Source organism: Xiphophorus maculatus, chromosome 24 (genome assembly GCF_002775205.1).
Source record: "Xiphophorus maculatus strain JP 163 A chromosome 24, X_maculatus-5.0-male, whole genome shotgun sequence".
In the NCBI taxonomy this organism is placed as follows: domain Eukaryota; kingdom Metazoa; phylum Chordata; class Actinopteri; order Cyprinodontiformes; family Poeciliidae; genus Xiphophorus; species Xiphophorus maculatus.
In genome coordinates, this window is record NC_036466.1 from 6,089,882 (window position 1) to 6,202,414 (window position 112,533).

The following is a 112,533-nucleotide window of genomic DNA, read 5'->3' on the forward strand; positions in this document are numbered from 1 at the left end:
TCAGAGGAGAAAGAAGCAACAGCTGGAGGTTGCTGAACTCAGCTGAGGAAAAATGCTTCCACTCAGCTGAGGAAAAATGCTTCCACTCAGGCGGCAGCAGCTTTTTTCTCTTCAGTAAAAAAAAAGAAGCTTTTATCTCAGATTTCTTCTCCAATTTGTCTGTCAGTACTAATCTCTGTGAAAATGTGAGCTGCACATAAGATGGTCTGTGAGATGCAGTGTGCACACAGGGGCTGTTTACATCGTGTTTTTTTAGTCTGGTATGTTTCCTCTCAAGTTCTTCCTTACTACTTTTTAGGATTTTGCGCTAGTAAGGGACTTTATTCAGTTTGCAGACAGGAAGGGGGCAGAAACAGAAAGAGGAAAGACATCCAAAAAAGGTTCTGAGATTGGGTCAAATCACTTCTTCAAAATGATGCTTAGTGCTGCCGATTTCTGAGTTTTTTACACATCTGTTGTTCATTATGCTGATAGATATCACTTTTTTGGAGATGTGAACAAGTCTTGTGTAAGAAAAAAACTGTCAAGGAATCAGATTTCTCAGCTTCCCTACTGCAGAGAGTTGTGAAGAAGGTTCCAGCCAAACATACAGAAAAGGGGACGAACGTCAGGTATAAGGATGATTTCAAGTAGAGATTTCCACTCCAGCTTCAACTCATGCAACAATTTTCCAAAGTTTACATCTGGCCTCAGATTAAAGTGATGCTTCAAAAGCTTTGGAGCGGTCAAGCTCCACACGATGCGGCGCATGAAGTGACAGTGATTGCTATGAAAACCTCCCCGTGACTCACAGCTTTACAAGTCCTTATTTCAGTCAGGATATGGAGACAAATCCTAATCTTGGGAAGTGGATGTGCAATCATGAAGCGGTTGTCAAATATTATGTAAAGCAGAAACTGACTGCAGACACCTAAAGCAGCATCAACGTGCATGAAATGTTTACATTTGTTGACTTCAGATCCATATTTGCTTTTCAGAACCTAATCGATTACAATTTGCCAAAAGAAATTACAGCGATCCTTTCTTCCATATGGGGCAGTAATTTTCTCTTACGATCTGTTCCCATTCAATTCCTCGCTGTTTTTCTCAGTCCGCTGCTCCTCATTTGCATGACAGTTGAGAACAATATTGCCAAAGCAGCGAGACAAAAGCTGCCTGTCTCTAATTTTGTTCTCATTTCTCTCTTTCGGTGCTTCTCAGATAATGAGATGAGTTGCTGTCATGAAAGGGACGCCGCTTCCGACCCGCCGTCCAGGCTTAAATCTGGAACAGATCCATTCTTGAGAACTAAATAATGCAAAGAACTGACGCTAGTGGAAAAAACATGATAATTAAAACTTGTAATAATCAATTTTCCTATCATCGGCTATGCCTTATTTCAAATAAGTCATTTAAATTGAGCTGATTAGGTTCTCAGATACCAAAATGGCACAAAATCAGATTCAGAGCATTAGACATTTGTCAAGCTTACGTGAACACAAAAACGAGATTACATGCTATGGAAAAGGGGTGCAGCATTTTCAAACTGCTCTGCTTGAAAATAATATTTGGTACCAAATCCAGCCCAACCATGAAACCGGGCTCAAAAGGTTTAAGAAAGTTTAAAAGGTCACCATGCAGGGAAATGTCATGCATAGCTTTAGGTTAGAGCAAGCTGAAAACATATTGACATGCTGTCAGCCTTTCAAGTCATGTCGGTCTCCATTTTGGTGCTGAGCTGGAAAAAAGGCACCTACTGCTCTGCAAAGTTGAGTTTTTGTCTTGCAAAAGTGGAAGAAATGTCAATCTTCAGGCTGAATTCATAAAATCAGAAACCAGAGCTTACACACAAGGGGCAGCATCAGTTTGTATTAAAAACACGCAAATCCCATTAAGTAAAATATATATATTTTTATCTGTCTCTTTCAAATAAGCAGGAAGCATGCGTCAAGGATTTAGAACGCATTTAAATGTTTGTAGGAGGGGAAAAGACAAGGCTGCCTTCAGTAGACTGTTTTAGTCTCAGTGGAGAAAACATCATTAACTTTAAAGAACATTTAAATTTTCACACAATGTTTTAAACATTCACCGTCATTACAAGACAATCTCCTGAGCAGAATGAGGTCATTTTGTGTTTCTTCATGCTCCAGTGTTCAGTAGATGTACCAGTTTTGGTTGGATTTTACTTTAATAGTTCAAAAATACATTCAAGTTGAAATATCAATTCAGTTTTCCTCGATTTTCCTATGGAAAGTGACTCCAAATGATTTGTGAAAAATGTATCCACTTCTTGAGTTGTTTTTTTTTCAAATAACATATTTAAAATATTAGAAAGCAAATGCACCTTGGAAGCTGCTATATGGTATATGTATATCCTCCATATACTATTTTATGTACAACTTTTCCATTTTAGATCTCTTTAAAACGGTTTATGATGAACTCATAAACTGCATAAATCATATTTATATTTAGTGTAGATGTGTGAACTATTCATGTTCTTCAGTTAGAGGAGCAGCCTTTTGCTTTGAGTCTCTTTAAAGGTTAAAATGGGAAAAATCCTCACTGGTGGGGGCTAAACAGCAGAAAGCCTTTCTAAAGTCATTATTGATTAAAGAAAAATTCATTCCAGCTCCTATTAAAGACTCTCGCATTGCTCTTGAATTGAGGCGGTTTTCATTACTGGTGAGTCTGCTGAAAACAACATGAAGCGTTGGGAGTGAGAGGGGGCGGCGGGGGGTCAGTGCAACACGCGGCCCCTCTTGTTTCATATTTGTCGACAGTTTGGAGATTCAAGGTTTTTCCCTGACAGCAGCAGCGAGGGACAGGGCAGCTTGAAGCGGCCATGAAAACCACCCGTTGTGTGCATGTGCATGCAGGAAAGCGAGAGAGCGTGTGAGTGTCTGTTGTCTTTGATGATAATGAGGCAGACAGAAACAGGCTCTCAAGTGAGCTCTCAGTGCCACCTCAAACACACTGCTGCCGCCGCCACACGCTCATGACGCTGACGTGTGTGTGGGTGTGTGGGGGTGTTCGCGTTGGGGCTGGTGTGTGCATTTGTGGCAGATAGTAGCTCAAATAATCCAGAGTCAATACTGTTTTAATGAAATTAATCAAATGGGGAGGAAATGGAAACTTTTTATTATTATTATTGTTACTGTGTGATAACAAAATGTCATTTTGCTTTCTGGGTACAATCTGCTGCTTTTCAGTGAGGGTTCAGGGGTGTCGCTTTGTGAAAAGTGGAGTTTTGGTTTAGTTGATGCTCGGATGGATTTGATGGACTGAGCGAAACATCTGATTTATTTGCAGAAATAAATCGGAATGATTAATGTTCCTGATGAGGAAGGAACAATATTATCACTTTTAGGCTTCGAAATCCTGAGCTTTGGAGTCTAGCTGAAACGATCAATCAGGTTAATCTTGGTGAATTGATTATGACTTTAACTGAAGAATAGAGACCCTAAAAAAGGCGATTTGCTTCATCTATTGCATTTCACCCTATTTTTTGTCATTTCAGGAACTCGTAAAACATCGATTATGGATAATGGGACTCTTAATAAATTGTGTAAATTTCACTTAAGGTAGCAAATGCATGTGTGAATGAAGGTTTTATAAGTCTAAATAAATTTCCCTATGGCTTTTTCACATCTTGACATAGTACAGCTACAAAGTTCAACATATTTTATTGAGATTTTATATTATAAATCAACGCTGCATGTGGAAGAAGGTGCTCCGTTGCTTACGTGCAGAAAAATGTGGTGGAAAAATCAAGGTGTCCTACATCAGCAACAGAAAAACTTAAGTTTTGGAATTAATGGGATGATTGAAAAGCCATCTAGAAAATGCATAAAATGAGCAACTGAATCTATGCCTAACATCTCTTTGCTCACTTTAAATTGATCTAGTTGACTTTATCTGTGGGGCGATGAATCTACAAGTGCGACCGAGGACATGGTGTGAGATTTTTTACCAAAATATATGCAGGGACCTTCTGAACTCACTAAGACAGAAACTTATGAGCTTATATTAGAAAAGGTGAAACATAATGCCCCGAAGTAATAAAGTATCACAAGCAGACATATAAGATATATGATGTCGAATGATTTTAATAAAAAAAAACATAATCGAGAGATTCTCCATCATGTGAAAGCTGCAGGTTTTCCACAGCTCCACACATCACTCCCACCCCTTCCTCACTAATTAAACACAGTGCTGCTCTTTAGAGTGCACTTCATTTATATTACATTTACATATGCAAATTTTAATCACATCCACCTAATTACAGTATTTGCTGGTTCACCTGTCATTTAGAAGAGGCCAGGCGTTGCAGTGTGGGTGTGAGGGATGAGTGTTCCTGCCTGTCAAGCTGCCAATCTGTCTCTGTGATAGTGGAGGGACTTAATGGTGCCTTCAGACCGCTGCAGCTTCTCTCTCAGCATCTCCGTCTGCAGGACTTGGACCTGCAACAAGCGGGTTGGCCCCGAGGAAATTTGTAGTTTCGATTAAAAATATGTTTCTTTGGAGTATTTTATTTGCAAACAAAAGCAACCCGAGTCGCGCCGTGCTCTGGAGGCTCGACAAACTTGCACGAGAATTTCATTTCAAACGGCGCCGATTTGCAGATATGACACAAATTATGCGCATGGATCCAGCTTTTTCTCACTCTTTAGTGTTGCATTTTATATCTTCCAAGGTGTGGGCTTAGATTTGAAACGAAATATAAACCTATGGGCCAATTTGGGTAATTAAGAAGGGCTGTAAGCCAGCATGATGCTTGGTTTCTGTTTCTGGATATCAAATTGTAGTGAAGCAGCTAAATGCAGTCTGCTGGGCCCACTTCACATGATTACTATTTAAAGGAGACAGATACACAATGGGATGGGAGTGGTAGCATTAGGGAGCTCAATTAAAACTCATTTTACTGCAGTAACTACGTCTCTATTGACTTCTATTACACCTACTTGACAAAAAATATGTTCTACCTTTACAAGAAACTGACATTATCACCTCCTTTATAGGGCCGCATGTAATTAAATGTCTGAGTCTTGTTTATTCAACAGCCTAACAGTCACTTCACATTGTCTGCTGCAACAGTGGCTTATACTACAAAGTAGCTATTTACGATATTTCTAATTAAATCTAACTAGTAAATGGAGTTTTAATAAGGTCTTTAAAGCTGATCTGTGAACAGCAAAATTTATGTCAGACTGGTCCAGTCAAATCCTACAATTAAATCATATCCAGAGTCAGAGGCATCATTTGAAAATCTGATCTGCTGCCACTCAGAAAAAAAAATAAAAAGAATAAAGGTGTGCAGCAGAACTTCAGACCCAGGCTATTTTCTGTTTATGTTAATAATAATTTTGGGGTCAACCTAAATGACATGTACCAACTTTATGCCAGTGACACTGTACTTTAATTGTTCCTCATTTGCTTTCCACAGGTTCTAAAGCTTGTGCAATTACCTTTAAAGCAGTTCAGCAATTTGCAGACACTGAAACTAGTTTTTAACTCAGACAAAATCAAATTCATGCTGTTTTCAAATACGCAAACTACCAGATATTACTCAGCTAACATTTGTCAAAGGTAACTAGCGTTAGCTTCCAATTGTGTAATGAGTAAATAAGCTTTGCTGAGAAGTAAACAAACTTTGGTGTATCTACAGAAAAAAGAAAGCAGATAAAAGAATGAAAGCAAGAAAGAAAGAAGCAAGGACATAAGGGAGGGATGGAAAGAGCACACGGCTTTTAGACAACAGTGCAGAACTACACAAGTTCTTCCCTACTTTTATTTTCTTTCTCCACATTGATCGAAAACTGACATCAGATTCCATATTTTAATCACTTTTCCAGGCTGGAACACTGCTTATCTGTTCAAAAAAATAATAATAATTATGCAAAATGTAAGTTAAAATCCTCTTGTGACAATCTTACACAATACCTCAGGAAATGAACCACTCCAAACACACCTCCTTTTTATAAAGCCTTTATTCAATATTGTTTTTGTGTATTCAATAGGTTGGACACAAACTGTACAGTGCAGACAAACTGTTTGCATAATATGTAAAGTTAACTGTACATTTACCGATACACAAGGTAATCTCCTTTAAAGGTTGGCACCAGTCACTTTAGCTTTTGGCTGATAGCTGGTGGGGGTTTGCACAGGGAGGATAAAACACGCCGCTGCTCTGATATTAGATGTTCTTCGAGCCGGCTTAATATTCAGCGCACAGATACCCTGTATCACAGAGAAAAAACTGGATATTATAGCATTTCATGCATGCAAAATGTGTCTAATTTATCCAAGTCTGTGCATCTTGGAGAAGCAAACCTAGAAACAGAATTCTCCTCAAGTGAGACAAGTTTATTTTTAAGAAATATGTTGTATAATTTGCAACAAATTGAATTTTTACGCTGATTTTAATCCATCACAGTTAAAGGGACACAAAGAATGTCAAAGTTTCTTAATCATGCGCTTATTTTTAATAAATGTGACATTTTGAGCCATCGGAGTAAAATTTAGGCATGCATTAGAGTACCTCTGGATTCCTCCTTTGGTTTTTTTATTGCAGTTGTGAATTTCCAGTCCTGTCTGACAGCTCTGGGAGTAAAACACCTTTATGTTCTCCAACTGTGCAAACTAACAGCAAGATATGAGCCAAAAACGCCCAAGTACCACTGGTGTTTCTTTTGATTTCATAAAATTACCACATGCATAAGCCCCGCCCACCCCCACAAACACCACCTCTGCTATCTTTCCTCTTTTCAAATCCATGCAACAAGTGGGAACCGTTCCAAACGGAGGGACGACGAGACAGAGGAGGAGGTGACGAAGGTGGGAGTAAGATCTCCAGATGCTTGATTACACAACAAGCAGAAAGCGACGGCAAGCGCGGTCCCAGTGAACAGAAGATTGGGGAGGGATCAAAGGATAATTGAAAAGTAAAATAGGCTGAAGTTGTATCTGCTGCATGTGTTTCTATGAGAGTGTGGGATCTAAGTGCCCAGAGAGAATGGGATGAGAGAGCTGTCTTTAGATTCAGATGTAATAAGGCAGTCTTTTGAAAAAGGACTAAAGCAGAGAAGAAGAAAGTGAAAAACCTGAGGGAGGCCAGCTACATCATAAGCGCTAACCATTACATGTTCCCGTGGCTCTAAAGTGCTCCTGCGATGCAGTGGTCAGGTCACAAAGGGATTTTTGTGTGTGTGTGTGTGTGTCTACCTCTTTCTTCTCGTGTCCATTTTGTGCCTCCTGACTTTCAGGCGAACTAAGATGGGTACATGCATGCTGCCACGAAAGCATGACTGGGTACCTGTATGTGGAAATTAAAAGTCACCCTGGTTACTGCGATTGCTCACTTCTAATTTAGTCAGCTGCTCTCTTCCTGTGTGGAGCGGAGTCTTTCATAATTGTAGCCCTGGCATCTGGCTAACCACCAGCGGAAAGGAAATCTCTCAGGAGATGCTGACAGTAATTGCGCCAGTGGTTCTTTGAACTCTGATTAGCAGCATGGAAAAAGAAAAAAAATATTGGAGAAGCGTCTTTGGTCAGTATCCAGGAAACCGGGCCTTTTTCTTCATTTTTCCCTTTCTTCCTCTGCCTTTAAACCGTATTAATTTGTGAGCATATCCCCACAGATCTTCACGAACCACTTTGGCTTGATGGGAACCCTGGGGTTGCCCTAACAAGCAGAGCCGCTCTGACTGGAGACGTAAAGCTGCTTCGCTAAGTTGGCCAGCAGTAAAAAGGACAAGCTTGCAACTGCAAAAATAAAATCTTACCAAGTATTTTCGGTCCAGTTTCTAGTGCAAATCTCCTAGTGCACTTGAAATAAGACAAAGCTAACTCACAAGCAACTTTTCAGCAAGATATACACTGTAAACAACACAATACGTTGGGTTTACAATTTTAGTAAGCATAACTTAAGTAAACTTAATAAATCTGAGTATGTAGCATTTTCTTTAAGCTAAAATCTTTCTATTTGTTTCTCTGCTCAAACTTTGACAAAAAACATAGAAAGCAATGATAGCTTGCTCACTTTTTCAGTAAGGCAAACAAACAATCATATGCTAAGTTGCATCCTAAAACAAAGTGAGGTGGTCATGAAAATGAACAAACAACTCACTCATGTTGTAGTTTCATGTGTGCAAATGTAAAAAATGCCAAAAAAAATCTAATAAGAGCTTTACTGCCTTAAAAGTGCTGCCTCATTCTTGAGGAACTCACTGCACAGATGAAGTTTGGAGTCAACCGTTATGCATCATTCATCTTAAAAACCACTTTTTGTGACAAATAAAAAAGTGGTTTAATTAATTGCTACTGCTTGTGGCACATTGCATTGTGGGATAGATTGTTAGCCAGTCAAATATTATACGTTTTTGCATGGACTTAATTTTTTTATCCAAGAGTTCATGCCACTTGTTTAAGATGAGCACAAACAAGAAGTTGAAAAGAATTAAGTCATGTTTACTTTAAATCTTTTATTAAACACAATGTTTTATTTTGTTTTAAGCCAACAATTCCTTAATATTGATTAAAAACAGTACTAGTTAGAGTAACAAATTATTTCCTGTCAGACTTTTTTTTTCTCATGTTACATATGAAATAATCTGCAAGTAGAACTAGAACTTTTTATCAATGTTAATGAACTATTGACTTAAAACAAGCACCTATATTTTGCTGAAAAGTTACTTGTAAGTTAGTTTTGTCTTATTTCCAGTGTACTAAGATGTTTGTGCCAGAAACTACAGCAAAAAATACTTGCTAAGATCTGACGTTTTTGCAGTGTCGCGTAATATTTGAACAAAAACGGTCAAATCACCTCGTATCATGTCTAACAGATAAGGTTCTGCTTAGAGACGGATAGCTGAGACAATACAAGATCCCAAAAAATAAATGGGAATATACCGACTTCAAAATTATTTGAACCTCTGAAACTTTTTCACATTCTGTCAAGACGAATTTGATCATTTTATTGGGTTTTTTATGCAAGAACCCAATAAAGCTGCATTGAATGAACTCACTTTAACTGATAAAATGTTTTGAAATCTTTGCGTGACAAGATGTGGAAACATTTGAGGGGTATAAATAGTTTTTCCAAGCCACTGTATGTGATTGTCAGGGATTATTTTAGCTTTTTTTTTGCCCCCAACTGTGACACAACAGTTAATAAATAAATGTTACATCCACATTTATTTGACATGAGACGAGCACAGCACCAGACTTGTTCCTCATTAATATTATTCCATATAACATTAGACAGAACAAAGCTAAAGACAAACTTTGAGGGTAGAGAAATTAAGGATCCACAGCTTGACCAAAGCTTAGTTAATGAGAGTCACTCGCTTTGCCGTTTCTTTTCATTTTCCTCTCCTTTTATATTGTCTTTACACATTAGCACAGAAACTGGTTTATTTTTCTTTAAGCCCCCCCATTTAAAGGCGAAAAGACAACACCTCCGTGACCGCATCCGTCCGAATGATGGCTCATGTAATAAGATGTGCTGCTCGACCACATATTTGTGCATGAATGCGAGAAGCAGCTAATGAGTTCAGCGAAGGAGAGAAATTACGTGGTGTACGTGAGAACCGAATCTTTGAAATGTCAATTGGAAACACTGTGAGGTCTGTAGCACCCGGCTACGTCCGGCTCGGATAAACAACGTCCACGCGCGCCGTTTCACCTGCTGAACAGATGCAGACCTGTTGCCAAGGCTTGAGACGCCGCTGCTCGTTTGATGTGCGAATGAATCACAGCAGCCTTGATTTCTGCAGGGAGGCTGCTTTGTCCTGTTGCCGCTTTGTAGTTGTGGCAACGTCGACGAAAGTCATTAATCTTCCGCAAACAGGACAGTGTTTCAATCATCTGATTAAAATGCAAAAGGGGTTATTTTGGTCCAAAATTGGGATTCAAAGTGAGAAGGGATACACAGTGTCTGTTTTAATTGCTTTAATAAGCAGATCCTGAATGCATTAATATGCGCCTGCCATTAATCTCAAAGTGGGATCACAGTATGACAGTATCTCCTCCTGGGATATCTGGAGGAGGAAGCGACTGGCATCTAGTCTTGTGGTCGAAGAAATACGAGGAAACAGAAAAGTCCCAGAACAAACTGGCTTTCACAGTGAGAGGGTGACTTTAGGATTTTTCTCACAAACTCAAGTGTTACTTTGGGGATTTCAGGACAATTAATTAACTACTGGTGTCACTGAGGAAGGCCCGGTTTAAAAAATTAAGGTAAAGGATGCCAAGTCCTTTTAGAGAGATGCCAGAGAAAGTGCAAGAATGATCAGTTGTTTCCCCTGAAAGAAGGCTTCTACACTTTTACTTCACTTACATTTTATTTTTATTTAAATGAATGATTGAAATGTAATAGTTGTATTCTTAAAGTTATGAAATTACACTTTGCATTACACTGTAATAGACCAATTTACAGATTTAGGTAGTAACTAGTTCTATTTACTTGAATAACGTTTTGGAAAAAAATTACTTTTAGGAATATTTGTACTAAGCTGTTACTCTTACTTGAGAATTTGAGTATTTTGGTCCGTCTGATGATTTTTCAATATGAAATGATTGACATTTTGATCAGCTAGTCTTTTAGCAAAAATACTTTTTTACTGAATAAGTAATTTTAAGGTTAATGGAATCACAGCTACTGAAAGGACCCAAGCTTGAAGCTTCTACCTCTAGCAACATCTTCCACACAGAAGAGTCATTGCCGGTTCACAAAATAAATGAACCTCCATTTGTTTATGACCAATTCTGGTCACCAGGCACTTTCTCAGTGCATCTCAAGTAAAAATGACTGCAGTTTGGCATTGTTGCAGCAATACAAATACCTGACATAAATACACATAAGACTGTTTTACACTTCAAATTTACTTGTGAATCCTGATATGGCGGTATTTTGAGTCTAAAAAAAAAAGCCACCACAAGAGCTCATATTGGCCCGTCTAACGGTGTGCGATTATTTCGGTTTGTGATCAGTAAAAACATTTAAGTCGCTTATAAGTTTGAGATTTCATCAATAAATGTGCAGGCGGGTTTATAGCCAATTTGTAATGGAGGCGGAAAGATTAGAGTTGGAGAAAAACCTTGGATTGTACTGTACATCCATGCCAGGCCTAAAACTACATGTGGGAACTTCTGCTTTTCTTTAAGCCACTGTGGATCAAAATTATACATACGATGAAAAAGAAGTACTAATAAACAGTTTCAATTGGTCGAGTTTAGAAATAAATCATTTTTGTCTGGTTTTACAGTTGTGTGGATCGGTGACGGCCAGACTGCAGCTGAAAAAGGCACCTACTGTTTTAAGTGTTAGGAGGAGTTATCAGTAATTGAGAAAAGGGGGGTTGCAGTAATTCAGGAACAGACATAATTATTTGACATCAAAGCAAGTGAAACATGAAAAATGGAGTTGAGTAAAACTGAGTAAATAGGCAAGAGAGTAAACACTGGGGGACTTTCTGAAATAAAAATCCCTGTTTGTGATGTTGAAGCCCCTCATTTTGGCAGGTAATTCAGAAATTCAAATGTATATTTCAATGTGGCACTTCTGCTCCATGTCTTTTTTTTTTTTTGCTTTTCAAAATAAGATATAAATAGTGTAATCAAACTACTTCAACCCCATCAGAAGCACTAAGTCCTGTAGACGGAGTTTGTCTTCAACCTTCTTCAAAGGATACAACTTAAAAAGAAACGAGGGAAAATCCAAAAAAAGTGTCTTGTGCTCCACAGCTGTTTTCCTTTTCATTCACAGTCTCATCTAAAGGCTCGAGGTCAGCTCGTCCCTTCACCATTTCCTACCATGTTTCATACTACACCTGACAACCAACATTTTTACCACCTTTTACACATTTTGAATCTCGTCTTCTGGGCATTTTTGTGAGATAATATTTGTAAGAATTGAAAAAAAGCTAATTTTTCAACTCCTCTGCTTGAAAAAACACCAATTATAGATGATTATGATGCATAATTGAATAAAAATAGAACTTAAGATTTAATATTGCTTTTTCTATTAATATGAATGTGTAAAGAAGTCAATGAATAAAGTAGGATTCAATTACAATAATTCAGCAGTTTTTGACTTATGTTTAACCCTGAACTGAAGGTTAAATATCTGAAGAGTGAAGTCACATAAACTGCAGATGATTTCAGAAGCATAAATGAATAATTTATTATTTTTTAATTCAGGACTCAAAATCATTTAAAATGTTTTTTTATTGTTGTTGTTTAAAGTGGTGGTTTTTCTTTTACTGTAAAGAGTTTTTAGCCAATCCCAAATAATAGATTTTTCTAAAATCATAATCACAAATTGAAACATTTCATCGGTTTCCAAATTTAATAAGATTTTTTGCACTATAAATATGACAGGAAAAATCTGAAAAGTCTTTTCACTAATTTTAGATGAATACAGGGACATAGCTAAAGAATAATGTATTTTTTTTAAAAAAAAAAAAACCTTCTTAATTTTAATTTGTGAGGTTTTAATTGTAAATAGCAAACTAAATGTGAGGATTAAAGCAGGCCAAAGGGATTCATAATATATGACAACTATTTTGATACGGGAAGAGGTCGGTATGAAACGGAGGTACAAAATGGCAAAGCGACGACAGGACAAACAAGTCGAAACAATCTGAAAACTGCTAAAAGCAGAACGTAAGCTCAGTTTTAAGAATCTACAAGTAAAAACTGAATCAGTAGTAACAGTCGGAGAACGTCTTATAAATGCTACTTCATGGGTATCAGCTGATAACACTTTAGGACCTTTAAATTCATTTCAACGTCATATAGTTAAACTCTAAAAATCCTGGACTATCAACCTGGATAATAGTGGTCCCAGTAACACAGGCTCTTTCCACGTTCAAATACCCTGTTTCTTCTTTTGTTTTCAAGTACTTGGGAAGGCAACAAGTAAAGGAAAAAGTCTACAAAAGTCCTCCTGGCCAAGGACACCGTTTGATCATGTTAATCTAAATCTGCTACCCTATGTAAACACAGACTGCTACCAAGGTGCTGCAGCACCTGCAAACTTCAGATACACACCTTGCTGCTACAAATTGGGAATTCATTATAAATCATCTTCATGCGAAGACTTGTTTTGTCTACTCTGAACTAGTTTCGTGTCTTCTTGATGAGACGTGTAGTAAGGGAGATGGTGAATGGCAAGTTCACCATATGCAATGTGCTGCTTCTTGATGCTTTTTGATGTAGTTTAAGTACAGAACATCCTGTTCCAAATCCTAAGTGATTGATGACTAAGCTTTCCCCTGAATCATCACTGTTTGGTATTTAAAACGGTCTTTCTCCTTTGTTTGCTGATGCTTTTAATGTATTTAAAGATCGAATCCAAGCGGTCGATTTGGAGTGGAGTGGAGTTTGTGTGGATGTGTGTCTGCGGCCTGGAGCAAGCAAGCAACAGAAAACTATCAGCAGAGGAAAGCAGGAGCCTTGATAAATGAATAAGTAAATAAATAAATAAGTGACCACGGACTTTTTTTTTTTTGTCCTTTAACTGAGATCGTACGCCACTGTCCCAGTTCACCCAGTTCAGCAGCCTTTTTAACAGGAGCGCTGTCCCCCTGGTGCCGCCCCACACCAGTGTCCAGTTGGCTGAGGTGAGGCAGGACGTCCAGCCCCTGTCGCTGTCCAGTCATAGCTTATAGCTGTTTGTTTGTTACCTTTTCTTGCGTGTTTTTCTTTTTTTTTTGTCTGTTTTTTGAGAGCGCAGCAGCAGGGCAAGTCTGTGGTGGTTCCTGGCGTCCAGTCAGTCGGCCAGCCAGGCAGGCAGGGAGGCTAAAAATGAGAGGTGGGGTTATGTCTCCTCCTTACTGGGTTTGCTGACTGGTTTGCCGCCATTCATGACCACGGGATCGCAGGTTGTGCTTTTAGAAGGCGGGCCCCCTGCGAGTTTAGGCACCGCCTCTCCTACATCGTGCAATGACGGCTCACGGTACATCGCAACTATTAAAGACAGGAAGAAGAAGGGGAAATTTGATTTAGAACATCAGATTTGATAAGAAAACAAGTAAAAACACAAGTTGATTTTTTTTTTACCTTCTATGGGCTTAGGCAGGAAGTGTGCAGCTGGTTTAGTCTTTTTCACCCTGTTGCCTTTCATGATCTGTCCCTCTTTGTTGAGGCCCAGAAACCACGCCCGGCCCGACTCCTTCTGTCTGTACAGCATGGAGCTGTAGATCACGTAGTAGTTCTCAAACACCGACTCTTTAAACTTGCATTCAGGTGTAAACAGTTCCTGAGGAGACAGAGATCGGATTGTTTAACTGCTTTTCCTGTAAGACTTTATACTCGTATTACTTGAACTTTACTGTCACATGACTGTATTCTTGCAACTTTATGACTATTTTTGCAACAAAAAAGAAATAATCTTAGGCTGGCTCATATTTCATCAGTGTTGAATTCAAAGTCCAACTAAACATAAACTGTAAACTTGTCAAACAAGATGGCTGCCTTGGGTGTGCTGACATAACTCAACCTTAGAAATTTAAGGAGTGAATTGGGGGGGAAAAAAAATTTCTAAAAATTTAATTTTCAAAAGACAAAAATTTGATAAATCAATAAATTGACCAGTTCTAGTTTACATTATTATAGTTTACAATAAACCCCATTTGTATTCAGTATTATGTGTGAAATGTTGTCTATATAATATCAAAACAATTGCAGCTGAGATTGGGTTGTCGTCTTGTTGGAAAGTCAGCTTCTTCCTATTAGCACCTATTGGTTGTAGGATTTTTGAGAATTAAACGGATCTTTGTTCACCGTATTCATATGAACAAAAAGCACCACCTTCTTTTTTTCCTTCAACATCTACAAACCAGGTGAATAAAAAACAAAAAAAGCAGCAAGCAGACTGATTCCTGTGACACAGAGCTCAAAACAGCTCATCCTACCCACCCACATCTGCTCAGCTGCTAGGTGTCAAAACTCTCTTCCGTGGAGCGTGTTTCAGTGCTGGGACATGGTGTTATTCTAACGAGGGGAAAAATCCTGTCTGCCAGTGCTACCGACTGTCCCTGCAGCCACGAGCAGGCCGTCTGAGATAGCATCGTCTCCCTTTGATAAGGTCAGAAACGAAGCAGCTGTGAGTGGATCTAGATTTTCAGAATGAAAATCAGCACGAGTTTGTTTCTCAACATAGTCCGTCTAAAAAATATATTGATATCTATTTTTTAATTTCTAGATCAACAGAAGAAAAGTAAAAGTTATTTTGGTACCAAATCTATTTTTGTAATGCATGTCCTTCTTTTGCTTCTCTGTTTTGGGATATCGCTTACTTCTTCGTACTTCTGCAAATAATTTTTAATTTCTAGTTATGAGGAAAATAAGCTTGTTTGGTCAAAATAGAAAAATACAGATAGTAATTTCAACAATATCAGCTTAATCTTCTCAAAATAGTGAGACAACTAAACTTTTTTATAAACAAAAAAATATATTATCTTGAGAATTAGCTTTGTTCCATTGTAAGATTAGTCAACTGCTACGTAAAAATAAGCTACACTATTTACGAAATAATCAAACAGTTAAATATGTATTAGAGGGGTACAATATTTGGAAAATATGTCAATGTAACAACAATACAATTAACCCAGATTTTCTTTTTTGTGGTTAAACCATACTCACACCGTAGCTCATACACAGATCATACACACACTCTCTGAGCTTTAACGTCTTAGTGAGTAAAACATTCATGAAATATACAATATGTCCACACAAGTTCTTTACAACGAAAAGAAAGAAAAGAATTAGGCATGAGTTACAGACTGAGGCATACAAACTAAAGAAAGGTGGAAACTCTGTGGCGAAAACACATATGAAAAACTTTGATGATTGAGGAATACCTTACAACAGTTCAACATTTTGAGGATTTTTGTTTTTTTAGATCACGAGCAAACTTTTACAAGTGTTTCATTTGGTTATATTGCTAAATTATGTAAGATTGTATTTCAGGATGAAACTCAGTCACGCTGATCTCTATACTAAACTTCATTTAGCTCTAGCAAATTTATTGGCATTAAGGTTTTTGGTTTGGTTTGTCAAAATATCCTAAGCAACACTTTGGTTTGATTTAAAATTTGTAATAATTATTTAATGCTGCAACAAAAGAACTAACATAACGAGACGGCTCCTGGCAACCCAAACAATCACTCCCGTGGTCCCAGACTGGGAAGTGTTCATCTCTGCACCGTCTCTTATTGGTTCCTGTAGGCCTCTTGCCAGATCCACAGACGCATTGTCATTCAGCTCAGGTCTGTCGGTCCGAGTCTCATAGCAACATGAGGAAGAGAGGCGACACTGTAGCTGTGGCAACCAACCAGCGCCAAGAGGGAGGGGTCAGCGGGTGTGCGTCTACGGGGAGGCCTCCGAGATAAACACAAATGCATAAACACTCGCATTGGTAATCTAACAGAGCAATAATGTGCCACGTCTCATGCTCTACCACATCCACTCACGCTAACAGAGGAGTGACACGGTTATTAAAGGTATAGGCGGCTCCAGGCGGATCAGACACACACTTGTGGCTCTGGGGAATGAGCGGAGGGGTATGCAATGTGACTAAACCACTGCTTGGCAGCAAAACACAAGACAGGTGATAATGACTGAATAAAACCTCCGTCATGTAAACAAATGATTTTGATTCATATCAACAGAGCGGTTGCACCCTGAACTGCTTGCTATTTTTCATTTGCGGATTGAATAACCTAATTATAAATGTATTTAGTCCTGACCTGCAACCCCGGATTCATTATTCATTTGCTTAAGAAGAATGGTCTTTGCTGATGGGCACGAAGCAGTGCCAGAAACGTATTATTGCTGGTCAGTTAGGTCATGCATCATTTAATAGCGCTTTTAGAATAAAAGAAATGTGATGTCGGAGGCAGCGACAACTCCTCCGAAGTGTACTCAGAAAAGAATAAGTGAACTGTAAGAATGAGCCGGGATGAAAACCTCCCGGCGTTACAGGTGAGTCATTCTCACAGACGCGTCTGCCCGAATGCGTTTCTGTCGTCGTTTCTAAATAGCTCTGTTCACAAGCTGCCCACAGAAAGGAGACAGGCAGAAATGAATGAAAGAAATGGAGGGCGGGTGTGTGTGTGGAGGGAGAGGGAGGGGAAAAGGGTGGAAATTGGGACGTGAAGGAGAGGGGGAGAGAGAATAAATCACCAAGTGAGGAGGACGACGCCTCCTGATTGGAAAAACAGCAGGGGATTCTCTCCCTCCCTCCCTGCCTGCCTGCTCTTATCTTTGTATTTCCCTCATCACTCTTTTTTTTTCTCTAAGGCGATGTGGTGCGCACACGCGTGGACGTCGTTATCTTTTGAATTGCAGTCTCTAACATGCATGCACACCAGCCATGATCAGCCAGAAGATCCCATTAGCATGTTTGATAACGTGCGCCAAAACCCTCTAAATCAATGCAGACGGCGCTTCGTGCCTCGTCAATTAAGGGCCTAAAAATAAAGAATTCATACACAAGAAGGAAAAAGCAATCTCAAGTTTTGGCACAGAGCGTGGAGGTTACTAATAACACAACTTGGCGACTGGATGCAAAGCGGTACGACGGTTCGAATGCGAGAATGTTCCAGTCAATTTGCATTCACAAGACAACAAAGAATAATAAAGTTGCTTTTATTTTTAGTAATCTTTTTGTAATTTGACCCGAGTTACAAATGAATAAGAATAGATTATCCTACCTTGTTTAATGTTAGGGTTAGTTACCCTAACTTTAACCCTAACCTTGACTTTGTGGTTGTAATGTGATGTCATTCTCTCGTTTGATCATGTTGGTACTGTTTCTGACCTGTGTCATTTACGAAACTGAGTCTCTGCTGGTGTATGATCGCAACACACTACTAGACCTCCAACCTTTGGTCCAGGATATGATGTTATTTGATGTTGCTGGCCAACAATCCCTGCCCCCGCTTTTGTCGGAGATTCCGAGTCACCTGTTCCGGGTTCCTGCGCTGCTTCCACGGAGGAGACGTCGTCGTGGTAGACGAAGCGGCCGGCTGGTGAAGCTGAAATTTTATCTGACGCACTGCTCTCCTTTTACCCGATCATCGTATGGATCATTTTTAGGCTCTCGGGTGCCTCGGCGTTTCTTGGATCCCGTTGATGTCTGCTTGGTGCCCGTGGTCGGCGTTGAGGCCCCACTGCACCGCCGCCCTTGCCTTTCCCGGCTCAACATGCGCCGACAGTGTCTCCAAAACCTGAGACCGCTGTGTCGGGTTTCCCGGCTTGTCGAAGCCCATGATCCAGTTCCTGTCAGGATTGGTCTGGTAAACGCCAGATCGCTTGGGAATAAAACTTTTATTCTTCGGGACTTTTTTAGTCACCAAGACCTGGATTTCCTGTGCGTGACTGAGACGTGGTTGAGTGTTGGTGAGTCCAGTGCTCTATCTGAGCTTTTACCAGCGGACTGTTCTTATTTTAATTCACCACGGGCTTCGGGAAGAGGGGGAGGCACAGCGACTGTTTACAAACAGGACTACAGATGTAAGCAGTGTTTTCTACAGACGTCTTTCCCCAGCTTTGAGTTTACGGCATTTGAGATGAGACACGTAAACCCAGTTTTCTGTGCTGTCGTCTACCGGCCCCCCAAATATAATAAGGATTTTATAAACGATTTCTCTGACTTTTTATCTGGGATTATAACTAACTATGAACATGTTCTTATTGTTGGAGACTTCAATATACACGTGTGTTGTCCTGATAAACCTCTGGTGAAGGACTTTTTAAGCCTTCTGGACTCTTTTAATTTGGTGCAGGCTGTATCCAGCCCAACACATGAGCACGGACACACACTGGACCTGGTCATTTCCTGTGGTCTGCCTGTGACTAACCTGGAAATCTGTGACTCCGTGTTCTCGGATCACCTGCCTGTTTTATTCAATGTCAGTTTGACACCAATTGCAGTTAAAACTCGCGCTGCTGCTCGGCGCTGTCGGATTATTAACCCTTCCACTGCCACTCAGTTCTCTACTGCCTTTCTTCAGCTTTGTGGATCATCTGACTTTCTCCACTCTGATACAGAAGAGCTCTGGTCCTGGTTCTACTCTTCCTCCCAAACCATCATGGACTCGGTTGCTCCATTAAAAACCAGGCAGCCAAGGATTAAACCTGAGCCTTGGTTTAATGACAGAACTCGTGCTGCAAGGAAGGAATGTCGTCGTGCTGAACGCAGGTGGAAAAAGGATAAATTGCAGATTACTTTTCAGATTTTAAAAGACTGTTGGCGTCTCTACCAGAGCACGGTTAAAGAGGCAAAAAGGGAATATTTGGCAAATATTATCCTCTCAAACTGCCATAACCAACGTGTTTTATTTAACACCATTGACTCTCTGCTTAATATTCCACAGAATGCCTGTTTGGAAGCTTCTCCTGATGTGTGTGATGATTTTCTGCATTTTTTTATTGAAAAGGTTGGTAGTACCAGGGCTCTTATCACAGCTCCTGACTCTGACCCCTCTGTTTTGGTCCCTCGCTCGGCTGCTTTCGATCAGTTTGTGCCTGTGACTGTCGCACTTTTAGAGGACGCGGTTGGCCATATTAAGCCATCAGGCTCCCCTCGTGATCCTGTCCCTCCACGATTTTTTAAAGATATCTTATCTAGCATAGGGCAGCCTGTTCTTGCAATTATAAATAGCAGTCTGTCATCAGGTGTGGTCCCTGCTAGTTTTAAACATGCAGTAGTGCAACCACTGCTTAAAAAACCTGGCCTTGATCAAACTGTTCTGGCTAATTATCGGCCTATTTCGAAGCTGCCTTTTCTTTCTAAGGTTTTAGAAAAACTTGTGTACTGTCAGCTGAAACAGTTTTTAGATTACAATGGCATTCTGGAGGTTTTCCAGTCAGGTTTTAAAACTCTTCATAGCACAGAATCTGCTTTAATAAGAGTTTTTAATGACATCCTTCTTTCATGTGATTCTGGTAACCATGTTGTTCTGATTTTACTTGACCTAACTGCTGCCTTTGATACAGTAGACCACGACATTTTAATATCACGATTATACCACGTTGTAGGTATTGGTGGCACTGTTCTTAAATGGTTCAGGTCTTACCTGGAGGAGAGAACAATCTCGGTCAAGATTGGTGACTCTGAATCATCTACTGCTTCAATGCCTTATGGCGTCCCACAGGGCTCCATTCTGGGCCCACTGCTTTTCTCTCTTTATTTACTGCCTCTGGGTTCTGTCCTCAGGAAACATGGGATTTCGTTTCATTGTTACGCTGATGATTGTCAGATTTATTTGCCCCTGAAGCAAAAGGATGTACATTCTATCAAACATCTCCTGGCATGTCTAGGTGATATTAAAGCTTGGTTGGCCTTGAACTTTTTAAATTTTAATGAAAACAAAACAGAGGTGATGGTGTTTGGACCCAGTGGCTCCTGTGAATCCTCCTCTGTTGACCTGGGACCCTTGGAGGTTTATTTTAAACCTGTTATTACAGATCTTGGTTTTAAGGTGGACAGTGATTTTAAATTGGATAGCCAAATCAGAGCTGTGGTTAAGTCCTGTCATGAAGCGGTGTGAGGTGGAGTGGTGAGGCAGATGCAGCGGACCCAGGTATGATGAATATGATGTTTTTAATGATAAATAAGTCCAACAACGAACAGCACAGTCCAAACAACGAGCAGCAGGCACAAGGACACACTGACAACGAATAGACGAACATTGACGAGGACCCGACGAGGAACAAGGAACACAGGTGGAGTTAAATACACAGGAGGGTAATCACAGAGACGAGACACACCTGGGAACAATCAAGGGGAGGACAGGACAACGAAGAGACTCAAGGACACAAAAAACTCTAAATGAACACAGAAAACACAGATCCTGACAGTACCCCCCCCTCAAGGGCGGCTACCAGACGCCCCCAAAAAAAAAACCACAACAAGGGTGGGCGGAGGGGCGCCGGATGGGGGGCCAGAGTCCAGAAAAAACAAAAACACAACAAGGGTGGGCGGAGGGGCGCTGGACGGGGGGCCAGAGTCCAGAAAAACAAAAAACAACCCACCATCGTGGGCGGAAACACAAGAGGGGCCAAGAGTCCAAAAACAAACAAAAAACTACCCACAGGGTGGGCGGAGGCAAAGGAGGCAGGAACCACGGAGGTGGTCCGGCGGTCGTCCGCGGCGGCGGGAACCACGGAGGCGGTCCGGCGGCCCGTCCGCGGCGCTGGAGGCGGGAACCACGGAGGCGGTCCGGCGGCCCGTCCGCGGCGCTGGAGGCGGGAACCACGGAGGCGGTCCGGCGGCCCGTCCGCGGCGCTGGAGGCGGGAACCACGGAGGCGGTCCGGCGGCCGTCCGCGGCGCTGGAGGCGGGAACCACGGAGGCGGTCCGGCGGCCGTCCGCGGCGCTGGAGGCGGGAACCACGGAGGCGGTCCGGCGGCCGTCCGCGGCGCTGGAGGCGGGAACCACGGAGACGGGAACCCCGGAGGCGGGAACCACGGAGGCGGTCCGGCGGCCGTCCGCGGCGCTGGAGGCGGGAACCACGGAGGCGGTCCGGCGGCCGTCCGCGGCGCTGGAGGTGGCAATGAGTCCCGGGGGCCGCCCACAGACGTCGACGACGAGCCCCCCGAGGCAGGGTCTCGGTCGGAGCACAAGGGGTCTCGGTCGGAACGCTGGGGGTCTCGGTCTCGGGTGGAACGCTGGGGGTCTCGGTCTCGGGAGGAACGCTGGGGGTCTCGGTCTCGGGAGGAACGCTGGGGGTCTCGGTCTCGGGAGGAACGCTGGGGGTCTCGGTCTCGGGAGGAACGCTGGGGGTCTCGGTCTCGGGAGGAACGCTGGGGGTCTCGGTCTCGGGAGGAACGCTGGGGGTCAGGGTCTCTGGAGGAACGCTGGAGGTCAGGGTCTCTGGAGGAACGCTGGAGGTCAGGGTCTCTGGAGGAACGCTGGAGGTCAGGGTCTCTGGAGGAACGCTGGAGGTCAGGGTCTCTGGAGGAACGCTGGAGGTCAGGGTCTCTGGAGGAACGCAGGGAGTCTCGGTAGGAACACAGGGAGTCTCGGTCTCAGGTGCGCCGGCTGGAACGCCGGCTGATTCGGCCTCGGGTGCGCCGGCAGGAACGCCGGCTGACTCGGCCTCGGGTGCGCCGGCAGGAACGCCGGCTGACTCGGCCTCGGGTGCGCCGGCAGGAACGCCGGCTGACTCGGCCTCGGGTGCGCCGGCAGGAACGCCGGCTGACTCGGCCTCGGGTGCGCCGGCAGGAACGCCGGCTGACTCGGCCTCGGGTGCGCCGGAGCGAAGCCTTGGAACCGGCCGCGGAGGCGAGCCGCAGCGAAGCCTTGGAACCGGCCGCGGAGGCGAGCCGCAGCGAAGCCTTGGAACCGGCCGCGGAGGCGAGCCGCAGCGAAGCCTTGGAACCGGCCGCGGAGGCGAGCCGCAGCGAAGCCTTGGAACCGGCCGCGGGGGCGAGCCGCAGCGAAGACTAGGAACCGGCCGCGGGGGTGACAGCTCCGGAAGGCGACGAGGGGCCGGGTCCACCGGCGGCTCACGTCGCTGTCTCCGGGCTGACCGTGGAGGTGGCGGCTCCGGAAAGCGACGAGGGGCCGGGTCTGCCGGCGGCTCACGTCGCCGTCTCCGGGCTGACAGCGGAGTTGACGGATCCGGAAGGCGACGAGGGGCCGGGTTCACCGGCGGCTCACGTCGCTGTCTCCGGGCAGACAGCTGAGGTGACAACTCCGGAAGGCGACGAGGGGCCGGGTCTGCCGGCGGCTCACGTCGCTGTCTCCGAGCGGGCAGCGGAGGTGGCGGCTCCGGAAAGCGACGAGGGGCCGGCTCCACCGGCGGCTCAGGTCGCTGGCTTCCCGGACGGAGGTATCGACGGGGGCCATATCCGGGGGGTGCCAACACCAGTCTTGTCCCCCGGAATAGCTCCCGCTGCAGGTCGGCGAGGGCTTCAGCCAGCTCCCTGTCCTCCCTGCCGGACCTCCGCCTCGGGCCGCTCTGCCCTTTAGGAGGTAACCTCCTGAATGCTGGGTCCATGTTAGCAGCCTCACCGATCGGTCTGGTCGGGTCCTACTGTCATGAAGCGGTGTGAGGTGGAGTGGTGAGGCAGATGCAGCGGACCCAGGTATGATGAATATGATGTTTTTAATGATAAATAAGTCCAACAACGAACAGCACAGTCCAAACAACGAGCAGCAGGCACAAGGACACACTGACAACGAATAGACGAACATTGACGAGGACCCGACGAGGAACAAGGAACACAGGTGGAGTTAAATACACAGGAGGGTAATCACAGAGACGAGACACACCTGGGAACAATCAAGGGGAGGACAGGACAACGAAGAGACTCAAGGACACAAAAAACTCTAAATGAACACAGAAAACACAGATCCTGACAAGTCCAGCTTTTATCATTTAAGGCGATTGGCGTCAGTGAAATCTTTTCTTTCCAGGCAGCATTTTGAAACAGTGATCCATGCTTTTATTTCAACTCGATTGGATTACTGTAACGCACTTTATCTGGGAGTTAGTCAGTCGCTGCTCTCACGTCTGCAGCTAGTACAGAATGCTGCTGCACGACTGCTGACAGGAACTCGAAAGAGGGAACACGTGACCCCTGTCCTGGCCTCACTTCACTGGCTGCCGGTATATTTTAGAATTCATTTTAAAATTCTTATGTTTGTTTTTAAATCACTACATAATCTTGCCCCGGCTTACCTCTCTGAGCTTCTTCACCCATACATACCTTATCGGTCTCTTAGGTCCGCAGATCAGCTGCTTTTGGAGGTACCGAGATCAAGAAGGAAGCTCAGAGGGGAAAGGGCTTTCTCTGTCATGGGCCCCAAATTATGGAACAACTTGCCTTTGCAGGTCAGGGAGGCCCCTTCACTGTCCACTTTTAAAGCTCGTCTTAAAACCCATCTATTTTATTTGGCTTTTAACTCTAGCGGGATCTAGTTTTAAATTGTATGTTTGTTTTTTTTTGTTTTTAAACTGTAAGTTTTTATTTTATGTTTTTTTTTTATTGTTATGTTGTGTTTTGATGTACAGCACTTTGTATCAGCTGTGGTTGTTTTAAAGTGCTTTATAAATAAAGTTGGTATGGTATGGTATGGTTATGCTAAAAGTTCAAGGTGTGTGAATTATTTTTATTTCAGTAAATCAGCTTTGGCTGATTGTTGTTTTCTCTATTCCTGTTCAGCAAAATGTTTCTAACGAAGTTATGTCTACCGTTAGACTGATGAGATTTAATTTCTTGAGCAAAATGAATGGAAAATATAAGCAATACTTCATAATTATAGAAGTAGGGAACGTACTAAAGCCTTAATCACAGTTGTGCATTAAGCTAATAAAGAATGTAAGCAACATCATTTTAGTGTGTATAGTTAAACTGTCAGAGTTCCGGTGTGAGAGCGTGTGCATGAGAGTGTGAGTGCGAGTGTCGCATCTTCTTTCAGCAAGGATCTTCGTGAGGAGTCTGTGGAGCCAGCGCAGGTGAAGCTGATCTGCCTCATCAGCGTGCTGGAATATAGGAGCGGCAGAACCCTTCAGTCTTCGCTAGATGGTTAACGCATACCGGTAGTCACTCTGGCCTCACCTGTGATCTTGTTTCTAGGACTTTGTTGTGCAACTCGTAGCGACTAGCTCTCTGTGACCTGTTCGTTTGTTTAAAGAATTTTTTGTCTTCTCTTTTCAAGAACTTGCCGAGAATACCTGCCTGCCTGCTCCGCCGTTTCCACCGACCCCATCTCGCTCCAACCACCCGCGATTCCGCCTCGCACCCGCCCTTGGCACCTCACCCCCACGCTCTGAAAGATCCACGCCTAATGTAAGAAAGTTCCTGATTCCTCCTCCACACTCTCTCACTCCGAGCCCATTATAATTCAGCTCTCGTTTCAGGTCACCTGGTCGGGTGACCCTCGCCCTCCTGCCGAAGTCCGGAGTACTGAATATAATTTATCCTGTTGTAATAAATCACTTACCTTTTCCATCCAGCGTGTGGTTTCTGCATGTGGGTCCGCAAGCTAAATCAAACCATGACAGAACCATCTAGCCAGTCAGACCCAGCAGAACCACCACATAACACCAGTCTGGATCACGCACTCATCGCTCGCCACGATTCCATGCTCAACGCACTAGTTGATCAACAACGAAGTACTAACCAGCGATTGGAGCAATTATCTGATATTCTCACAGCCCTGCACCAAAGAATTGTTCCAGCAGACCCGCCTCCTTTCAGACTGGCGTCTCCGCTGCTCCGGAACGAGCGCCCCCCGCTTCGGCTCGTCTCAGAGAGGTTTCACCGCCCATGCCAGAACCATATACAGGTGAGATCGACAGATGCAGGGGATTTTTGCTACAGTGCTCCTTAGTATTTTCTTCCTCACCTCAGAGTTTTCAGACTGACGGTGCTAAGATTTCTTTTGTGGTGGGGAACCTCAGAGGAAGAGCACTAAAGTGGGCAGAGGCTAGGTCGGCCCAGCACAATCTTTTTCACCGAACCTATGATTCGTTTGTACTAGAGTTTACACAGACTTTTGGTTATTCCGAGTCACCGGCTGACATTTCTCGCAGTTTATTGAGTATAAAGCAGGGTAATCGATCTGTAGCTGACTTTGCTATTGATTTTAGAACCCTGGCCGCGGCTTCCACATGGAACGCTGGGGCATTAACAGGGGCGTTCCTTCAGGCTCTAAACGAAGATCTGAAGGATGAACTGGCCCTCAGGGATGAACCCGGTTCCTTGGAAGAACTCGTTGCCTTGGCAATTCGGATCGACAATAGAATCCGAGACAGGGCCCGGGCCAAGAAGGAGCCGAGTTTTGCCCCAAGAAGGACCGACTTCAATCCTATCCCAGCCAATCAGACCGGAGAAGAACCTATGCAGATAGGGAGGACCAGACTCCCGCCTGAGGAGCGCCAACGTCGCTTAAGGTCTGGAGCCTGCCTATACTGTGGCCAGGTCGGGCATTATGTGGCTAACTGCCCGAGTCTGTTAAAAGCCAGAGCCCGCCACTAGCTACGGGAACGGTGGTGGGTGGCTCAAAGACTATATCCCGTTTCACGCTACCTTGTTCATTACTCACTGCCAACCGGTCCTTTCAGACTTTTGCCTTTGTGGACTCAGGTTGTGAGCAGAACCTTGTCGATAATAACCTGGTTGATCAACTACAATTACCCACTGTTCTCCTTCCAGCTCCAGTTCCGGTCGTGGCCCTGGATGGGAAGGCTCTACCTGCCATCACACATCGAACAACTCCTATTGAACTGTTAGTTTCAGGAAATCACCGGGAGACCATTACCTTTTTTGTGTTCCCTACCCCCCAGTCTCCAGTGGTTTTGGGTTATCCCTGGTTGCTCCGCCACAATCCACACCTCAATTGGAGGACTGGTCGGGTAGAGTCTTGGAGCAATTACTGTTTATCTACATGTCTTCAATCTGCTCAACCTCCAGCCGTCTCAAGGTCTACAGAGAAACCCGCTCCAGCCGACTTGGCCAGAGTACCGTCGGATTACCACGACCTTCACCAGGTATTCAGTAAGTCTAAAGCTCTCTCTCTTCCACCTCACCGTCCATACGATTGCACTATAGATCTACTTCCAGGAGCCCCATTACCCACCAGCCGATTGTACAATATATCTAAACCGGAACGAGAGAGCATGGAGAAATACATCAGCGAGTCCCTGGCTGCTGGATTAATCCGGTCATCCACCTCACCTGTAGGAGCGGGGTTCTTCTTTGTAGGTAAGAAAGATGGGACACTTCGACCATGCATTGACTATCGGGCCCTAAACCAGATTACCGTGAAGAACAAATATCCCCTACCATTACTCGCTTCAGCATTTGAACTCGTTCAGGGAGCCACCGTATTTACTAAGCTGGACCTCCGCAACGCATATCATCTGGTCAGAATGCGAGAGGGGGACGAGTGGAAGACAGCTTTCAGGACACCACTCGGTCACTTTGAATATTTGGTGATGCCATTTGGTCTTACGAATGCTCCTGCAGTATTTCAGTCTCTAGTCAATGATGTTCTCCGGGATTATTTAAACCAGTTTGTTTTCGTTTATTTAGACGACATCCTTATTTTTTCAAGAACCCTTGCCGAACACAAGAGACATGTACGCCTAGTTTTGGAACGACTGTTGGAGAACCAACTGTTCGTCAAGGCAGAGAAATGTGAGTTTCACGTCTCATCTGTCGCCTTTTTGGGTTTTGTGTTGGGGAGCGGGCAGGTGAAGACGGATCCGGCCAAGGTCCAAGCAGTCTTAGATTGGCCCACGCCCACTTCACGAAAGGAGCTACAACGCTTTCTGGGCTTTGCAAATTTCTATCGCCGTTTTATTAGAAACTATAGCCAGACAGTTCTTCCCTTGACCAGCCTTACCTCCTCCAAGGCTAGTTTTTGTTGGCCGCCAGCAGCAGAGCAAAGTTTTCTTGAGCTTAAGAGAAAGTTTGCTGCAGCGCCCATCCTCATGCAGCCTGATCCGTTGAAACAGTTTGTAGTTGAGGTGGACGCATCTGACACTGGGGCAGGGGCTGTCCTGTCACAGATTTCATCCAGTGATGATAAGTTGCATCCATGTGCCTTCTTCTCTCGCCGTTTCTCCCCTGCCGAACGCAACTACGACGTCGGTGATAGAGAGTTTTTAGCCATCAAACTGGCTTTTGAGGAATGGCGTCACTGGTTGGAGGGGGCCGAGCACCCGATTGTTGTATGGACTGATCATAAGAACCTGGCCTACCTCCAACAGGCCAGGAGACTTAACCCCAGACAGTCTCGCTGGTCCCTTTTCTTCTCCCGGTTTAATTTTACCATCTCTTACAGACCGGGATCCAAGAACACTAAGCCTGACGCACTATCCCGACAGTTTTCCTTGGAACAAGAGACTCCACCCGCAACCATCGTTCCACCTACCTGTGTTGTTGGCGCCCTTTCCTGGGGGATCAGGGAAGAAGTACTGGCGGCGCAACAGTCGGAACCCGGTCCAGCCACTAGACCGCCTAACCGGCTGTACGTTCCATCGACCGTCAGGGCTCGCCTCATCCATTGGGCCCACACTGCAAAGTTCTCATGCCATCCTGGAGTGAGTAGGACTATTTCCTTGATCAGGCGGCACTTTTGGTGGCCATCCTTGTACAAGGATGTCAAGGACTATGTGCTAGCCTGTCCGAATTGTGCTCGCAATAAGACTGGTAATCAGCACCCCAGTGGCCTACTACAACCTCTCCCTGTTCCCAAACGCCCATGGTCTCACATTGCACTGGATTTTGTTACTGGGTTACCGCCTTCAAAGGGCTTCACTACTATATTGTCTATCATAGACCGTTTCTCTAAGGCCTGTCATTTGGTTCCATTACGCAAACTGCCCACTGCTATGCAGACAGCCCATCTCCTCACTAAACATGTTTTTCGTCTGCACGGCATACCCTCAGAGATCCTATCGGACAGAGGTCCTCAGTTTGTGTCCAAAGTATGGAAAGAGTTCGGAGGCGCTTTAGGAGCTAAGGTGACTCTCAGCTCGGGGTTCCACCCCCAAACCAATGGCCAAACTGAGCGACTGAACCAGGAGTTGGAGGCGACCCTCCGATGTCTCTGTTCCTCACACCCCTCCTCCTGGAGTACTCACCTGCCATGGGTGGAGTATGCCCACAACTCTCACACCTCTGCTGCCACAGGTCTGTCTCCATTTGAATCATCTCTCGGTTACCAGCCTCCCCTGTTCCCATCGGACGACCAGCAGGCATCTGTCACCTCGGTCCAGCATCACCTCCGCCGCTGCAGGCACATCTGGACGCAGACCATAGCCGCCCTCAACCGGACGGCAGAGGGTAATCGGAGATGGGCGGACCGAAAGAGACGGCCAGCGCCATTGTACTCACCGGGGCAGAAGGTTTGGCTCTCCACTCGAGATATCAACCTTAAGTCTTCTAACCGCAAATTGTCTCCCCGCTTCATTGGTCCTTTTGAGATCACTTCTGTTCACAGCCCCTCCGCAGTTCGTCTCCGGCTTCCTGTGGGGTTAAGGATCCACCCTGTTTTCCATGTTTCCCTCATCAAGCCAGTCCGTTCTAGTTCCCTTTGCCCTCCTTCCGAGCCCCCGCCGCCCGCCCGGGATATAGATGGTCATCCGGCATACGACGTTTCGGCTATCCTGGATGTTCGCCGACGTGGGCGAGGGGTTCAGTATCTGGTGGACTGGCGGGGTTATGGTCCTGAGGAGCGGTCATGGGTTCCCCGTTCCTTTATTTTGGATCCCGAACTTATTAGGGGCTTCGAGGCATCTCGTGGCTCGTCATCTTCCCGACCGCCGGGTGGCGGTCTTTGAAGGGGGGGTAGTGTCAGAGTTCCGGTGTGAGAGCGTGTGCATGAGAGTGTGAGTGCGAGTGTCGCATCTTCTTTCAGCAAGGATCTTCGTGAGGAGTCTGTGGAGCCAGCGCAGGTGAAGCTGATCTGCCTCATCAGCGTGCTGGAATATAGGAGCGGCAGAACCCTTCAGTCTTCGCTAGATGGTTAACGCATACCGGTAGTCACTCTGGCCTCACCTGTGATCTTGTTTCTAGGACTTTGTTGTGCAACTCGTAGCGACTAGCTCTCTGTGACCTGTTCGTTTGTTTAAAGAATTTTTTGTCTTCTCTTTTCAAGAACTTGCCGAGAATACCTGCCTGCCTGCTCCGCCGTTTCCACCGACCCCATCTCGCTCCAACCACCCGCGATTCCGCCTCGCACCCGCCCTTGGCACCTCACCCCCACGCTCTGAAAGATCCACGCCTAATGTAAGAAAGTTCCTGATTCCTCCTCCACACTCTCTCACTCCGAGCCCATTATAATTCAGCTCTCGTTTCAGGTCACCTGGTCGGGTGACCCTCGCCCTCCTGCCGAAGTCCGGAGTACTGAATATAATTTATCCTGTTGTAATAAATCACTTACCTTTTCCATCCAGCGTGTGGTTTCTGCATGTGGGTCCGCAAGCTAAATCAAACCATGACATAAACCACAATGTTTTATATTTATAAATACGTTACATAAAGATGCAAAATTGGACAGGTAATCCATATTCTTGAATGTTTTTATGTATATTTCAGATTTATGCAGTGAAGACATGAAGAGAATCAACAAGTTCCTTCATGTATTCCAAGCAATGAACTCCAGACTTTTCCAAACTTAAGGACTGAGAACTCTAGGAAGTAAAGCATTTATATTTTAAAATTAACATGTTAATGAAAGTAGTAAATGGGCCCTGATTTTTGTAATTTTGGGTGATTGGATGATACTTACATGTGAAACCAATTCACACAGACAAACCAAAAAAAAAACTGTATCGGCCAAATTTGGAATTGGCCGGTCAGGTTTTTTTAAAAATCGATGATCGACTAGAAAACTGCAATCGGTGCAGCCCTAAATCAAAAAATGGCAGATATTGATAAAGGCCTGTAGATCCCAGAAATCCCCAAACTAGGAAGAAAGTAAATACAGAAAGGAAAACTAAGGAAACAAGGATGTAAGATAAGAAATAAAGACAGTTGAAGGACAGAAAGAAGAAATGACAACTATCAATGGGATATTAAATAAAGTTGAGAAACTTCAAGCTGCGATTTTCTTTTTCGATCCGTATTCAGATCTGGAAAAAAACCCCAAAAAGAATTTCCAGACGGTGTAGGAAGCCTGTAATTCTCATCACAAAATGACATTGACAGCTTTGTAAATGGCATTTGTGTGCAAACATCTATTTGAGCATTATTGACCAGTGCAGAGAAGATTTGGTTTGACTTCAGGTGAAAAATTGAGTTTATTTTCGTCTAGGGTCAAAATTCACACAAGGGAAATTGTTGAGCAAACACCTGTTTTTCACCAACGTTTCAGTATTTTTTTAAAGCCTCAGTATCAAAGCTAATTTAGTTCAACATGCATTTGTTCCTCCTGTTCTGTGGTGCTGTTTGTGTAATGATACTTTACGCAACTGAGCCCACGAAAGGACATATGCACCGTATGTTCATCTGTGTGCGTCTGTTTGTGTGCACTGTTCAGCAAGCGGGTGTGTTTGTTTCCAACACCAGTTATTATCACAGCACTAATTACCCAGGGGGATTCTGGGTAAAAAAAAAAAATCATTCTACAGAGCAGAATCCCAGAGAGAAAAGGGGAAATAGAGGACTGGAGAGAAGAGAGTTTGCTTATGAAAAGAAGAAGAGTAAAGAGTTCTTAACAAAGGAGTGACTGATTCAGCTACTCTAATGAAGATCTGGCTCTTATTTTGGGTCAGCTGTGCTGCATCTGGCATCACAGGTGCCTCTTAAGAACCAGTTTAAAAGTAGCCGGCATTCAGAGGGTTCTGAGATAAACTACAACATCGAGTTAGTGGACAAACTGAAAGGCTGAGGCTGCAAGTGAGCAAAACCATAACTCACACTGAAATGGTTCAACTGTGGAAAACTGCAAGGTGTAAAAAAATATTTCCCTGGCGACAAATTAAAAGTCGAGATGCTTTTTAGTTCATTCTGTACCAAAGTTTAACATTTTCCTGACAACCTGTGGGGATAAAAAACTAATTTTCAAACCAAAAGTAAAAGTAGTTGGGTAAAAGTTATCGCTGGACTTCCATACATCAATACATTTCTATGACAATTTCAGGTTGGTCAGTTCTTTCCTCAGTTTAACCCAGAATAAAATGAAGAAAATGCTATTTTTTTTATCCCATTTGTTCTATAAAGTTTTAGCCTCCATGACATGGTCCTGCAGAATCACAAAAGTTCAAAGTAAAGTTGAGAAAAATCAAAGCCAAAGTCATTGGCCACATTAAAAACTGGCTTCTTATTAAGCGGTAGCACAGACCACTCTTGTGCAATAATGTCCTTTAACTCTGTAATGCTCAAGTATTGTATAACCATGGTATTCTCCCAATTTGCAACTTGGGGAAGGGTTGGAAATACAAGGAGAGAGCACAGAATAAGCCTGGCAGAGTTAGGAAATAAACCTCAACTGGCAAGAAACTATCAAATGACTTTGCAACGTCATTTATTGTAGCCTGAAAGAGGAGAAACTCTCTTCCAGGCTGTGCACAGGAATGGACTGCAAGGTTGCAAACCGAGAAATAACTCCACTTGTCTAGAAGAAACGCCAAAGAATAGGTTGGGGTTCTTCAGGAGACAAACTGACGTATTCTTTTTTCCTTTCTCTGTCCAATATCAGCTGGGAACAAGCTGGTATTTTACTTTAGTCTTCGTTCCAATAGATTCAGTGAACGGCACAACATATCTCAAGGAAAAGGTATTCTTCATGTTTTTTATTATTGGGCCAGTTTTCATTTTGTGCCTTCTCCTCTTCATCTCGAGGTTTGGTTTGTTTTTCACCTGATTTATGTGTACCATGGACGTTTTTATCAACCATATATTTATCCAAACCTTTAGCAAGACAATCGACTCATATTCCACCGTAATAAGAACAAGCATTAGAGTTAACCATGAAGATGTGAGATCAAAACCACAATCAACAGAGATGTAGTGTAATACGGAGTAGTCATAAAAGAATTTTTGTATCATTTAAATTAAATTATACAAAATATCTTATATTTTGTGAGTGTTTATGTCAGTAATTTATCGTATAATACCAGAAATTGGTCGATATGCATCAGTTAAGTACCTGGTAATGAAATAATGTGTCTACAGGTGTAACCTGGATGTACATGTGAACAAAATGACTGCAACAAACTGTGCATCCCCATGTACTAAATAAAAATAAATAGCATGCCCAGAAATGTCCTAAATGAAAATAGTGCACTATTTATGATTCGAAAAACTGAACATCAGGTACTTTAATAATCTACAATATTTCCTCTCTGTAAATTATTTTTTCAGTTTGATCAGGGTTTTTTTTTTTGCAATAAAGAAATAATTACATTTATCTAAATATAGTAAATTACTGAATGATGCATCCTATAGTAATATAGTTACTATAGTAATAGTAATAACCTCTATCTGGACTTGTTTTTGTAAAACTGTCTTGTTTCAAGGAGAATCTTCACAGGTTTTTAATTATTTGAGCTTGTGAAGAAGATTTTCAAGTCAATCCATAAAAGCTGCTATTCCGCCAAATAAAAGCAAGATGTAATTATGGTCATATTTTCAAGGCTCACTTGTAACAGTGAAGTCTGTCCTGCGGTACTTCCATGTTGCAATTTATCGAGTGGCATCCTTGAAGAGCATCGAAAGCTTCCAAGTAACTCATTTATTCTGTAGTTACTAGAAAATATACGTGTTTGTCACCACTCGCATGTTCTACCATCTATTCTCTGTGCCACTTCTCCCTCCTTTCATCTGCTTGGATGTAGACGTTCGCGGGTCTCGATCTGTCTGAGCGCCGCACGGTCTGTGTTATGAATGGAGATGCACACCTACGTACGCTGACACACACCGCTTGATTTGTACACAGCACACACCTCCATGTTTGCCGAAAACATCCTGTTCTAAGGAAACTTGCGGCGGTCCAGACAGATTGGAGCTGTGTGAAAAAATGAAATGACAGTACTACAACGTTCAAAAGGGTGTAAGTCCTCTATCTGCATACTAGAGAAAACTTGTGAGACAGTCCCTGGACTCTAAAGAGGAACGGTCAAAGATCCCTCTCAATTCATTTGAATTCATAGCATGGTTTAAGATCCGATGTGTTATTAACTGTGAAACCTTATTCTGGCAATACACTCCACTCTAAATCATATTTAATCAACTGAGCATACACTGAGTGGATCCTGAAACAAGTTGCACAAACATCTTGAGGATTATCAGAGAAATGAGATTCATGAACTCACTTTTGATGCTACAGCAAAAGATGTGGAATGTTAACTTACAAAAATGAGTAAAATATGTTTTTACTTTGGCATGACTGGTTATTTGGTTTGGATGTCTTTGGAATAAAATTACATTTAAATTGTTATAAGAGTAAGTTTTTATTATTGAAAAGGTGATGGGAGGTGATTAGTTTCTACTGTTTTATTTCTCACTTTTTATTTATATTTATAGACTGAATGCAATAAAAGATGAAAGAAATGAGCTAACAATATGGTTGAGTGAATAAAATAATCCAATTAATACTACCAAATGCTACCAAATCATTTGAAATTAATCAGATTTGAGTAAAATTCATGTTAAAATTCACATAAAAAGAAAACAGCTCTTAACATTAACAGTCAAGATCTTGAGTTTAAGATGGCTTTTCACAAAAGGTAACTTTGTGTCCTTCAGCAACAAAGAAGAAGAGGGTCATACTTAAAGAACAGCAACATGAAGATGAAGTAGATTCATTTAAATAGCCTCCCTACTCAGGGCCTAATGTAAGAATCCATTTCCATTTCTAATGCTGGGGGTAGACGGTCAGCAAAACTTCAGATTTAAAAAAACATAAGGGCTGTAATTGAGCCTCAGTAATTACGCAGACAGTGCACACCACACATGTATATTTGCATAATGTAGGCTACAAAACCAATTTAACTTCAATAAACATGTGTGAAAATATGTTGAAAAATGTGGAAAATTTCATAGATGTCCCTTTTAAAAAACATCTTCAATTCACTTACATGTGTGGGAGCTGATATGCTTTCTAAATATATAGTGATGCATAGAAATGTTTGGAAAAATTCAATAAATAAATATTTTTATTGACATATTTATCACATTTAATTAATCTTTTTCATTACAATTACAACTCATCAAGAATTATATTATATAAAATTATATAATTTATATAAATTATATAAAGGTTTGCACAATTTTTAATGAATGTATGGAATATGTTTAGCATATTGTTTAGCATATTAATTAAAATGTGACCACATGTTTTTGGTCTAAACTTATTCATTGTTATCAGTCATGACTATTATTAATTAAATGATTTTATTTAAAAAATTCTCATGTACTTGTTGCCTTTTTTAGAATTTAGTTAGTTTTATTGTGTTTTCTAAACAACGCTCAGGTTTACTACTGTGCATTGCTGATTTTATTTGCATATTTATAACATCCTACATGAATGAATACTTCAGGGTCATTAAAACACTGATTCTTAAGGAGAAATATTGGCTAGATGTACAAAGGGCCATCAAATATTAGCCTTAGCACCTGAATTTACTCTATTAATATCAATCTTCTCTCATAACTTTCTCCAACTCTGGATGTGAACGAAGCAGCAGCAGGTGCAGGACCAACAGGCATGTGTTGCAAGAGATGCGCACCAACTTTGTTAAACTCAATTTCCTCTTTCACCTTTCTTCTCACATGCTCCCACCTAACACCCAGGGACACACAGTCGTCTCCCTTCGTCTCATACACACACAGTCCCAGACTCATCAGCACTTCTTTTCCCCCACTTTCCCCAGCATGCTTCATAATTATCACATAGCAGCTCATTGCACACAGCACCATCTGTTACTCAAACGCATGCGCATCCCAACACAGCAACAAGCCGCTGTCAGATGCCGTGGATTTTGAGTTACTGAAACTTAGCATGCGTGGCCAAATGTGCAGCAACTGTTTTAAATAAAGGGGATAAGGAATTAGCCCTAAAGGAGTATTAATCTACTATCATGAAGCAACATTCTCATGCAAAAACATTATCTGAATATAAATACTCTGCGTTTAAGCTGGAAAAGATTTTACCTTTTTTTTTTTGCCAAAATGAGAAGTCATCTGTAGCCCAAAGCATATTTTACATTATTCTCTGGCTCTGAGGATGATGCTGAAATATATTCATGACTGAGAAAGAGACAGAGCCTTGAAGTTCATGGCATTCAACCACTTCAGCACATCTTCTCCAGTGTTGGAGAGATGTGCTGAAGTCGTTGAATACCATGAACTTTAAGCCAAACTTTCAGGATTGACTGTGACACATTCATGAAGAGGCTGGATGGGGTTGAATTAACTGGAAAGTGGGGATGTGAAACACATCTGCACAATACATTGTGAAAAGATCGACATCGCAATAACACTGTTTATCCCAAAAAAACTGTTTGGAGTGCAAAAATTCATCCATCCATTTTCTAACACTCTTGTCCCTAGTGGGGTCGGGACGGGTGCTGGTGCCTATCTCCAGCTAACGTTGTGGGTGAGAGGCGAGGTCACACTGGACGGGTCGCCAGTTTGTCCCTAGTGCAAGAATTGTTGGAGAATATATTCCAAATGTTATGAACTTGCATTTTTCATGCTAAGGTAATATTCAGCCAGCTGGATAGAGTCCCTTACACTGGCTTGCATGTTTGTTGCAGAAAAATACATTTTTGTTTAGCCTTCTGCTGCTGCAAGAATTTTCAGACACATTTCCAAAGAAAATTCAGGGAACAATGCATTATTTTCCCTTCACTTCACAATTTTAACTTTTAAGGTATAAAAAACCAACAAAACCAATTGAGGCTTACATGCTGCAATGCATGTTTTTCTCCCTTAAATTCAGACGAAATGGATGAAATTAATGATCGCTGAAAGCATAAAACACGAACCAGCTGCTGGGACAAAAAACACCATAAAACAGAAAGAAAATGTGCTGACTTCTGCTAGCCGACACCCTGCATTGTCATATTTTCCCTTCCAATTGGAAAATGTGGTGCCCTATCCCAAACATTTTACAGAAAAGACCACTGACAAGTCCTTGTTTCTCTGAAGTTAAAGGCACTGCAGCCTGATCCATATCAACATCCTGTCACCTCCACCATGCCTCGATCGGGCAGAGGACAAACTAACCCAATTTGTGTCCAGTAAACAAGCAGTTCACTTCATGTGAAGTATAAAAAGTCAACAGCAGAGCTGCAGTTCATTTGTGGAGGCGCCCTCGTAACGTTTAATGAGCATCTCTCCAGCCTGGCCACGCCATCCTTACCTGCCAGGACCTACGGAGCAGCCAATTAAACATCAAGCCATGCTGACATCAGGATGAATTAGAACTGCCGTTGATTATTTATACATTCGTTATCATGGAGCTGCCAGGACCTCAGTCCTCAAGCTGGAACGCGATCAAACGTTCTCACTTTTCCTCTCCGTGTGCAGCTTTGGAGGGGACTTCTGCTGTGTGCGAATGGAGGGACTCCCCCTCTTCAATTATTTACAGGAAGCCCTCATGCATCTGTGACTTTCAGCGACAGGCTGAGAAAGCCCAGCAGAGCGGCGCAGAGCGCCGTTAGTCCTCTTCCCAATTACTATTTTCTCTTCCTCTCATCCCTTTACAAACAATGTTTCCTCCTCTCAATCCTTCCTGGTTCTTGTCCGACTCCCTCATCTGTTTACACGGGTTTCTTTTCCTCTTTCAAATCTTTTCTAAAACAGTTTTTACCCTGCCTTTTCTTTTCCTTTCTCATATACAAACCTGCTCCCTCTTCGTACCTTCGTTCCTCTCAGCTGTCATGTTCATTTCCCTCATTTAACCTCTTCCTCTCCCGCCTGCTTATATTCCCCCGTTCCCTCAATCACCTATCCTCTCATCTCATCACCTCTTGTCCCCTCTTGTCATCTTCCCCCCAAAAAAGAAAAGAAGGGGGAGGAAGGAGGGATGAAGCAGGAAGTAAGGGACATCGGTGGATGAGTGTGAACTCCTTCTGAAGAGTCAGCATGGAAATAATTCATATTCTGCTCCAGCTTACCCACATCGCAGCTCCTGTACCTCACCTTCCCTCTGTTCTTCGCTGCTCTGCTTGCTCTTCACCTCCTCCTCCTCTATTTCTCTGTCAAACCTCGTCTTTCATACTGTTCTCCCCGTCTCCTCAGTAATTTTGCTTTTGATTTTACCATTTTCACATCTGCTGGCGTTTGCTGAGATGCTTCTGGCAAGGACACTGAAACACATCGCTGTCAAAATCACTCAAACTGAAGGAATATTTGTCATTTAGGCAGATTGATTGCCTCAGTGATATATTTTTTGTTGCCATTTTCCTGATTATTCTAATGACTCTTTAATTTCCTAAAGTCTAAGTTTTATATAAATTTTTTACCAGGGATGCCAGTAAATGTGGAAGGTCCTACATATACAGTATATTTGAAATAATGTCATTTTAACTGCTTACATTTAATTTTTAGGATATTTGGATGCAATATTTTGTAAACTGATCAATTTGTTACAACCTTTGCAAACCCTTATTTGGTGAACTAAATAAGTTATAGAATTCATTTGAATTCAAAAAACAAGACTATAAAAAACGTTTCTGTCATAGTTAGCTTTAGAACATGGCGTGAACAATATTAACATTCAATAAGCCACATCCCTCCTTTGGAAGCTCAGGTAGTTTCCAAATGTCGTCTCCCACCTATGATCACAGCTGAAGACAACAGATGCATCATCTCCGAGCCCCACTGGCCAACAACTCACCCTGGTGGATAAACCCGGGCCGATATTTCCATTTGTGTCTAATTAAAGTCCCAGAGGGGACTGCAGAGCATCTAAAACCAGGAGGAACCAAACACGGTTCGCAGCACGGCTGAAGACGACAGCTGTGATGGCGGACGGTGTCCTTTAGCAGCTTCTGATAAACCTGTCTACACGTGTGTCGCCGGTGTGCTCACCGAGGAGTAAAGGTGACCCTCTCCGTTCATGGCGATGTAGAGTCCGGTCTTGACTGATTGGATGGCCACGACTCTCAGACCCACAGGAATTAGGTTGAAGAGAGCTGAGGAGAAACAACACAAGAGGAATTAAATGGAAACTGTTTTCTAGATGTATTAAGGAATGTTGTTGCATTTTATATAGTGCTCTCAATCGATTAAAAAATGTAATCAGATTAATCACACTCTAGCACTGTGACTAATCAATATAGTTAACTTTCTAACCTTGAAATGTAAAAATGCACGTTTTCAAAGAGTGTTTAAGAAAATGTCTTACTGTCTCAAACCAAACATTTCAGTTTTCCAGGATTTCATATTCAGGATGAAGTGATTTTGTTTCAAACGTAATTTAGAAACTTTAAATTGGTTGTGCTTCGGTGGAAGACTACCTGGGTTTTACCCAAAAGTCCATTGTGGTATGTTTTTAAGAATTGTTTTGGTGCTTCAGGCCTTTATTTGGCAGAAATCAGACAAGAAGCAGATGGAGAGAACGATGGTGAGACACTTGTGGCTAAGGAACCGAGGACGGGAGTCAAATTCGCATCGAGGTTTATATCCTCTAATCACGGTGTTTTTTAAACTAAAACCTTACGTTGAGCACATCAGTCTGACTCTCCTCTCTCATCTATTCACTTGCTGTATTGTATTGTATTGTTCTGTATTGTTCAGCGCAGAACAACACCATGTAATGCCCTGCTTTGAAGTTACCCTCTGCGGTAGAGACGCTTTTAGGTCAAAATAGAATAGGTAATGCTATTAATTAGCATTATGTAATATTAATACGTTAAACTCTTTAGATTAATCATATGCAGCCCTAATTTTAAAAGAACATGAATAAATCAGACGGTTTGAGGCTACACTAAACAATCTCAACTAAAACAGGACGGATGTTTTCTGATTGGTACAAAAATAAAAAAGATGTTTATCATGAAAACATTCAGTTTTAAACAACAAAAAAATGACTTTTTTTTAAACAATAGAAACAAATGTCTATGCTTCCATGAAAGTTAAACTCATGAAGTCTTGTTCAAGATGTGCAGGCATGCACGTTCGTATCAACAGCAGAAAGAGCCTGCTATGCTTCTAGTGATGACATTTTAGGGGTTTTGGACTCTTCATGTAGCCTGTTCAAGTTGTCTTTCAGGGTGAAATTGCTTGAACAGCCACAGGTGGCCATGTTGGAAGTTGTTTTCAGCACTTTTCAAATCCTTCATCAGACGCCTAAGCTGCTTTAATCTTCTCTCTAAAGGCCTTGGAGAGCTCTCTGGGTCTGTTCGCTCTCACTTCAACAGTTGGAGGACCAAACTAAATATCTCAGGTTAAAACTGGTGTACTAATGTTCTCCATGTTTCTGATGGGATTTGCTAGTTAAGAGGGAAGAAATGTGTGGTTTTCTAATTTATTCCATGTGATAAAGTATAGTTTTACTATATTTTATTTCAAATTATCTCTTTTGTTTGGTTGTATTTTTTATTTTTAATACCTTAATGCCTATGAAATGTCAAAAGTAACCCTATTTTTCTGTCCCACGTGGTACTTTGACAAAACTACTTTAGATTTTATGACATTTTAATCACTCACAATTCATTTAATTTAGAAAGAGACTCAGTAGCTCATAACCCCTGCAGGTCAGGTCTAAAGAGCAGCACTCTGTGATGGTACAGGCACAGACAGAGCTTTGAACTGGAGCCATAATGTCTTGAATTATCTTGTGTCAGTACAAAAACTGCATCTTTTTTTTAACCCTCTTGACAATCGCAGAAGTAATTCTCCTAAAAATTTAGAAGAGGTCATGAGTTGAGTGATTTTTGAGGCTCAAAAGAAGAAAATGGTAGAATCGGTGAAATTGTTACATCTTTCTTTTTAAATAGAGATATGTTTGAAGCCTTACAGCAGCAGCTTTGGAAATAAAAAAGATAAACTGATGTAAGAGAAACCAACTGGTCAAAATCTCTAAAATATCCTATTTTTCTGTTCATTGAATGCATCATGCTAAGCTGTTAGGTCACCCTAACAGCAACAGTCATTAGTGTGGAACTTGTAAATGTGTGAAAAAGACTCAAAGTGTGAAAATATTAATATAAAGTTGTTAAAAACAAAGTAAGGGGGAGAATGCAATAAGGTATCTTTGATAAAACTACATTGATCTCAACACCAGTGGTTCGTTCAGGCTGTTACTTAAAGAGAGTCATAGTTTAGAAGACAACAGTAAGGCTACTCTGGTATCAAAGCAAGGTTGGACTGTTTCTACGTTTGAGCTTTCAACCTCTGTGACAGAACATGCTGGATTCAGAAACGCTGGTAGACTTTTGAAAATCTCAGAGTCAAAGTAAGAGTCTATGCAAAATACATACAGAGACACAGTAATGCTAATTGCTCTAATTACTAAAATGAGATGCAAGAGACGGTTTAAAACCCCATTTTTTATTCTGAATGCTATTAATAATTCTTGCTGTTGGAAGATCAAAACTTGGATAAGTGCCTCTCGTCATTCATGGAGACAATTTCTTCATCTGTTCCTGGTCATTTTCTCGGTGGAGTACTTCAGTGCATTGATGGAGCATCGTCCCACATGAAAACCATTATCTTCTTCAAAGGTTTTTCCACATCCACTGCGTTTGGGAGTTGATTTAGAGTCCATCTTGAGTCTGAAAAGGTCCAACTTGCTCATCTTTAATAACACCAGCACATCCCAGTAAGCCGTACTAATGTCTCAGTTGAAGTGGAGCTGGTTGCTCAGACAAACTTATATCATCAATCTGTAAGACCTTTAAAAACAAAATTGTTTTCAGGTATTTCTTGGTCTAGTTTTGATGTTTCATCTCATGATTCTTGTTCAATCACTCACATTTGGCCAGGTGGCCAGGTGGCCAGGTTTCAGTCTTCCCTAGGTTTTCCCTTTGCTCTGAGCTCTGAACATCTTGTTTTTCTGGGCTCTCCAGGACGATTGAGGTTCCTATTTTCGTCCTACACATTTCTTGCATCTCTGTTGAATATTTTTCAATAAAATGCTGGACAGTTCTGTTTTACCTGGTAGAACATTATGACACAAGAGGGCAGAATCCCTTCGGAGAAAAGTTAGTCGCAATCTTTGTTTTATTTTCCAACCATTTCCCCTACATAGTACAAGCTGCCTGGAAATTATGCACAACACATTTCACCTGATGAGCCTATATCCAATAAAGATTCACGCTTCCACAGATTGGAGTTATTATCAAAATGTTCATTTGTCTAGTAATTGCACAAGCAGTGTACTTCAGATTATGTGGAAACCCTTATATCCTCTTGAAAAGTGGGACTACACAACAGACAAGAAAATGTCACGGGACATTTTCAAATAAAATTGTGGGGACAGTTTAACTCTTCTGCTTTGTTTACACACAGCAATCCAGAGAGGGATGCATAGCGATGATGTCTTTCTTTATCCTCCACCGCATTTCTTGTACATTGTGTACTTTGTTCAAAAGTGTTATTTATTTTCAGAGATTTTCCACATCAGTCTGACTAGATGAGGTGCTGAGATCCCTTTTAGCAGAAAAGCTTTGAGACACGACATTAAAACGTTGTAATTTAGCTGTCTGTTCATCTGACAGACTGAAAGAAGAGAAACGTTCAGCATTTAAGACACAAAAAAATACAAAACAATGACGGGCAACTGGAGAAGGAGCAATTTTTGTTCTAAAGTGCTAAAACAACAAGATCTTTCTTCTGTTCTAGTCAAGTGATGTTTGCTGCTGTAAGTAGCTGTTAGTGCCAAAATCTTATTTTACTGGAATTTTTGGAATAATAAAGAAGCATTATTGATATGTGTTTTATAGAAACTAAATACAAGCTTCTTCCCCTCGTCATTTCTTTACAAGTCAAGTCTCTAACAACTGAAATAAACATTTCCTAATTCTGCGTCACTGTACGTTAGGAATCAAACCCTTACTGTTTGTATTTTGGCCTAAATTACCGCATGAACATTAAATAATTATCTTTCAATCTTTTTTATTAAAGGGTATATTTTAACACTTAATACACTACACAAAAAACTGATACAGGTAGCTAAATATTATTTTTGACATTTTCAAATGTAATATTTACCCAATTAGAAATATGCATCTATGCATATTTGAGTAAAAAGAGATTAAAAGCTGGTGATGTTGAATTTCATAAATTGGAGGGTTTTCTTCTCTTCGTTTTGAGCTGGAGGATTTTTAATAATATTTGGAAATCATAAAGCTACATTTAAGACCCTTTTTTGAAAATATCAAGTAATTAATCTATTTTTCATCAGCTATGCCAACACATTTTGATTAATTTCACGCCAAAAAACAAGAATACAAATATATCCAAATAAGACCCAGAGAGTGTTAAAACAGAGAATGTGTTTGTTTTTCTTTGCAATCAAGGAATGATTACTAACAGCATCCCTTTTCAATGTTTGGACAAGATGGAAGAAAAATGATGGATTATTTTTGGCATCATGTGAAGGTTCCAGCAACAATAAAAGTACTAAAAAAACAACTTCACAAAACACAATGAAAAACATTTTTTTAATGATTTCTCAGTACCTCATATTTTGCCAGGAGTTAAAATAATAAAAATTAAGTTGTCCTATTTGGATACAAAAAATAAAGAAGGGGGCCTACACTAAATCCTTACTTAATTTTTAATTCAAAAGCTAAATCTGGTTGTTGAATAAAGTGTATTGGATAGCCAAAACAATCAACATTCAGAGCCAAATAGATTCTTTTCTGATATATTTAACACGCTGATTATTGTTGGAATGAAAAATTATTACTGTGTAGATTTCAATAAATGTCCATATGATCCATCATTTCCATAAATGTGAATTCACAGATCTGGAGAAAAACATCAAATCCACCTGACATCAGGTGGATTTAAGTATGCACACTTAATGAAAACAGGGAAATTCTGGTAATTCTGTTTGATTTAGACCCTTTGGAAAAAGAAAAATGTACAAACTGGTGAGTAAAACTGATAAAGCTGTAGAGAGTCATCAGAATATAAACAGATGGATTGAAGATTTTGACTTGATAGCAACGCCAACATGGGGATGACTCCTTGGACCTGTGAGATTGCTTTTCAAAAGGTGATTTTCTCTAAGCTTCAGTAATGAAAATACTCCAAAAGCTGACGTTGTAAATTATCCATCTGTAACTCCTGTCTGACGACTGCATGTAGAAAAAAGCTACGGAAACAATTCCCTGAGCAACCACTTTAAATCATTCAGTAGCTAAAACTGAGCTATATCAATATTTACACTAAAATTTTCAGTCCAGGTTGATATGACTGACTGACTGTATTCCGATCATAAATTGTACCAAGGGCATCTCTAGCTTCAGCTAACTGAATTTGATGCAGCAGTTCTCTTATTTGAAAGAAAACCCTAATTCACGCCATTTGGTTTAATTTTCATCTTATTAGATACATTTGGAGAGTTGTTCAAGTGTCACTGCTGATGAATTTCTGGGCCTTGAAAGAAAGATTTCACTTTGCTTTTTATTCCAATTTTTTTCAGTCTTTAAATACTTGCTTGAATTAAATTTGTTCTTCCCATGAAACACATATTCCTCTGCCTTATATTTTAGCACTCAACATTTACTCAACTTTAATTTAGTGCACACTTTTGATTAGATTTTAAATTTTCTACTCACACACCAAAATATAGTTGGATAAATGTTACTAAGAGCTCAATTTGAGTCCAAAAACTAACCAATTTGAATAAACTTTGCCAATTGTAGCAATGAAATTGCTCAAATATCCAGCCAGAATTACGCCAGACGCTTGCTAATAGCTACAAAAAGCTTTTGATCAAGGTGCGACTTGCTAACCAAGTGTCCATTGGATGGTATGTGTATATTTAAGTCTGGATACATATTTTTTAACAAGTTGGGTTTAGAGCAACTCCACAATAAATTCAAACTTGGAAAAAAAAAAACCCATCTCATTGCAGCTTTTGGTTTGATCATTCAGCTTGAAAAGAAAACAATGACTCAAACCAATCACTAAAAACCCAACGTTAATCAAATTTGTGCCCAAGACCAGAACCGAATTTGATTATTTTGGAACAAAAAGTCAAACAACCTCATCTATTAGAGCTAAATTTGCCAAAAGGTAAAGACTGATTGCTTTTTTTTAATCATCTTCTACGAATGTGTGTTTGTTGTGTGTACTAACAGGAGTTGGTGGTGTCATCTTTGGTCCCGTCCAGACTTCCATCCTGGCCCATCTGGAGATAGAAGCCTTGCCTGCAGAACAACCGGGTCACTATGCCCTTCAGCTGTGGTTCTACATGCAAAGAAACACAAACGATACATCAGATACTGTTATTCACATTTCAAAAGAGTTTCAACCAACTTCAGCGGGACTTGGACTCTAATGCACAATGTCATCCTGGAAGCACCATGGAGGGCACCTTTGTGATAAAACACCTTTTTAAAGCAGCACAATGTGACCACATGCAACCTCCTGCATCCTGAGGGATTTCCTTTGGAAAGTCTAGTCAAGCACATCCAATCCATTACAGGATTCCTGGACTAATCCGTCCTTCGTGGTCATTGTTCCACTTGAATAACATTGATAAATTATTTCTGAAGCTTTGATGCTAAAGTGCAGCCTCGCAGCAGTTTTGTACATACCCAGCAGGCCTTGTGATTGTACAGTGTATTGATCTGCAGGCGCAGGTATCTGTTCCTTTATCACAGGATGTGAACGTGTGCAAAAAAAAGGAGAGAGGAAATTCTTAATTCCTCTTTCCTCAATGTAAGAAGAGCTTTTCAGTGTTGAAGGAAGAATTGGTGAGATTAAAAAGTGCGACGTGACTGAAATGTGTGTCTGTGAGCTAATTAAATTAAGTGGAACAGTAAAGCATTGGGGTTTAACCTCATCTGCACTGAAATTATAGTCAGATTTATATCAGGTGCAGAAACCATGAAAACAACAAAAAGTGAGACTCAAACAATTTTTAGAGGAAAAAAGGAGAGAAAACTCCTGCTGCCAGAGAGTCAGAGTAAAGGGCACCTTGAAAGAATCTCAGAGATATAATCAACTTTAGTAATGTAGCTGCGTCTGCTGAGACGCTCTCAGAATCAGGATGGATGAGAAACAACACATTTCACATTTTAGGAGATCCCAAAATCGTGAAATCCAGATTTATAATGATAGACAGTAAGGAGAAAATGCAATCTCTGATTTGTAAGCTTCTAATAAGATTTTTTTTTAATCAGCAGATTTTAGATCCTAGTGTGATTTACTGTAATCTGAGTCTTCTTGATCTGAGTCATTGATCGTTTACCGTCTGGCATGTATAAGCAAAATAAAACAACACCAAATGGAAAAGACGTACACTGGTCACCTAATATGGCCGCTCACCCAGATGCATGTGACCACACCCGTGGTCTCCTCGTGAACCCCACCATCAGTGACTCTGCAGAGATAATAATGAGTGTGGGAATCCCCCTTGAGTGTGCGAGAGACACAAGGTGAATCATTGACGGTACACCCTCTAATGCACAGAGACAGAAAAGAGCTGCGATTGACCCAGTTTTGGGGGGTTTTTCTTTCAGGAGGGGTGCGAGCCGAGCGTGAGGGGTGTTTTCCGTCTTTGAGGGATCCATCTTGTGCAGCAGCAGGAGGAGAGAGGAGCAGTGATGCTCAAAACCAGCACTTCCACTGCAATTCCCAGCGCGCTGCTTGGCGTGGAGCGTGGTGAAGTCAATAAAAAAAATATGATCCGGCCAAGATGAATAGTCGATTCATCCAGTAAATGCACATTAAAAATCTTCATCGATTTTTTTTATCTGTTTTTATTTATAAATTATGCCAAATTCTTGATATGTCCATATTTCCATCAAGAAAGAAGAACTAAAGCAATGATACATGGACAGATGGAGGGAAGGAAAGAGAAAGAGAGGGTCAGAAGGATGCAAGAGGGAGGATAAGGAAGGACAAAACAGAAGGACACAATGGAGGGAGAAAGGAAAGATGCATGAAACTACAAAAACACACGGGAAAAAAATGGATGACGTGAGAAAGGAAGAAAAAAGGAAGGGCAAAGGAACAAAGAATAGAATAAGAAGAAAGACTGAAGAATAGACACAAGGACAGGAGAGAGGAAAGAGAAAAATGAGAGAGCGAAGGACACAAGAAAAAGGAGTGGCATGAAAAAAAGACCAGAAATGACACATGGAAGAAAGGATTGCTCAGAGAAATGATAAAAGGAAGGAAAAAAAGAAAGGATCACCACAAGGAATGAGACAAGGAAGAATAACGGGGAGGAAGGAAATGACGTAAGGAAGAAAGGAAAGAAGAAAAAGCACAAGGGAGGAAGGATAGAACAAAGGAATGACATGAGGAAGGAGAAAAGGTGGACAAAACATTTAGATAGATAAAAACCTTACAAAAATGTCAATTGTATTTAACCGCCACATTTAAATACAAAAAAAGTTTACCAAAGTGCTTCAAAGCATTAAAAAAAATCTGCCAAATGAAATAAATTAAATCACTAGGATAAAAACAAAATTAATGACATGATCAAACTAAAAGTGAACTCAAGTAAAGACGGTAAATATTCAGGCAGGATTTATCAAACGGTTGCAGAACGAATATTAAGAGCCAGATTCCCTCTGTCTGAAGCAGTGCGCTTCTGGAGTTATATGGTTCAAGCAATTTAGTTAAATCAATTTTTAACTTTCAAGGCAAGTCCAAGGAATAAAAGAAATAAATGAAATCAACAAGAAGATGTACAGGCAGCCAGTGAAAATCAGCTGATATGATTATGCCTTCTGATATCTTTTAGGAAATTTGCTCCAGCAAAACCAATGATGGGTTTCAAAGTTTTTTTTGCAAAATAATTTGTTTTAGCAAACTGATGTAAATGAGTAAAGCTGCTCTCAAAAGCTGTTACTTGCCTACTACTAATAATACTTATCTAAGACATATCTCCATTCTTTTCCAGATGTGTAAAATGCCGAAATCCAGTTACATTCTCTCCCAAACTGTAAAATTCACTATTGTCTTGTTACATAATGCATCATTAATAACATTATTAGGAGGAATCAAAAAGGATATTCCTGTTTCAGAGACACATGTAGCTCACTCTCTAGCTCTGTTTAGATCCCTGGGTTTTGTGACAAAGATTAGTATAAACATGTTGTTGTGACTCAGCCGACAGAAATGTTCAAGGCTACAGAGTTTCAATAATAATAAAAAAACAATAGATGTTTTCTTAAAGTTGGTTTGACGTCTTGGCTCGTGGCTCACAGCGTAGTGGCCTCTCTCCGCTGAATATTAAACTTAATACATGGCAACAATATTTTTTCTCCCAGTGCCAAGCTGGAAAGCAAATAAAACTCACAAATAAACCTGAAATTGCTGTGACTAAAACACCAGTGGAAGACGAAGTAGTGTATGGTTGTTTTGTGGTTTTATTACATTTATTTATCTAATAAAAATTTATTAGATCCCAGTTGGTGGTGACTTTAGTAGCAAACAGATTTGGTAACTTAACTGGATTGAGCTGAACTCTGTGGTAACTTAAAATATTTAGTTTTATAACCAAATCTTGACCCTCCCTCACCTGTCTGCTGTGCTCCTTGAGTCTCATGAAGCAGCTTGTTCGCTAATGTTCTCTAACAAACCTCTGAGGCCTTCACAGAGCCGCTGGATTTATACTGAGATTAAATTACACGCGGGTCGAACCATTATCCACTTTTTCTTCCACTTCACAACTAAGCTGCGTTTGCTTTCGGTCCATCACAAAGGAGACGAAATTCGAAAACGTTTCATCTGATTAGATATTTTTCCAACGCTCTTTTCAGGAGTCCGCAATAGTGCGTGTAATGAGAACACAAATGTTGAGCTCAATCCTCACAATAAATAAGAAAGCGACGACTTAGAGCAGCAGCTTTAAAAGCTTATTGACCTTATGCACTCCTAATTACAGCCGGACAGTGATGAAAGGTAATGAAAAACCCCGATACACACATCTAATTTTGTTTTGATTACACCTCTTCTCTGTTTTCCAGTGGTCACTTTTTATCTCCTCATTTCAAGGCTAATGAAGCTACCTAGGAGGTCTCATTAACACTTGCAGAGATATATTTGACTTGCCGCAGCTGTGCTGCCCAGCAGATGACAACCTGGGCTGCAGTTTTCACAGCTCACAGTGTTCCTGGCAGACGTCCCGCCTCTACATACAGGATTTAAAAAATTAAAAATGCGACATTAAATTCAGACTGATTCTTTGTTCTTTACATTCAGGATGTTATGAAATAAATGCTATAAAATAGTTAAAAACTATATTTCCAAAGGAATAGTTAAAGAAGATCTTTAATGCAATTTTCTTTCATGTTTATTGGTTATGTTCATTATTTATTTATTTATTTTTGGAAAATAAACATAGATACAGTGGTGGACACTCTTCTGCTAATAGCGAAGCTGATTTTTCAATTAATGCTTTCCCATTTTGCTAACTTTGAAAACATTTAGCACACTTAGCTTCCCCTAACTCTAGTTACATTCAACTGGAAAAAACTAGCTGATATGAAAAACTAAAAATGAATTTTACTTGCAGGAAAGGACGTTTTTTTTTTTTGCTGTTGTTGTTGTTGTTTTGAAAATGATCACTTTCCAAAAACTCAATACACCTTAATACCAGCAAATGGCATCAAGGTATATTGAATACCGGGAGTTAAATTCTGCTGGATATATTGTAAGATGTGAATTCATTTGTGCACATTTATGCTACGTTTTTTTATTTTTTATATGTTTTTCTCCTTTTGTTAGATCAGTTTAGCAGGATAACGCATATGTATATGAAAATGAGTTAATAATCTCAGGTAGCGTAAATGTGGGTCTTTATACACGTGCATCCATTCATCCACCTGGTTGTCCGTTTCATCAGAATCAGACCCACAATTTCTGAGTAACCAAGGTGAAATTCCCACTCTTCCCAGTATCGCCGGTGTTCCTTTTTTTTGTGACTAGGGAAATTCCCATCCTCATGTTGCCATGGGAACAGTCTCCTGATTCCAGACTGTTCCAGAGAAAGGGTATTCCCCCATTCACACGCTCACACACTTACAAATACACACGCACGTGGATTTGCTCCCACATTGCCCATCTTTGGAGACAATGTGATCTGATTGAATCAGTCAGCCAATCAAGGCTGCTACGCGGATTTGACATATTGCATTGTCTGTTAATTCGTCAACACGCGGCGCTAAACGGCGTACAGAGCGGCGCCTCATACAAGCGAGGCATTAAAGATTGCAGCGCACGCAGCATCTTGACAAACGAAAAAGCACCCAAGTGAGGAATTCATGTGCAGCACCCATTTTATCCTCATTTACCTCGGCTCGATAAGTGATTACAGACACACACTGAGATGTAAACGGCAGATCTGGAATGATGAACCTGAACTAATGCCAAAAAAAAATAAGGATCAAATTCCTTGCAGGTCTTCAAACAATCTTTATGCTTTCACATGTTATTCCAGATTCCGAGACTTTAATAGGAAAAACACCGGTGTCATTTATTGATTATGCTTATTGAGCAATTGCATCAACCTCGAGGCAAGGAAACGCCCTGTCCAGACAGCCTGTCACAGACTTGACTCTCCCTGGGTTACATTAATCGTCAGCAACGTCTTTAATGTGAAACAATTTGGTTTGGCTCTCCAGTCGAGTTATTTTTATTTTGAGGGATTCTCTTTTTTCCACCTGGAGTCACGTTTCCGTTGCAGCATGAAACCAGAGAGAAAGAGCTGCCTTTTAACTTAGCCTTTGACTCATGTTCTTCCAGAGAAATGCGCATGTGATCGGGGAGACACGGGCGCCCCTTTACATGTCCTGACTAAATACCAGGTCAGGCTTCAGCACGCTGGATGGTTTGCTGGTTCAAAAAACATTTCTGTCTCCATCAAATGCTTCTGTAGCCATTTTTGCGGGTTTTTACCCCTCAAATTTTCCTCTTTATTTCAAGAGACTTTTCCGCACTTTACATCTCTGAAGCAAGTTCTTGTTTCAGCACATTATCAATTCCGCCTTCACAGTCTCCACAGATTTTATACAATCACGGCTATGAGCAAAAAGCTGCAGTACCAGATGAACTGTTAACCTCAAGACTCCTCGTTAACAAACACAAATATGGATTGGATTTATTGCAGCAAAATCTGTTTTTAAACGCTCTTTCCTCTCCAAGAACGAGCATAAAATTACTCATAAAATATGGAAGTAAAATAAGAAGTCCTGCTTGCTGTTGCAGGTGACACAAATATGCAAATAAGGGGTCTGGTGTAGATTGATTGGCATGCATGCGACAAGGTGGGGGTGGTATCATGCTGTGGTGGTGTATTTTTTCCCCCTATAACAGGGATTGAAACACTGGTTAAAGTTTATGGGTGGAGGGGATTTGCAAAAAAGCGTGAGACTGGGGCAGACGTTCATCACAGATCTACAACAGGATGGTTACAATTAGAGCATTTGGCCCAGTCAAAGTCCAGACTTAAATCCAATTTAGAACATGTGGAAGGACCCCATTCCATCTGAGTTACCATGAGTCATTTTGCAAAGAAAATGCGAAAAGTCCCAGAAGACTTGCAGCTGTAACTGCAGCAGAAAGCGTCTCTTCAGAGCACTGACTCGGAGGGTTGAGAAAGGCACACTTTACCTTTCAGACTTCTGTTTGATAGAATTTTGAAAACCGCCGATTATTTCCCTTCCACTTCACAATTACGCACTTCATTGTGTTGCTGAATCACCTAAAATCCCTACAATATAATGAAGTTTGTGATTGCAAAGCGAGAAGAAGAAAATCCAGGGAGGAAGGATACTTTGACACAGGTTTGTGCTTTTTGTGGCCCAACGCAGACACAATATGAGAGCATTTGTGTACGTAAACCTGTAGCTATTTCACAAAGCAAACAATGAGGCAGTTCATCACCTCATGCTGTCGGAAGCAATCATTTCCACGTTGTTAAAATACATTTAATTGATAAGGGAAATTGACAATTATTTGCCACGTCCAAGCAGACGGAATCTCTTGTTTTCCTCTTCTGAAAATAGCTCTATAATTTAAAGCAGCAAATGAGCACCGGATGTGTTTGTAGCGCTGGAATTTCATTTAAAAATTAGAATTATTGAGAGAGGAAAGGAAAGCAGGAGACCCTGCCCAGTGGAGAAAAGAGGACACAGTCTGGGGAAGCTGCATGAAAGGTCATTTACGTCTCCTTCGTCTCCTTCCTCCTCCCAGGACATAATCTCTTTGATGTCACGCACTTTCATCAATGAAACTAAACGTGAAACATATTTTTCTATCAGACAACCTTTTCTACAGATGTGAATTCCTGTCTGATCTGGTTATACAGCTGATAGATTTCACCTCCCGACGGTGTGACTCAGCCAAAAGGAATTTCTTAAAGCTGTAAATTAGATTTTTGATTGAGGTTTCGATTATATTTTTATGCAGCCCCAACGGCGTAGAGATCACGTTTGTTAGCAGCTTTTGTTTCAGCTGAAATCTCACACAAAATTATAAAAATAAATAAATAAGTGAATTGACTAAACTGAACTCATCGATATTAGTCCAAAACCTTTAGAAGACAGACAGGGATGTTGCCGATTTTTCTCATGCAAACACAGCAATGAGATTTTTTATATATAAATATATTAGTGGTTCTTGTGACTGAAAAGAGGAGCAATGGAGAGCTTGAAGCAGAAGAAGCAGAAAGAGGGGGGGGAAAGTCATATGAAGCTGGAAAAGGAGAGTGGAAAGATCTGGGGAGGAAAAGATGGAGGCAGAGAAAGACCTCAGGTGGGAAAAGGATTAGAGCAGAGCAAGAGGAGGAGAAAAAGAAAGGGGGCATGAGGAGGAAAGTGAAGAAGATTTGAGAGAAAAATAGGACATGAAGCTGGGAGGAGGCCAGAAGACAAAGAGAAAGGAAAACTAAGCAGGTAGGACACAGATTCCCTTCGTTTACCATACCAAACCAGTAAGAACCAACCCATGCCAACACAAATCCTTCCTCTTCCTTCCCGTGCCGTACACCATCACCTGCTGGATTCCAACACAATCAATTGATTAGAACGGCACTCATCTCCCCGACGCTTCCCATAGCACACAATCACAACATTCTCATTAAGCTGCATTCATTCCTGCGGCATATGCAATCATTCCTCATTCCTGAGGGGGCTGGATCCAGACTGTGATTCGAAAACGAGCAGCAGCTGTTCTGGATACAAGAGCCGAGCTTGAAAAGGGTTCGTTCGTCTTCACGTGTATTTGAAGGAATCTCTATTTAGTGTATATATAGATAAATATGCTGTACATTTTCATCAAATAAATACATTACAAATAAAGTCTGGGTGCAACAAGTGCTTGTGTCGCCCCCTATGTGATGCCGCCCAAAGCAGTGAGCCATTCCACCCAAAACTATCACCTTAGAGGGAACTATGGGATTTGAATGGGGCACATTTTTGACTTTTGCTTTACATCACAAGCTGGAAAAACAACAGTTCACGCAGGGTGAGTTGGTAAAAGGAGAAATGAGGTAATTTGTTGAGGCTGAATCTTTAAATTATGAGTTTTAGAGTGTGAGGCGAACAGACACTCAGGAGGGGGTTTGAGACCAGACAGACGAATCTGTGGCTTCAATAATGGATGTACCTGCAAACTAGTGAACCATAAGCCACTACAACACATGACTGTGTGTGCGCGCGCGCGCGTGTGCACGTGCGTGTGTGTCAGAGTGTGTTTGTGCACAAGCCGTTTGGGCGTGAATGGAAACTAGATTTGTGCGTGCGTTTTCACACCTTGCTTCCTTAGCCTCCTCTTCTTCAGCCCGAATATCCGGACTTTGGAGAAGATGTCGACCAGGTTGCCGTTGCACAGCCCCTGCTTCTTACCGGGGCTTTTCCGCCGCCGGTGAGCGGTCGGTCGGTGGGCGTGTTGCTCCCTGGCCTGCCGCTTTTGGCGGATCAAACCGCTGGCGATGGCAGCTGCCATGTCTCCGCCGAAACAGACGACAGGAAAGCGATGCCGTCTCCGTCCGCGTCTCCAGTCTGTTCAGTGTCCACCGGAGGGGACGGAGCGCAGACAAAAATTCAGACACGGACCCCCCCCTCCCCCCCTCCCCCCCAAAATCTCCGCTTTACCACCTATAACAGCCCCATACTTCAGCTCCAGCACGGTGAAGTCCAGAATAAACACTCGAGGTCACAGCATCTTGTCTGCTGACTATCCTTCAGGCCATAGGTTTGAGGAGCGCAGCGGGGTACCTGTCCGTCACGTCTCACCGGTCTGTCCGTCAGTCAACAGCTGTCACTGAGCGGCTTCTTCAGCGCTAAATTCCCGGAGCGTGTGTGTCAGTTCGTGTTCCCATAGTCAACAGGCGAGCCGAGTAAAAATATGGAAGAAAAATCAGATTGAAAAAGCCCCAGAAAGCAGTTATGTCCTCTTCTGTGAGAAGGTCTGTTTGTATTCCGCTGACTGAAGAGAGAGGCGCGCGCTGGAACCGCGAGCCGCTCCAGCTGCGTGGAATGAGACCCACTCACCTGAAACAGCAAATCCGGTTTTTCAAAATAAAACGTAATCTTCACTTTTCCGCCTCTTAATTTTTAAAAGTTAAATGATCATTTCAGAAAAATAGCCAAACTATTATACACATTTGTTTTGGCGATTGGATTATCTCATGATAAATCAGTAATAAAATTAATAATAGGTAAGTAAAAACATACATTTTATTTTCACTTTGTATGTTTAAAGGGGCAATATTATGTATTTTCAAGGCACATAGGGCTATTTTATAGCCTAATTAGCCTTTGGTTGTAAAAATGCTGTTTATATCAAATATGACTTAAAATAAATTTGATTTCATAACTTAAGACATGGACATAGACCGGCTTTATTGTCATTCAGTTATACATTTTCTGTACATATTGAATGGAATTATATTGAAGATCTCTTTAAATACCTTTACTCTTTTTGAAAGTCCACGATCAGAAACTCATCACAACATTTTTATCCTGTGGCTAGTCTGGATAGCTGAGTGGTAAGGGATGCTCTGGGAGACGGAAGCTCAGAAGCTTGGAAACTCCAGCTCTGAGAAGGAGCTGAGCCTCGAAGGTGGTGCTGGGTCCACCCAGGCGTTTTGCATAGCTGACATTGACATTGAAATGAAAGAATTTCTCAAATATGCATGAATGAATCAAGGCAACAATCCTGGCAGGTTTTTGATGAGGGAATAACATTCCTTACCATAAAACGTATAGTATTGAAGACTGTTTTCCACTGGTGCTTACTCAGTGTAGCTCGACTCTGCTCTTCTCAGAACCAGAACCAAACAGGGAGAAGCAGCACTTAGTTTCTATGCGCCACAAATCTGGAACAAACGTCCAGAAAACTGCAAAGATGCAGAAACACTGAGTTTCTTTGAATCAAGGCTAAAAAACACTAAGTCTACTTTGATTAGTAGAAAGTGTAGCACTGATGAACATATTGGATGTGCACAGCTTGATGGCATTTGACAAAATTTAATGTTTATTATTTGTTTCATAATTGGTTACTATATAAATATATAATTTAATGTCCTCTATCATTGCCCACCACGCATCTTTGGGTGTACAAAATTTTATTTTGAAGGGGATGACCGGATGTCCCCCTGACAGCGGCTCTGGTAGTTTGACGTTTGAGTCCGCGAGCGCTGTCTGGGGCTACACAGCTGCTGTAGCCGCGAGCCAAGCGCGCAGTGACACACGCGCTCTGAACAACAACCCAGCCGTCCTCATTGAGGTCCGGTGAGGTGTTCGTTGTTTGTCTGGTGGCAAGATGCGACCAGAGGGAGGAGGAGACGGAGGAGCAGGTGCGGGAGAAATGAGCCTTCTGAGCGGAAACCTGACAGACGCGTTTGTCTCAGGAGAACAATACAGCCTGATTAAACCAGGTAAACTATCAACCAAAATATGGTTGATTGAGAAGGCAGATTGCTTATATTATTATGTGAAATTTAGAACTGAGTTTCTGAGGGAAATTGTAATGTTACAAATTATCAATAAAAAATTATTTTGTTGCTTTGGATGTATCAAGTATGTTTTTGATGAGGCAGTAACATTATAACATGATATTTAGCTAAAAAAAAACAAAACATAAATAATTAAGTAAAAGGCACATCTTACATATTGTCCTGTCTTTAAACAGACTTTTCGTCATAGTCCTTTTAAGGCTTATGCACCTTTCTACTACCACATATTTTCCTTCCACTAAATTTTCCATTAATATGCTTGGAAACAACTCTCCAGCCAGCCAGCTTCATTGACTGTGATTAACTTCAGCTGAATGTATAGGCAGTAATATAACATTTCTGTCATAAAAATCCATTTTGCAGGCGTGCCGTGATGGCGGAGAGGTTAGCGCGACCCACATTCAGAGGCAACGTGGCCTCGGCGCGGCTGTCGCGCTTTCGACTCCTGGACCCGACGACGTTTACCGCATGTCTTCCCCCCTTTCCTGTCAGCCTACTTTGAAAAAGGGACACTAGAGCCCACAAAAAGACCCTTTGTCGGGCAAAACAAATAGAAATAAATTCAGTTTTGCAATATTAGATTTTTTCTGGAAAGCTGAATTTTGTGTTGTCATTAACTGCAAGCCAGAATCATAGCCATTAACAAAAAATAAATGGAAATTTAGTTTGTAATAAATCTAAAATAGTTTCACTTTCTGAATTAAAATACTGAAATAAGTGAACATTTTGTGTATACTCTTAATGGTTGAGATGCACTATGCTTTTTGTTGCCATTTAGAATTTCAAAATTAATGGGAAACAACCAAATAGGATTAAAAAAAATAACCCAATGAGCCTCAGATTGATATGAACACAAACATCCACAAAGAGGTCATAAAACATCCTACATAAAACACATTGACCGTAAAGGACCAACAACTAACCTCTGCTTCTTGTGCATAAAGGTATGGTGCAAACACTGAAACCTGCCCGGCTCATTATCTCTCTCCTCACACATTCCCAACTGTCTGTATTCAGCTCAGGAACGGCTGTCTGAATAAACGGTTTAAAAATGCAAAAGGTGGGCTCGATTGATGGGCTGATTAGCTGCAGCACAGCCTGGCATGTCTGCTTTTATCTTTCAGGTGCAGGTTTCCAGCTGGAAGATTAACTACTATGGCTGACATTTCCTGCATGGCGTAAATATATACACATATGGAAGCACGTCAGAGCCAGTAACAGGAGTTGATTCGGCAATAAAGGTATAATTATTGAAATATACCCCACTGAAAATACATTTAGTTTTTTTTATATGCATGTTAGAGCAAATGGAGGTAGGTAGTGTATATTTATGACAGGCAATGCTTAAGGGGGAAAAGAAAAGTGCCATGTCCCAAAATAAAATGCAGGCTAGGATAAACATCACCCTCTAGTTTTTATATATTACCCCCCAAAAAAACTGAAAATAATTATAAAAAATAAGATTTAGTTATACATAAAAGATTAGAAATTGCCAGAAGGATTTGAGCTCATTTCAGCACCATGGACAGCGTCACAAACACAAACACGTCTGGATATAATAGCCACTAGGTGGCAGCAGAGCATCTCCGAGGAAATTAGTTGATAACTTTATTTGATATTACAATACATTGCTAACTCAAATAATCAGTTGTGACGTAGTTCTATGTGGAGTTGGTATGGGATATGTACTTTAAGAGTGTTGAAGTAACTCAAAAATAAATGTAACCCTCTGGGTTCCCAGAAATGTGTGTGTTATTGTTGTTTTAAAAATGACAAGGTTAACAAATTTACTGTATGTAAATTAATATCTTAAAGTAAGATATAATTCCCAAGTCTTATGGTGGGAGGTGAAATGAGTATGAGTTCATTAAAAAGAACTTAAACAGACGTAAAAGACTTAATATGTGTTGTTAAAATGTGGTGTTCTGTTACTTTAAGAACGAACCATACGGTATAGTTTATATGAAAAGTAGAGTTCAACACGAGGAGTGACAGACAAGAGTGCTGTGTATACGTTTGCTATTGGGTGATTGCTATTCTCCTGAAATCTGATTGACTGGGGGGCGGGACAAGAGGAGAGAGCGAAAAAGAAAAAAAGAAGAGAGAGGACGTCAAGGATGAGACTCGGTGAAGAGTCGCTGGAACTTTGGGTGAGGAGTCGTGGAGGAAACGCTTGCTCGTCGGTGAAACCATGAGTCGTTGGACAACCGCCTAAGGACCGCGAATGGACCGAGAGTGACGCGTTCGGTGAGCTGAAGGCCGGGGTTTTTACCAAGGAGACGGTGGACCCGGAGAGACCTGCTGCACCTGCGTTGGGTCGCGGTTTGGATTTTCCTCACCTTCGTGGATAACGTAGTGCGGGGTTCGACTGCTTTCAGGAGACAGGAGTCGTCGGGAACTTACCTACATCCGTCGCTGTGGGTTGAGGACCCGGGGTGAGTGGAGTCAATATCAGGCCTGCAACGGGGTGTTTTAATGACTATTTTGCCGGCTTTTATTTGTTTTATTTTGTTTGGTGGACCCACTCATTAACACTGGCTGTTATTGTATGTACATGGTTATAAAAAGTAAGAACTCATATGTGTTCCGGAATGTTCTAAATAAGTTACTTCAGAACTCTTGAGGTGTTTAACACAGAGGGAGAGTCCCTATTTATCAACCTATAGGTTGATAAAGCCTTGTGTACTTTTATTTGTCATTTGTGTTAATATTTCTAAGGGTAAGGTCTAGATACGGTTCCCACAGTGATACCTGTGGTGTATTTTCATTTCCATTCTTGAGTTAGTAAATAAATTCTTTATCCTTATCAAGTGTCCTTATTAATGGGTCAGACCTACTCAGTTTCACTGGCTGGACCGTGGGGTGTTACAGTAAGCTTTACGAACCCTGAGCGTTAAATCTAGCATAGATGACAGAAAGCGCTACATAAATGGAGGCACCGCTGGGATTAAAACACATAAAACAATAAAAATAAGTAAGTAAACAATAAAATAAACTTGTATGTGAAAGCTAGACCCCAAGGTTTATTTAGTTAAGCTGTTTTTTATGTTAATGTCTGACCCACATTACTATCTTAGTTAATTTGAATCTGTAGTCTGAAAAAGGAAAAATAAGAATTAATTAGGACTTTCCAAAGCAGAAATAAGTAAGTAAACCATTATCTACAGAATGTCATTGTTGGAAAATTGGTGTACAGGGGAGGGCTTAGATGCGTCCCATGCACTTGTAGTGAAACAGGTCCCTGTCGAGACCACAGTTAGGCACATTGAAGAAACTTTAATGACTATCAAAGCCCTAGGACGAGTTAGGGTGAGAGGACGTATGTTTAACCCTCAATCACAGTCATTGATAGTTTTATGCGAGTGTAGTGAAAGAGTACACACAAAAACTATACCTCTGGATGTGCCACCTATTGAAGGAGGTGAGCTGTGGACATTGCACGGGCCTGCAGATGAAGAAAATGTCAACCCGGAAAAGAGACAAACAGATCCTCTCTCACAAGGAAGTTCCACATCAACTGAAGAAGCAGCAGCACCAGAAATGCTGTCAGCAAATCCTATGCCAGGAAACTCTGCAGAGTCAATCATAAGAGCAGTTGGTGAACTGCTAGCAAAGACAATGAGGCCTGCCCAAGAAAGTAATGTCTTCAGGCGTCTCCGAGCATATTCTGGCATAAGTCCCACACCTCCAGGAGAGGAGAGTTTGGATACATGGATGGAGCAAGCACAGCTAATGGTGGATGAGAGTGACTGTTCCATTCGAGAAAAACGGAAAAGGATCGTAGAAAGCTTGAAAGGACCTGCTCTGGAAATTGCTCAAGCCGTACGGACTGATGATCCAGATGCATCCCCAGAGGAATATATTGAAGCTCTGGAAAGAGCGTTTGGATCACCAGAGAGTCCTGAGGATCTCTACTTCTCCTTCAGAGCCTTACGTCAAAGCGCAGGTGAAAGTCTTTCAGATTTTTTACGGAGAGTGGAGCGAAAGCTAACAAAAGTTGTTCAGCGAGGAGGGATAACTCCCAACCTGAGGGACAGTGCACGTGTGGAACAGCTCCTTCGTGGAGCCACAGAGTCTGAAATACTGCTACTACAGTTACGCCTAAGAGAAAGAAAGCGTAATCCTCCTCCCTTCCTGACACTGTTGAATGAAATCAGAGAAGAAGAGTTTCAACAATCAGTGAGGAAGAAAAATATGGCTCCTTCAGCTAGATCGATTGTCAGGCAGGTGAGGGTGGAAGATGAAAATAAGTCAGAATCTGAAGTTCAGGAGCTGCAGGCTCAAGTCAAAATGCTGCAGTCCCAAGTGGCTGAACTCACAACTGAACAGTTGAAAGCCACCTCGAATGCTCAAAAAGTATTCCACACAGATGAAATTAAACCCAGAGAAAATTATGAAGTTCAGGCTTTAAGAAAACAAGTTGAGGATGTGCAACATCATCTCAATATGATGACTGTGACACACACAAATCCTCCTCAGTCTAAAGTTGCAAGGTGGAGACCGGAAAACCAAGCAAATAAAGTGAATAAAGCTCCCTCTCACCTCAGTAGCCCAAGAACTACTCACACCAACCATGACGAAGAGGATTTCTTCTGTTACAGATGTGGGGAAGGAGGACATGTGTCTACTCATTGTACAGCCCCTGAAGACAATGGCAAAGTCATTCAGAAACTGATTCGTTCTCTGAGAAGGCAAAAAAGAAATAATGAGATAAACAAACAGGAAAAAGAGACCTCAAGTACCAACTGCTCTGTCAAAAGAAATGCAGTTGAGACCCAACATGCTACAGGCATCCCTAAGGGACTAGTAGGAGAGGCCTCGCTCAGTAAAGTAATCATTGAAGGTCAACCAACCAATGCCCTGATGGACAGTGGTTCTAGTGTTACCATAATATTTGAAAGCTGGTACACAGACCATTTGTCCCACTTACCTCTTCATCCTATTTCCAGCTTGGCACTTTGGGGACTCAGTGAATCCTGCTATCCATACAAGGGCTATATAGCTATGAATGTTGAGTTCTTGGAGGATGGTCTTCACACAGAGCCAACGACAGTGTTAGCCCTAGTCTGCCCCGACCTTAAGGGTCCAGACCAGGCCCCAGTAATCATGGGAACCAACGCCTGTCGTTTTCATCACCAGCCTAAGACTCCAGGTGAAGCTGAATGCCATGGACAGGCTCAGTCATGGCGAGTTTCTGTCAGTACACCAAAGACCTTTAAACAGAAACACCCCTCACGCCAGCTGGATGATAATATTGGACACATAAAATGGATGGGTCCTGGACCTCTTAAGATCCCCCCTGGTGGTTCAGCCCTGGCAGCCTGTAAAGTCATTGCAAAAGTGTCTTGGGAGCAGGATATGTTGGTGGTTGAGCCTCCTGAGCAGCCCTCTCTCCCAGATGGAATACTGGTGCCGCCATGTGTTCTCTTACCATCTGACATGAATGTAAACAACTTCTCACTGGTGCTAAAAAACGAGTCAATCAAGCCCAAAGCCATCCCTAAGGGCACCATTGTGGCATGTATTCATAAAGCCAACGTTGTGACCGAGTTACACAAAGGCCAAGAGTCAAGTCAAACAATAGATCCTGGATTGTTTGATTTTGGTGACTCTCCAATCCCAAGTGCCTGGAAGGAGAGGCTTGCTCATAAGCTATCAGAGAAAGCAGGAGTGTTCTCCCTTGAGGAATGGGATGTTGGACTGGCCAGAGGAGTCGAACATACCATCCGCCTCAGTGACTCACGACCTTTTCGAGAAAGATCAAGACGTCTTGCCCCTGCAGATATCGATGACGTGCGAAGCCATCTGCAGAAACTGCTGGCAGCAGGAATAATAAAGGAGTCACGTAGTCCTTATGCTTCGCCCATCGTGGTTGCAAGAAAAAAGAATGGCTCGATCAGGATGTGTATTGATTACCGCACCTTGAATGCACGAACAATCCCTGATCAATACACCGTTCCTAGGATTGATGAAGCCTTGGATTGTATGACAGGAAGCCGGTGGTTTTCTGTATTGGATCTTCGAAATGGCTATTACCAGATTGGTATGGCTGACCAAGACAAGGAGAAGACAGCCTTTATCTGCCCCCTAGGGTTCTTCCAGTTTGAGCGTATGCCCCAAGGCATTACAGGAGCCCCGGCTACCTTTCAACGGTTAATGGAAAAGGCTGTTGGAGACATGAACCTCCTGCAATGTTTAGTATACCTGGATGACCTAATAGTGTTCGGCCGGACACTAGAGGAACATGAGGAACGTCTCCTCAAAGTATTGGACCGACTACAAGAATATGGTCTGAAGTTGTCTATTAATAAGTGTCAGTTCTGTCAACCTCAGGTCAAGTATGTTGGCCACATTGTGTCTGCTTCAGGAATTTCTACTGACCCAGAAAAAATTAAAGCAGTCCTTAACTGGGAGCAGCCTACGGATCTTAAGAGTCTTCAGTCGTTTTTGGGTTTCTGTGGCTACTACAGAAGATTCATTGCCAACTACTCTTCCATTGTGAGACCCCTGACAGACTTAACCAAAGGCTACCCTCCTGTTAACAAAGGACAGAAAGCAGTTGACTCCAATTCAGTCTACCTTAAAAAATCTGAACCCTTTGGAGACAGGTGGACTTTGGCCTGTACTACTGCTTTTAAGAAAGTAATACAGTGCCTTACAAATGCGCCGGTCCTGGCATTTGCCGATCCAACTAAGCCCTACATATTGCATGTAGATGCCAGCTTTGATGGGCTAGGTGCTGTGCTCAACCAGGAACATCCAGAAGGATTGCGTCCTGTAGCCTTTGCCAGTCGAAAGCTGAGAAACTCTGAGAGAAACTATCCGGTCCATCAACTCGAGTTCCTCGCACTCAAGTGGGCTGTGGTCGATAAGTTACACGATTACTTGTACGGAGCCAAGTTCACTGTGAGAACCGACAACAACCCACTGACCTATGTCCTTACTACGGCCAAACTTAGTGCTGCAGGTCATAGATGGTTGGCTGCCCTGTCCACCTATGATTTTGGCATTCAGTACCGACCAGGCAGGGAGAATATTGATGCCGACCTGCTTTCCAGAAATGCAAACTCTGAAGAGGAGGGGTGGATACCCCCATCTGGAGTGAAAGCCCTATGCAAAACTGTAAGTGTTGCTGGGGTCTCTGAAAACATGCGGTGTGTGGATCAACTGGGTGTATCTCCATCCGCTATTCCTGATCTGTATGTGTACCCCATCTCTCTTGGTGAGAACCCAGTGCAACAGTTCAGTATGACAGACCTAAAAAATGAACAAGACTCAGACAAAGCTATTGGAAAGATTAAAAATGAGATAAAATCTGGAAATTGGCCCTGTAGCTTCCAGACAGATCATCAGGAGGCCATTCTGCTACAGCGAGAAAAGGAAAAGTTGCAGATAAAGAATGGACTGATGTATAGGAGAACTTTAAGGCCTACAGGGAAGGAAGTGTTCCAGTTGGTGCTTCCACCAAAACATCGGCTTCAAGTATTAAAGCAGTTGCATGATGACTTTGGGCACCTCGGTATTGAAAAAACAACCGAGTTGGTGCGGGATCGGTTCTATTGGCCGAAAATGGCACACGACATTGAGCATTATGTCAAGACCTGTGGGGTATGCGTGGCTCACAAGACCTTGCCTCGCAAAACCAGTCCCCTACACCAGATCACAAGTCGGGGCCCATTAGACTTGGTCTGTATAGACTTCCTGTCAATCGAGCCAGATTCTCGTGGGGTGGCCAATGTTCTCATTATTACTGACCATTTTACTCGGTATGCTCAGGCCATACCCACCAGCAACCAAAGAGCTACTACAGTTGCTAAAGCTCTGCTAGAAAAGTTCTTTGTGCACTATGGTCTGCCATGCCGAATCCACTCTGACCAAGGTCGTGATTTTGAGAGTTTACTGATCAAAGAGCTCCTTAATATGCTGGGGATAAAGAAATCAAGAACTACACCCTATCATCCCCAGGGAGATCCCCAGCCAGAGCGCTTTAATCGTACTCTCTTGTCTATGTTGGGCACTCTCGAGCCAAAGGACAAACAAAAATGGAGTCAGCATGTGGCCTCTATGGTTCATGCTTATAACTGTACTCGTAATGAGGCCACAGGATATTCACCATACTTCCTGATGTTTGGCCGGGAGGCTCGCCTGCCTGTGGATGTGTGTTTTGGTTTGTCTCAAGCTGGAGAAGAAGTCATGAAACATCATCAATATGTGAACAAACTGAGAAAAGAGCTACGTCATGCTTGCCAGCTTGCGACTGAGGCTTCCAACAAGAATCATCAGAAAAACAAGAGAAGCTATGATAGCAGGGTACGTGCTCAGAACCTGGAGGAAGGAGATCGGGTTCTTATTCGAGCCTTGGGAATCCCTGGAAAACACAAGTTAAAGGAGAAGTGGAATCTGCAACCTTATGTGGTTGTTGGGAAGCTCCCTAACTTACCTGTTTATCGGGTAAAACCCGAAAGTGGACGAGGTGTAGTAAAGACTCTCCACAGAGACCATCTGCTACCAATAGGGTTTCTGGTGAGGATTCCAGAAATCCCTGAAAGAAGCTGCCTGCCTCAGAGACCTTCCACCAGATCCACTGATGTATCTACAGCAAAGTATGAGGTGCAGCATTCCGCAGAGGAAGTGAGAGATGAAGATTCTGAAGAGGAGGAAGACGTCTCTCAGCAGTTCTGCAGAGGAGTTGTCCAGGATGCCTGGTTAACACGTCCTCCAACGGTCCAGTTATTGACCCTTGCTAATGACAGATCTGATGTCATCTCGGAAGGAGATCTTGGTGGACCAACTCTGTCATGCAATGAGGAGGGATTGCTTGATCACTCCGCAGTTGTAGAAGAGGACCCTGTGGCGGACACAGGGCTGGAGGTGGGAGACGTCCCAACATCTAGTGTGTCTGATGATGAAATTAACTCTACCAGTGTTCCTGCTACTAAACGACTGGTTAAGCCTGTCATCCGTCTGAGCTACGACGAGCCGGGAAAGCCCACGGACAAGCCATTGGTCATTGTGCACAGGGGGGTGAGGATATACATAACCAGAGATCCTGAGGAAGATCCTACAATTTTCTGTCCTCCGCCCTGCAATGTCCCAGTTCATAGAGTAGCAAGCTGCAGCTTTGTGAGTTTGTAGCATACAGAACTGTCTGATGGGGACATCAAGACATTTAACCCGGGGAGGGTGTAACCTGTTGGGTTCCCAGCTAGGAGGGTTTGTAAACTCTTTTAACACATAGAGTTGTCTGATGGGGACATCCAGACATTTAACCCGGGGAGGGTGTAACCCTCTGGGTTCCCAGAAATGTGTGTGTTATTGTTGTTTTAAAAATGACAAGGTTAACAAATTTACTGTATGTAAATTAATATCTTAAAGTAAGATATAATTCCCAAGTCTTATGGTGGGAGGTGAAATGAGTATGAGTTCATTAAAAAGAACTTAAACAGACGTAAAAGACTTAATATGTGTTGTTAAAATGTGGTGTTCTGTTACTTTAAGAACGAACCATACGGTATAGTTTATATGAAAAGTAGAGTTCAACACGAGGAGTGACAGACAAGAGTGCTGTGTATACGTTTGCTATTGGGTGATTGCTATTCTCCTGAAATCTGATTGACTGGGGGGCGGGACAAGAGGAGAGAGCGAAAAAGAAAAAAAGAAGAGAGAGGACGTCAAGGATGAGACTCGGTGAAGAGTCGCTGGAACTTTGGGTGAGGAGTCGTGGAGGAAACGCTTGCTCGTCGGTGAAACCATGAGTCGTTGGACAACCGCCTAAGGACCGCGAATGGACCGAGAGTGACGCGTTCGGTGAGCTGAAGGCCGGGGTTTTTACCAAGGAGACGGTGGACCCGGAGAGACCTGCTGCACCTGCGTTGGGTCGCGGTTTGGATTTTCCTCACCTTCGTGGATAACGTAGTGCGGGGTTCGACTGCTTTCAGGAGACAGGAGTCGTCGGGAACTTACCTACATCCGTCGCTGTGGGTTGAGGACCCGGGGTGAGTGGAGTCAATATCAGGCCTGCAACGGGGTGTTTTAATGACTATTTTGCCGGCTTTTATTTGTTTTATTTTGTTTGGTGGACCCACTCATTAACACTGGCTGTTATTGTATGTACATGGTTATAAAAAGTAAGAACTCATATGTGTTCCGGAATGTTCTAAATAAGTTACTTCAGAACTCTTGAGGTGTTTAACACAGAGGGAGAGTCCCTATTTATCAACCTATAGGTTGATAAAGCCTTGTGTACTTTTATTTGTCATTTGTGTTAATATTTCTAAGGGTAAGGTCTAGATACGGTTCCCACAGTGATACCTGTGGTGTATTTTCATTTCCATTCTTGAGTTAGTAAATAAATTCTTTATCCTTATCAAGTGTCCTTATTAATGGGTCAGACCTACTCAGTTTCACTGGCTGGACCGTGGGGTGTTACAGTAAGCTTTACGAACCCTGAGCGTTAAATCTAGCATAGATGACAGAAAGCGCTACATAAATGGAGGCACCGCTGGGATTAAAACACATAAAACAATAAAAATAAGTAAGTAAACAATAAAATAAACTTGTATGTGAAAGCTAGACCCCAAGGTTTATTTAGTTAAGCTGTTTTTTATGTTAATGTCTGACCCACATTACTATCTTAGTTAATTTGAATCTGTAGTCTGAAAAAGGAAAAATAAGAATTAATTAGGACTTTCCAAAGCAGAAATAAGTAAGTAAACCATTATCTACAGAATGTCATTGTTGGAAAATTGGTGTACAGGGGAGGGCTTAGATGCGTCCCATGCACTTGTAGTGAAACAGGTCCCTGTCGAGACCACAGTTAGGCACATTGAAGAAACTTTAATGACTATCAAAGCCCTAGGACGAGTTAGGGTGAGAGGACGTATGTTTAACCCTCAATCACAGTCATTGATAGTTTTATGCGAGTGTAGTGAAAGAGTACACACAAAAACTATACCTCTGGATGTGCCACCTATTGAAGGAGGTGAGCTGTGGACATTGCACGGGCCTGCAGATGAAGAAAATGTCAACCCGGAAAAGAGACAAACAGATCCTCTCTCACAAGGAAGTTCCACATCAACTGAAGAAGCAGCAGCACCAGAAATGCTGTCAGCAAATCCTATGCCAGGAAACTCTGCAGAGTCAATCATAAGAGCAGTTGGTGAACTGCTAGCAAAGACAATGAGGCCTGCCCAAGAAAGTAATGTCTTCAGGCGTCTCCGAGCATATTCTGGCATAAGTCCCACACCTCCAGGAGAGGAGAGTTTGGATACATGGATGGAGCAAGCACAGCTAATGGTGGATGAGAGTGACTGTTCCATTCGAGAAAAACGGAAAAGGATCGTAGAAAGCTTGAAAGGACCTGCTCTGGAAATTGCTCAAGCCGTACGGACTGATGATCCAGATGCATCCCCAGAGGAATATATTGAAGCTCTGGAAAGAGCGTTTGGATCACCAGAGAGTCCTGAGGATCTCTACTTCTCCTTCAGAGCCTTACGTCAAAGCGCAGGTGAAAGTCTTTCAGATTTTTTACGGAGAGTGGAGCGAAAGCTAACAAAAGTTGTTCAGCGAGGAGGGATAACTCCCAACCTGAGGGACAGTGCACGTGTGGAACAGCTCCTTCGTGGAGCCACAGAGTCTGAAATACTGCTACTACAGTTACGCCTAAGAGAAAGAAAGCGTAATCCTCCTCCCTTCCTGACACTGTTGAATGAAATCAGAGAAGAAGAGTTTCAACAATCAGTGAGGAAGAAAAATATGGCTCCTTCAGCTAGATCGATTGTCAGGCAGGTGAGGGTGGAAGATGAAAATAAGTCAGAATCTGAAGTTCAGGAGCTGCAGGCTCAAGTCAAAATGCTGCAGTCCCAAGTGGCTGAACTCACAACTGAACAGTTGAAAGCCACCTCGAATGCTCAAAAAGTATTCCACACAGATGAAATTAAACCCAGAGAAAATTATGAAGTTCAGGCTTTAAGAAAACAAGTTGAGGATGTGCAACATCATCTCAATATGATGACTGTGACACACACAAATCCTCCTCAGTCTAAAGTTGCAAGGTGGAGACCGGAAAACCAAGCAAATAAAGTGAATAAAGCTCCCTCTCACCTCAGTAGCCCAAGAACTACTCACACCAACCATGACGAAGAGGATTTCTTCTGTTACAGATGTGGGGAAGGAGGACATGTGTCTACTCATTGTACAGCCCCTGAAGACAATGGCAAAGTCATTCAGAAACTGATTCGTTCTCTGAGAAGGCAAAAAAGAAATAATGAGATAAACAAACAGGAAAAAGAGACCTCAAGTACCAACTGCTCTGTCAAAAGAAATGCAGTTGAGACCCAACATGCTACAGGCATCCCTAAGGGACTAGTAGGAGAGGCCTCGCTCAGTAAAGTAATCATTGAAGGTCAACCAACCAATGCCCTGATGGACAGTGGTTCTAGTGTTACCATAATATTTGAAAGCTGGTACACAGACCATTTGTCCCACTTACCTCTTCATCCTATTTCCAGCTTGGCACTTTGGGGACTCAGTGAATCCTGCTATCCATACAAGGGCTATATAGCTATGAATGTTGAGTTCTTGGAGGATGGTCTTCACACAGAGCCAACGACAGTGTTAGCCCTAGTCTGCCCCGACCTTAAGGGTCCAGACCAGGCCCCAGTAATCATGGGAACCAACGCCTGTCGTTTTCATCACCAGCCTAAGACTCCAGGTGAAGCTGAATGCCATGGACAGGCTCAGTCATGGCGAGTTTCTGTCAGTACACCAAAGACCTTTAAACAGAAACACCCCTCACGCCAGCTGGATGATAATATTGGACACATAAAATGGATGGGTCCTGGACCTCTTAAGATCCCCCCTGGTGGTTCAGCCCTGGCAGCCTGTAAAGTCATTGCAAAAGTGTCTTGGGAGCAGGATATGTTGGTGGTTGAGCCTCCTGAGCAGCCCTCTCTCCCAGATGGAATACTGGTGCCGCCATGTGTTCTCTTACCATCTGACATGAATGTAAACAACTTCTCACTGGTGCTAAAAAACGAGTCAATCAAGCCCAAAGCCATCCCTAAGGGCACCATTGTGGCATGTATTCATAAAGCCAACGTTGTGACCGAGTTACACAAAGGCCAAGAGTCAAGTCAAACAATAGATCCTGGATTGTTTGATTTTGGTGACTCTCCAATCCCAAGTGCCTGGAAGGAGAGGCTTGCTCATAAGCTATCAGAGAAAGCAGGAGTGTTCTCCCTTGAGGAATGGGATGTTGGACTGGCCAGAGGAGTCGAACATACCATCCGCCTCAGTGACTCACGACCTTTTCGAGAAAGATCAAGACGTCTTGCCCCTGCAGATATCGATGACGTGCGAAGCCATCTGCAGAAACTGCTGGCAGCAGGAATAATAAAGGAGTCACGTAGTCCTTATGCTTCGCCCATCGTGGTTGCAAGAAAAAAGAATGGCTCGATCAGGATGTGTATTGATTACCGCACCTTGAATGCACGAACAATCCCTGATCAATACACCGTTCCTAGGATTGATGAAGCCTTGGATTGTATGACAGGAAGCCGGTGGTTTTCTGTATTGGATCTTCGAAATGGCTATTACCAGATTGGTATGGCTGACCAAGACAAGGAGAAGACAGCCTTTATCTGCCCCCTAGGGTTCTTCCAGTTTGAGCGTATGCCCCAAGGCATTACAGGAGCCCCGGCTACCTTTCAACGGTTAATGGAAAAGGCTGTTGGAGACATGAACCTCCTGCAATGTTTAGTATACCTGGATGACCTAATAGTGTTCGGCCGGACACTAGAGGAACATGAGGAACGTCTCCTCAAAGTATTGGACCGACTACAAGAATATGGTCTGAAGTTGTCTATTAATAAGTGTCAGTTCTGTCAACCTCAGGTCAAGTATGTTGGCCACATTGTGTCTGCTTCAGGAATTTCTACTGACCCAGAAAAAATTAAAGCAGTCCTTAACTGGGAGCAGCCTACGGATCTTAAGAGTCTTCAGTCGTTTTTGGGTTTCTGTGGCTACTACAGAAGATTCATTGCCAACTACTCTTCCATTGTGAGACCCCTGACAGACTTAACCAAAGGCTACCCTCCTGTTAACAAAGGACAGAAAGCAGTTGACTCCAATTCAGTCTACCTTAAAAAATCTGAACCCTTTGGAGACAGGTGGACTTTGGCCTGTACTACTGCTTTTAAGAAAGTAATACAGTGCCTTACAAATGCGCCGGTCCTGGCATTTGCCGATCCAACTAAGCCCTACATATTGCATGTAGATGCCAGCTTTGATGGGCTAGGTGCTGTGCTCAACCAGGAACATCCAGAAGGATTGCGTCCTGTAGCCTTTGCCAGTCGAAAGCTGAGAAACTCTGAGAGAAACTATCCGGTCCATCAACTCGAGTTCCTCGCACTCAAGTGGGCTGTGGTCGATAAGTTACACGATTACTTGTACGGAGCCAAGTTCACTGTGAGAACCGACAACAACCCACTGACCTATGTCCTTACTACGGCCAAACTTAGTGCTGCAGGTCATAGATGGTTGGCTGCCCTGTCCACCTATGATTTTGGCATTCAGTACCGACCAGGCAGGGAGAATATTGATGCCGACCTGCTTTCCAGAAATGCAAACTCTGAAGAGGAGGGGTGGATACCCCCATCTGGAGTGAAAGCCCTATGCAAAACTGTAAGTGTTGCTGGGGTCTCTGAAAACATGCGGTGTGTGGATCAACTGGGTGTATCTCCATCCGCTATTCCTGATCTGTATGTGTACCCCATCTCTCTTGGTGAGAACCCAGTGCAACAGTTCAGTATGACAGACCTAAAAAATGAACAAGACTCAGACAAAGCTATTGGAAAGATTAAAAATGAGATAAAATCTGGAAATTGGCCCTGTAGCTTCCAGACAGATCATCAGGAGGCCATTCTGCTACAGCGAGAAAAGGAAAAGTTGCAGATAAAGAATGGACTGATGTATAGGAGAACTTTAAGGCCTACAGGGAAGGAAGTGTTCCAGTTGGTGCTTCCACCAAAACATCGGCTTCAAGTATTAAAGCAGTTGCATGATGACTTTGGGCACCTCGGTATTGAAAAAACAACCGAGTTGGTGCGGGATCGGTTCTATTGGCCGAAAATGGCACACGACATTGAGCATTATGTCAAGACCTGTGGGGTATGCGTGGCTCACAAGACCTTGCCTCGCAAAACCAGTCCCCTACACCAGATCACAAGTCGGGGCCCATTAGACTTGGTCTGTATAGACTTCCTGTCAATCGAGCCAGATTCTCGTGGGGTGGCCAATGTTCTCATTATTACTGACCATTTTACTCGGTATGCTCAGGCCATACCCACCAGCAACCAAAGAGCTACTACAGTTGCTAAAGCTCTGCTAGAAAAGTTCTTTGTGCACTATGGTCTGCCATGCCGAATCCACTCTGACCAAGGTCGTGATTTTGAGAGTTTACTGATCAAAGAGCTCCTTAATATGCTGGGGATAAAGAAATCAAGAACTACACCCTATCATCCCCAGGGAGATCCCCAGCCAGAGCGCTTTAATCGTACTCTCTTGTCTATGTTGGGCACTCTCGAGCCAAAGGACAAACAAAAATGGAGTCAGCATGTGGCCTCTATGGTTCATGCTTATAACTGTACTCGTAATGAGGCCACAGGATATTCACCATACTTCCTGATGTTTGGCCGGGAGGCTCGCCTGCCTGTGGATGTGTGTTTTGGTTTGTCTCAAGCTGGAGAAGAAGTCATGAAACATCATCAATATGTGAACAAACTGAGAAAAGAGCTACGTCATGCTTGCCAGCTTGCGACTGAGGCTTCCAACAAGAATCATCAGAAAAACAAGAGAAGCTATGATAGCAGGGTACGTGCTCAGAACCTGGAGGAAGGAGATCGGGTTCTTATTCGAGCCTTGGGAATCCCTGGAAAACACAAGTTAAAGGAGAAGTGGAATCTGCAACCTTATGTGGTTGTTGGGAAGCTCCCTAACTTACCTGTTTATCGGGTAAAACCCGAAAGTGGACGAGGTGTAGTAAAGACTCTCCACAGAGACCATCTGCTACCAATAGGGTTTCTGGTGAGGATTCCAGAAATCCCTGAAAGAAGCTGCCTGCCTCAGAGACCTTCCACCAGATCCACTGATGTATCTACAGCAAAGTATGAGGTGCAGCATTCCGCAGAGGAAGTGAGAGATGAAGATTCTGAAGAGGAGGAAGACGTCTCTCAGCAGTTCTGCAGAGGAGTTGTCCAGGATGCCTGGTTAACACGTCCTCCAACGGTCCAGTTATTGACCCTTGCTAATGACAGATCTGATGTCATCTCGGAAGGAGATCTTGGTGGACCAACTCTGTCATGCAATGAGGAGGGATTGCTTGATCACTCCGCAGTTGTAGAAGAGGACCCTGTGGCGGACACAGGGCTGGAGGTGGGAGACGTCCCAACATCTAGTGTGTCTGATGATGAAATTAACTCTACCAGTGTTCCTGCTACTAAACGACTGGTTAAGCCTGTCATCCGTCTGAGCTACGACGAGCCGGGAAAGCCCACGGACAAGCCATTGGTCATTGTGCACAGGGGGGTGAGGATATACATAACCAGAGATCCTGAGGAAGATCCTACAATTTTCTGTCCTCCGCCCTGCAATGTCCCAGTTCATAGAGTAGCAAGCTGCAGCTTTGTGAGTTTGTAGCATACAGAACTGTCTGATGGGGACATCAAGACATTTAACCCGGGGAGGGTGTAACCTGTTGGGTTCCCAGCTAGGAGGGTTTGTAAACTCTTTTAACACATAGAGTTGTCTGATGGGGACATCCAGACATTTAACCCGGGGAGGGTGTAACCCTCTGGGTTCCCAGAAATGTGTGTGTTATTGTTGTTTTAAAAATGACAAGGTTAACAAATTTACTGTATGTAAATTAATATCTTAAAGTAAGATATAATTCCCAAGTCTTATGGTGGGAGGTGAAATGAGTATGAGTTCATTAAAAAGAACTTAAACAGACGTAAAAGACTTAATATGTGTTGTTAAAATGTGGTGTTCTGTTACTTTAAGAACGAACCATACGGTATAGTTTATATGAAAAGTAGAGTTCAACACGAGGAGTGACAGACAAGAGTGCTGTGTATACGTTTGCTATTGGGTGATTGCTATTCTCCTGAAATCTGATTGACTGGGGGGCGGGACAAGAGGAGAGAGCGAAAAAGAAAAAAAGAAGAGAGAGGACGTCAAGGATGAGACTCGGTGAAGAGTCGCTGGAACTTTGGGTGAGGAGTCGTGGAGGAAACGCTTGCTCGTCGGTGAAACCATGAGTCGTTGGACAACCGCCTAAGGACCGCGAATGGACCGAGAGTGACGCGTTCGGTGAGCTGAAGGCCGGGGTTTTTACCAAGGAGACGGTGGACCCGGAGAGACCTGCTGCACCTGCGTTGGGTCGCGGTTTGGATTTTCCTCACCTTCGTGGATAACGTAGTGCGGGGTTCGACTGCTTTCAGGAGACAGGAGTCGTCGGGAACTTACCTACATCCGTCGCTGTGGGTTGAGGACCCGGGGTGAGTGGAGTCAATATCAGGCCTGCAACGGGGTGTTTTAATGACTATTTTGCCGGCTTTTATTTGTTTTATTTTGTTTGGTGGACCCACTCATTAACACTGGCTGTTATTGTATGTACATGGTTATAAAAAGTAAGAACTCATATGTGTTCCGGAATGTTCTAAATAAGTTACTTCAGAACTCTTGAGGTGTTTAACACAGAGGGAGAGTCCCTATTTATCAACCTATAGGTTGATAAAGCCTTGTGTACTTTTATTTGTCATTTGTGTTAATATTTCTAAGGGTAAGGTCTAGATACGGTTCCCACAGTGATACCTGTGGTGTATTTTCATTTCCATTCTTGAGTTAGTAAATAAATTCTTTATCCTTATCAAGTGTCCTTATTAATGGGTCAGACCTACTCAGTTTCACTGGCTGGACCGTGGGGTGTTACAGTAAGCTTTACGAACCCTGAGCGTTAAATCTAGCATAGATGACAGAAAGCGCTACATAAACATAAATGCTGAAAATCGGATGAAGCATTCTTACGACTTTAATTGTTTTTTTGTGTGTTTTTTAACCAATTTGTTTTCAAATGTATTGAAGAAAAATCCAGAATCTTCCACAAGAATCCAGACTTTCTATCTGCATCACCTGATGCTGCAGCCATATGAAAATTTAAACATGTTTTAGTTTTTTTTGCTCGTCTGACTGACAAAAATATGCACAGAGGTATGAATGTGCTCTGTTTATGTATGTGTGCAAGGAGACGATGTGTACACCCACTTCTATCCAGGTCAGTCCAGGCAAAGGAGTTATGAATAAATCAGAGCCACATTTACATTAAAATTCAGCCACAGGGTTGCTTTTTATGCCATCCCAGAAAAGCAAGGTGCAGCGATTAGACCCCAAAAAGGAAAATTCGTCTCCCTCCTCTCTGCACCAGCTTTTTCCTCAAAGAAATATGTCTGCCCGTCCCAGTTTTTTATTTTCCTCCTAGAAGCCTGGTCAGAAAGAAAACTGACAAAGTTGCAAATCTTACAAACTGACACCTGCAAAACGCCAAAAAATAAGAAATGCTGTGCATCAGTGGTTGCATTGACAGCCAACATGACTACATAATTATGTTTCACTACATTTGAGGAGCATCTTCACGCCCGAGTTTCTTGTCGCTCTATACAGAAGCAACAGCGCCCTCTAGAGATCCAAAAGGGCAACAGTAATATTAATAATCATCTTTTCCCCTCCCTCTTCACTGTCCTCCAATCCTTCACATGAAGAAGACAATGAAATAAGACATAATAACTCTGGACCTATATTGATTATAATTTATATCATAACTAAATAAATAACTTATATATTTGACATGTTTAGCAAAAATAAAAAAGAAAAATTTGCCATTTCTGGTTGCCGAAGTGCTAAATTATTAAGAAACTTTAGCAGCTCTGAATCAGATTTTTCACCAGTAATTTAAGTTATGAAAATTATTTGCTGTTCTATTCTGTATATACATTTACTTATTTATTTAAATTATTTCAGAACCCAAAGCAATATACTTTGTGAGAACAATATCGATTTAAAGCAGAAAGATTAACTATAGCATTTATAGTAAAAATACAAAAAACTTACATTGTAAGTATACTATATATTTAAAGAATGTAGAAAAATACATTTCAAAATGTTAGTCAAAGTGCTTTATATTAACACGCACGAAAAAGCTGAACTGAATATTCCACAAAACCAGTTCATTTCTCATTTCGACCAGTATTACCATAGTATTACGCCAAGACTCATAGTAAAGTAGTAAACAATGTGAAAGCAGCTTAAATAAAACACAATTTCTAATTATAAATGATAATCAATATTAATATCTGGTTAATACTTTTAACTAACTCAAAAAAAATAAACTTTTGATCATACTGTTGCACAAGAAAAAATGTCTGAAATCAAACTTCTTGCAGTTGTTGACAGCAAATTGTATTGGAATTCATATTTGAATTTCTAAGTCAATTAGAAAGCATCGATATGTAAGACAAGCAATGATTATTTGTTCAACATAGTTCTTTTACACCTCCCTATATAAAGTGACTGTATAAAAGTGTGGGAGATGAATATAAAATCAACACTAATTCTGTTCTAATTCTAAGTGCAAGAAATGTAAATGTAGCTAATTACAATCAATGCCAATAAATGCTTTGTCAAATTAAATTAATTAAAGTACATATGTTAGAACATCTTAAATTAAGTAAAAGATTTAGCATCTGTAAAAAATCAATTATTGTGTGAGAAAAAAAGTACTTCTGACTTCCAAAGACAATTCATGTGTCAGAACCTCTAGTCCGGCCTAATGCTATACAACACTGTGTTTTAGTTAGAGTGAGTCGGTGTAATAGTTTCAAAAATAAAATGAAAGAAACAAAAACATCATTCATATGTACAGTAGATATATATTTTTAAAAGCAGTAGCATTGTTTGGTTTAAATCTGTCTAGCTGTGCTGAAGGTTCTCACCTGTGACGAAGAAGCGGTGCAGTTCTAGAAAAGAGTCAGAAGGGGGCAGCTGGCTGTGTCTGTGACACTAAAGTAAAGGTCAGGTTTCTCTCAAAGTCTTAGAGCTGGAAAATATTAGCACCCATTTAGTTCTGTCATGATTAGGAAATTTTGCTAAATTAAATAATACCCTTCATTACTAACATTAAAATACATTTGTGTGGATTCTTGTTTGAAGTATTTGTGAATTGCTTAAACACCTGTTTGGAATCACTAACACAGTTAGATAAAGAAAGCCAGAAATGACAGAAAGAGGCTTGCTAAGGTGATGCAAGATAAATTAAATTACTCCAGAGAAAGAGAGGGATCACAAACAGAAAACATAAAGTAGCCAGAATTACCAACAAACAGGAATGCAATGAAAAATAAAATCAACAAGATGACTCAGACGGAGTCAAGTCAAAAACTCCAAAGTGTACTGAACAAACTGGAAGCACAAAATGTGACTTGAGACACTTTGACATTAAGAGTACATTAAAAATAAATCTAAAAAAGCATTATGGAATAAAAAAAAGTCCATTTTAATCCATGATGTCTGTTTAAAATGGCAATTTCTAACCTGTTTTGTCCCATTCAGACAAAGAGAGATGTTGCTTTTAATGAACGCCTGTCGGTTTTAATTGTCTCTGCAATATAAAAACTTATGAACTCCTTCTCTAGGTGGCACACTTTTCTTTACCTCGTGAGTCATGGGGACTGATCTCTTCTGCCTGCTGCGATCAAACGCTCCAGTTAAATGTTCAACCTGTGTCATGTTGCTTGGACCTGCACAGGTCCTCCACAGTCTCCAGGTGGAGGAGAAGTAGAAACGGGCGGGGGGAGATGACAGATGTGGGTGGGTGTTCCCCCAGACGGGAGTGTGAGGATAGCCGCGCGCCGGATGAGTCATAATTCACTCACACGGGGCGCTTGTGCTGCCGCCTGCACGGGAAAGACCGCTGTTACCCTGGCAACGAGCGATTAGTGACGCAGGTGGGTCTCCAAAAGGAAGGAGCAAAACACCTGCTGAATGCTGAGAGGACAGCGAACAAGCAGGCACGCACATCTGGTTTCAGTTACATAAATCGTTGCTGTTTGAAGCTTCACCTGGTTGTGGGCTCGCCTCTGATCTTATCACACACACACACACACACACACACACACACACACACACACACACACACGCACCCAATCACACAGTTACTGTAAAACACAAACAGCTGCTCCTAAAGCATCCTATCTTCCATCTTTTCTTGATAGTTAGTCCCTCACTGTCCTTGTTCGTCGTCTATCTTTGCAACATCACCAACTCAGCAGGGAGGAGCAGAGAGGGAATGGAGAGACTAAATTATTCATTCTCACTCCCTTACACACACTTTTCGTCCAGCTCCGTCTGATTCCTCCCTCGTCTTGAATATTCCTCCCCGTTTCTCCGTTTTGTACCGACTACCAGTTGTTCTCCTAAGTAAGGTTCAACGTCACAAATCTGTCTGATTGGGGGAATTGAAGCTAATCAGGCCTGTTAAGTAGAGCCAACCCTAAGAAACACTACTGTGAAAACACGTGGAGTTTCTAACAATTGTATTCAATATATTCGATTTAAAGAGGCATTGTTTGGTTGAGACCAACTGCTTTCTGTTTGCTAAATGCCACTAAAATGAGAGAAAGAATGTCTCAGAGTTTGGTCAAATGTTTTGAGTTTCCTTTTGTGTTTTTCTGCAGTAACTTGTTTTTTTGTTTCAAATTGCACCAAGACTGATTTCAACAAAATCTTAAGCTACTGCCTCGCTCTCCTCTATCTCCCCATGTCCTCTGCTCCTGTGCTACATTTGTGTGGATGTGGGGTCAGATGTTTGGGCTATTTCTCTTCAGCCCATTTAACTTTAACTTCATTCTGCAGCTGCTGGCTGAAGTAGCAGCTCATTTTCCGAGTACTGGCTACTCGTTGTCGCTTTGGAGTTAAAATAGCGGCTACTTTTCGATGCAAATACATTCGATGTCGGGTTTAGATTTGTCGCGTTTTTCTCGTTTTCCCGCCGAGATAAGAGTTCACACGCAGCTGGAATAGAAGCAGATAACCGAAGCAATCAGCAACGATTTCCAGCACAAAACAAGAGAACATGGAAAGTTCTGCATCAGAGCAGCTCGATAATTGCTCCACATCCATCCCTCCAAGACGTCAGAACCACAGCGGGGAGTATGGAGATGCAAGTAAGATAACGAGACTGGAGGGAGAACTCCCTGAAGTGTCATTTTGAATAAAGAAGGCAGTGAGAGTCGAAGCTAAAAAAATAAACATACAGATGTTCTAGGTTATCAGTCAATAACTTTGATACTCGCTATTTTAGTTATGATATATATCTTATGATTATAGGTGAAGATCAGAATGTAAGTCCATTGGTAAAGGCTGAAACACTGTCAGTCTTACATCAGAAGAAAACTTCATCCATTTACGTATCTATTTGAGGTTTTCTGTGGACTGTGAATGCAAATCATCTAAAATATTTGAAAGAAAACACAGATTGGGAAGCTAAAATACAAAGGCACAATGCTATTTTACACACTACTGGCTGATGTTTGTAAAACAGCCAATCCAGGAGCGGCATTCCTTTGTCCTTGGCCCTGATTGACTGTTCCCTCAAGAGCGACAATAAAGAAGATTGTAGATGGTAGCTTCTACGGTTGCTAAGATGCCGTCCACTGTGTGTTTTAAGAGGTCCGACGATTGAGCAAAACCTTCTTTAAGTTGGAGAAAACTTCCTCACAGAGTCTGCGAAGTGTGTTGGTTTCTTGAGGATTGTCACCGCCACCCCTATCTGTCACACTGCAGCTGTTGCCCCAAGCCTCCATGTGATACTGAAGACGTGCGTCAAGCAATAAAAGCAAACAGTCTGGGACGGTCTCTGCTTTCACTTCCTGAGGGAAGCAGATTTTATTCTTTCTTCAGACCAACCAACAGTCCTTCTGCAAAGTCTCTCCAAGCTCTCCAAAACATAGCAAATTTAAATTTTCCTCCCTAACAACAAGGGTTTATTAAAAAAAGCTGCCTCTGGCTATAATCTGTCATTTTGAAAACAAAATTTCACCTTCTAAAAACAGGAAGTATCACCAAATATTACTGCCAAAGAACGCCTGCATACAATTATCTAATATTATTGAAAACCAAGTAGTTCTTTTTTGATACGTTGTGCAGCAAAATTCACACATGGGGAAAAATGATTAGATTTGAGTTGGTTCGCTGACATTTTTAATAATAAATAAAACGGCCGTAGGGCAACAATTGCAAAAGAGCATCAGGATTAACATTAGTCATTTTGGATGTTCAAGTTGGAGCTAACAGAGCTCCAACTGCAGCCTTACACCCCAAAGCAATATAAACTGGCCTACGAGTTTGCATAATATCAGCTCCTTCATTCTTTCTCTTTCAACCGAACTCATCACATCCACACTCCACTTCTGTTCACTGCAAAAACCTCCAATTTTATCCTGCATTAATGTAAAAAGCTCCCTTTTTCCACAAGAGCTGGAAACTGTTAGGCCCATATATAGTATGTACAGAGCAAAACATATTTATCAAATATCCACGGCAATCCTGCCAAGACCTCTAATCAACTGAACAGAAAAACAGAATTTTTTTTGTCAAGTTGCTTTGGGTAAATATGGGCAGCAGTCCCAAGTATGAAATAACATTTCAGTTTTCATAACCTCTGACATTTTGTCTTTTCAAAACTAAATCAATCTACTTTGCGCAGCAGCTTCTTTGCACAACTCAGTCAGACTGAATGTAGAGTGTGTGTGTTCTAGGACTGAAACGATTAATCAATTTAATAGTGATTGTTTAATTGATTGTTGAAGTCATTGTCAACAGATTTAGTAATCGATAAATTGCTAACTGGAGAATACAGACTCAGAAAAAAGGCTATTTAGCAAAAAAAAAAAAAAAAACACCTTCAGAGCCGTCACTAAACCAAAACTGTATAAAAATGTAGACTTTTCAAATATATTAAATGTGTTTTAGTCAAAACTCATCATAGTTTTAGCTTCACCTGTTTCAGATTTAGTAAAGGAATGCTGTGGTATTGCTGTTTGTGCAACTAACTGTTTCTTTTCTTATTTACAAAAGGAACTGGATTATTTGTTTATTTGCATCTTTTAATATATTTCGAATATTGAACAAAAAAGGCTTACGCAGTTAAATGAAAAATCTATATCTATCTTCTATCCAATTAATTGATTAATTGTCTGAATAACTGAAGTATTAATTAATTACTAAAATAATCATTAGTTGCAGTCATAGTGGGATCAGTTTTCAAGTCTTTTCACAGATTCTTAGTAAACTCTGGAAGATGAAGTTTTAGCAGTTTCTCTCCCAGAACTGTCCTGTGTTCACCTCCATCCATCTTCCCATCAACCCCAACCAGCTTGAAATATCACTGAGATATGAGCCAGATGTCGCAGAAAAACAGTAAAATAATTTGTATCCTCAGCTCCCAAACACTCAAAGTACAATTAACTGAAACGTTTTGCTGATTTTTGTAAATATACTGTGTAACATTGAACTGGTCGAGACCTCTGCTGACTTATAAAGTCAAATGCTGCAAACCCAGAAGTGTAGCTTGAGCTAAAGAAGCACATGACAGATGTAACAGTATCAGAAAGATCTAATATACAGCATAGTCAACGTGAGTTTATCCACATTGACATATGCATTGTCATATGTGGGAGTGCTCCACCTCCCACTGTGTTTAGTGGGTCAGAAAGTAAATGTTTCCTTCGGAAAGCGCCCTCCTCTGGTCTGAACTAATCAGGCCAAACTAGGTTTTTTTCCTTGCACGGCTCCAACATGTTTATGTCTCCGTGACATTCTGGTCCTGCTGTAATGACTCAAAACTAGGGTAGGTCGTTGTAAGAGGAAGCAAAATGATCATCTGTTCTGAAAGATGAGCTTGAAACAGAAGCTGTTTGAAATCATTTCTGCCGAACCTTACACCGTTCAATACGCCGCCTGAATCTCGTTAAAGCAGAAAAAACAAGAAAAAACTTGTTGTTTTTTTTATTCTGCTCTCTAGTATAAAATCCTGAAAGAGAAAGTCTGGCAATTGGGTTTTTAACTTAAAGTCTAGTGCAGTTGGGTTAATCAAAGCACAGCAGCAAATCCACCTCTCACTGACTAAAAGCAATAAGGGGAAAAAAGGATTCTTCAATGTTTAATTCATATGCAGGCCTAGGAGCTGTAACTTGCACAGAAGAAAATAAAGTAACTTACATTACATGGCATTTTAAATGGTCACACTTACAGTAAGACATTTTTTCCCTTAACATCAATACAAGTTTGCATCAGTCCTCAGTTTTTTTTAGATTTATTTTATTATCTTTGAAAAATAATTAGCAGGGAAAATGATTTTTAAACACATATCGGTTTATTGTGCATTAAAAGACAAGTCTAAAAAACTTTTTTTTTCTCTCATGAGCTTCAAAGCTAAAGATAATGATTTTAAAACAATTCAGCAGTTTATATTTTGACAATGTTGCAGCAGTTCCTGCCTTTTGAGGATTAATTTCAGCCCAGGCCTGAAGTCAATAAAGTTTTATAGATAGCCTTGCTGCCTCTTGTGGCAAAACTAAGTACTGCAACAACAAATAATGAACAAAAGTTTTAGTTGTTTTTTTTTTTTTTCTTGATCTAATGTTATTAAATTTTTACTGGAACTTCAAGGCAGAAAAAAAACATCTTGCATGAATGTAAAAAGCTTTGTTTACCCGTCAAAAACTTTAAATGCCATAAACAAAATGATCTTTTGGTCAAACTGTCAAAACTTTCAGAGCTTCACAAAAAATTATATATATATTTTTTATCACCTGGAAAACCATTTCACAGTGTTTGTTAAAAACTGGAACGCCAGCTGTCAAGTCACAACTTTTGAATAATTATGTAAAAAGCCAAAAACCAGGCGGTAAATCTTAGAATAAGACACAACAGGTTTGCTTCTCCCCATCCTCTGTTAGTGACGTTTAGGTTCGAATTCAAACTTCTTTTATGATTTATATGACTTTCTGAGCCAGTCAGTAACATTAAATCCGTTTTACTCGCAGCACTGCATCAAAAGAACGACTTTTTATAAATATATGTGCCCCCAAGTGTATACATCTGAGCACGCTAATCCCTCTGACAATAAGAAGATGGTGCATCTAATCCAAACTACACAACAATGCAGACCGAAAACTGACACTTCAAGGTACAAGAAGATTTAAGAGCAAATGTAAAATAAAATATTAGAAAAAGCAGCTTGTCAAAGCTAATCGCAGTACAAAACGGTGCTCTAAAAGGATCAGGCAAAATAACCAAATGAGAATGCAGCACCAATAAAGTCTGAAAGATTTATGATCTTTTTCCCTTCTTGTCACAGATCAGCAAACTGATGTGACTACCAGACACAGATAAAGTGAGTAAATACAAAAAGCAATTCACGGTTGAAATTTATGAATTACAGAAAAAACATGAACCAAACAAAAAAAATGCACCTGTGTGGAAAAAATATATCTGGTCGTTGCTCCATTGTTTCTGGTCCCTGTTTGTTCCCTTACTTCTTCTGTTCCTCACCATTTTCTAAGCCTCTGATGAAGGAGGTACAAAAAAAACTTAAGAGTGCCTAAAACTAAAGAAATCTGTAAATGTTTTTTCTCAGGACTTTAATTATAAACCCTAACATGTGTCCTAGAGACCTCATTAGCAGTAACAATTGACCAACACAGTTTTTACTGCTAACTTACATTTGTACAATTTGACTATTTACTAATTAAATGACTTCTGAAGGAGTAGTTGAATTTCAACAAATGAATGCACTCACTCTCACTCTCACACATACACACAGTTATATAATAATCTCCAGACAGATGCTACCCAGAGACGCCAGACTTATCAAATACTACAAGAGGCATTTGATGTAGCATGTCAGAGTGTTATGTTCACTATCGCTCCAAACTTACAAGGTGTGGAAGAAGTAAAGATTGCCAATGATGTTGGCTGTGGCACATTTGAAGAACTATTTTTCTGCAAAATTAAATGAAAATGCTGAGAAAAGTTAACAAGTCGGTCAGATAGATTGAACAATTATCAATAGATTCTTAATATTGATAGATAAATAAATCAGCAACATCAGTTCTTAGAAGAATTTAAGAACAGAAAATCTTAAGACATCTCAATGCAAACAATGTATTTTAATTGTCATAATTTGAAAGCATCATAACACTGCTGTTAAGAATGACTCTGCTACTAGTCAAAAAATATTACAAGTTAAGCCAGACAGATTTTCTTAGGCTAGTGATTGAAATCAGACTTTCGCAGATTATCACTTTGACTGCATTTTGTTTTCATTTCATTAAAATCAGATACATTTCAGACAAACTTTAGTCTTTAACACATCGCGGAAACACTCCGAGTACCTTATTTAAACTCTGTGATCAAGACATATTTAAATTGCAAACACAAACTTTAACGAAATTCAGTGATTTAAAACAACGCCTTCTACAAAGCAAAACTGAAGCGCTTTAAATTTGTAACGTAAAACCAAACCCTTCGCTGTGATTTACTTAAATTATAATATTACTGAAAAGACATTACATTTAAATGGAAGATATTTATGATATGCTCTCAAAGTAAACGTTCCTTACCTGCCTCGGCTTTACCCAGAGCGCTTTTAATTCGCCTCTCTGCTACCTTCAGAATAGACTCAAAGTCCATGGCACACATTAAAACACACCTGAAAACGCCCGCTTAGATCACTTCCTGGGTGAAAAAAAAAAGAAACATCCACTTCTGAAACTCCCCCCAACTGGGGCCTCAAAAGTGAACCCATACAGCAACACTCAGTCTGAGTCCCACAGATAGGGCTATTGTGTCATGGAGGGCTGTCATCAGGCAAAAGGTTACCAAAGACGAGGTAGGGATGAAGGCAGCTTAAGTGTGTGTGATAGAGGTGGAGAGCAGAGATATGAAAAGTAGTTCCCACTATTAAAAGATTCTCTTTTTGGTTGTGCTTTAATGTTAAAGATAATTAAACATGTTTCAGTACCAGAAAGAAACAACCTGAATTTTCATTAAAAGCAAGTTTTCAAATGTTGGCTAAAAGGTTTGCATCATTGTCCTTCTGCGGGTCCGACGTCCATTTTGAGCTCAAGTTTACAAAAGGATGACTGGGCAGAAATTATAGTCGAATCGTTCATAACCTGAACCAGCAAAGCAGTCCCAGACCACCACACTGCCACCACCATGTTTGACTTTATGCTAGATACAGCAGGAGAACAAGTTTGACATTTGTCATTCAAGATGTTCTGTAGCTGCGTTTCAATTGACGGTACAATTTCTTCAAGTAGAAAGTTCTTGCATTGGGAGGAGGTTTCTTTTTTCGGCCACGTCGAAAAAGAAAATATCAATTTCTGATCTTTTCATTCTCTCTGATTAAACAGTTTCAAAATGAACTGAGTTGTCGTCAAAAGTCTCGCTGCTTCTTATCATTCAGCCTGTGAAACCCCTTCTCAGTGAAGCCTTTGATGCCCCGCTGCTTTCTAAGTGCCCTTGGAAATGCAACACTCAGCACTCAGCCTCTGATGGCAGATACCTGCAGCTCTAGCTGTCCAAACACACGCATGCCTGCACACAAACACCCGTCTCTCCCCGGTTCTCCTCTTTGCTTCACTGCATCAGTCTGAAAATTACAGCGCTCCCGCCACGCCACGCAGCTACAATTGGATCAACAATACTTTTGTTTGACATAGAAATATTCCTGTCATCTACTGTATGTGCTACCTTATTATAGCAGAAATGCATACATTTTTGTGGGGGGGTTTCTGTCTCCAGTTTCTTAAATGTGGTGCCTCACATCTAAAATCTTCCTTTTAAGTAGGATGTTGTTATAAGAAAACACAAAGTTTTGCACAGTTGTGAAGTGGAAGGAAAATGCTACATGCTTTATTTTAAGTCTTTAATTTCAGCTAATTTATCCATGTAGTTCTGTCAAGCTGAGTTAGTTTATATTGAATGTTTCTGCAAACAATCTTCCAGTCTACCAATTAGAAATAGGACTGGACTTTGAGTAGGCCATTCCAACATGAATATGTTATCTTGCTCTGGCCCAATCTCTGTCTTTTTGGGTTCAACCATCAACAAATTACATTCCCTGGTTTTGCAGTACTCAGAGCGAGGCGTGGATGACTTAACTTATGATTTAATAAAGAGAGAAAATGCATTATTACACATAAAACCAAGAAAATGTGTCTATCAAAGTCTAGCTTTCAGCTACAGAATGTGAGAGAGCAGCGTAAAATGTAAATAAATTTAAAGCAATCGTTCAAAAGTCATTTAGCCTGAAACCAAAAAAGAAATAATCCTAGGCAAGTCGGAACTGTGTAACCATTGAGAGGTAACGTGAGCTACTGTACGTTTTATTTTGATGCAACGCAATTTTTTGCTCCAGAATCCTGACATTAACAGAAGTAGGATCTACAGCAGAACTTACTGCTGTAGGTAAGTGCTTCCACTTGTTTTACAATCTGCCTGCGTGACATCTAACATACCAGACTGGCATGAAATATAATAATAATCATATATTATTATTAAATTAAAAATAAAAGTGGAGCACTTTTTTGAAGTCCAACACCTGCAAACCCCACAGAAACCTGCCTAGAACAAAGAATAATCCTGTTATTGATGTAGAAATGTCTTCACATCTACAGTGCAATTAAACAGTATTTAAAAAACACTGGTCACACATTTGCCAAAAAACATCTAGATGATCCTCAAGACTTTCCTCAGACCTGGACGACTAACTGCAGAACCCTGAAAACCCTGGATCATGATCCAGCAATGAGTCACTGGCACTTTGGATCACAGCGTTACAGTGATCCAAAGCAGAGTTTTTGGAATGGCCTAGTCAAAGTCTGAACTTAAATGCCGTGGAATTCAACCCGCTCAAGATAAAAATAAAAAAAACTCTAATGTGGCTGGATTAAAATGATTCTGCTAAGAAAGGAGAACCAAACTTCCACTAAAGTGATGTAAAAACTTTCCTGTTTCATTTTTAAGCAGCTGTTAGGTTTAGGGGGAAAACACCTTTTAACATAACACCATGCTGATTTGGGAATTTTGTCACCATGAGGTTTGCCCCCTTGTAGTTGCACCAGTTTGAACAACTGGTGGGTTATTTAATTGTACTACAAAAAATACTACTAGGATGTCATCTTTGCAAGAAGAACTTGTTTTCAGGTCCGATTATATAAAAGATGACGTATGATGACGCAGATTTTCTTGCCCAGTTTGACATGCGGGACATGATGAGTCCAGGCAAAAACAGACCAGTCCAGCAAAGTCATCTTTGTGCAGACTCAGTGTGTTTGGACAACAACACCCATGAGCTAATGAGGGCGCACACACACAAACACACACACATATCTAAACCGAAACCCCACGGGTGACTTCAGAGGACAGACGTCATGGGGATTCTGTCCGCTCATCATATTCGAACGACGTAATGGCATGCAAACGACAACCCAGAAGGACAAATTTAAGCTCGGAGAAAACAACAAAGCTCTCCCTCTGATCACTTAGTGACTTGACTCTGAACGTTGTTGAAACTGAAAACGTAAGCTACCAAATGGAGTCCATTTGTGACTGAGAGACTTTTCCTTCCAGAAACAGCAAGACCCTGCTGCTGTACTACAGGGCTTGAATAAAACATAAAGCATGAAGCCTTAACAGCAACTCTCCAAAGAAGATGGGCAGATACACGAGGATGAATGGGAGTCCACGCCTGCATGTGCTATTGAAGGTCCGGGGAACATTCCTGTGCCTTATTACTTCCAACAATGAATGCGATGGGTTCATCTGCAGGAAACAGGAATTGGACTCATGGAAATCCTCCATTGCAATAATGCTGAAGAGAACAATCCAGCAAGATGGTGAGTTTTGTAAAAAAAAAAAAAATAGACACATACATTAAGTTTAAATACACACCAACGAGCAGCCAGATGGTTTTCCTAGTTTGTCTTTAATTAAAAGCAGAAAGCCAGCAGCTGAACTGAGGAAGCTGCTGGAAGATTATGAGCCGAGCGGCAGGACGCTGCTGGGATAACTTGTGCTTCTCGGAGATGCAGCACTTTTTGTGGGTTTCGTGCGCGAGTGCGTACGTGGGCGGGCGAGATAACATTTTCATCGGCTAATTGCAGAACATGGCAAAACAATACATGCAAGAAGCCAAGTTTCTGAGCCTCCCTTTCCAGCTATTCCCACAGAACTGTGGCTGCATCGAAGGCAAACAAACTAGAATTAACTAGAAAACATTAAATTAAATGGTTAGTCCCACTTTTAGTGGGAAAGCAAATCAAGGTGCTAAATGTGAATCTAATTGAAAAGCAATCAGTAAAATCTGCCAGAGATGTTTGTTAAAAAGCAAAGATTATAACTTTACTCATGTACCACAATCAAAATGTTTTTTAACGCAACACTGTTTTTGAAAAATACTCCTACAGAAGCAGTGTGGTAAAAAGTTTCTGCTTGTGCATCACATGGCTGCTTGTGTCCCCCCCGTAAATGCTGCAAGTCTGACTTTAAGGAGCTTCATCAAATTAGCAAAGAGGAAGTAATGAGAAGAAATTCAGCCAAAGCCCAGAGGGGAAAAAACATGCACTCATGTAGTGTCTTTTTGTTGTTCTTTTTCTTTTAATTACAGGCTGCAGGGTTTTGGGAGGAGGACAAAAACAGTTTGAGTGGTTTAGAAGAACCATTTTCAGACTTTACCACATATTCTCAAGTAGATTTAGGTCTCAACTTTGGAGACACTTTGATCTAATCTGAGAAAATGTTTGCAGCCAAATGTATGAAACAGTCTAAAACACAGACCAGGGTAAAGCAACAGTCCAGGCAGCGAACTAAGGAAGTCCATAGAGACTTTAAAGGCTGCTGTCCGTGGTGCTGAATTGTTCTGAACTCTCCAAACTCTGAAAGGACAGCGCTCTGTAATCACTCATCCAAAAGATATGGCTGTTTGCCATTAAAGGACAAAGAGAAGACACATCGCCACTAACGGCTGATCTCATCATTACCGCGCGGAAACACTGGTTGCATTTTTATTCTCTGCTCACGGCCGTGTGGTGTCACACATCCTGGAGCTTTCGCATCACTTCAGCGAGCGTTGGCTTAGTTTGTAGAAAAGTTTGCTGAACTCTACAAAACTTTCCACTTTATGTCGTTTTAGAGATTAAAAACAAATAATAAAATCATCTTTTGGTCTCTTATGTTGTCCTCTAAATACTCTATGGCAGGACACGCCAGCCATCTTTCTAAAACGTCAATATGTCAATACTGTGAGCAGTTCCCACTGTCAGTCCATCACACAGAGCAGACAGTGGAAAGTCTGCTGCCTTGCTCTCTTGGGAGCATGATTTGTGAGTTTCAGGAGATTAACAAGACAGGCATAATGCTTGATGTGACAAGCATTTAATTTAAGTGATTGAAACGTTCAGATTTGGAGTTTGCAACATTTACAACTGAGAATACAGGAGGAAAAAGTTTCTCTGCATTATTTCTGCTCCATAAATGTGGTCTGTTTGATCCTGAAGGTTTACATCTATATATTAGTGTTGCTAATTAGTTTGCATCATCAGCTCTCCCATTTTAAGAGCTCTCACTGGCTGCCCATGCTACTGCAGAGAAAGCCCAGTCCCACATGCACAGGTCAACTCCATCATAAACACTTTTACAGTCACTTTGTCGTGTTACAGGTACACACGTGCACCAAGCAAACAAACTCACCAGTTGGGTTCTTGGTTTTCTTGAGGCTCCTGCCACAAAGACACTGCAGCATATGCGATCCTTTGCTGAAAATGTTGTTCCAAATAAACCGCATGGATTTGGCCGAGACGGGGGAGGAGGAAGAGGAGGAGGAAGAAGAAGAGAAGGAAGAGGAGAAACGCTCCGGATGCGGCAGCCTAAAATTCACCCACCGCATGGGGGCTGATACTCCCCCCTGTTTGCATGCCAGCAGAACCGGCCAGCTGTCGGGCTCAGTTCGGCGGTGCGGCGCGCCCCCGATCTGCACCATAGACAAAAGTAAGAGCAGGAAGCCCAGCTCTTCGCCCGGATTCTCGCCCGCTTTCCCCGCAAGCTCGAAGACCACCAGCCGCAAGTATTCCGCGTCGACGTCGCCCCCGTGCGGTTGGAAAAGCGCAACCGCTGCGGCGGATGTCTCCTCCGTCTCCTGCTGCCCCAGCGGCCGGTGGTCCTCAGCTGCGGAGGAAGGGTCGCTACTGCTGCTGCTGGTGCCGCGCGGCCGCCGCGGCGCGAAAAGCCCCGGAGCGCTTCTCTTCAGATGGCGTCGTCTGCCGCGCGGCGCGGGGAGAGGAGCGGCGGCGACGGTCAGGCATGCGGCGGCGCTAGCGTGAAGTCGGCTGTACGCGGCAGCTGTCTGCTTCTGCACAAAAAACCATTGCATATTAGTGGGGATCGCAGGGGGTCGATGCGTCCGTCCGTGCGGGAGGAGGGGAGGAAAGGGAGGCGGGGTGCGGAGAACCTGCCGGGTGTCCGTCAGCAACTCGGTGGCATCACTCCGTCCGTGCGGCAGGAAAGTGCTGCAGCAGGGGGGGCTCCTTTCCAAACACACACACACACGCCAACACGCTGAGCGCACACGCTGGATGAAAAATCAGCGGTGCTCCTGCTGGTGAATCACTGCAGGGAATCTCTCACACTACCCCACCTTGTGTTTTCCCTCTTTTAAAAAAAAAAAAAATCCTTATGAATATTTGATCCGCGTTTCTCAATAATCCATAAACTCCAATGCGCCAAGATCCTGCTGCTGCTGTTGCTGTCTGTCTCTCTCCTCTCCGCCTCCTCCTGCCGCTCTTCCTCACCTTGGTAATAAAAAATAAAAAAAGAAGCTACGGGAGTCTGGCTGTGGAGCTTTCAGCAGTCCAGAAACTGGATGTGGGGAAGACGCGGGAGCCCGGCGGTGTCTCGGTCCAGTCACGGGGCATCAGAGTCCTCTCCAGCCGCGCTGAGGGGACCGACGCGACAAGGTGCACCGACTATCGATACCCAGCCAGCAAACTAAGTAGAAGCGGTTACAGCAAACATCTGTTCCGGTGTGCGGCATCAAAATAAGACATGGCACCATCGATCCACGCATGTGCGCTCAGTGGTTTGGCTTGCAGTAGGGGAAAAAAACGTTAAGAAGGAAGCAATTGTTGAAAGAAAGCCAAAACACGTCCGCTTTGAGTAAATCTTGTAGGAGAGGTGGACACAAAAAACTAACTGCTGATTATTTTTAATCAGCTACATGATGAAACAAGGTGATGGCCCCATCATGCTGTGGGGGGAACTTGGTCAAAGTTGATGATGCGAAATGCAGGAAAATCCTGGAAGAAAACCTGTTACAAGTTGCAGAACACTTGAGGTTTGGGCCAGATGTTTATCTTCCAGTTCAGCCAACTCTACAAAGGAAAGATATGTGCTAAAATGGTCTAGTTAAAACATAGACCTAACCCCAGCTGAGAAGCTGAAAGAGCATTGTTCTCTGGAGGAGCAAAGGATGGTTCTACACAGTGTTAAATCCAGACTATGAATAAAAAAATTATATTTTACACAATTTTTCTGTATTTTTCCATGTAAAAATATATGTTTTCCTTCCAGTTTATAACAGTGCCGTGCTTGTTCATCTACTGCATAAATCCCAGAGAAATACGTTGGACTTTGGAGATTTGACTTGATAGAATGGGAAAAGTTCCAGCAGTATGAATACTAATTTACTACCTTGTATTTATTTAAATGTTAAACTAATATTCAAAGCGACTTTGCTGCGTGATAAAAAATTGAATGCCAAATAATGCCAAAAATACTTTTGTTTTGTTTTTGGGTTTTTTTTGGGGGGGAGGAGGGGGTTTGCTAAACCAATCTGTCACACTGTCTTGTTTTAGAGCAAATCAGTGCAAACAACCCAAGCTCGCTGTCATGACTTTTATTTTGAAGGAAGCAGCTACCTCCGGCTTTCTAGTGCAGCTTGCTGCAGCCCAACTGGGGTGGAGGAAGTTTCCAGTTAGTGAAGACACGTGGTTCCCCACACCGTCAATATGTGACTGACAACCAGAGAGAGAGAGAGAGAGGAAGCATGCGGCGCAGAGGCATTACTCATCCAAAGGGAAAACCGCTTCTTCTTCTTCGCTGCTCCGCCTTTTGAGCTGCAGAAGCTCCAGAACTACTCTCAAAATCCAAACGCAGCGTATGTTTTTGACAACCTGTTGCACGACTCGTTTGCAACATTAAGATGTTCAAGCTCCGATAGATTAGAGTGCCTCATCTAATCAGTGTTTTGTTTTCCGGTTTGCTTGAACAAGCAGGATGGGGTTTTTTATCAAGAAGAAACACAGGCTTGTGCCGTAATCAGCGCTGCAGTTTTTTTGTGTGTTTTTTTGGGGGTGGAGGGGGCGCTCGGTGTGCTGCAGTGATTGTTCACTCAGAGCCAGAGCTGGCATGGTCCACAGTGCTGAATCCACACATCCTGCTGCAGCAGGCATCCACAGACTGAGAACCCAGTGAGCAAATTAATAGGCTGTAAACTGGTTTGTTTGCCAGGGAGGCCGAAAATGTAAAAACAACATTTATTCTCTAGTTGGTTTCCTTTGTTGAATCAGGTTGACCCCTAGACGACTAAACACTAAACATAGGGCTACAATGTAAAGGTTTAGATCAAAGCGTAAGCATATGTTTGAATGCTAACATATGCTTAGGCTTAGTCAAAGTAAAGACCTACAATTAAGCCCAACGTTGTTTATAGACATACAGACAGAAACGGAATAATCCATCAGGAAACGATGAGAAACTAAGAGCTTAAATACTGAGACAGGGGGTGGAAAATGGCGAAGGAGACCAGATGAGCTAATCAGAGGAGATGTGGGAGAGCAGCGCCAGAAAAACAGTGTGGAAACCGAGGGAAGGAGACGAATTAACACAAAACGAGATGAACTAAGACTGAAAAAGGTCTACAAACAAAAACAGAAAGTCCTGAAACTATAGTAAGAGAATAAACCAAAATGCATAGATGAAAGAGCACAATAATTATCTAACATAGCAACACCTCTCCAACAATAATAAACAGAGAAATAAACTGAGTAGGTCAAAACCTATCAAACGTCAATAAAGTTGGAAAATATCAAAACTCAAACAACCAAGGATTGTAACACTAAGCTCCACAAGCTTTACTCCTTATTATGATGTCACAATTCTGTCCAGGTCTGCAGCAGAGACAGAACCAAAAGGAAACAGTAAGTCATGCATGCACGTGTGCACGGTCCAACTTTAGAAGAAACTAAAACCACTGGAAGGTTTATGGGTTTCATTGCACAGACAAGAGCAATATCCTTATAAATCTGAACAAAGCCAAGTAAATCTAAATAAAAATGCAACACTTAAGTCATTCTATAACAGAAACAGGATTGAAATAAATTCGGAGAGTGTTTTTTATTCACAGTGATCATACTGACCAATAATATTTAACCTAACTGCTGTGAACAATCAGACTGCCAAGTACAGTACAGACCAAAAGTTTGGACACACCTTTTAATTCAAAGAGTTTCCTTTATTTTCATGACTATTGACATTGTAGATTCACACTGAAGGCATCAAAACTATGAATAACACATGTGGAAATATGCACTAAACAAAAAAGTGTAAAACAACAGAAAATAGCCCTTATATTCTAGTTTCTTCAAAGTAGAAACCTTTTGCTGTGATTACTGCTTTGCACACACTCTGCATTTTCTTGATGAGCTTCAAGAGGTCGTCACCTGAAATGGCTTTCACTTCATAGGTCAACCTGCCCTGTCAGGTTAATAAGTGGGATTTATTGCCTTATAAATAGTCATGAAAATAAAGAAAACCCATTGAATTAGAAGGTGTGTCCAAACGTTTGGTCTGTACTGTATATCTGTGTCCAATCTGGGCAGGAAATCGGCATATTTTAATACTGAGCTAGCTGAAAATACTGCCTGAAGATAAAACATAAAGGTGCTTACAGACCCAGCAGCTGAGTCACAAATTTATAGAATATTTGAGTCATAAGGAAAAGGTTTTTTATATCCTCCTAGTGACCGCACAAAAGCCCCTAATAATCAAGATGTATTGTGCATCAGAGCTCTGATTGGTTCAGATGTTTCTAACGAGGGACAGAAAAAGGCAAGGAGCAACACTAAGAAACACTTGGCATAACAGGGCTCTAAGCTTTACCGCTACTGGTTGACACTGGCATCCGCACTTCGGAACATGAGGTGGAAACAAGCTGCAACGGACTGGAACTGCTGCTCCCTGACGCCCTCATGTGTTGAATCACACGGACTGCAGAAAAGGACTGAAACCCAACACATAAACTGTATTGAAACGAGTAACATGAAAACAATTAAGATTATTTATTTATTTTTTTTACTTCTTATTTTTGGATTAAAGCAAATACAATTCTAGCTGTGCTAAAATAACTAAATAAATGTAAATATGTATCCAACTTGTCTTTTTGTTTGTTTTGTTATGGGGTTTTTTTGTAACTGCAATTAAGCTGTTGACCAGAAGGGGCAGCATTGTATTACCATGGCTACTGAATCGAACTTGCAGTCACACAAAGAAGAAACCCGCCAATAAAAAAACAATCCAGAAGAAGAAGACAAAGAAGACGGTAGTTGATCCCAGGCAACTGTGTATCTACATCACCCGGTAAGCGATTTTGCTTTGTGAATTTTTTAGGGGTTTTGTAAATAGTATAGAAATGTTTTTTTATGTTTATGTGAGTAGGGCAGAAACAGCGTTGCTCTATTATTTCCTGTCTAAAGGTTTTGTCGTTGTAAGGAGATGCTTTAGGTAAGAAGAGCTCGATGGAAATGCTTAACTTACTAAGCTAATCATGCGTAATTTACCTTCACATGCCTGACTAAAATATATAAAGGTATTTAGCTTTTTGGTTAAAGGGAGAGTACTTGAGAGAAATGACGCAGTTGTATATAGCTGATAAGTTGTTGTCTCGCTGCCAAACAACTTAAAAATTCAGCAATTCAAGAGTTCCAGCATGTTTCTCATGGCTTTCAAGAGTCCAGTTGACAAAGTATGACACTAGCTTTGCTTAGTTCAATAGTTAATGAAGGAAGAGGAGCTGGTATGCAGTAACTCTAATCCAGTAACTTAGCAGAAGGATTAAGGATTAAGCATTGTAATGCATGCTATCCATAACTATAAAATTACAGTCAAAACCAGGAATGCTGATCTAAAGGACAAACTTTGTTTCTTCAAAGCAACTTTTGATACATGATGGTTTTTGAGACTATAATAAAGACAAGGAATGTGTAAAAGTATTTTTCTTTGTTTTAACCATCTCTTCTTTTCTGTCTTGCAGGAATGCTTCTCCACCTTTTAACTTCCACCCTTCCCCTAATAACTCCCCACTCCCACCATTTTCCTGAACTCTTTCATTACTGACTTTTTCTCATCATCATTGCGGGGTAGCTAAAATTAGCAGCAGTCATGGTAGATGTCAGTAAATGGCCACTGTTCTCTCTGCTGAGCAGCGAGGTGCGAGCCACAGTCCGCCAGGCCTGTGTCTTTGGGACATCGGCGAACGAAGCCATCTACGTCACTCAAGAAAACGACGTGAGCACAAACCATTTTAAGTCACACACACAAGAGGGCATACAGTGTCATTTGAAGGCATTCACATGTCTTGAACTTTCTCCACACCTTACCACAAGCTTCAATGTATTCTATTGTGATTTTTATGACATAGACCAGGCGTCTGTGTTTTATAAAAGACTGGCCGTTGTTAAAAAGAAGTCCTGTTTTGTCGTTTGCAAACAAAGCCAGCATGTGGCAGAAGGCGCTCTTGTTTACATGAGACCAAATGAGGCTTTGTGCTTGCATGCAAAATGCTGCATGGGGAAGAAAATGAACGCTGCGCATATCCCTGAAGATGGTGGTGGCAGCTGCAGGTATACTTGCTCTTCAGCAGGGACAATCCTGAAGGAAAATCTTTCCACATTGTTTCCACAATCTTTGCACAAGCTCATCTTTTGGAGCTACTTGAAGTTGCAGTGTTGCATATAAATGAGGCTATTATGTGAAATGCACAAATTTTCTTTAATGTTTTTGCATAATTTTTTATTTTTAGGTGTATGTATTTGGTCTAAACTGCAGTGGCTGCCTTGGGACAGGTGACAGTGTGAGCACTATTGTGCCAAAGAAACTGGACTTCCTGGAGGGAAAGAAGATCGTCAGCCTCAGTTACGGCAGTGGACCTCATGTGCTGTTGGCGTCAGAAGGCAGGTTATTGCACTCATCATTTAGTATGTAAACGGAAGATCTGTGTTTTGCTCCTTCAGTGGTTAAGTGCTAAACTCTCCTAATTTAAGTTTAAATCTCATGTCATGTGACTTTTAGAATCGGTGTTATTCTGGGGAATAATGTAAACATGTGAAATATCTCAGTTGTTTAGCCATATACAAAACACCTTGAAGATTAATTTTAAGTTGAGATTTTTTTTTTCTTGTCAAAACTAGAAGTTTAGGGCTTTTCCAGTCACATTTGCACAATTTTAGTGACTTGATCACAAGCAAACGGCACTACTTCAGATGCATTTGCATAAATATCCAGTCGTTCTAGTAACATTTTAAAATAATATATTGAATATCATCAAATGCCAATTTCAATCATTTTCAGATTATGCAGGCTTATTTATTTTGGGTTTAAGCAAATGAAGCTCATTTCAGTTTCTAGAAAAATTTAAATATTTTCTAGGACTAAGAATTTTAGATCCAGAGCAGTTGGCAGATGACATCTTCTCCTTAGCCTAGGATGAATGCTTTTGGTGTTTCTGTTTTGGCGTTGACCTCATATAAGGAATGAGAGTTCAGAAGTCTCCCTCAAATTATCCTTTACTGTTCTGTAAATACTGCAGTTATCTCTGTTGCTTGTGTAAAATTCTTAACTACTCCCCCCCACCCCCCTAACTTTTCATTAATGTGCACAGATACTACACTCCCTCACAGCCTCACCACATCAAGCAGAAGGGCGTTAGCTTCAATATAAGATTGTGAAGAGTTGGGTTAGTTGCGACTTGAAGGCAAACATTCTTGGGATTTGATCACTCAGGAAGCTTTCAGAGCCCAAAGCTCCATACTGCAGCTGAACAAACAGTTGTAACACTCGTAAACTAGCTTGCAGCTAATTAAACTCACTTTGGTTTTCATGCTGTTTTTGTTTGTAACTTCTAACAAGACAAGTAAAGGATGTATATCTGTTGCTATCTCTCAGATGGTCAGCTGTTTGCCTGGGGTCATAATGGTTACAGTCAGCTAGGGACCGGCACAACCAACCCGGGATTTTCAGCCGTGGCGATCACGACGAACCTACAGAACAAGAAAGTGATGGAGGTGGCATGCGGCTCGCATCATTCTCTGGCTCTCACTCACGACGGAGAGGTAAGCGTTCTTTTTATTATCGCCTTGCCTGTTATTGGTAATGTATAACATGTATTTTATTTGTCTTCTTGCATATAGCAACATGGTTAACAAAGTGCATAAATACCAGACTACTACTTGATTAATTCAATCAGTTCATTGAATAATGAGGTAAATGTAAGCAATCATGACTGCAAAGGAATCTAAAATAACTTATACAAATTATTAAATGAATGATTTTAAATGAATGTTAAAAAATGTACATAAATGTACACACAAATCTTCCATATTCTGTTTAAATTTAAACATTACCATCCTCCCCGCAGGTGTTTGCATGGGGTTATAACAACTGTGGCCAGGTGGGTTCAGGCTCTACAGCCAACCAGCCGTACCCAAGGAAAGTCTGCAGCAGCCTGCAGGGCAAGACTGCAGTGAGCATCACATGTGGACAAGCATCCTCCATGGCTCTGGTTGACAACGGCGAGGTGATGATGCTGTGTTTATGTTTTCTAATTCTTCTAAGAGCCTGAACTTGATGCAGTGTTTTTGTACTTTTAGATTTACGGTTGGGGCTACAATGGAAACGGGCAGCTAGGAACTGGGAACAATGGCAATCAGCTTTCTCCTTGTCGCCTTACTACGCTTCAAGGGTTGTGCATTCAACAAGTAAGAACTTTCTAACTTGCTGTATAGTTTTGAAGTAATCATGGTTTACAATTAAACTGCGTTGGTTGAATGTCAAATTCAACTCCAACAGCTCTTTTCCTACTGTCCAGATTGTTTCAGGATACGGACACTGCTTGGCCCTAACAGATGAAGGACTACTGTATGCCTGGGGAGCAAATACTTATGGTCAACTAGGAACTGGCAATAAGAACAACCATCTCAGTCCTGTGCAAATCATGGCTGACAAAGAAAGGTAAAGTGGAAGAGAATGCATTTGAAACAAAAGGTTCTTTTTTCCTTTTGGGATTTAGCCTCCCTGTTTCCTGTCTTTGTTTCAACCCTCTCTACTTCAACTTCCACAGGAAGCTAGAAGCAGTAGTTGCTTGGCAAAATGATCATTTTCCTTTTCATACACAATGGCTTCAGGGCAGATGCCCATCATGTGTTACTGTGCGGTGTATAAATAAATCTGTAATCCTGTAGGGTTGTAGAGATCGCAGCATGCCACTCGACACACACTTCAGCAGCCAAGACTTCAAGCGGCAAGGTACATATCCGATTTTATCTTTGCAATATTTATATATAGACAGAATTGTTTGGAAATTTTTTTTGTTTATTTGTTTGTTTTTTTTCACACTGCATGTTAAAATAGTCTCTTTAATTATTTGTTTAAAACAACAAACATCTACCTCAGAGGTTTTGACAGGGAAAATGTCTAAAAGGATAAAATGGTCCAGCTTTTCAATGTCAAGATAATCAGAATGAAATTGAAAGTTGGTCAGATGTAGATAATTAATTCAGTCTAGTGCTTATGAAAGTTTAACAACTAAAACAAGATAAATCTTACATGTAATCATTCAAGTTTATAGCAAGTCAAGCCAAGAAATTTTCCCAATCAAGCTAACTGCTAACTAGATCAAGCCAGTCAGTCAAATTTGGAGCCCATCAGAATCGAGCTATAAATGAATCCAGTCAAATTTAGAGCTAGTCCAAGCAAAGTCAACTATTTTCCCAAATCAAGTTCGCAGCTAAACAGATCAACCTAATATTGAGAGCAAGTGGAAATGCCTGCTTTTAAAAACTAAAGTTCAGGTTCAAACCACCCTTAATTAGTCAACAAAAAAAATCTAAATAAATGAGGGATGATCACTTTAGACATGGCCACAGCAGTGCAAATATCTTACTTTACAGCGTGCATCATTACCTATACCTCCAAATAGTTGCGTATTAAAATGCTAATTCAAATACCTGCTTTTCAGGTGTACATGTGGGGTCAGTGTCGAGGCCAGTTGATCTCGCGTCCTCGCCTCACCCACCTCAGCAGCATGGATGATGTGTTCGCCTGCTTCGCTACGCCCCCTGTGACGTGGCGCCTCGTGTCTATGGGTGAGAAAAAGAAAACGATGTGGACAACTCATTCACAGCGCCCTCCACAACTTTTGCCACCCCTGGTAAAGAAGCGTTAAAAAAAATTTTACTAAATCAGTCTTTTGTAGTAGTAACATATTCTCATACTGAATTTTAGAAAATTCCATGTTTTCTTTATTTACAAATCCACAATTATTCGCACTCCTTCTGTTAACTGGAAATTAAGGGTGGAAGAAATCTAATGAATAAATTGTCAGTATGACAATTTGCCTTTGCCATCAAAGATGTATCTATTTTAAGGCTTCTTACTCATCTTTATCAGGTGCGAAAATAAATATTTAGTGTACTGTATTCACTAAATATCCAATGAAATGAACACCATTGAACTACATCACTATTTCAGAGCACGATGACTTCATGACCATTTCCGAGGCTCTCAGGGAAGAGTTTGACTGTCCAGACACTGCCGACCTCAAGTTCAGCGTTGATGGAAAATACATTTATGTTCACAAAGCTGTCCTGAAGATCAGGTTTGTTTATTTCTGTCTGGGAATGAAACTAAATTTGAATGTTTGAGCTTCTCTGCTGTCCAATTGGCCAGAGCGCCATTAGAAGAAGGGCACACAAGCACCAGATAAAAATAACTAATCACAAACATTTGACTTTTTTCCTTTATGACCGCTAATTGTATCCTTTCACCAGTACTCTAGCTTCTCCTCCGCCTAAATGAAGGTGTTTTGTGTGCTGTTAGGTGTGAGCATTTCCGCTTAATGTTTCGCTCCCAGTGGACAGAAGATCAGCAGGAGGTGATCGAGATCGTCCAGTTCTCATATCCCGTCTACAGATCCTTCCTGCAGTTCCTCTACACAGACACTGTCGATCTGCCACCCGAGGACGCCATCGGTAAGACGGAACGCACGTTTTCCAAACATGATACATTTTCTAAAGTTTGTGTCTTTGGTTCAGGCTTATTGGATCTGGCTACGTCTTACTGTGAAAACCACCTGAAACGTCTGTGTCAGCAGATAATCAAGAGGGGAATTACTGTAGAAAATGCCTTCACCCTGCTGTCTGCAGCCATTCGATATGATGCAGAGGTAATGCTATTTGGAGAATTGCTCTCCATTGTAAACACTTTGTACTCTTAATACCATATCTGATCAAATCTAATGTTTAACACGTGACTAAAGTTGATCATCTAAAGGATATATTGACCTGACTAGAGGAAAATGAATGTACCGCTGCTTGTAAAACATGCAGTCCAAACTTTCTCCTTTAGATGTTTGACTTTTCCCACCTTCGCAGATGCAGTGCCTTACAAAACATTTTCATGCCTTTTAAGATTTTTACATTTTCTCACACAAAAATTGTCAAAAATATTCGTTTCTACACATGCAAAGCTGGTGGAGACACAAGATTTCCAAATGTAATGGTACTAAAAGGTTTTCCTGGAAAGTATTGACTCAGAGGGGCTGAAAAAATATGTTAAACCACTGCCTAAGTATGTGCTAATCTGTTGTGTAACATTCCAATAAAATATGTTTAAGTTGGTGGTGACAAAACTGAAGCATTATGAAAACTTGCATTTCTCTAATTAGTTTGCACTTAAACAGATGCATCAATGAGGAATTGTCTCTTTCTGTGAGATTATTGTGACCACTAGTGTACACTTGGTGAACTGCAATCTTTGCTAACGTGCGTTGTTAATGTCCTAGACATTACTTCTAATTTGCTCTGATTCATTTAACTTTAATGTTCCGTACCACTCTTGGATCTAATCATGACTGTTTTGTTTTTTTATCCCAGGATCTTGAAGAATTTTGCTTCAAGTTTTGTGTCAACCACATGACTCAGGTGACTCAGACCACAACTTTCTGGGAAGTAGACGGAGCCATGCTCAAAGAGTTTGTCAGCCGAGCCAGCCGCTGCGGAGCCTTCAAAAACTGAGCGATGCTCTTGCCTTCTCGCATTTTAAACACACGTGTGCTGCAGGTTCAGCACGCCATATTGAACTGACAGTAGTTATCTACGGATTTTTAATCAGCACTTTTGGCCAATTCCTGTGAAGTCATTCTGAATGTTCATAAATATGAATATTTACATGCTGCAAGTGTTCTCTACCGCAATTTTCTTAACCAGTTCTTGCATTCCACTTTATTTAACTGCACAATGCATGTGAGAAACCGAAAGGGTTAAGCCACATTTGAAGTTTTAAATGATATCATCTGATTAGTGCAGGTCATTTGGTTGATTGCTACTGTTCAAGATATTTTAAGTTCAAAACAACTGTTTTTGAATTTTGGACTTTGCTCTGTAGCACCTAATCTTGCCTGCGTTATCAAGTCAAACTTGATTTTTAAAGAGATTTGAGCGTTTACGTTTAAGGACGTTGCACTAGAATCTTTACTAATGTTGTGCGCTGTTACAATGTTCTAAGCTTCCTTGTTTCTCTGTTAATGTATATGTTTTGAAATTGATTTAAGGCAATATTTGACAAAACTTAATACTTGTAGTTATTACTGTATTCATACAGTTACCAAAGATGGAATAAGAGTCCTGCTGCCTGGATGTGCTTGATAAAACTAAATGTTATTGACCAAATTAATCTGCAGGAGGACAAAGGAAGATTTGTTTGTTTCTTTTCTTAAGTTTCCTTTTCTCAATGATCTGAAACAATCTTTATTTGGAATGAATTTGATCTTGGAGCTTAGTTTATGTGTTCTGTTTAGGGACTGTTTCAGATTTAGTAAAGCAGGTCAATGGGCAGTTAAAATCATGAGGTTGAGGTTTACAGTTTTTATTTTGTCTTGTATAAATATGGAGATTGAAACTGAAAATGTGATGGTTTCCTTAACATGTTTTTTTTAAAGCTCATATTTGCAAACTTAAACACAGCTCTAAAATTCTTGAGTTGATTTGCTGTTAAATACTTGCAATGATTTTTGCTTTTTTATATCTAGTTTTAAAATGCTCTATGTCTGAATAAATAAAGACCTTGAAATAAGCAATGCTGGAGTTTTTGACTTCCACACTTTTTGTGACGTGCCAAAAAAAATCGTTAAGCTAAAATTTCAGAATTTTATTACATTTTTTTTCTCCAGCTCACTAATAAACTGAGCATGTCATATTAAGTAAACATTATTACATTTTAGTAGGGATGTGTAAATAATTGTAAATCCAAAACTTAAACAGAATTTTGCTAAATGCATTAAGAAAACACGGTTATTTTGGTGTTCTTTTTTAGTTTTTGTTATAATTTGGCTCTAAACAAAAAAGCCTCCATTTGTGTAAACGACCATCATAAGAGGGGACAATTTTGTGTCATTCTCCAACTGAAAATCAGGGCCTACAAAAAATGTCCTGGGGCTGGAAATGGCCCCCAGGCCACACATTAGACACACTTGTGCAAAGGGAGGTACACTCTCACAATTGTACATCCTTGTTTTTAAGTACCAGCTTCTTGTCATAACATGACATTTTAATCTGTATTTTTGCTAAAACACAAATGTCAGGATAAATATGAAAGTTACAAAATATGGCCACACCCTTGAACTAATGTAACTGAATCACCTTTTAATTCAGCTCTAACATTTGATCTGTTTCAGACACCAATCTACTCTAAAGTTATCAGTTTCTTTGAAAAATTTATTGTAAATAAGAATTTCTTGGAATTGCTAGCGTCAATTGGAACGGATGTATGATTGGATTGAACTGAGTTGACTTTTTAGTTGCAAAAAGTTGAGTTAAAAGCCACTCACAATATGGCGGAACTGCTTACGTGGGACTGGGTCAGCCTAAGGAAAGACATCCGGGAAGTTTGCGGAAGTAGACCAAATTAGTCAAGTTAGGAGAAATCAACCGCAAAGTGCCACTAATCGTCGGACAAAAATAAGATGTTGATGTTAGTGGGTTATTTAAACTTGAAGTAAGTTTTATAGGCAACTTTAACTTTAATGTAACTCTTAATTTTTGTACTCCGCTGTGAAAATTGGAGCAAAGTTTTATGTAACTACGGTTGTTAGCGGTAACAGCTCTTGTTGTGAAAGAAGCAACCGGAACCGGCGCTAGTCCGTCTTGTACGCTTTAAGCAGGGTTCACGTTAATACCCTAAGTAGTCTTCCTCCTGTCGCAACTGCGATAGAAACGAAATCTATCTACTGCTCCCTGGTTTACTTTCCGAATGGACGGTACATGGAACCGAACCGAACCGGTCCGGATTGGGCCGTGCCGAGAAACGAAAGACAGCAGCACCCAAACTGACAGCAAGGTACAAGGTGAGCTGGATGGAAGAGGCTTCATGTTTCAGCAGCAAAGGTTTCTGTCTTGTGATGCCATTAACAGCCGGTTTACTAAAGACACAGAGAGTGACACCTAAAGTTAATTATAGCTTTTAAATGGTTGCTTTTCAAAGGTATGGTTTTAAAAGCATAGCTTTTAAATGTCATTCAGTGTAATATAGCAATACTACGCTGTAACAATATTACAGTGTACTGTTTTTTACAGAGTAATACTTCCAAATTAGCTGGTTTATGTGTTTATATTGCTTACCAGGATCATATTCTCATTCTATATTGCAGAAAATCCACATATTTACTAACAGAATATATCAAATTGCCGTAATGACACGCCTACTGTGAAAAGTTACAAAGTCTAACTAGTTACAATCAGTCACCCAGTTTCTAAAAAGCTTTCTAAAACCTGGGGACGGCTTCAAACGCTGTTGCCATTTTCACTGCAAAGTGTGAAAGCATTCAGCATTCACACTTTGCAGTGTCGTCACAGGAGATGCAACATTTCTAGTTTTAATTGTCTTGGTTATGTCTCTGTCAGCTTTGCACATTTTACCAGCAGTGTTAAAGAATTACAGCGATAACTCGTTCCAGTATTGTTTTTATAAACATATGGTGTCATCACCAAGGTCACGACCCCAGGTTGTCAAAGGTGAATCTGTTTACCTTGTTGAGCTTGTGGATGGAGGTGTTCCCTCGGGATCAACCTGAGGACAGTGAAAGCAGTCAGGTCAGTGTAAAGGCTGCACAAAGATAGATGTTTTGAACATTGATGTGCACACACCAGAGCGTGAAGAACATTTTTAATGCCTGTTCTCCATTTCAGATCCGTGGTACTGGTCTGGTGGTGGTGCATCAAGGGAAAATCTTGGGACTCCACTGTTCTGGAGTTGACCTTCACGCAGCACAAGGAGCCATCATCCAGCATGGGGCAAACCTGGCCGGCTGCCAGCTCTACTTCTCCAGGAGACCTTGTGCCACTTGCCTTAAGATGATCATAAATGGTGAGAAAGACAGTTGAGACTGATTAATATAGACTCATATTTTCTCAAAATTTAACAGTTTAATATATTTCTATGCATTGTAATCGTGGTGTCAGATTCAAATATGTACATAGTGTCTAGTTGGACGTATTGAGTCGCCCATGATGAGTAAAACATACATATACAAATCCAAGGAAGTGCAGCTGACTTTACTACAGTTCCCTCTCATTAGCAAGTATCAAAAACATACAATTATTTACCTTCATATTCAATTCAGAAATACTTTATTCATCCCAAAGGGAAATTAAATGTTGTCATCCAAGTATCTTCAAAGAGTTGCTGTGGACTGGAAGGATCTCCAGTAGCAGACAGGCTTGCAGCAATCTAAAGAGGCCTCTGACTGAAAACGGTTGCCTTAGACAGTCCCATGACATCCTAACAGCTCAATACACAGAGCAGAGACTACTCCACAGTAACATATTTTGGATGAAATCATCAATTATAAAAGTCTACAAAAATAGATTCTAGAGCAAGCAAGGACAGAATAATCAAACCAAACATAAATGTATCAATATACCCATTAATGGTTTCAATTTGGGAAGATATAGCAACACAGCAAATAAATAAATGCTGCAGCTTATGAAGAAATGTAGTCAAGCAGACCCAGGACTTTTCTCTTTGGGAAAGAAAAACCAAAGTATATAAAAGAAAACTTAAGTAGATATAGATAATGGTTGGAGTAGCTGTATCGATCATTTCTTCCAGAAAACAAAGCAATGGAAAACACATCACTAGGTGAGAAGAACTTTCCATTAAAGAGAAAACAAAGGGCAGCACACTGCAACAATAACTACGGGAGTGGTTTAGACACAGTCAATCAGAAGAATGCTTTCTGTGGAAAAGAAAACTAAAGAAGTGTGTAGCTAAGGGCAGCAGTAATTACAGATATTGCATTTTAATATGCTTTGCTTTCTGTTTAATTTATCTGCCATAGACGTAGTTTCTGTTTTCAATTCTGTCAAATTTCAAACCAATACTCAGACGAAAACACAACATACTTGTTACATTAAATAACATAGATACGTGAGAGCAATAAAAATAGCAATCAACGGTTTTCATTTATTTATTCTATAATTACCATCTGAAGATGTTATTTTATTGTGTCAGAATTTGAAGAGGGTTGTCTTGGTAGTTTAATCTACACTAATGTTATCTCTATGCTGGCTTTTATTAGGGACTGTTGTACGCTGGCAACACGCTGAACTTTGGAATTGTCTTGCCGCTTTTTCTCTCCCTCAGCTGGAGTCAGTCAGATCTCCTTTTGGCCCGGGGATCCGGAGATCAGCATGCTGAGGTCCATGTCTTCAACTCAAACAAACGCCAGCAGCACGTCGCTCTCTGTGACAGAAGACGTTGTCCTGGACGCAGTTGCAGTAGAGAAGCTGAAGTCCAACAGCCGTCCTCACATCTGCGTGCTGCTGCAGCCGCTGGCGCTCGGCCAGCTGCAGTTTGTTGAGGAGACGTCTAGGGAGAGCGATTTCATGAAGAGGACGGCCGAGGATGACCCAGGCCTGAACGAACAGGAACTCTTCAACAGGTAAACTCACTGCACTGAACATACATCAAATGTATATATATATATATATATATATATATATATATATATATATATATATATATATATAGTATGTATATACAATGTAGATTCTGCACAGTTCAACGAGTTGCAAAAGTTTGGACAGGATCAATGCAAAACTTACCAGTCAGAAAAGAGTTACAAAAATTCTCCACATTATTTATATACCATAAGACATTGAAGACTGAATAATAATTCAAGTAAACGATCCTGCCAAAATTAGCATGAAATATAGAAATAAAATAATTTTTTCTTTCATTTTTATTTCTATATTTACTGGCATTTTCGTCCATAAACATATACTTTCTAAAAACACAAAACATCCAGCCTTGCCTACAATCTTCCAAAACCTCAGGAGAATGTTTGTTCAGCTTGATGAAAGTGATCTTAAAGATTTGCGCATTAATTCAAAAAATATTCGATATCAGTTTTATTTTATCATATTCCAACAACCTGACATTTGTCAAGGATGCATTAACTATTAGTATACAAATGAAGAGTTTTACTTTCATTTTAGCCACTATTTTTCTTTTTTGTTGTTATTGTTTCTGATATGTTAAATGTAGAGGTTGTGAAGTGATGCTTGTTCTTCATCAGTGGTTATCAGACACTACCAGGCGTCCAAATGAATGTCCCATCTAAAGGACAAGGACACTGTAAAAAGTAAAAAATAAAATCACAGGTTGGACTCTGTTTCATTTGCAAAACATACAATTTGATGTTTATAACACTAAATTTGTTTCCAGACAACGTCTAAGGCACTTCAGAGAATTTTCCAGCAAGTTCTTGGTTGGAACATCCCAGCAACATAAGGAGATTTTGATCCAAATGGGCCTGGAGAACCTCTGTGTGGAGCCCTACTTCTCCAACCTGAGGAACAACATGGCGGCGCTGGTGGAGGTTCTAGCTGCTGTGGCTGCAGGGCTCCCTCAACACCAGTATGGCTTCTACAGGTTGGGAACTTATTTTGTTTTGACCAAAAACTAGGTACTTAAGTTGTTGGGTTTTTTTTTTTTTTTTTGGTAATTAATAAAGGTTTTTGTGATTCAGAGAAAACTGTGCAACTACGCCTCCTCATCCAGGGGCCGTGTCTCAAGAGGTGGCTCGCCACTGCATCATCCAGGCCAGGCTACTGGCATACAGGACAGGTTGGTTTGACTCCACTGAAGAAAACAACTCAGAGCATGGAGGGATTTAGAGCAGATTATTCTTATATCAGAGTAGTATTAACAACTTAACTTAGAATGTAACTATAGAGGAGAGGTGCTAATCACATGGACCAAAAAAAAGCATACTTTTAAAAATTAAAATCACCAAAAAATGTGATTTTATTTTAGCTATACGACAATAAACTGAGCGTTAACTATTTTAATTAAGCAACTAAAGTAATCAGATTTTTTTTTTCTTTTTGGAACAGGATTGTTGATACAAACAATACATTGTTTTTAATACATTAATTAAAATTATATTCGGATGCACCACGGTATACTTTTAATGCGTAGATGTGGTCATATTTACCATGAAAATAGAAGGAAATCAGAAAGCTGGGTAAAAATAATGATCACCTTGAGTTCCATCCAAAATTTTTCTAAGTAAATTTTAATATAAAAGTCATAGTTTATTAAATTAATTCTTATTTAGCCGTACAAAATCAGTCCGCAAATGATCCCATGCCCGCCTTTGAACACCCTCAGTTTAGCGATCATGTGCTAACCTAGTTATGACTGGTATTGATTATGTAATAAGAATTAGACTGGTTTAACAGGATGCTTGATTTGAGTTAAAGCTCTGTTGCATTTCAGTATGAGTGTTTACTTTTGACAGCAAGTTGCCTGGTCAACTCTTTGCTTTTTAATTCTCAACTAGCTAAATAGTTGGAAAATAAGTCCTTAGTCATTATTGATGAGCAAGAGTTGTTAAAATAAAGACACTTTATTACACAGATAATAGAATTTTACTCTAAGCAATTTACACAATTTCATTTTCTGTCATTTGTTGTACAAACAAAAGATAAAGTATTAAGAAATAATAGTTTTCTTACTAAATTGCTGTGTCCAACAGGGCCCCCTGCTGGTTGCACATGGTACAGCTTCCTTCTTGGATTTCCATAAGCTTTAAGCCATAATGATCTAAAGCAACAAAAATATATCACTCTGTGTGTGACAAATCTATATATTATACATGCTAAACGTTTTTTAAATTAAGTACTGATGTAAACAAACATTTCCACAAAATTCAGCTTTATTACCTCTAATATTTTTAATACACAAATTAATAGAAGTTTTTAGGTATTAAAATATTCATGGACGCTTGCAGGATATATTTCTAAAACAACATGATTAGAACGTAGTTATGCTACAGTGTTGATGTCTGACTGGTCTATTTTTAACCACTTTTTTTTTTTTTTTCCATCGTTCCAGAGGATCCAAAAGTGGGAGTGGGTGCTGTTATCTGGGCGAGAGGGCGGTCGGTAAGAACTCCGTTTTTTATTTTTATTTCAACATAAATCATTAGTCTCTACAATAAAACGTTACCACTGTTTTGTGCGATGGAAACTCTAAATTGTAATTATTATTATTATTATTTTTTAATGTGTTTAGGTTCAGTTTTTACAGTTCATAATGCAGTGCTATGAAGCAGGTAAATAATTCAAGTGTCCTAATTCTTGAGTGATTGCTATGTCTTTTTCCAGCAGGTGGCGCCATTACACTGAATTTCAGTCTGTAAACCAGTTCCTAAAAGTAAGGGATACTCCAATCACAAATTAAAAATATATATCTTGACCTCCCTCCTCTCAGGCTGGCTGTCGAGGAACAGGCTGCCTGGATTTGGTGGGTTGCGGGTACAACGGCTACCCTGCAGGCTCAGAGTACGCAGCGTACCCCCAAATGGACTGTACACAGGAGGACCGTCAGAGACGCAAATACAGATACATCATCCACGCAGAACAGAACGCCCTCACCTTCAGGTCAGCTCGTTTAACCACACCTGAATGTCAAGTCTCATTTGTCTCTGTTAACTGACAGATGTCTCCTCCGTCTTTGTGTTTTCAGGACGCGAGACGTCAAACCAGAGGAGCTAACCATGATGTTTCTGACCAAATGTCCATGTGACGAGTGTATCCCTTTGATAAGAGGGGCTGGAATTACACACATCTACACCTCAGACCAGGACAGGGACAAAGACAAGGGGGACATTTCCTACCTGAGATTTAGCACCCTGGAGGACATCAGCAAGTTTGTTGTAAGTTAGTATCAGAGAGAATTAATATTTATTTTCCCTTTAAAGCTGCAGTATGTAACTTTTTTTTAAAAGTTTTTTCTATATTTGTTAAAACTGTCACCATGTCATGACAGTGTAATTGAGTCAGATAATTTGTGAAAAGATGGTGCTCCTCCACCCTTTGTGCTGTTGTCATCTGAAGAAAAGCACCGTTCCCGGTCAAAAACAACCAATCAGAGACAGGAGGAAGGTCTTAGCGCTGTCAATCACCCTCGTGTACTCGCTGCTAAAAGTGCTAATGGCAGAGAAACAACTGAACATTACAGGAAAAGTGTTAATCCCGACAACCAAACACAATAAATAAAACAGAAATAAAAATCATTTACAATCTAAGCCATTCATGTAGTGGATTATGATGTCAAGCAAAACTGACCTTTCACAAAATGTTAACCATCAGAAAAAAACTGCCAACTTATTTTAATATATCATGCAATTAATTGATTAATTGCTTATTGCAACAGGCTTCCAGGGGAGGGATGTGATCAGCCAGTAACACAAGCTGATTGACAGCACCAAGACCCGCCTCCTGGTCCTGATTGGTTGTTTCTGACTGAGTGGTGTATTTGTGCAGTTAGTACAAGGAGACTTTTCAGAGATTATCTGACATACTACTGCATACTGTCACAACATGTACAAAACATATTTTTCATGCTGTTGCTTTAAGGAGTAAAGTAAGATATTTATTTTCTCACAGTGGCAAAGGAACCCATCTATTCCTCCTGAATCGTCTTCTCATCTCGCAAGTGAGTTACAGCTCCCTATCCTCGTGCTTTTTCACTTTAACTGTGTTTTATGTTTTTTTACGTGAAACACTGTGACCTCGTCGTTTCTCTAGATGGTTGTATTCGGAAGCACGGCCGGCAGACTGAGCAGGAGTACGGAAATAAGAAGCTGTGCACCGAGAACACCAAGAGTTCACCTTCTGGCAGCTGAACGTTAGTTAGTAAAGGACGGACTAGCCTGTGCATGAGCTCCATTCCACAGACGTTATACGAGGGGCGAATAATTTGCTGATGGTAAAATCTGCACCACTACAAAAAGTATTTCCTCCTTTACAGATTTCATGTTTCTTGCTTTTTTGTCACACTTCAATGTTTCAGATCCCATCAAGCAAAGGTAACCTCTACCACCACCATGTTTGGTAGTCCACTAAAAATATCCTCTTTTTTTCTCATCAGTTCACAAAATATTTTGTCCAAATTCTTGGGGATCATTAAGATATATATATCAAATCTGAGGCTGACTCTTTTTTGTCTTGGAGTCATTTTGATAGATTGGCTACCCTTAAAAAGGTTCCATGTTTCCTCCAAACGCCTCGTTTAGAAATCTAACCCTAAGAAATGGCCTTGTAACCTTTTCCAGTCTTGACAGACGTCAATAACTTTCTCATCTGTTCTTTAATTCCTTCAGAGCAGAGCATGAGGAGTTGCTTTTTGAGATTCTTCAATCTTTTTTTTTTTACTTACTTATTTACTTAGATTATTCTTGTCTAATGTTAAATGCTTCAGTTAAAAATTTTCAGTGTGTCAAGAAAAATAAAAAACAGAAGAAACCTGTAAGGGGGAAGATGAACGAACAATTTTACAATTTATTTGAACATTTGGGACAACGTAGTAACCACAGCAACATGAGGAGTTAGTCATATATGCAAGAAGCAATATAAAGTGAAATTGTTTTATATTTCCATATGAGAGGACTAAGCGGTTGAGAATGGATGCTAAACGTGGTGAGACTTGTTGACAGAGACTTGACGGAAATTTATAGGAATTCAGATTGCACTATTTCCAGATGTTTTTATTTGACAGTTTATTACAGAATGTCTAAATACATAAAGTTTATTTTCTATTTTAATCCCTCGCTATGTGTATTTTTGTCCATAGTTCAGACAAAGAAGCTCAATGTTGCCTGTGTAAACAGATGTGACTTTCAAAGTTTGAACACACCAGTGACCAAGTTTTGGATCTGAAAAGATAAAAGAAAAACAGCTTTGTGAAACCAAAATGCTACATTGACATGTAAAGAAAAGTTTGTAATGAAAGGGATTTCATTGTGATTTGTTTAAACCTTTTTGCCTTTTAGTTTTCAGCTTGTAAAATTATGCCTCTGTACGAAAAAGTTTATGTTGTTCAAAATGTGAAACTCATTCTATTGGTTAAAGATTTCAAGCATTTATCTCTTTATAGCTCCCTATCTTTATTTTGATAACTGTGGTTTACAGTTAATGAAAACCCAAAATTCACTTTCTCCCGGAATTAGTCCTCAGGTTTAATCCCCGACCTCTGATTGTCTTCCTCTTCTCTTTCTGCCCACCTTCCTGTCACACTAGTAATGAGGATAAAGTATTTTTTTTGTTTCTATTTATGCAGTATGCTTACCACAATTATCCTTCCTGGTAAGCCACAAGTCATTGTTGTGCACTCTAGAACATTTAACAGTTCAAATAAATTGTTTAGTTCTCCTTGTGTAATTTGAACTTGGGTTTTCTTCAGCTGTAACTCAGAATCGTCACAAACCGTGACGGTTTCTGATACGGGCGACATATCAGAAGTTTACTTAAAAACACAAATAAAAGAAGTAAATGCTTAAAATATTTAAATTTGTGTAGAGTTACTCTCAAAAGTCTACACACCCTTGTAGAAACTTTCCCCGAGTTTGGCTTTTGCGACATAAAAAAAAAAAAAACGAGAACGTGGTATCTAACTTTCTTCAAATACTGTGCTCTAAAGGTACAACAAACAAGTGCTTTGTCGCAACATTTTTGATTCCGTTAGAGCGTAAAATATATTAGGTATGAGCAAGTCCACATTCAACATCTTCTACAGCCCACGTCAGCCGTTGAAGTGGGCTGTGGAAGATGTTTATGAAGTCTTTCTTTTGTTCAGCTGGATGTATGCTTCGACTCACTCTGATTCTGAAAAAATAAATTCCTTCTTCAAATTCGACTCTCTTGAGGTTTTTTATTGGTCGACTTTTCAGCCCCGATTACCTTAACTTTGAGGTATTGGTGATTGGCCGATATGTGAAGCCAATCTTATCCACCGATTTTATCTACCTCAACAAAGGTATTAAAGTTAGCCACTGTTCTGCTCTGCAGAGAGAGGTTTGACTGATAGACCAGCCCAACAGGTCATGTCTGCACGTTTGCACTAGTCACTCGTTAGTAGTGACCCTGCTGTCGCCAACTCAGCGACTTTCTTGCTACATTTCAGACAAAAATATTGGTATTGGCCAAAATCAAAATCAGTAGCTAAGGCTTTTTAAAGATGGGTAATCAGCCAGAAAACTGCAATCGGTACATCCCAACTTAAGATGAAATACATACACACATAAGCAGTGATGGCATAGTTACTTTGAAAAAGTTACTTTAATCGGATTACTGATTACTCCTTGAAAAGGTAACTTAGTTAGATTACTGATTAATTGATTTGGAAAGTAACTAAGTTACATTAAAAATAAAATTTTTAGTTACTTTCAGCAGCTGCTATCAACAACGCTCCGCCTCCTGTGAAAATTACATTTACATCTTTGCCGATACTTAATTACAAGTTATTTTATAATAGTAATATCAACAATGAATCTCCACTTATAAGGTTGGACTGAAGGGGAGATTGTTTAATGGTTACAACAGTACAAAAATAAATTTAGTAATTTGTGCGTGTTTTTGTGTGTTTCTATTGTCTGGAAAACTATAAATAGGATTTTAGACCTACCCCCCCACCCCGTCCCCTGCCCCAGCGTCCAGGTTGTGCGTTACGGCCCTGTGTTTGCTGTCACAGCGCACTTATCTTAATATTAATAATTATATCACTGCCCACATGACATTCTTTGATTAAATTAATTTCTCGTAGGTGTAATTACAATAGTTAAAAATTGTATTTATATCAGAAGTCTTTCTCGTCTGAGGATGTGGACCGCCGGTACTGGGCTTAGTCTGAGCCTTCAGACTATTTTAATTGGCGAAGTTTCACATAACTTATAAGTTGATGTAAAAAATAATGTTTGTTTTAGATACACAGATTATTATGCTCAGCAACAAAATAATATGTATCGCCAATTACAGCTTACAGTAGCGCATTTGGTATATTAATGCAGTAGCCTGATGTAAAAACATTTTTTTGCTAGACAATGTCAAACATTGAGAAGTTTTAATTATTAAACGTTATCAACCCCCCCCCCCCCCCAAAAAAAACCTCAGTAATATGCAGAGAAAACCATGA

At 41.1% G+C, this 112,533-nt stretch overlaps 3 protein-coding genes across 8 annotated transcripts; 2 read left to right on the top strand and 1 right to left on the bottom strand.

Annotated features, from left to right (window-relative positions):
• Positions 1-11,523: 11,523 nt before the first annotated feature.
• Positions 11,524-89,793, bottom strand: LOC102228839 (fibroblast growth factor 14-like). Of its 2 annotated transcripts, none has more exons than XM_023329475.1 (5): positions 88,423-89,793; positions 44,715-44,825; positions 38,490-38,593; positions 14,041-14,239; positions 11,524-13,947 (listed from the first exon to the last, which is right to left on the bottom strand). In XM_023329475.1, exons 1-5 carry the CDS (start codon positions 89,099-89,101, stop codon positions 13,799-13,801), a joined length of 1,242 nt encoding a protein of 413 aa, XP_023185243.1. In that variant the 5' UTR covers positions 89,102-89,793; the 3' UTR covers positions 11,524-13,798. The 2 variants fall into 2 exon arrangements, with proteins under 2 accessions (XP_023185243.1, XP_005808025.1); XM_005807968.2 differs by lacking the exon at positions 88,423-89,793 and adding an exon at positions 53,348-53,635.
• Positions 89,794-93,281: 3,488 nt separating this feature from the next.
• LOC102230076 (RCC1 and BTB domain-containing protein 1-like) lies at positions 93,282-101,115 on the top strand. Of its 3 annotated transcripts, XM_005815920.2 has the most exons (13): positions 93,282-93,363; positions 94,037-94,290; positions 94,805-94,955; positions 95,947-96,113; positions 96,419-96,577; positions 96,651-96,758; positions 96,869-97,011; positions 97,242-97,305; positions 98,018-98,144; positions 98,530-98,656; positions 98,878-99,029; positions 99,093-99,223; positions 99,933-101,115. In XM_005815920.2, the coding sequence occupies exons 2-13, from the start codon at positions 94,165-94,167 to the stop codon at positions 100,071-100,073; spliced, it is 1,596 nt and encodes a 531-aa protein (XP_005815977.1). In that variant the 5' UTR covers positions 93,282-93,363; positions 94,037-94,164; the 3' UTR covers positions 100,074-101,115. The 3 variants fall into 3 exon arrangements, with proteins under 3 accessions (XP_005815977.1, XP_023184915.1, XP_023184916.1); XM_023329148.1 differs by lacking the exon at positions 93,282-93,363 and having other exon boundaries at positions 94,207-94,290; positions 94,831-94,955; XM_023329147.1 differs by lacking the exons at positions 98,878-99,029; positions 99,093-99,223; positions 99,933-101,115 and having other exon boundaries at positions 98,018-98,209; positions 98,530-98,650.
• A 1,078-nt stretch (positions 101,116-102,193) lies between these two features.
• Positions 102,194-111,253, top strand: cdadc1 (cytidine and dCMP deaminase domain containing 1). Of its 3 annotated transcripts, none has more exons than XM_023330001.1 (11): positions 102,194-102,400; positions 103,045-103,145; positions 103,242-103,419; positions 104,698-104,995; positions 105,781-105,987; positions 106,085-106,182; positions 107,455-107,504; positions 107,833-108,002; positions 108,088-108,281; positions 109,011-109,059; positions 109,152-111,253. In XM_023330001.1, the coding sequence occupies exons 1-10, from the start codon at positions 102,307-102,309 to the stop codon at positions 109,037-109,039; spliced, it is 1,419 nt and encodes a 472-aa protein (XP_023185769.1). In that variant the 5' UTR covers positions 102,194-102,306; the 3' UTR covers positions 109,040-109,059; positions 109,152-111,253. The 3 variants fall into 3 exon arrangements, with proteins under 3 accessions (XP_023185769.1, XP_023185768.1, XP_023185770.1); XM_023330000.1 differs by having other exon boundaries at positions 108,088-108,277; XM_023330002.1 differs by having other exon boundaries at positions 102,324-102,400; positions 103,010-103,145; positions 108,088-108,277.
• Positions 111,254-112,533: the final 1,280 nt, after the last annotated feature.

Bases quoted from the DNA above. Each gene is read 5' to 3' on its own strand.
- cdadc1 (XM_023330000.1), top strand. From the start codon at position 102,307: ATGGACGGTACATGGAACCGAACCGAACCGGTCCGGATTGGGCCGTGC. The intron at 105,988-106,084 runs GTTGGGAACTTA...TTTGTGATTCAG, and splicing joins CACCAGTATGGCTTCTACAG to AGAAAACTGTGCAACTACGC. The intron at 108,278-109,010 runs GTAAGTTAGTAT...ATTTTCTCACAG, and splicing joins AGGACATCAGCAAGTTTGTT to TGGCAAAGGAACCCATCTAT.
- LOC102228839 (XM_023329475.1), bottom strand. From the start codon at position 89,101: ATGCAATGGTTTTTTGTGCAGAAGCAGACAGCTGCCGCGTACAGCCGA. The intron at 14,240-38,489 runs GTGAGCACACCG...CTGTCTCCTCAG, and splicing joins AGGGTCACCTTTACTCCTCG to GAACTGTTTACACCTGAATG. The intron at 13,948-14,040 runs GTAAAAAAAAAA...TGTCTTTAATAG, and splicing joins CCTGCCTAAGCCCATAGAAG to TTGCGATGTACCGTGAGCCG.
- LOC102230076 (XM_005815920.2), top strand. From the start codon at position 94,165: ATGGTAGATGTCAGTAAATGGCCACTGTTCTCTCTGCTGAGCAGCGAG. The intron at 94,956-95,946 runs GCAGGTTATTGC...GCTATCTCTCAG, and splicing joins TGTGCTGTTGGCGTCAGAAG to ATGGTCAGCTGTTTGCCTGG. The intron at 98,657-98,877 runs GTTTGTTTATTT...GTGTGCTGTTAG, and splicing joins AAAGCTGTCCTGAAGATCAG to GTGTGAGCATTTCCGCTTAA.